The following is a 115,990-nucleotide window of genomic DNA, read 5'->3' on the forward strand; positions in this document are numbered from 1 at the left end:
GGACACCATAAATCTTTCTCAGATCATTACTAATCCCACAATGTATGACTTCAAACACCCAGAAAAGGCTACTCTCCTCGATGTTATCCTCACCAATAATCCCAATAGGTATCAACCTGGTGTTTTCTGTAATGACCTTAGTGATCAGTGTTTTACAGCCTGTGTTCATAATGGCTGCTCAGTGAAATGACCTGTCCTGATTTCTCATAGACGCTTGCTAAAAAACTTTAATGATGGCTTCTTTCTTTCAGAGAAGTTCATGTTTGTGTAAGTGTGTGTGGGTGTGCAACCACCCACCATCTGGGCAGACAGCAAAAAGTGCTTGCTTTCCCAATTTGGGCAAGCAACATTCACAGGGCCAGGGGGCCAGACGGATTACCAGGACGTGTACTCAGAGCATGTGCAGACCAACTGACAAGTGTCTTCGCTGACATTTACAACCTCTCCCTGACCGAGTCTGTAATACCTACGTTTCAAGCAGACCACCATAGTCCCTGTGCCCAAGAAAGCGAACGTAACCTGCCTAAATGACAACAGCACAGTAGCACTCGAAGTTCTTTGAAAGTAGCCATGAAGTTCTTTGAAAGGCCGGTCATGGCTCACATCAGCATCATCATCCCGGAAACCCTAGACCCACTCAATTCGCATACCGCCCCAACAGATGATGCAATCTCAATCGCATTCCACACCGCCCTTTCTCACCTGGACAATAGAAATACCTATGTGAGAATGCTGTTAATTGACTAGAGCTCAGTGTTCAACACCAGTGTGCCCACAAAGCTTATCACAAAGCTAATGACCCTGGGACTGAACACCTCTCTCTGCAATTGTATCCTGGACTTCCTGACGGGCAGCCCCCAGGTGGTAAGGGTAGGCAATAACACATCTACCACACTAATCCGCAACACTGGGGCCCCTCAGGGGTGCGTGCTTAGTCCCCTCCTGTAATCCCTGTTCACCCACGACTGCATGGCCAAGCACGACTCCAACACCATCATTAAGTTTGCTGACAACACAACAGTGGTAGGCCTGATATCACCGACAACGATGAGACAGCCTACAGGAAGGAAGTCAGAGATCTGTGACAAATACATTTTGATTTCAGTAGAAGGCCTACTATTAGTCTACTTGCACAGTGCAGCTTGGGTTGGTCTGACTGAAGGACCAATATGGGATTTTTCATTTTTGGTAATTCAGAGTGTATGTCACTGTAGCTGTGTTTTGAATATTCATGCTAACCGCACTAGCAATACTATTTGTGACGTGAATTGAGTATATAGTATGCTTATTGGTCAAAGTATGGATATAGTTAGTATGCCAAAAGTTGTACTAAATTCACCTAAATACAAAGTACACATGCAGTGGACATTATTTAAGTGCTTTTAGGGCCCATAATGCAACTTTTCAGATTTTAACAAAATGGCGGGAAAATATGCAGCCGAAGTCAGGCAAGACCGGATACAATTCATTGCTTTAACTAATGACAAATGTTAAGAAAATGTTGAGCAATGTAAGAAAGTAATGACTTCTCAAATAACTTACGCATTATGTAGGCAGACAATTTGTTAGATACACTATCCTTACGAACCGCATAACATTACACCAGTGTAAGGGCACAAGGCGAGACCCGGATGCAGACACAGGAGGCAGATGGTTAGAGTCCAAGATGTTTATTAACAATCCAAAAGGGATAGGCAAGAGAATGGTGTTGGACAGGCAAAAGGTCAAAACCAGTTCAGTTCCAGAGGTACAGAATGGCAGGCAGGCTCGAGGTCAGGGTAGGCAGAATGGTCAGGCAGGTGGGAATGGTGAAAACCGGGAGGACTAGTAAAAGAGAGTAGAAAGCAGGAGCACAGGAAAAAACACGCTGGTTGACTTGCACATACAAGACGAACTGGCACAGAGAGACAGGATAAATACACCAGGGAAAATAAGCGACACCTGGATGGGGTGGAGACAATCACAATGACAGGTGAAACATCAGGGCGTGACACAGCAGTGTGTACTGGTACTATGTTAGCTCGTTACCTCACCTTAGTTGGCTACTAATAACAAGCTACATCGAACTTGCCAGGCAGTATATTAACTCTGCTATCTAACCAACTACCCAACATTTATTGACTTGATTATTCACATCATTCATAGCTAAGTGGTATAGTCGCTGTGTGTTTCAATGGGCATTGTTAATTCTACTTTGTCTAATATCTACTTTGATTTCAGAGCCTGTAACGGTTTTCTTTGGGTGAAGGAGAGTCGGACCAAAACGCAGCGTGGTATTCTTGATACATGTTTAATAAAATATAAACAAATACAAAGCAATAAACGTAACACGAAAACCGAAACAGCCTAATACTGGTGCAAAGTAACACAGACAGGAACAAGGACAATCACCCACAAACAGTGAAACCCAGGCTACCTAAATATGGTTCCCAATCAGAGACAATGACTAACACCTGCCTCTGATTGAGAACCATATCAGGCCAGACATAGAAATAGACAAACAAGACATCCAACATAGAATGCCCACCCAGCTCACGTCCTGACCAACACTAAAACAAGGAAAACACACACGAACGATGGTCAGAACGTGACAGAGCCCTCTCGCGCAGAATAATGAATTTACAAAAGCTCAACACCTGTTGAATTTGTCTGGGGTCATTAAACATGGCGAAAAAAAGCGTAAAGAAAAGTGTAATAAATTGTTGCCAGCAACAGTTACACGAAAACAGACTAACCAGCTCTGCGGATATTGCCTGTAATCCATGGCTTCTGTTTTGGATGTGTACGTACAGTCACAGTGGGGGTGACGTCATCGATCCACTTATTGATGAAGCCGATGACTGAGGTGGTGTATTCCTCAATGCCATTGGATGAGTCCCGGAACATATTCCAGTTTGTGCTAGCAAAACAGTCATGTAGTGTAGCATCCGCGTCATTTGACGTTCTGCTGAACGATTTAGCAAAGTGTACATTCACGGATAGGTAAGAGCCTATACAATCTTGGGACACCCAGCGTTTCTGTCTGCAAGAGATTGCAACGTTGTTATAGTTATAACTGAATCGGATGTAGCTGAGAAGAAACTAAACAATAAATTGGTGAATTTAGTGGAAACTTGCCCATTTGTAATAAGCATGGTAACAAGCATTTGTTGCTACACCTCTAATTACAGGCTACAATAACCACCAGTTTACATGTTGTTATTACAGTGTAATTATGAGTTCATTAGCTACAATGCTTTTTACAGTGTAATTACACTGTGATATGGACCCCTTAAAATGAAGCAACCACCTTGCAACTAACTACATTACTACAAGTCCACTCAACAAAATGATTAAATAATTAGCTTTTCTGTTCATGTGTAATAGCACATCAAACACCAATGTATAATTCATAGAATTATGTACATATCAAGCTTTTATTACTATAAACAATAGCAAAATAATTGTTGACAAGAACAAGAACAACCGAATGGAAGTACTCTGAAACACTGAAAGGGGTTCTTCAATTTGAATATTGGTGTTTTCAAGAGAGCCTTGTGAAAACCATTGTTGGTGTTTCAGTGCATGTAAAAGGCAGCACCAAAACACAAAAAACATGTTTTGGCAGACTGTCTCTCATACAATCAAATGGTTTTGAAATGTCAATGTTTAGTGTAAATCATGTTTGATGATTTTCAGACAAAATTTGAATGAACATTTTAAAGACGACAATGGGAATGTAATACTTTTCCTAGGGTAGACAATGGGAATGTAATACTTTTCCTAGGGTAGACAATGGCAGTAATTATAGGCTACAGTTGCCAGTCCCATTGTGATATTATATATACTGTAAATTATGTTGCAATCAAAATGTTCAGGGCTATATAAATTACAGCAGGGGTAACAGATATAAAGTGGGCCTTCGTGTGAGTTGTGAACCCGGGTCTCCTAATTGTCCAAGTGCTGCCTTAGTCTACTCAGCCAGTCTTCAGGACTAAACATTTGTGCTGAACAGCGCTAGACTTAAAACATGGACTTAAGTTAAATCAACTAAAATCTCAAGTCTAGGAATTCCACCTTTTATTTTATTTCTGTGCTTTGTTTAGACAGATTAGAAACAGAATCAGGAATTGAACCCCTGAATTTTTGGGCAGTAAGATGGCACATATATTTGGAATTTTTACACACGCAATCACATAGCCACGCACCATGTGATGAACTTGGGCATATCTGAAGGCAAACGTTTAGATTACAGTGCCTTGCGAAAGTATTCGGCCCCCTTGAACTTTGTGACCTTTTGCCACATTTCAGGCTTCAAACATAAAGATATAAAACTATATTTTTTTGTGAAGAATCAACAAGTGGGACACAATCATGAAGTGGAACGACATTTATTGGATATTTCAAACTTTAACAAATCAAAAACTGAAAAATTGGGCGTGCATTATTCAGCCCCCTTAAGTTAATACTTTGTAGCGCCACCTTTTGCTGCGATTACAGGTGTAAGTCGCTTGGGGTATGTCTCTATCAGTTTTGCACATCGAGAGACTGACATTTTTTCCCATTCCTCCTTGCAAAACAGCTCGAGCTCAGTGAGGTTGGATGGAGAGCATTTGTGAACAGCAGTTTTCAGTTCTTTCCGCAAGCGATAATATTGAAATGGAAGGAGTATCAGACCACTGCAAATCTACCAAGACCTGGCCGTCCCTCTAAACTTTCAGCTCATACAAGGAGAAGACTGATCAGAGATGCAGCCAAGAGGCCCATGATCACTCTGGATGAACTGCAGAGATCTACAGCTGAGGTGGGAGACTCTGTCCATAGGACAACAATCAGTCGTATATTGCACAAATCTGGCCTTTATGGAAGAGTGGCAAGAAGAAAGCCATTTCTTAAAGATATCCATAAACAGTGTTTAAAGTTTGCCACAAGCCACCTGGGAGACACACCAAACATGTGGAAGAAGGTGCTCTGGTCAGATGAAACCAAAATTGAACTTTTTGGCAACAATGCAAGACGTTATGTTTGGCGTAAAAGCAACACAGCTCATCACCCTGAACACACCATCCCCACTGTCAAACATGGTGGTGGCAGCATCATGGTTTGGGCCTGCTTTTCTTCAGCAGGGACAGGGAAGATGGTTAAAATTGATGGGAAGATGGATGGAGCCAAATACAGGACCATTCTGGAAGAAAACCTGATGAAGTCTGCAAAAGACCTGAGACTGGGACGGAGATTTGTCTTCCAACAAGACAATGATCCAAAACATAAAGCAAAATCTACAATGGAATGGTTCAATAATAAACATATCCAGGTGTTAGAATGGCCAAGTCAAAGTCCAGACCTGAATCCAATCGAGAATCTGTGGAAAGAACTGAAAACTGCTGTTCACAAATGCTCTCCATCCAACCTCACTGAGCTCGAGCTGTTTTGCAAGGAGGAATGGGAAAAAATGTCAGTCTCTCGATGTGCAAAACTGATAGAGACATACCCCAAGCGACTTACAGCTGTAATCGCAGCAAAAGGTGGCGCTACAAAGTATTAACTTAAGGGGGCTGAATAATTTTGCACGCCCAATTTTTCAGTTTTTGATTTGTTAAAAAAGTTTGAAATATCTAATAAATGTCGTTCCACTTCATGATTGTGTCCCACTTGTTGTTGATTCTTCACAAAAAAATACAGTTTTATATCTTTATGTTTGAAGCCTGAAATGTGGCAAAAGGGGGCCGAATACTTTCGCAAGGCACTGTAAAGGCAAAATGTGAACTTCAAACACTGTGCTACCATACTGTTCCGAATTCCACCAGTCTGGGGCAAGGTGGTGGAAAGAGGGCATTCGTGTCCCTCTAGCAAAGGCTATAGTCAAGTATAAAAATGGACACATTTGCATGTAGTCCCTGTAGTCAGGTCCTTCATGAACTCAGACAAGAAAGAGCACACCAAACGATAAGATGAAACTCTGAAAAACAATCCAAAAAAGTATGCGTCAATGACAACGCGAGTACAAAATGTTATTACATTGAAAAAGGAAACAGAAGAGGAATTCACTCAACAAGAACATTTGTTTTGTGTAGCAGTGTTTCCCAAAGGTTGCACATTTTGTTTTTTGACCTATACTACACAGCTGATTAAAATTATCAAAGCTTGATGATTAGTAGATTATTTGAATCAGTTGTGTAGTGCTAGGGCAAAAACAAAAACGCCTTGGGGTCCCGAGGACCAAGTTTGGGAAACACTGAATGTTTGTAGTCCAAGTTACATACATTTTGATTCACCGATCAGTTCTTGAAACTACATTATTTATTTTACCTTTATTTAACTAGGCAAGTCAGTTAAGAACAAATTCGTATTTTCAATGACGGCCTAGGAACAGTGGGTTAACTTCCTGTTCAGGGGCAGAACGACAGATTTGTACCTTGTCAGTTCGGTTACTAGTCCAACGCTCTAACCACTAGGCTACCCTGCCGCTCCAGGGGTGGTAATCGTTTATTGACATATTATTGTTTGCACCATTTGTATACTTGTTTTCATGCAAATTAAAGCAGTTTTTTGTTAATATTGCTGGTTTGTTTGCCTACTGGCTTTAGGAGATGTTATATTGTTCGATGCTTACCTCACATGCTATATGCTACACTAAATAACCACTGACCATTTAGTCTGTTCTAGCACTGGCCTACCACGCCACATGTTATTGCATCCAACTTTTGACATTCATATTGTTATCTTGTTTCTATATTTACATAGCTTCATGTATATGCATTTTGCATATTATGGTGTTACAACACACCATGTCATGTTTCAGAACACCTTAATCTGGTAAAGGGCCTCGTTGCCAAAATCCCAAAGTATCCCTTTAATGCAAAGCATGTCATTCATTAACTAAAATGTGTAAATACGTCTAATTTGAGTTACAATGCTGTAGATGTATACATTTTTTAAAATAGTTATTTAATGTGTGCAGGACTGTGTGCAGGACCGCCACATCTGTGACCCGTGTTTATGGCAAGCTGGTGAAAGTATAAGGACACAGGGCAAGACCCAGATGCAGACACGGGAGGCAGATGGTTTGAGACGCTGATATTTAATATAATCCAAGGGGCAGGCAAGAGAATGGTCGTGTACAGGCAAAAGATCATAAACAAGGTCAGTGTCCAGGAGGTACAGAGTGGCAGGCAGGCTCGAGATCAGGGCAGGCAGCATGGCCAGGCAGGCGGGTTCAGAGTCAAGGCAGGCAAGGGTCAAAACCAGGAGGACTAGCAAAAGTGTGTACATTTGCAAGGCAAGACTACACCATCCACTGTGTTATTGCTACAGTGGCTTTTAAACTTGGCATACAGGTTTATGACATAAGGCACATGGTGCACTGGGGGCCATCCAAAAATCTTATGAACTACTGACAGGAGGTTGCCAGATGTGCCAGAGATGGGCAACCAGGAAAGGCCTCAAAGTACAGTACCAGTCAAAAGTTTGGACACACCTACTCATTCAAGTGTTTTTCTTTCACTATTTTCTACATTGTAGAATAATTGAAGACATCAAAACTATGAAAAAAACACATGGAATCATGTAGTAACCAAAACATTGTTAAACAAAACATATGTTATATTTGAGATTCTTCAAAGTGGCCACCTTTTTCCTTGATGACAGCTTTGCATACTCTTGGCATTCTCTCACCCAGCTTCACCTGGAATGCTTTTTCAACAGTATTGAAGGAGTTCCCACATATGCTGAGCACTTGTTGGCTGCTTTTCAATCACTCTGCGATCCAACTTATCCCAACCATCTCAATTGGGTTGAAGTCGGGTCATTGTGGATGCCAGGTCATCTGATGCAGCACTCCATCACTCTCCTTCTTGGTCAAATAGTCCTTACACAGCCTGGAGGTGTGTTAGTGTGAATCACAATGACCCATCTCCTCTTAACAGTTGATGTTGAGATATCTCTGTTATTTGAACTCTGTGAAGCATTTATTTGGACTTCAATTTCTGAGGCTGGTAACTCGAATGAACTTATTCTCTGCAGCTAAGGTAACTCGGGGTCTTCCTTTCCTGTGGGGGTCCTCATGAGAGGCAGTTTTATCAAAGCGCTTGATGGTTTTTGCGACTGCACTTTAATAAACTTTCAAAGTTATTTTCCGGATTGACTGACCTTCAGGTCTTAAAGTAATGATGAACTGTCATTTCTCTTTGCTTATTTGAGCTGTTCTTGCCATAATATGGACTTGGTCTTTTACCAAATAGGACAATCTGGTCACAACACCTACCTTGTCACAACACAACTGATTGGCTCAAACAGTGAGTAAAGAAATTCCACAAATTAACTTTTAACAAGAGACCTGTTAATTGAAATGTATTCCAGGTGACTTCCTCATGAAGCTGGTTGAGAGAATGCCAAGAGTGTGCAACGCTGTCATCAAAGCAAAGGGTGGCTACTTTGAAGAATTTAAAAGATAACATTTTGATTTGTTTACCACTTTTTTTGGTTACTACATGATTCCATATGTTATTTCATAGTTTAATGTCTTCACTATTATTCAACTATGTAACAAAAAAAAAAAAGAAAACCCCTTGAATGAGTACGTGTGTCCAAACTTTTGACTGGTACTGTACATACTCGGTCCAAACAAAACAGATACACAAGAACATGATAGACCTGATAAACAACCCTTTGCAGGACATCTGTTTGAGGAAGAAAATAGTGAATTATTTCTCTCTCAAACTTGGGGAGAGAAGCGTCAGCGTAAGAATGTGATTATCCGTCAGTAATAATTTACTCAGATAAGTTTTTGGTTATCATACATTTTATTCATTTAGGAAATGAAAATGGCAGATATGAATAATGTACAGCAAATATTTTAACCTGCCGTATTAAGGTCACGCCAGTGGTCCATCTCCTCTGCAAGGTCCCTCATCATCTGGCCCATATTCGGTTGATTCATGATGCTTCTTGTGATGTTGAATTTATTATTAACATGTCTTCTATTTTGCAGTGCACACACAGAGATGGTAGGATAATGAGAGGAGGAACGTCCAAATCAAAACAAATGTTATTGGTCACATACACATGGTTAGCAGATGTTAATGCGTCTGTAGCGAAATGCTTGCGCTTCTAGTTCCGATAGTGTAGTAATATCTAACAAGTAATCTAATAATTCCCCAACAATCAATACACACAAATCTAAAGAGGTGAATGGGAATATGTACAGTACATGAACTCAGCATAAAAATAAACATCCCTTTTTCAGGACCGTGTCTTTCAAAGATAATTTGTAAAAATCCTAATAACTTCACAGATCTTCAATGTAAAGGGTTTAAACACTTTCTCATGCTTGTTCAAAGAACAATAAACACCTGTGGAATGGTCGTTAAGACACTAACAGCTTACAGAAGGTAGGCAATTAAGGTCACAGTTATGAAAACATAGAACACTAAAGAGGCCTTTCTACTGACTCTGAAGAACTTCAAAAGAAAGATGCCCAGGGTCCCTGATCATCTGCGTGAATGTGCCTTAGGCATGCTGCAAGGAGGCATGAGGACTGAAGATGTGGCCAGGGCAATAAATTGACAGGACTGGCAAAAAGTGCTCTTCACTGACGAGTTGTGGTTTTGTCTCACCAGGGGTGAGGGTCGGATTCGCATTTATCGTCAAAGGAATGAGTGTTACCCCGAGGCCTGTACTCTGGAGCGGGATCAATTTGGAGGTGGAGGGTCTGTCATGGTCTGGGGCGGTGTCTCACAGCATCATCTGACTGAGCTTGTTGTCATTGCAGGCAATCTCAATGCTGTGCGTTACAGGGAAGACATCCTCCTCCCTCATGTGGTACCCTTCCTGCAGGCTCATCCTGACATGGCCCTCCAGCATGACAATGCCACCAGCCATACTGCTCGTTCTGTGTGTGATTTCCTGCAAGACAGGAATGTCAGTGTTCTGCCATGGCCAGCAAAGAGCCTGAATCTCAATCCCATTGAGCACATCTGGGACCTGTTGGATTGGAGGGTGAGGGCTAGTGCTATTCCCCCCAGAAATGTCCGGGAACTTGCAGGTGCTTTGGTGGAAGAGTGGGTAACATCTCACAGCAAGAACTGGCAAATCTGGTGCAGTCCATGAGGAGGAGATGCACTGCAGTACTTAATGCAGCTGGTGGCCACATTAGATACTGACTGTTACTTTGACCCCCCTTTGTTCAGGGACACATGATTCCATTTCTGTAAGTCACATGTCTGTGGAACTTGTTCAGTTTATGTCTCAGTTGTTGAATCTTGTTATGTTCATATAAATATGTAAACTTGTTAAGTTGTCTGAAAACAAACGCAGTTGACAGTGAGAGGACGTTTCTTTTTTTGCTGAGTTTTTTTGCTAAGTATATTGATGAGCGATGGCCTGAGCGGCACTGGCAAGGTGCAATAGATGGTATAAAATACAGTATATACATGTGATGAGTAATGCAAGATATGTAAACACTATTAAAGTGGCATTATTTAAAGTTGTTTTGTTTAAAGTGACTAGTGATCCATGTATTAAAGTGGCCAGAGATTGGATCTCAATGTAGGCAGCAGCCTCTCTGAGTTAGTGATTGCTGTTTAGCAGTCTGATGGCCTTGAGATAGAAGCTGTTTTTCAGTCTCTCGGTCCCAGCTTTGATGCAACTGTACTGACCTTACCTTCTGGATGGCAGCGGTGTGAACAGGCAGTGACTTGTGGTTGTTGCCCTTGATGATCTTTTTGGCCTTCCTGTGACATCGGGTGCTGTAGGTGTCATGGAGAGTAGGTAGTTTGCCCCCAGTGATACGTTGCCTTGCGGTTAAGGGGAGTGCAGTTGACGTACCAGGCTGTGATACAGCCAACAGGATGATCTCGATTGTGTATCTGTAAAAGTTTGTCAGGGTTTTGGGTGATAAGCCACATTTCTTCAGCCTCCTGAGGTTGAACAGGCACTGTTGCACCTTCTTCACTACACTGTCTGTGTGGGTGGACCATTCAGTTTGTCTGTGATGTGTACACAGAGGAAATTAAAACTTTCCACCTTCTCCACTGCTGTCCTTTCGATGGGGATGGGGGGTGCTCCCTCTGTTGTTTCCTGAAGTCCACGATCATCTCCTTTGTTTTGTTGACGTTGAGAGGTTGTTTTCCTGATACCACACTCCAAGTGCCCTTACCTCCTCCCTGTAGGCTGTCTCGCCCACTACTTTTGTGTAGTCTTTAAACTTGATGATTGAGTTGGAGGCATGCATGGCCATGCAGTTGTGGGTGAACAAGGAGTACAGGAGGGGGATGAGCAAGCACCCTTGTGGGGCCCCAGTGTTGAGGGTCAGCGAAGTGGAGATGTTGTTTCCTACCATCACCACCTGGGGGCGGCCCATCAGAAAGTCCAGGACCCAATTGCACAGGTCGGGGTTGAGACCCAGTGTCTCCAGCTTGATGATGAGCTTGGAAGGTACTATGGTGTTGAATGCTGAGCTGTAGGTATTACTTTTGTCCAGATGGGATATGTTAGTGTGCAGTGTGATGGCGTTTGCGTCATTTGTGGACCTGTTGGGGCGATATGCAAACCGAAGTGGGTCTTGGGTGGCCGGTAAGGTAGAGGTGATACGAACCTTGACTAGTCTCTCAAAGCACTTCATGATGACAGAAGTGAGAGCTATGGGGCAGTAGTCATTTAGTTGAGTTCTTTGCCTTCATGGGTACAGGAACAATCTTGAAGCATTTGGGGACAACAGACTGGCCAGTTGGTCTGTGCATGCTCTGAGAACGCGGCTAGGGATGTAGTAACACATTTAAATGCTTAACTCACTTCGGCCACGGAGAAGGAGGGGGCAGTCCTTGTTAGCGGGCCACGACGGTGAAACTATTATCCTCAACATGGGCATAGAAGGTGTTTTGTTTGTCATTCTTCCAGACGTCAGTGTCCGTGACAAGGCTGGTTCTTTTTGTAGTCCGTGATTTCCTGTAGACCCTGCCACATACATCTCGTGTCTGAGCCGTTGAATTGCGACTCCACCTTGTCCCTCTACCAGCATGTCGCTTGTTTGATTGCCTTGCGGATTGAATAACTACACTGATTATATTCAGCCACATTCCCAGAACTCTTTCCATGGTTAAACAGTGGTTTGTTATTTCAGTCTTGCGCGAATGCCATCATCCATCCACGGTCTCCAATGCACCAACATCTCCAATGCACTTCTTTATAAACGCACTCACCAAGGTAGCGCATAGATTGATGTTGTTGTCCGAGGCTGAGAGGATCATATTCCAGGCTTCCGATTGGTCAGACCAACATTGAATGGTTCTCATCACTGGTACATCCTGAGTTTATGCCTAGTATACGGTAGGAGCAAGATGGCGTTGTGGTCGGATTTGCCGAAGGGAGGGCGGAAGAGGGCTTTGTATGCATCGCAGAAGTTAGAGTAGCAGTGGTCGAGTGGATTGCCCATGCGTGTGGTGCATACAACATGCTGATAGAATTTAGGTTGCCTTGTTCTCAAATTTGCTTTGTTAAAATCCCCTGCTACAATAAATGCAGCCTCAGGATATTTGGTTTCCCAGTTTACATAGAGTACAGTGAAGTTCCTTGAGGGCCGTCTTGGTGTCTGCTTGAGGGGGAATGTGTCATGCCCTGATCTGTTTCACCTGTTCCTGTGATTGTCTCCACCCCCTCCAGGTGTCGCTTATTTCCCCCAGTGTATTTATCCATGTGTTGCCTGTCTCTCTGTGCCAGTTCGTCTTGTATTTTTAATCAAGTCAACCAGCGTGTTTTTGCTATTCTACTTTTTCTAGTCGTCCCGGTTTTGACCCTTGCTTGTTTCTGGACTCTGTACCCGCCTGCCTGACCATTCTGTCTGCCTTGACCACGAGCCTGTCTGCCACTCTGTACCTCCTGGACTCTGATCTGGTTTTGACCTTTTTGCCTGTCCATAACCATTCTCTTGCCTACCCCTTTGGATTATTAAACATTGTAAGACTCCAACCATCTTCCTCCTGTGTCTGCATCTGAGTCTCACCTTGTGCCTTGATAGAATGTACACAGAATTCTCTTGGTAGGTAAAATGGCTGGCATTTGATTGTAAGGAATTCTAAGTCGGGTGAGCAGAAGGACTTGAGTTCCTTGTATGTTATGATTACACCATGACTTGTTAATCATGAAGCATACACCCCCTCCCTTCCTCTTCCCAGAGAGGTGTTTATCTCGTCGGCGCGATGCATGGAGAAGCCCGGTGGCTGAACCAATTCCGGTTGGTTCAGTGAAACAGAGAATGTTACAATCTCTGTCTCTCTGGGAGGAAACCCTTGCTCGAATTTCGTCTACCTTGTTAAGAGACTGGACATTGACGAGTAGTATACGTCTACAGAGCCTGACCGTCTACAGAGCCTGACCGGGAGGCCGCTCCATCCATCTGTCCCATCTGCTGCGCCGTTGTTTTAGGTCGGCTACTGAGAGTAGATCCATTGTCCTGGGTGGTGGACCAAACAGAGGATCCGCTTCGGGAAAGTTGTATTCCTGAACGTAATGTTGGTAAGTTGACGTTGCTCTTATATCCAATAGTTCTTCCCGGCTGTATATAAAAATACTTAAGATTTCCAGGGGTAACATTGTAAGAAATAATACATTAAAAAAACTAAATACTGCATACATTCCTAAGAACTCGAAGCGAGGCGACCATCTGTCGGCGCCATCCTGCTAGCCTCCACAGTCCTCCTTGCAGGAGGAACTTGTTTCCATACACCTGACTCTGATATGTGCGTGTGCTTTCATCTGTAAAATGTGAGTTACTCATTGCTACAAAGCGAATGAGTTCATGGTGTAAACAGTTCTTACAAAGTCTTGTGGTCTTGGCTGTAAAGGCAGCTTAATCCTCAGTTACCAATAAATTCATTGGTTAGTATAAAATTTTTGTATTTACTGTGTAATATATGCAGAGTGTATGAAAAATTAGAAACACCTTACTAATACTTAGTTGCACTCGCTTTTACCCTCAGAACAGCCTCAACTCATCAGGCATGGACTCTACAAGGTGTTGAAAGCGTTCCAAAGGGATTCTGGTATATCTTGACACCAATGCTTCTCACAGTTGTCAAGTTGGCTGGATGTCCTTTGGGTGGTGGACCAATCTTGATACACAAGGGAAACGTAGGAGCTTTGCAGTTCTTGACACACTCAAACCAGTGCGCCTGCCACCTACTACCATACCCCGTTCAAAGGCACCTCAATGGCACACATACACAATCCATGACTCCATTGTCTCGAGGCTTAAATACTTTTCAATTTCAAAATAAAATGTACATTTAGTTAAAGGTTCAATAAAAAAAATACTTCTTTAACCAGTCTCCTCCCCTTCATCTCCACTGATTGAAGTGGATTCAACAAGTGACATCAATGTTAAAATAGTGTTTTGTAACACTAAAACTGAGCTGCCACCAACGTTAAGGAGATGAAACACATGGGTGTAAGAGGTTATGAGACCGATTTAAGGTGTACTAAAACATTAATCTTAACTCATGGATACCATTTTTATGTCTCTGTGCCCACTATGAAGGAAGTTAGAGGTAGTTTCACGAGCCAATGCTAACTAGCGTTAGTGGAATAATTGGAAGTCTTTGTGTATCTGCTAGCAACGCTAGTTATCAATTGCACTTGTGCTAGTTAGCAACTTCCTTCAAACTGCACACAGAGACATACAAATGCTAGCCAAGAGTTCATCTGACTGGGAAAGTAGATTAAGGGCCTCAACGCCAAAATCCCGACGTAAGTTGATTTACTGCATGACTAACACCTGCAAACTTTCCTGCAATATTTTTTTTTGTGTTCCTCTTTGACTCTGTCAGATCCTCCAGCAACCAGTGCACTTCTTTTGAGATGTCTTGTGATGCACTTTTTTTGATTGAGATATGAATGTTTGACCTGTGGAATTAGAAAATTAAACCAACTTCATGTAATACCAAATCGGTGTGCATAGAGTCATATATAACACTGGTGTTACTTGAATGTTTTTGTCCAGGATGAAGCTGTAATTGCTCGAGTTAAGCAGATATTAAAATCAATACATATATTAAATAGTTTAGTCAAATGTTTTTCTGAAAATACATAGGCATAATATATATTTTGTGACTGTAGTCTACTTTATTAGTATACAGTGTATGCTTACTGTTTATAATAGATGTAACGCTAAAAAAATTGTTATTCAATATTCCTGACATCAAAGAAAAATGTCGCCATTTTGTAACTTCATATTCATCTCCAGCACCACACCAACATATGTAAAAATGGCGTGTTGCGATGTTTTGTGGATAAAAATATGTTTCCAATGACATCAGTGTGCATCATGTGAGTTTAACCAACTATGAGTAGGCATTAACTACTAATTGGTTAATGACTACATTGGAAACACTTATCTTCCACTATTTTCTTTTCCACAAAACAGAGATTATACATACTGCAGAAGAGTTACAAGGTGTTTTGAATGATTGTGTCCCATCCTCCCAGGCTGCCGGCCTGGTGTAGGCTCAGATAGGGTAAAAGTAGTGATGAGGTTTTAATGGGTGTAGGGTAGTTGGTAGTGCAATTTTTTCACAAAGTGTACTTCATACTACAGAATAGTAGGCTGACACACAGCCAATGCATTAGGTGGTGGCCTGCACCTATGACATTTGTTTGCGGACCACCATAATGCTGAAGAAGACCAACCTGGATAAACACATTTTTTGATAGCAAGGGACACATTTCACTTTACGGCTGGTAAGTAGAGTTCCTTTGAGATTACAGATTTCCCTTTGTAGACAGAAAACATTTTTGGGGGGATAAAGCCAGCTATATTGTAATAGAGTTATTTTTTGTCTCCACTTTCTACATTTTTCACAACCAATTGTACACCACAATGTATAACTATTTTGGTTGCATCGAAGCTAATATGTAGTCATTGTCAGCAGTGCTCTACTGTACTCGCAGTGGCAGAAAGGTGGGAGGGGGACAATTTCCAAGAACCATGAGTTAGGAAAAAGTATCTAGTTTGACAGGCAAATCGTTAAATTTTAATTTACGAGAGAAAAGAGACAAAATATTAAATAAAAAGTCATTAGTAAAAACAAAAACGACACCAATGAAAAGGGCACTTTTTTCATAGGAGGGCAAAAGGGAAGGTGGTACAAGCCTCTCAGACTGATGTTTAAACATCGAGTACTGTCTGATTAGAATATAAAGGTCCCATCTCCAGAGGCCCATTAGATACTTTCTTTGCTTCCATTCTGGAGGTGTTCTCCCTGAATTCTTGTAATAAACCAGATTGATATTATCATCAACAACTGCTCTCCTTTTGGTTCACCTGAAAATTCCCTTTACACGCGTTTTCCATATATCACTAATTAAGGTTATTAATTTGTGTGACATAAGTGATACTCAGGTAATCATCAGTCATTGACTGGCCATAGAGACATGTATCATTAGACAAAGGGTAATTATATGCATAGAAAGGTATGTTTAACAGTCTTGCAGTGTCTGATTATATATATATATATATATATATATATATATATATATATATATACACTTTTTCCCCCACCTTTATTTAACCAGGTAGGCAAGTTGAGAACAAGTTCTCATTTACAATTCTGACCTGGCCAAGATAAAGCATGATATGGTCAATGCTAGAGGAGGAAGTGCATTTGTTGTCCATATGGTATCTGACAGTGTTTGCCTGCAGAGCGCAGATGTCAGGACTGATAATGTCCTATTATCAGATAAAGTGTATCTGCCAGAGGTACAGTATTGAATGGACATTCCATTAAACAGATACTGTATACCAGTGGTGGTTGGTGCCGTTTAAGATGAGGGAGGAAGATTCATAGTTTTATGAACATAGCCTTATTTCTATTACAGCATATTAGATGACTGTCATTCATATTCCATTCACCCAGTTCAATGCAACATTAATAGATTTAGGCTCCTACATGATACTCAAATTTTCCATATACCAATCATGAGGTTGCTACAACCTAGCCTATGAATGAAAGTTTACAATGTAGGTGCATACAGGTCAAGAGAATTTTAAGGTGGCAGACAGTGACACATTCAATACCGCCTTGACACTCTTGCCTGCATCTATCTAATCTAGGGTGTAATCGTTAGTCCAACAGTTGCAAACGAGAGTTTCTATTGACCAAATTCTATTGGATAAATTCATGTTTACCCTCGTTCCGTGTGCTTCAGCTTAATTCAAGTTTTGAATAAGAATCAGTGGAATGAAAAACTTTACAAGCCAAACCATATAATAACCACTGACCACTACAAACAGTCTACATCATTGTCACCATATTAGCTAAAGTAACATCATAGTCAACATAGCTAATAGAACTAGGTCTGTTCAACGCTGGTCCGACCAATCTGATTCCACGCTCCAAGACTGCTTCCATCACGTGGACTGGGATATGTTTCGTGTTGCGTCAGACAACATTGACGAATACGCTGATTTGGTGAGCGAGTTCATTAGAACATGCGTTGAAGATGTCGTTCCCATAGCAACGATTAAAACATTCCCAAACCAGAAACCGTGGATTGATGGCAGCATTCGCGTGAAACTGAAAGCGAACCACTGCTTTTAATCAGGGCAAGGTGACCGGAAACATGACCGAATACAAACAGTGTAGCTATTCCCTCCACAAGGCAAGCAAACAAGCTAAGCGTCAGTATAGAGACAAAGTAGAATCACAATTCAACGGCTCAGACACAAGAGGTATGTGGCAGGGTCTACAGTCAATCACGGATTACAAAAAGAAAACCAGTCCAGTCACGGACCAGGATGCCTTGCTCCCAGGCAGACAAAATAACTTTTTTGCCCGCTTTGGGGACAATACAGTGCCACTGACAAGGCCCGCAACCAAAACATGCAGACTCTCCTTCACTGCAGCCGAGGTGAGTAAAACATTCAAACGTGTTAACCCTCGCAAGGCTGCAGGCCCAGACGGCATCCCCAGCCGCGCCCTCAGAGCATGCGCAGACCAGCTGGCTGGTGTGTTTACGGACATATTCAATCAATCCTTATCCCAGTCTACTGTTCCCACATGCTTCAAGAGGACCACCATTGTTCCTGTTCCCAAGAAAGCTAAGGTAACTGAGCTAAACGACTAACGCCCCGTAGCACTCACTTCCGTCATCATGAAGTGGTTTGAGAGACTAGTCAAGGACCATATCACCTCCACCCTACCTGACACCCTAGACCCACTCCAATTTGCTTACCGCCCAAATAGGTCCACAGACGATGCAATCTCAACCACACTGCACACTGCCCTAACCCACCTGGACAAGAGGAATACCTATGTGAGAATGCTGTTCATCAACTACAGCTCAGCATTTAACACCATAGTACCCTCCAAACTCGTCATCAAGCTCGAGACCCTGGGTCTCGACACCGCCCTGTGAAACTGGGTACTGGACATGACGGGCCACCCCCAGGTGGTGAGGGTAGGTAACAACATCTCCACCCCGCTGATCCTCAACACTGGGGCCCCACAAGGGTGCGTTCTGAGCCCTCTCCTGTACTCCCTGTTCACCCACGACTGCGCGGCCACGCACGCCTCCAACTCAATCATCAAGTTTGCAGACGACACAACAGTGGTAGGCTTGATGACCAACAACGACGAGACGGCCTACAGGGAGGAGGTGAGGGCCCTCGGAGTGTGGTGTCAGGAAAATAACCTCACACTCAACGTCAACAAAACAAAGGAGATGATTGTGGACTTCAGGAAACAGCAGAGGGAACACCCCCCTATCCACATCGATGGAACAGTAGTGGAGAGGGTAGCAAGTTAAGTTCCTCGGCGTACACATCACAGACAAACTGAATTGGTCCACCCACACAGACAGCATTGTGAAGAAGGCGCAGCAGCGCCTTGTCAACCTCAGGAGGCTGAAGAAATTCAGCTTGTCACCAAAAGCACTCACAAACTTCTACAGATGCACAATCGAGAGCATCCTGTCGGGCTGTATCACCGCTTGGTACGGCAACTGCTCCGCCCACAACCGTAAGGCTCTCCAGAGGGTAGTGAGGTCTGAACAACACATCACCGGGGGCAAACTACCTGCCCTCCAGGACACCTACACCACCCGATGTCACAGGAAGGCCATAAAGATCATCAAGGGCAACAACCACCCGAGCCACTGCCTGTTCACCCCGCTATCATCCAGAAGGCGAGGTCAGTACAGGTGCATCAAAGCTGGGACCGAGACTGAAAAACAGCTTCTATCTCAAGGCCATCAGACTGTTAAACAGCCACCACTAACATTGAGTGGCTGCTGCCAACACACTGACTCAACTCCAGCCACTTTAATAATGGGAATTGATGTAAAATATATCACTAGCCAAACAATGCTACTTAACATAATGTTTACATACCCTACATTATTTATCTCATATGTATACACTGTACACTATATCATCTACTGCATCTTTATGTAATACATGTCTCACTAGCCACTTTAAACTATGCCACTTTGTTTACACATACATATATATATATATATATATATATATATACACACATACATATATATATATACATACATATATATACATACATATATATATATATATATATATATATATATATATATACTGTACTCGATACCATCTACTGCATCTTGCCTATGTCGCTCTGTACCATCACTCATTCATATATCTTTATGTATATATTCTTTATCCCTTTACACTTGTGCGTATGAGGTAGTAGTTTTGGAATTGTTAGCTAGATTACTCGTTGGTTATTACTGCATTGTCGGAACTAGAAGCACAAGCATTGCTACACTCGCATTAACATCTGCTAACCATGTGTATGTGACAAATAAAATTTGATGATTTGATTTGAACTAACGCGTTACTAAACCCGCTACAATCATGCAGTACAGTCAGTAAGCAGTTACATCGGCGGGCCCCGGTGGCAATAAATTAGTAAAACTTACCTTTACTTGGATAGTTCCAGCGTTGGATAGTCATAGCCAGCTAGCTAACATAGTGTTACGGTTTTCTTCGGGTGAAGTAGAGTCGGACCAAAATGTACCGTGGTAATTTTCATACATGTTTAATAATGAAGAAAAACGAACAATACAAAAACAACAAACAGACCGTGAAAACCTATACAGCCTATCTGGTGACAACAAACACAGAGACAGGAACAATTTACCCACAAAACACTCAAAGAATATGGCTGCCTAAATATGGTTCCCAATCAGAGACAACGATAAACACCTGCCTCTAATTGAGAACCACTCCAGACAGCCATAGACTTTGCTAGAGAACCCCACTAAGCCACAATCCCAATACCTACTAAAACCCCAAGACAAAACACAGCACATAAATAAACCCATGTCACACCCTGACCTGACCAAAATAATAAAGAAAACACAAAATACTAAGACCAGAGCGTGACACATAGCATCCCTCTGTTTGAGATGGGTGTTTGAGTAACTAAACTAGCTAGCTGCATTTGCTAGCTATGTAAGGGAAAGTGAGAAAAAAATCTCTCTTGCTTCTCCTTTAATTTTTGAATAAATTAATTTAAACCGTTCAATCATTTTCTCTGTCTCTCGCTTTGAGTCAACTACTCACCATATTTTATGCCAGCAGCATACCACCCTGAATCCCACTGCTGGCTTGCTTCTGAAGCTAAGCAGGGTTGGTCCTGGATGGGAAACCAGATGCTGCTGGAAGTCATGTTGGAGGGCCAGTAGGAGGCAAACAAAGTAGGAGCTCAAACAAAGGGATGCTATGTTAGCTAGCTGGCTATGACTATCCAACGCTGGAACTATCCAAGTAAAGGTAAGTTTTACTAATTTATTGCCACCGGGGCCCGCCGGTGTAAAAGAAATAAAAATATCCCAATACATTGCCCTGTGTATGGTGCTGTCTTTCGGATGGGACGTTAAACGGGTGTCCTGACTCTCTGTGGTCACTAAAGATCCCATGGCACTTATTGTAAGAGTAGGGGTGTTAACCCTGGTGTTCTGGCTAAATTCCCAATCTGGCCCTCATACCATCATGGTCACCTAATCATCCCCTGTAACTCTTCCCCAGGTTGTTGCTGTAAATGAGAATGTGTTCTCAGTCAACTTACCTGGTGAAATAAGTGTTAAGAAAAAAATGGAGTGCTAGCTAGCTGGAGCTTATGCTTTCAGTATGAAATTCATTCTCTGATCCTTTGATTGGGTGGATGACATGTCAGTTCATGCTGCAAGAGCTCTGGTAGGTTGGAAGACGTCCTCTGGAAGTTGCCATAATTACTGTGTAAATCTATGGAAGGGGGTGAGAACCATGAGACTCCTAGGTTTTGTATTGAAGAAAATGTACCCAGAGGAGGATGGAAGATAGCTGTCCACTGGCTACACCATGGTGCTACTCTACAGAGTGCTGCTGAGGCTACAGTAGACCTTCATTGCAAAACATTGTGTTTTAATCAATTGTGAATATATTTAGTATAGTTGTATCAAAAATGATAACTTTTAAACGTTTCATTTTTTATTTTATGAAATTCACAGAGGAGGATGGTCCTCCCCTTACTCCTCTGAGGAGCCTCCACTGCTGTATACAATTATTGTTTCCAGGGTCTTAGGCATTTTTATGAAGAAAAAAAAATGTTGGTGTACAAAAATAGAATTAGGAGGAACTGTCTGCAGCTGTGCACTTGGCCTTTTCTCTTAAAAGAAAGGCACGTAGAAATGTATGAAAAAGCAAATTGTCTGCATATTACTAGCACTTTATGGTACAGTACAGCACAGGTATTATGAGTGTGCACATACAGTGGGGCAAAAAAGTATTTAGTCAGCCACCAATTGTGCAAGTTCTCCCACTTAAAAATATGAGAGGCCTGTAATTTTCATCATAGGTACACTTCAACTATGACAGACAAAATTAGAAAAAAAATCCAGAAAATCACATTGTAGGATTTTTAATGAATTTATTTGCAAATTATGGTGGAAAATAAGTATTTGGTTAACTACAAACAAGCATGATGTCTGGCTCTCACAGACCTGTAACTTCTTTAAGAGGCTCCTTTGTCCTCCACTCGTTACCTGTATTAATGGCACCTGTTTGAACTTGTTATCAGTATAAAAGACACCTGTCCACAACCTCAAACAGTCACACTCCAAACTCCACTATGGCCAAGACCAAAGAGCTGTCAAAGGACACCAGAAACAAAATTGTAGACCTGCACCAGGCTTGGAAGACTGAATCTGCAATAGGTAAGCAGCTTGGTTTGAAGAAATCAACTGTGGGAGCAATTATTAGGAAATGGAAGACATACAAGACCACTGATAATCTCCCTCGATCTGGGGCTCCACGCAAGATCTCACCCCGTGGGGTCAAAATGATCACAAGAACGGTGAGCAAAAATCCCAGAACCACACGGGACCTAGTGAAGGACCTGCAGAGAGCTGGGACCAAAGTAACAAAGCCTACCATCAGCAAGGGCATTGAAAATGAAACGTGGCTGGGTCTTTCAGCATGACAATGATCCCAAACACACCACCCGGGCAACGAAGGAGTGGCTTCGTAAGAAGCATTTCAAGGTCCTGGAGTGGCCTAGCCAGTCTCCAGATATCAACCCCATAAAAAATCTTTGCAGGGAGTTGAAAGTCCGTGTTGCCCAGCAACAGCCCCAAAACATCACTGCTCTAGAGGAGATCTGCATGGAGGAATGGGCCAAAATACCAGCAACAGTGTGTGAAAACCTTGCGAAGACTTACAGAAAACGTTTGACCTCTGTCATTGCCAACAAAGGGTATATAACAAAGTATTGAGATAAACTTTTGTTATTGACCAAATACTTATTTTCCACCATAATTTGCTAATAAATTCATTCAAAATCCTACAATGTGACTTTCCTGATTTTTTTTTTCTCCAAATTTTGTCTGTCATAGTTGAAGTGTACCTATGATAAAAATTACAGGCCTCTCATCTTTTTAAGTGAGAGAACTTGCACAATTGGTGGATGACTAAATACTTTTTTGCCCCACTGTACCTCCTACACACAAATGTGTTTGCTAGCACTGCAAAATCTCTAAATGTGTGGGATTAGAAAAACAAGATTAGTCTGTATAGCCATATTATAGTCCGGCTCAGTCAAAGAAATACATTCAAAGCACTGTCTGTTAATGAAAATCCAATTATTCATATACATACACTAACATCTAAGAGAACACAAAGTTTCTCAGACATGTATAATCCTCTGAGGAGATACTGTACTTCTAAATACACAATGAAAAACAATATCCTCATTTTTACAGCGTGTTGTTTATTATGATGGTAAGCTATACTGTATTTGAATGGCACGTTTTGTAACTCTACTGTTATAAGTGGTTTGCAGGTGTGCCATCATCAATCACTAATTTCTGCTGAATGGAAGTTTATTTTAATTATATGCATGCCAGTAAATCATGGCATGTTCATGTCTTCACCAAAGGCCAACATGTAAAAACAAAATGTCTTCCATAAACACATTAATATTGTGTTTCCCAGTTGTCACGTTTGACTTATTCAGTCTGTTTTACTGTGCAATAATCACAGTTGCACTATTTAAATATTAACTGGAAGAAACATGTGGCGTCAACCAATATTGATGTAACAGTAATAACCTGCTATAGCTACCCTACTCCCCCTCTTCATTCAAGATCCTCCAATTTTTAAGATAGCCAACATAATAATATGCTTAAAAATATGCCATGATGCTCATACAATTTTAATTGTATGCAACATTTGTCTGATGCACTCACGCTACTGAGGCACTTACCGGAGTATTCAACAACTGTCTCGGTCAGCCAAAGTTGGATGTGGACCAATGAAGCTGTAGGCTACTAACATAACGTTTTCACTGTCGCACTGTTTGTCCTTCGCAGCCGCTGTAGTCTGCTTTTTTCCCGTTCACAAATCAAAACAAAAGTTGCCGAACTATGATAAATAGTACTGTAGCGAGCTAGATTATTATCAATGTGAACATGTGTGAGCGACAGACTGATACGTATCACACTGACCTTCAGTAGATTGTTAGAAACAGCGTTATAATGTTCCAGATGAAATATGAAGAATCACGTGACATTTAGTGCTTAAAAGGCAATTACTTCCTTGTTTGGATTGTAGTGTAGCCTAGCTAACGTTAGCTACAGTAGCAGGTCAAGTTTAACAATGTGTCTGAAGATATGTTTGTGTTTTGTCACTATTTTAGGATCATTGTATGCCTATGGTGAGTGTTATTTTCTTGTTTAATACATATTTTAATTGCTACCCATTGAGGAATACTAGAAACTTCTTATGATGGTCCAAAGGTCAGCCATGTTGGTCAGGGAGTTGGTCAACCTCGATTTGCCAGTGCTGTGATAAGATGTGTAAAACATTGAATGTGAACAATTTATGTGCACTGTATGTGTGTTAGCTACCTAGCCAGACAGTTTTAGAGGAATGATTCCATACACTTTTTCAAATTAACTGCCAATATGCCAACATTCCATTCAAACAATGCAGTCAATCCACAGCCATATAACGTAAATTCGTACATGGCCTTGGTCCGTACAATTGCCCTTATTTTAGCGCCCCAAAAACGTAATACTTCCAGATCAACTGTAATGTCAATACCATTGTAAAGCATAATTTCTCCACTTTCCAACAAAATCAATTACATGACCTAAACACTGCCCGTTTCTGCATAATTCAAACAGGCAATGAGCCCAGTCGGGTCTTTTTAAAAATGGCGGGTGGGGAAGCGAAACTAGTGCGTGATAGTAAGAATGAGAGATGTTGTGTGGGAAAATTGCTTTTTTCACTCGATCTGTCCAACTTATCACCTTATCGCCTCAAATGTAAATAAAACACTAAGGAGTTTATATAATGTGTCAGTACATACCTATTTGAAGGTTTGTGTCTAATTTGAATCAGGGTTTTTAGGGCGTTGCTAAAGTAAACAGCAGCGTTGAGAATGATGATCACGTTCAATGATGACGAGAAAAATGACTAGGTATCCCCCCTTACCCCGTCACTGTCCATTTCTTGTTTTTAAACGATGAGAGAAGTGCTACACCTGGTGGAGAGAGATTGTAAGACATAAATAGTTGTTTTATGCCTGCTGTACGTTATGCCATGACACATCAAGCTGTAATGGAGGGTCCATTTATTTTATTTTTTTTAAACTTTTCTCCAATACTATAGCTCCATTACCATGTTGATGATCAACGCTTGAATAGAAACCTAGTTCACACCCCAGATGTTGAAGTCAACACAGTCGCTACAGTTCCATTAGTTTTCTTTGTAGCCTTGTTTGAATGTCGCGGTTACGCACATTTGTACGGAATGGGGTGAGTTTACGTTACTGGCTCAAATCAGTTGATGATAGGGACCCATGTCATCCAAAAAGTTATAATTTTGACATTTATTTGTTTTACCTTTAAGTCAGTTAAGAACATTCTTATTTACAATGATGGCCTACCGAAAAGCCTCCTGTGGGGACGGGGGCTGGGATTAGACATATTACCAAAGCAGCAACACATGACAACACAGCATGGCAGCAAAATGACAACAACATGGTAGCAACACAACATGGTAGCAGCGCAAAACATGGTACAGACATTATTGGGCACAGACAACGGCACAAAGGGAAAGAAGGTAGAGACAACAATACATCACACGAAGCAGCCACAACTGTCAGTAAGAGTGTTCATGATTGAGTCTTTGAATTAAGAGATGGAGAGAACTGTCCAGTTTGAGTGTTTGTTGCAGCTCGTTCTAGCTGCAGTGAACTGAAAAGACGAACGACCCAGGGATGTGTGTGCTTTGGGAATCTTTAACAGAATGTGACTGGCAGAATGGATGTTGTATGTGGAGGATGAAGGCTACAGTAGATGTCTCAGATAGGGGGGAGTGAGGCCTAAGAGTCTTATAAATAAGCATCAACCAGTGGGTCTTGCGACAGGAATACAGAGATGCCCAGTTTACAGAGAAGTATAGAGTGCAGTGATGTGTCCTATAAGGAGCATTGGTGGCAAATCTGATGGCCGAATGGGAAAAAAACATCTAGCCACTCGAGAGCACCCTTACCTGCCGATCTATTAATTCTCTCCGTAATCTAGCATGGGTAGGATGGTCAACTGAATCATTGTTAGTTTGGCAGCTGGGGTGAAAGAGGAACGATTTACAATAGAGGAAACCAAGTCTAGATTTAACTTTAGCCTGCAGTTTTGATATGTGCTGAGAGAAGGATGGTGTGCTGTCTAGCCATACTCCCAAGTACTTGTATGAGGACTACCTCAAGCTCTAAACCCTCCGAGGTAGTAATCCCTGTGGGGAGAGGGGCATTCTTCTTTCCAAACCAAATTACCTTTTGTTTTGGATGTGTTCAGAACAAGGTTAAGGGCAGAGAAAGCTTGTTGGATGCTAAGAAAGCTTTGTTGTAGAGCGTTTAACACAAAATCCGGGGAGGGGCCAGTGAGTATAAGACTATCATTTGCATATAAATGGATGAGAGAGCTCAAGAAGTAGGAAGATAAGTTGATGTAAATTGAGACGAATGTGGGGCCTAGGATCGAGCCTTGGTGTACTTCCTTGCTGACAGGCAATGGCTGAGACAGCAGATGTTCTGACTTTATACACTGCAGTCTTTGATTTCATCCTTCATTTAAAGGGGGAGCTGTGGCTTCCTTCCAAGCAATGGGAACCTCCCCAGAGAGGACAGGCTGGTTAAAAGGGTCAGAGAGAGGCTTGGAGATGATAGGGGCAGCAACCTTAAAGAAAAAAGGGTCTAAACACCTGACCCAGATGTTTTTTGGGGGTCAAGTTTAAAGAGCTCCTTTAGCACCTCGGACTCAGTGACCGCCTGCAGGGAGAAGCTTCGTAGCAAAGCAGGGGAAAAAGAGGGAGGGGAGTCGGGGCTAGTCGCATTAGAAGGGGTGGGAGATGAGGAAATGTTGGACAGGCAAGGAGGCATGGGTAATCCAATACGAGTCCTGATGTCCTGAATGAAGTGACCATCTGTCTATAGAACATTCTTTCAAGAGTTTTAATGGTCATCCAGGTGCTTTTTGGCAAACTTGAGTCAACTTTTTGGATGACATGGGTTCCATTATGTCTGGCGAAAACCAAACTCTGCATTCCACAGTAAGAACCTTATACCAACTGTCAAGCATGGTGGTGGTAGTGTGATGGTTTGGGGATGCTTTGCTTCCTCGGGATCTGGATGACTTGCCTTTAATAGAAGGAACCATGAATTCTGCTCTGTATAAGATAATTCTACAGGAGGATGTCAGGCCATCCATATGTGAGCTGAAACTGAAGCGCAGCTGGGTCATGCAGCAAGACGATGATCCAAAACAAACAATCCAGTCTAAATGAAAATGTTTAAAAAGCAACACATTTGAAGTTTTAGAACAATTTGATGTTGTGGCAGCACTTGAAATGAACAGTTCATGCTTGAAAACCCAAAAGTCGCTGAGCTAAAGCAGTTATGAATGCAAGAGTGGGCCAAAATTCCTCGACAGCGAGGAGGAAGTATTTGGTTGCGGTCATTGCAGCTGAAGGTGGCACAATCCGTTATTGTGTGTAAGGGGGCAATTACTTTTTCATAAGGGAATTGGGTGTTGCATGAGTTTGTTAATTTTACGTTAAGTATTTTAAAATGATTTGTAAACTCTGGTTCCCTTTTATCTAATATTAGGTTTTAGTTGAAGATCTTATAACATTCCGTATCAAAAATATGAACAAATAGAGAAAATCAGGAAGGGGTCATACTTTTTCACAGCACTGTGTATATATGTAAACTCAGCAAAAAAAGCATGTCCTCTCACTGTCAACTGCGTTTTATTTTCAGCAAATTTAACATGTTTAAATATTCTTATGAACATAAGATTCAACAACTGTGACAAACTGAACAAGTTCCACAGAAATGGATTAAAGGGGGGTCAAAAGTAACAGTCAGTATTTGGTGTGGCCACCAGCTGCATTAAGTACTGCAGTGCAGGGGCTGCAATCTGAGGTGCAGTTATCTCTAATGAACTTATCCTCTGCAGCAGAGGTAACTCTGGGTCTTCCTTTCCTTTGGCGGGACTCATTAGAGTCAGTAAAGATGGACTGTCATTTCCCTTTGCTTATTTGTGCTGTTCTTGCCATAATATGGACTTGGTCTTTTACCAAATACCACCCCTACCTTGTCACAGCACAACAGATTGGCTCAAATGCATTAAGAAGGAAAGAATTCAACAAATTAACTTTTTAACAAGGCACACCTGTTAATTAAACTGCATTCCATGGCCCTACCTCCATGAAGCTGGTTGAGAGAATGCCAAGAGTATGCAAAGCTGTCATCAAGTTAAAGGGTGGCTATCTTGAAGAATCTCAAATATATATTTTGACTTGTTGAACACTTATTTTTTTGGTTACTACATGATTCCATATGTGTTATTTCATAGTTTGTCTTCTGTCTTCACTATTGATCTACAATGTAGAAATTAGTAAAAATAAAGAAACCCTGGAATGATTAGGTGTGTGTACAAACTCTTGACTTACTGTAAGTATTCAGACCCTTGACTCAGAACTTTGACAGTGATTATAGCCTTGACTTGTTGGGTATGATGCTGCAAGCTTGGCACACCTGTATTTGGGGAGTTTCTCCCATTCTTCTCTGCAGATCCTCTCTAGCTCTGTCAGGATGGATGGGGAGCCTCGCTGCACAGCTATTTTCAGGTCTGGGCTCTGGCAGGACCACTCAAGGACATTCGGAGACTTTTCCTGAAGCCACTCCTGTGTTGTCTTGGCTGTGTGCTTAGGATTGTTGTCCTGTTGGAAGGTGAACCTTCACCCCAGATTTCATCAAGGATCTCTCTGTACTTTGCTCCGTTCATCTTTCCCTCGATCCTGACTTGTCTCCCAGGCCATGCCGCTGAAAAACCATCCCCACAGCATGATGCTACCACCATAATGCTTCACCGTAAGGATGGTGCCAGGTTTCCTCCAGATGTGCCACTTGGCATTCAGGCTAAATACTTCAATCTTGGTTTCATCAGACCAGAGAATCTCGTTTCTCATGGTCTGAGAATCCTTTAGGTGCCTTTGGGCAAACTCCAAGCAGGCTGTCTTGTGCCTTTTTTTTTACTGAGGAATGGTTCCATCTGGCCACTCTACCATAAAGACCTGATTGGTGGAGTGTTGCACAGATGGTTGTCCTTCTGGAAGGTTCTCCCATCTCCACAGAGGAACTCTGGAGCTCTGTCAGAGTGACCATCTGGTTCTTGGTCACCTCCCTGACCAAGAACCTTCGCCCCCGATTGCTCACATTGGCCAGGCAGCCAGCGCTTGGAAGAGTCTTGGTGGTTCCAAACTTCTTCCATTTAAGAATGATGAACTATGTTCTTGGGGACTTTCAATGCTGCATAATACCCTTCCCCAGATCTGTGCTTTGACACAATCCTGTCTCGGAGCGCTACAGACAATTCCTTTGACCCCATGGCTTTTTTTTTTTCTCTGACATGTACTGTCAGCTGTAGGACCTTATATCGACGTGTGTGCCTTTCCAAATCATGTCCAGTCAGTTGAATTTACCACAGGTGGACTCTAAGTTGTGGTAACATCTTAAGGATAATCAATGGAAAGGATGCACCTGAGCTCAATTTCGAGTCTCATAGCAATGGGTCTGAATACTTACGTAAATAATGTTTTTCTAAACCTGTTTTCGCTTCGTCATTATGGGATATTGTGTGTGTGTGTGTGTGGGGGTTGAGGAATTATGTTTTTATTTAATCAATTTTAGAATAAGGCTGTAACGCAGCAAAAGGTCAAGGGGTCTGAATAGTTTGAATGCACTGTACATTGAATTATGCATTTTACTGTCAAGGCAACTGAACAGGTAAATGTGTCAAGATTATATTTTATTGGGCTTTATGCATACTGTCAAATAACCTTTGAAAGAGTAACTTTGAATATGTGTATTGATTGTTTAATTGCCTTGAATATTGACTTGGATAAATATTTTCTAATACAGTAGATTTAATAATATTGTTTTTTGTTTCCAGGTGGTAGGTTCCAATTTGCCTCCTATTATGGCGATCACATGGTTCTGCAGAAGGCCCCAGAGAGGGCTGTGTTGTGGGGCTATGGACCCGATGATGCTGAGGTCACAGTCTTTCTATCAGGAGGACCAGTCACTAACAACGCACCTGCTGTCAGTGTGGCTGCCGGTGAGTTCTGATCCCAACAATGCCTTTAGTTTAGCGTGCTGATCCAGTCATGTCATGAAGTTGAGGATGAAGTAAGCAGAACTGTAATTTCAAGGAGAGTTGATAAAACCCTAAGCTTGTGTCAAGTAACAAATGTTAACATCGTACTGTAAAGGTGACTGTGACATGTCTGTCAGAATGAGGAAAAAGCTGAGGAAGTGTGAGGGACAAAAAAAACACATTGTTTGAAGTTAATTGTGCCCAGTGTCCCACTTTTTCTGCCTTGCAATGTACTGTACAGTGTATTTGGAAAGTATTCAGACACCTTGACTTTTTCCACATTTTGTTACGTTACAGCCTTTATTCTAAAATGGATTAAATAAAAATGTACTCAATCTACACACAATACCCTATAACGACAAAGCGAAAATGGGTTTTTAGAAATGTTTGCAAATGTAATTTGCTTTGTCATTATGGGGTATTGTGTGTAGATTGAGGAATTGTGTTTATTTAATCCATTTTAGAATAAGGCTAACAATGTGGAACAAAGGAAGGGTTCTGAATACTTTCCGAATGCACTATATATGAAGAGATTACCTTCACTGATCCATGGTTTTGGATCTCTTCCCAGGGATATGGAGGGTAACCCTTGTCCCAATGGAAGCTGGCGGTCCCTACAATGTGACTGCAGTCCTCCAGAACAACCACAGTATCACTCTCACAGACGTGCTGTTTGGGGATGTCTGGCTGTGTGGGGGACAGAGCAACATGGCTTTCACAACTTCTCAGGTATACTCTGCAATGTTCAAATGAGTCTGAGTTTGCATAGTTGTAATAATAACCATTATTATGTATTGTCCTCCAAGGTGTTCAATGCATCAGAGGAGCTAGCTCTGGCCTCCAAGTTCCCTCAGGTGCGGATCTTTATGGCTGCCTTGGAGCAGAGCGACACTGAGCTGACTGACCTGGCTGGAGTGGAGGTGCCCTGGTCTGTCCCCACAGCAAGTATGGACAGGCTCATACAGTCTATTAGTTCAATTACATGTGAAATGTCATGCAAATGATAGCTGTCAGCCAACTGACTAAGTGAAATGGTATTAATACATTTAGTTGATAATGATAATTAATTTTAAACCTCCTGAACAGAGTTGCTGGGTGGTGGGGATTTCAAGCACTACTCTGCAGTGTGCTGGATGTTTGGGCGCCACTTGTACAAGGTGCTGAAGTACCCCATCGGCCTAGTGACGTCCTGCTGGGGAGGCACACCTGTAGAGGCATGGTCCTCCCCACGAGCACTCCAACACTGTGACCTGGACAGGATTAACGGGTAAGGGTACAGGGACCTTGGAGCTTTACTCTTGCAATAGAGATGTAAAGTAGCATACCTACCGAACATCTTACGTCAGCAATTATAGACATTTTCTTAAGGATTGTAGATGAATAGACTAGTGAATATTTCTGTCTTGTTTCTTTTGGACTAAGTTAATGTGAGCATTGTTACAGAAATATACAGGTAGCATGCACCTTAAAATATCCTCTCACCTATGGTACTTGATATCAGTTGGACTATGTTATTTTATTTTCATCCAGATTTCCCGTGCCATATACACCTTCAATGTATTTGTCTGTGTGGACTAACTCTTTGTTGTGGAATGCCATGATCCATCCACTTCTCAACATGACCATCAAAGGAGCTATCTGGTACCAAGGTAAAACAGCTTGGGGTCACATCTGTTTTCTCCCATCTTTTAGCATACAATAACAGCATAGAAACTGAAGACATCTTGACTTGACCCCTGTGATAGGTGAGGCCAACACAGACTACAATCAGAAGAAATACTCCTGTTCCTTTCCCTCCATGATTGATGACTGGAGGATGGCTTTCCACCAGAGCTCAGGGGGACAGACTGCACCAGATTTCCCCTTTGGATTTGTACAGGTACTGACTAAATGTTATGGTTAAAGTTTGACACCAGACGACGCTGATAACATATCTGTGATTCTGCAGCAGCTGATGTTGAGACGTCCTACAAGCCTCTCGGCTGGTGTTTACAGAACATTCAGTGCTGTGTGATAAGGCCCTTATCGTGACAACACCTAATCCCCTGTGAATGTAAACTAATCCCCTGTGAATGCAAAAAAATAAACTTCCTCTCACTGCCAACTGCGTTTCTTTTCAGCAAACTTAACGTGTAAATATTTGTATGAACAAAAGATTCAACAACTGAGACAAACTCAACAGATTCCACAGACATGTGACTAACAAATGGAATAATGTGTTCCTGATCAAAGGGGGGTGTCAAAATCAAAAGTAAGTCAGTATCTGGTGTGGCCACCAGCTGCATTAAGTACTGCAGTGCATCGCCTCCTCATGGACTGCACCAAATTTGCCGTTTCTTGCTGTGAGATGTTACCCCACTCTTCCACCAAGGCACATTTCTGTGGGGAATGGCAATGGCCCTCACCCTCCGATCCAACAGGTCCCAGACGTGCTCAATGGGATTGAGATCTTGGCTCTTCGCTGGCCATGGCAGAACACTGACATTCCTGTCTTGCAGGAAATCACACACAGAACGAGCAATATGGCTGGTGGCATTGTCATGTCAGGATGAGCCTGCAGGAAGGGTACCACATGAGGTAGGAGGATGTCTTCCCTATAACGCACAGCGTTGAGATTGCCTGCAATGACAACCAGCTCAGTCCGATGATGCTGTGAGACACCGCCCCAGACCATGACGGACCCTCCACCTCCAAATCGATCCCTCTCCAGAGTAAAGGCCTCAGTGTAACGCTCATTCCTTCGACGATAAACGCAAATCCGACCGTCACCCCTGGTGAGACAACTGCGACTCGTCAGTGAAGAGCACTTCTTGCCAGTCCTGTCTGGTCCAGCGACTGGATTTATGCCCATAGGTGATGTTGTTGCCGGTGAGGTAAGGTAGGTCCTCACCAGACAACAGGCCTACAAGCCCTTAGTCCAGCCTCTCAGCCTATTGCGGATAGTTTGAGCATTGAGTGATTGTGCATTCCTGGTGTAACTCGGGCAGTTGTTGCCATCCTGTACCTGTCCCGCAGGTGTGATGTTTGGATGTACCGATCCTGTGCGGGTGTTGTTACACGTGGTCTGCCACTGGGAGGACGATCAGCTGTTTGTCCCGTCTCCCTGTAGCGCTGTCTTCGGCGTCTCACCGTATGGACATTGCAATTAATTGCTCTGGCCACATCTGCAGTCCTCATGCCTCCTTGCAGCATGCCTAAGGCACATTCACAGAAATGAGCAGGGACCCTGGGCATCTTTCTTTTGGTGTTTTTCAGTCCGTAGAAAGGCCTAATGTCCTAAGTTTTCATAACTGGCACAGCACACCAACATCAAAACCTCATCCCAACTGTAAAGTATGGTGGAGGGAGCATCATGGTTTGGGGCTGCTTTGCTGCCTCGGGGCCTGGACAGCTTGCTATTATCGACGGAAAATGAATTCCCAAGTTTCCCATTCCCATTTTTCAGGAGAATGTCCACCAATTGAAGCTCAACGGAAGTTGGGTGATGCAGCAGGACAATAACCCAAAACAGAAATGAATCAACAACAGAATGGTTTTAAAAGAAGTGGCCAGTCAGAATCCTGAACTCAACCTGCTTGAGATGCTTTGGCATGACCTCCAAAATTCCTCCTGACCTTTGCAGGTCTGATCCACAACTACAGGAAACGTTTGGTTGAGGTTATTGCTGCCGAAGGAGGGTCAACCAGTTATTAAATCCAAGGGTTCACATACTTTTCCCACCCGGTGAATGTTTACAAGGTGTGTTCAATAAAGACCAAACATATAATTGTTTATTAGTATGAGCAGACTGTGTCTTGTTGTGACCTAGATGAAGATCAGATCAAATTGTATGACCAATTTATGCAGGAATCCAGGTATTTCCAAAGGGTTCACATACCTTTTTTTCTTGCCACTATCTAGCATCATAGGAATCACTACATTGCTTTGACAATATATCACTCCAGGATGTTATCCACTGCTGCTTATGTTGATTCTGTCTATGTATTTGTCCTGAGGTCTCTACGTATAGAAAGGCCTCCTTAAGTGAGGGATTTCCAAACATACGCTGGCACCAGACTGCAGACTATGGCTTTGCTCCCAACCTGCGTATGAAGAACACATTCATGGCTGTTGCTATGGACTTAGGAGATGAAATGTCTCCTTTTGGCAGGTAAGTAACAATCATAGAATGGATACCACAGTATTTGATAAGCCTGTACTCTTATAAAGTGTCAGGCAGTACACATTTGAATACTGTGAGAATACAAGGCTACGTTCCAATATCGAAACTAACATACCACTTAGGATGCATGCATTGCATAATTCTAAGTGGTATGCTAATGAGGGTATTGGAATGTGGAACAAGCTGTTTACCAGTGACTTTGTTCCAGTATCCATCCCCGGGATAAGCAGGACGTGGCCTATAGACTGTCTCTAGGGGCGAGATCTGTGGCTTATGGGGAGGAGGGCGTCTCATTCCAGGGGCCTTTCCCTAGTCGGGTCCTGGTCAACGACCAGTATATCAACGTAACCTATGACCAGAGAGTGTCTGTCACTCAATCCAAAGATATCTTTCAGGTAAGTGTGATGGCTGTAGTTGTAATGAGTTCTAAGGTATGGGGTAGCATTTAACCTAGTGGTTAGAGTGCTTGGCTGGTAACCAAAATGTTGCCTGTTTGAATACCCGATCCGACAATGTGAAAAATGTGATCTGCCCTTGAGCAAGGCTATAAGCCCTCATTTGCCCCAGAGGCACCACACTACTATGGATGACCCTGTAAAACAACACATTTCACTGCACCTATCTGGTGTATGTGACAGTACAATAATATTATTATCATTATTAGTGTTTCTACTAACCATGATCAGGTTGGGCTGGATGAACTGGGTCTGAATTCTTTATTTGTTATTGTCAGCAGCTTGGCATGTTGTCATGCAGGCTTTTCCACCTTGCTAAAAAAAAGTGTCCATTTCTTAACAAGACTGTTTCTTCCTCAGATTTGCTGCTCAGTGGTGAGGGTACCCTGTGACTCTCTGTCACTGTGGGTCCCAGCTCCCATAATGCAGTGGGGCCTTAGCGCCATCCAAGTGTCCACGAATTACTGTTCCCTGAACCATGTAGCCGGCCTGCGCTACGCATGGAGGGACTGGCCTTGTGACTTTAAGGCATGTCCTGTTTACAGTGCTGATGGGGTTCTACCTGCACCTCCCTTCACTCTCAACCGCTGGCCAGACAAGCGGTGAGACGAGAACCCCCCCCTCTGCTAGGAATGGATTATTCCACCCAATAATGGTGTGGTTAACAAGATGCACTTGTGTCAAGACTGGAAATTAAATGCTTACATTTCCTCCTGAGTCATCAGTGTGAAACTGATTGCAGTTGATCTTTGAATTGTCTTGAACATTGTTTTTTGTAGATAAATTATCACCTCTTTGGCTTGTTTACAATTGCACTGAAGCTGAATCATTCTATAATTTTTTATATTGTATTCTACTTTTATTTACGCAGTGGGAAATGTGTTTTGAATGATACAATATGAACAATCACTGTTGCCTTAGTAAAATTAAATATCATTGATCATCAAATAAATAAACAAGTTAGTGGGTTTTTATTGAAATGCCAGGCGTGGTCCCTCTATATTGTCCACCAAATCAACTATAGTTCTATCTACACAGGGGTCAACTTGAAGGTGCTCTACACAAAGAGACCTGAAGAGGGAGATCAGATTAACTGTTTCTTTCACATGCTAGCAACAATGTGGTAAGCTAATGACTGTATTAGAATGTGCAACGAGGTTTACCAGTGACTTTGTTCCAGTATCCATCCCCGAGACGAGCAGAACGTGGCCTACAGACTGTCTCTAGGGGTGAGAACTGTGGTTTATGGGGAGGAAGGCGTCTTATTCCAGGGGCCTTTCCCTAGTCGTTACCCATGAGCAGAGAGTTTGTCACTTAAGCCACATATGTAAATACTACCGTTCAAAGGTTTGGGGTCACTTAGAAAAGCATTGTCCATTAAAATAACATCAAATTGATCAGATATAATGTGTAGACATTAAATGACTGTTGTAGCTGGAAATTGCTGATTTTTGATGGAATATCTATATAGGTGTACAGAGGCCCATTGTCCTGACTCTCTGAGGTCATTAAAGATCCCATGGCACTTATTGTAAGAGTAGGGGTGTCAACCCCGATGTCCTGGCTAAATTCCCAATCTGGCCCTCAAACCATCACGGTCACCTAATAATCCCCAGTTTACAATTGGCTCATTAATCCCCCTTCTCCCCTGTAACGATTCCCCAGGTCATTGCTGCAAATGAGAAAGTGTTCTCAGTCAATTTACCTGGTAAAATAACGGATAAATTAAAAAAAATCAGCAACCAGCACGTTGTGTTAGCTAATCCAAGTTTATAATTTTAAAAGGCTATTTGATCATTAGTAAACCCTTTTGCAATTATGCTAGCACAGCTGAAAACTGTTGTTCTGATTTCAAAGAAGCAATAAAACTGGCCTTTACATGAGTTGAGGATCTGGAGCATCAGCATTTGTGGGTTCGATTACAGGCTGAAAAGGGACAGACTTTCTTCTGAAACTCAACAGTCTATTCTTGTTCTGAAAAATGAAGGCTATGTCATGCGAGAAATTGCCAAGAAACTGAAAATCTCGTACAATGCTGTGTACTACTCCTTTCACAGAACAGAGCGAAATGGCTCTAACCAGAATAGAAAGAGTGGGAGGCCCTGGTGCACAACTGAGAAAATAAACAAGTAACAAGTAAGGACATGTAAACTCAACAAAAAAAGAAACACCCTCTCACTGTCAACAGAGTTTCTTTTCAGCGAACTTAACATGTGTAAATATTTGTATGAACAAAAGATTCAACAACTGAGACAAACTGAACAAGTTCCACAGACATGTGAATAACAAATGGATTAATGTGTCCCTGAACAAAGGTGTGTCAAAAGTAATAGTCGGTATCTGGTGTGGCCAGCTGCATTAAGTACTGCAGTGCATCTCCTCATGGAGATGTACATAAAGACATGAATGAGTGATGGTAGAGAACAGCATAGACAAGATTCAGTAGATGGTATCGAGTACAGTATATACATATGAGATGAGTATGTAAACAAAGTGGCATAGTTTAAAGTGGCTAGTGATACATTTATAACATCAATTTCCATTATTAAAGTGGCTGGAGTTGAGTCAGTATGTTGGCAGCAGCCACTCAATGTTAGTGGTGGCTGTTTAAGTCTGATGGCCTTGAGATAGAAGCTGTTTTTCAGTCTCTCGGTCCCTGCTTTGATGCGCCTGTACTGACCTCGCCTTCTGGATGATAGCGGGTTGAGCAGGCAGTGGCTCGGGTGGTTGTTGTCCTTGATGATCTTTATGGCCTTCCTGTGACTTTAGGTGGTGTAGGTTTCCTAGAGGGCAGGTAGTTTGCCCCCGGTGATGCGTTATGCAGACCTCACTATCCTCTGGAGAGCCTTACGGTTGTGGGCAGAGCAGTTGACGTACCAGGCGGTGTGATACAGCCCGACAGGATGCTCTCGATTGTGCATCTGTAGAAGTTTGTGAGTGCTTTTGGTGACAAGCTGAATTTCTTCAGCCTCCTGAGGTTGAAGAGGTGCTGCTGCGCCTTCTTCACAATGCTGGCAGTGTGGGTGGACCAATTCAGTTTGTCCGTGATGTGTACGCAGAGGAACTTAAAACTTACTACCCTCTCCACTACTGTCCCGTCGATGTGGATAGGGGGGGTGCTCCCTCTGCTCTTTTCTGAAGTCCACAATCATCTCCTTTGTTTTGTTGACGTTGAGTGTGAGGTTCTTTTCCTGACACCAGACTCCGAGGGCCCTCACCTCCTCCCTGTAGGCCGTCTCGTCGTTGTTGGTAATCAAGCCCACCACTGTGGTGTCGTCCGCAAACTTGATGATTGAGTTGGAGGCGTGCATGGCCACGCAGTCGTGGGTGAACAGGGAGTACAGGAGAGGGCTCAGAACGCACCCTTGTGGGGCCCCAGTGTTGAGGATCAGCGGGGTGGAAATGTTGTTACCTACCCTCACCACCTCGGGCGGCCCGTCGAAGTCCAGTACCCAGTTGCAGAGGGCGGGGTCAAGACCCAGGGTCTCGAGCTTGATGACGAGTTTGGAGGGTACTATGGTGTTAAATGCTGAGCTGTCGTCGATGAACAGCATTCTCACATAGGTATTCCTCTTGTCCGGATGGGTTAGGGCAGTGTGATAGTGTCGTCTGTGGACCTATTGGGGCGGTAAGCAAATTGGAGTGGGTCTAGGGTGTCAGGTAGGTTGGAGGTGATATGGTCCTTGACTAGTCTCTCAAAGCACTTCATTATGACGGAAGTGAGTGCTACAGGGCGGTAGTCGTTTAGCTCAGTTACCTTAGCTTTCTTGGGAACAGGAACAATGGTTGCCCTCTTGAAGCATGTGGGAACAGCAGACTGGGATAAGGTTTGATTGAATATGTCTGTAAACACACCAGCCAGCTGGTCTGCGCATGCTCTGAGGACGCGGCTGGGGATGCCGTCTGGGCCTGCAGCCTTGCGAGGGTTAACACGTTTAAATGTTTTACTCACTTCGGCTGCAGTGAAGGAGAGTCCGCAGGTTTTGGTAGCAGGCCGTGTCAGTGGCACTGTATTGTCCTCAAAGCGGGCAAAAACTTTATTCAGTCTGTCTGAGAGCAAGACATCCTGGTCCGCGATGGGAATGGTTTTCTTTTTGTAATCCGTGATTGACTGTAGACCCTGCCACATACCTCTTGTGTCTGAGCCGTAGAATTACGACTCTACTTTGTCTCTATACTGACGCTTAGCTTGTCTGATTGCCTTGCGGAGGGAATAGCTACGCTGTTTGTATTCGGTCATGTTTCCGGTCACCTTGCCCTGGTTAAAAGCAGTGGTCCGCGCTTTCAGTTTCGCGCGAATGCTGTCATCAATCCACGGTTTCTGGTTTGGAAATGTTTTAATCGTTGCTGTGGGTATAACATTGTCAATGCACTTTCTAATGAACTCGCTCACCGAATAAGCGTATTCGTCAATGTTGTTGTTGTTGTTGGACGCAATGCGGAACATATCCCAATCCACGTGATCGAAGCAGTCTTGAAGCGTGGAATCAGATTAGGACCAGAGTTGAACAAACCTGAGCTCGGGAGCTTCTTGTTTTAGTCTCTGTCTGTAGGCTGGAAGCAACAAAATGGAGTCATGGTCAGCTTTTCCGATTGGAGGGCGGGGGAGGGCCTTATATGCGTTGCGGAAGTTAGAATAACAATGATCCAGGGTTTTACCAGCCCTGGTTGCGCAATCGATATGCTGATAGAATTTAGGAAGTCTTGTTTTTTAGATTAGCCTTGTTAAAATCCCTAGCTACAATGAATGCAGCCTCAGGATATGTGGTTTCCAGTTTGCATAGAGTCAAATAAAGTTTGTTCAGGGCCATCGATGTGTCTGCTTGGGGGGGAATATATGCGGCTGTGATTATAATCGAAGAGAATTCCCTTGGTAGATAATGCGGTCGACATTTGATTGTGAGGAATTCTAAGTCAGGTGAACAGAAGGACTTGAGTTCCTGTATGTTGTTATGATCACACAACGTCTCGTTAATCATAATGCATACCCCCCCCCCCCTGCCCCTCTTCTTACCAGAAAGATGCTTGTTTCTGTCGGTGCGATGCGTGAAGAAACCAGCTGGCTGCACAAACTCCGATAGAGTCTCTCAAGTGAGCCATGTTTCCGTGAAGCAAAGAACGTTACAGTCTCTGATGTCTCTCTAGAATGCTAACGTTGCTCGCATTTCATCAACCTTGTCAAGAGACTGGACATTGGCGAGTAGTATGCTAGGGAGTGGTGCGCGATGTGCCCGTCTCCGGAGCCTGACCAGAAGACCGCTTCGTTTGCCCCTTTTACGACGTCGTTGTTTTGGGTCGCCGGCTGGGATCCGATCCATTGTCCTGGGTGGAAGGCAGAACACAGGATCCGCTTCGGGAAAGTCATATTCCTGGTCGTAATGATGGTGAGTTGGCATTGCTCTTACAGTCGGGAGGAACTACTGAATATATGTAATGAAACCTAAGATTACCTGGGGTACCAATGTAAGAAATAACACGTAAAAAAACAAAATACTGCATAGTTTCATAGGAACGCGAAGCGAGGCGGCCATCTCTGTCGGCGCCGGAAGTGTCCCTGAACAAAGGTGGGTCAAAATCAAAAGTAATAGTCAGTATCTGGTGTGGCCACCAGCTGCATTAAGTACTGCAATGCATCTCCTCATGGACTGCACCAGATTTGCCAGTTCATGTTGTGAGATGTTACCCCACTCTTCCACTAAGGCACTTGCAAGTTCCCGGACATTTTTTTGGGGGAATGGCCCTAGCCCTCACCCTCTGATCCAACAGGTCCCAGACGTACTCAATGGGATTGGGATCAGAGCTCTTTGCTGGCCGTGGCAGAACACTGACATTCCTGTCTTGCAGGAAATCATGCACAGAACGAGCAGTATGGCTGGTGGCATTGTCATGCTGGAGGGTCATGTCAGGATGAGCCTGCAGTTAGGGTACCACATGAGGGAGGACAATGTCTTCCCTATAACGCACAGCGTTGAGATTGCCTGCAAAGACAACAGGCTCAGTCAGATGATGCTGTGATATACCGCCCCAGACCATGACGGACCCTCCACCTCAAAATCGATCCCCCTCCAGAGTTACAGGCCTCGGTGTAACGCTCATTCCTTCACGAATCCCAACCATCACCCCTGGTGAGACAAAACTGCCACTCGTCAGTGAAGAGCACTTTTTGCCAGTCCTGTCTGGTCCAGCAACGGTAGGTTTGTGCCCATAGGCAACGTTGTTGCCAGTGATGTCTGGAGAGGACTTGCCTTACAACAGGCCTACAAGCCCTCAGTCCAGCCTCTCTCAGCCTATTGCGGAGAGTCTCTGAGCACTGATGGAGGAATTGTGCATTCCTGGTGTAACTCAGGCAGTTGTTGTTGCCATCCTGTACCTGTCCCGCAGGTGTGATGTTCGGATGTACCGATCCTGTGCAGGTGTTGTTACACATAGTCTGCCACTGCAAGGACGATCAGCTGTCTGGCCTGTAGCCCTGTCTTATGTGTCTCACAGTACGGACATTGCAATTTATTGCCCAGGCCACATCTGCAATCCTCATGCCACCTTGCAGCATGCCTAAGGCACATTTACACAGATGAGCAGGGACCCTGGCCATCTTTCTTTTGGTGTTTTTCAGAGTCTGTAGAAAGGCCTCTTTTTAGTGTCCTAAGTTTTCATAACTGTGACCTTAATTACCTACCATCTCTAAGCTGTTAGTGCCTTAACGACCGTTCCGCAGGTGCATGTTCATTAATTGTTTATGGTTCATTGAACAAGCATGGGAAACAGTGTTTAAACCATATACAATGAAGATCTGCAAAGTTATTTGGATTTTTCCTGAAAAAGGGACATTTCTTTTTTTGCTGAGTTTGTATTAGTGTGTCTAGTTTGTTAAACCGACGCCTCAAGTTCTTAACTGGCAGCTTCTTTAAATAGTACCCGCAAAACAGCAGTCTCAACATCAATAGTGAAGAGGCGTCTCCGGGATGCTGGCCTTCTAGGCAGAGTTGCAAAGAAAAAGACATATCTCAGACTGGCCAATAAAAATAAAATATTAAAATGGGCAAACGACCACATACACTGGACAGGGGAAGATTGGAAAAAGGTTTTATGGACAGACGAATCTAAGTTTGAGGTGTTCAGATCACAAAGAAGAACATGCGTGAGATGCAGAAAAGATGCTGGAGGAGTGCTTGATACCATCAGTCAAGCATGGTGGAAGCAATGAGATGGTCTGGGGGTGCTTTGGTGGTGGTCAAGTGGGAGATTTGTACAGGGGATCTTGAAGAAGGAAGGCTATCACTCCATTTTGCAACGCCATGCCATACCCTGTGGACAGCGCTTAATTGGAGCCAGTTTCCTCCTACAACAGGACAATGACCCAAATGCAAGAACTCTTTAGGGAAGAAGCAGTCAGCTGGTATTCTGTCTATAATGGAGTGGCCAGCACAGTCACCGGACCTTAACCCTATTGAGCAGTTGTGGGATCAGCTTGACCGTATGGTACATAAGAAGTGCCCATCAAGCCAATCCAACTTGTGGGAGGTGCTTCAGGAATCATGGGGTGAAATCTCTTCAGATTACCTCAACAAATTGACAACTAGAATGCCAAAGGTCTGCAAGGCTGTCATTGCTGCAAATTGAGGTTTCTTTGAAGGACACTTTACTTAAATTAAAAATCATTATTTATAACCTTGTCAACGTCTTAACTATATTTCCTATTCATTTTCCAATTCATTTCATGTACGTTTTCATGAAAAACAAGGACATTTGTAAGTGACCCCAAACTTTTGAATGGTAGTGTATCTTTGAGGTAAATCTGATGATTGTACTTGCAGTTGCGGTGCGTGGGTAAAATCACAGGAGAAGCCAAGCCAGAAATAAATGCCATATTACAACTTTTATAAGAAGCCCTATTATAACCTATGGATTGTAATAATTGTGTTGTTTACTCTATAATCTGTTAGGCTGATATCACAGTGGCAAGGCATATGAACTAAGGCCAAAACAATAAAAAAGACAGTGGTAGAATAAATTCAACCTCACCTTTGTTTCATCACAAAACCGGAGATTAACATCTCTCCGGTGAAGTCCACAAAGCATATTGCATGTAACAAACAGTTACATTACCTATAGCATGGTTAAGCAAATTAATGGTTCCAATATTTTCGAACGACTAAATAACTAGTCATTTTGATTTTTACCTCCACTATTCCAGCACCATTTCAACTTCAACATTTCAACGTCATCAAATCACCTCTGCTTAGTCTAATACAGTGAGAACCAAGAACCAAAAACGTAGTCCATTCAACGTAAGCTAAATATGATGTTGATGTCCATGGTACTGGATTGTGTGTGTGCTTTCAAGTTTTAAAACAACATGTTGACTCACCCTACTTGTGGAGAAATGCCAATGCCAACCTTCTCTCTTTCATGTTGCCGAAACAGTCTATGACTCTGTCATGCAGTACACCAGGGGTAGGCAATCCTGGTCCTGTAGTCCCACAGGCACTTCATGTTTTTGATTTAACCGACCTGGAAGACCAGGTGTGTTGTATTTAGGCAATCACTGAACTGATCAATTGATCAAGCTCAGTTGGTCAGATGTAGTGCCTAGTTGGAATAAAATCCTGCAATACCTGCGGCATTCCAGGAACACGCTTTTAGTAGTTGTTGTCCTAGGCTACAGTACCTGGCTGAAATGCTTGCTCGCTAGCCTAACTTCCTTCCATGGGCAACGACGAGCCAGCTAGTTAACATTAGCCTACTACATCTAGCTACATATTGAACTTCCTTCCTCTCAGGCCAGGGGCACAATGTATGAATCTATGGTTGGATCAGAACTGCCGTTATAATCATTGCCCAGTACAGATAATTAATTTAAAGTCCAAATCCATATTTCCATCCATGTATAATTTAGAAGAGGGACAATTTTAGCTAGCTAGTATCCACGGGAGGACAACGACGCAACAATTTAAGTATTTTCTGTCAATGACGTTTGGCATGTGATTGATGTGAAGCCAAATCCAAACGGTCTTCCCTTGACACTTTTTGTGGTGCGTCAGGACCATTCACAGTTGAGCTCACTCAGTTTACTTCGCTGATTAGCTATTTATTATAAAACATTTTATTATCAAGTGAGACCAAATCCTCGCTGGCTTTCTTTGCAATGTCTCTCTTTTTGACCACAGCATCACATAGATGGGCTACACATACAGAGATAGAGGGGCTTTGTTTTGCTTGCTCAGATGCTTTCTCCGGTGCCTCTTGCAAATGGAAAATTATGAAACACAGACGAAAGAGATTGTATATTTCAATTTCTTTCTTGATACATTTTTTTGGGGGAAGCCTGGCTTCCGTTGGCAACCATGAATACATGCCAATGTGTAGTTGGAATGTGTACTTGGGTATAGTGTAGCATTTCTACCAACCATTAACTGGAAGGGCTTGATGAACTGGTTCTGTTGAATTATTTGTTCTTGTGTCAACAACTCAGCATGTTGTCATGCAGGCTTTTACACCTTGCTTAAAGGGGTAGTTTGGGATTTTGGCAATGACATCCTTTATAACTACTTCCCCTGAGTCAGATGAACTCGTGGATAAAAAATGTATGCATCTGCGTGCAGTTTAAAGAAAGCCTGCATGACAACATTCCAAGCTGTTGACACAATAGCAAATATTTCAACAGAACCAGTTCATCCAGCCCATGCAGTTCATGATCTGTAAAACCACTACACTATACATAAGTAAACATTACAACTACAGCGATCAGACTTTCCTCAAAGATATGTGAATTGAGTGAGACACCCTTCTCCCCATAAGCCACAGCTCTCTCCCCTAGAGAAAGTCTGTAGGCCACGTCCTGCTTGTCCCAAGGATGGATTCTGGAACATAAAGTCACTGGTAAACCTCTTTTTCCACATTCCAAAACCCACACAAGCATACCACTTAGAATGAAGCAATGCATGCATCCTAAGTGGTGTGCTAATATCAATATTGGAATGTAGCCTTATGTTCTCACATTATTCATAACTAGTCTGATGTTAGAGCTGATTTGGAGAACCTGAAACCCAACATTTTAGAAAAACATTAATACTATAACAATTCATTTAAATTACAAGTTTGTAATTTGGTTATGTTTTAATAGGGTTAAATTACTATTATACATTCCAAAACAGGCTGTCTAGCAATGATAAACAACCAATTTGACAGCTTGAAGAATTCTTTAAATAATAATGTGAAAATATTGTACAATCCAGGTGTGCAAAGCTCTTAAAGACTTACCCAGAAAGACTCACAGCTGTAATCGCAGCCAAAGGTGATTCTAACATGTATTGACTCAGGGTTGTGAATACTTGTAAATTTCTGTATTTCATTTTCAAAAAATGTACAAAAACAGCTAAAAACATGATAGATGAGTGAGATAAAAATCTATTAAATCCATTCTGAATTCAGGATGTATCACAACAAAATGTGGAAGAAGTCAAAGGGTATGAATACTTTCTGAAGGCACTGAAAAAGCGGAGAGATTTCACAGACAATAATATTGTTCCTTGAGTTTTGTTGGAGTTTAGAGTGACAAAGTAGCATACAGCTAACTTCTCTCTCCTGTCTCTTCATTGAGCAGTGCAGCCCAAGTGGACCTGTTACTATGGATACTCACATTTTTATAGCCCCCCATCAGCAGAGTACAGTCATGGCCAAAAGTTTTGAGAATGACACAAATATTAATTCCACAAAGTTTGCAGCTTCAGTGTCTTTAGATATTTTTGTCAGATGTTACTATGGTATACTTAAGTATAATTACAAGCATTTCATAAGTGTCAAAGGCTTTTATTGACAATTATATGAATTTGATGCAAAGAGTCAATATTTGCAGTGTTGACCCTTCTTTTTCAGGACCTCTGCAATCTGCCCTGGCATGCTGTCAATTAACTTCTGGGCCACATCCTGACTGATGGCAGCCCATTCTTGCATAATCAATGCTTGGAGTTTGTCAGAATTTGTGGGTTTTTGTTTGTCCACCCGCCTCTTGAGGATTGACCACAAGTTGTCAATGGGATTAAGGTCTGGGGAGTTTCCTGACCATTGACCCAAAATATCGATGTTTTGTTCCCCGAGCCGCTTAGTTACTTTTTCCTTATGGCAAGGTGCTCCATCATGCTGGAAAAGGCATTGTTGGTCACCAAACTGTTCCTGGATGGTTGGGAGAAACTGCTCTCGGAGGATGTGTTGGTACCATTCTTTATTCATGGCTGTGTTCTTAGGCAAAATTGTGAGTGAGCCCACTCCCTTGGCTGAGAAGCAACCCCACACATGAATGGTCTCAGGATGCTTTACTGTTGGCATGACACAGGACTGATGGTAGCGCTCACCTTGTCTTCTCCGGACAAGCTTTTTTCCGGATGCCCCAAACAAATGGAAAGGGGATTCATCAGAGAAAATGACTTTGCCCCAGTCCTCAGCAGTCCAATCCCTGTACCTTTTGCAGAATATCAGTCTGTCCCTGATGTTTTTCCTGGAGAAAAATGGCTTCTTTGCTTTAAGAGACGGTCCTGGCGCTTGTTGGACTTTTTTGGGTGCCCTGAAGCCTTCTTCACAACAATTCAACCACTCTCCTTGAAATTCTTTATGATCCGATAAATTGGTCCGATAAGTTGATTTAGGTGCAATCTTACTGGCAGTAATATCCTTGCCTGTAAAGACCTTTTTGTGCAAAGCAATGATGACGGCACGTGTTTCCTTGCAGGTAACCATGGTTGACAGAGGAAGAACAATGATTCCAAGCACCACCCTCCTTTTGAAGCTTCCAGTCTTTTATTCGAACTCAATCAGCATGGAGTGATCTCCAGCTTTGTCCTCCAGCCCTAAATTTGTCAGAAGCAATCGGGCCTTGGTAGGGTAGGCCCTAAACGTTGTGGGTAGGGCTCGGGCTTAAAATTCAAGTCCGTACTGGGCTCTAGCACAGGGAGCAGCACAAGCAGCGATGACATCATCACATTATCCAAAAACATGGAAGACATTGGTTGAATATAACATTTTAATATCTTCTGCTGTGAGTGATGGAGAAAAGAAATTAGCAACAATTATTTGAATAATTCAAAGGATGTGGTGATGACTAAAGTGTGATGGTGATGACTAAAGTGTCTTCATTAGGAATTTTCAAATCTGACTTCTATATCAAATCAAAGTTTATTTGTCACGTGCGCTGAATACAACAGGTAGACCTTACAGTCAAATGCTTACTTACAGGCTCTAACCAATAGTGCGAAAAAAAAGGTGTGTGTGTGTGTGTGTAAGTAAAGAAATAAAACAACAGTAAAAAGACATTTGAAAATAAGAGTAGCAAGGATCTATACAGACACCGGTTAGTCAGGCTTATTGAGGTAGTATGTACATGTAGGTATGGTTAAAGTGACTATGCATATATGATGAACAAAGAGTAGCAGTAGCGTAAAAAGAGGGGTTGGCGGGTGGAGGGACACAATGCAGATAGCCCAGTTAGCCAATGTGCGGGAGCACTGGTTGGTCGGGCCAATTGAGGTAGTATGTACATGAATGTATAGTTAAAGTGACTATGTATATAAAATAAACAGGGAGTAGCAGGAGTGTAAAAGAGGGGTTGGGGGGGTGGCACACAATGCAAATAGTCTGGGTAACCATTTGGTTACCTGTTCAGGAGTCTTATGGCTTGGGGGTAAAAACTGTTGAGAAGCATTTTTGTCCTAGACTTGGCACTCCGGTGCCGCTTGCCATGCGGTAGTAGAGAGAACAGTCTATGACTGGGGTGGCTGGGGTCTTTGACAATTTTTAGGGCCTTCCTCTGACACCGCCTGGTGAAGAGGTCCTGGATTGCAGGCAGCTTTGCCCCAGTGATGTACTGGGCCGTACGCACTACCTTCTGAAGTGCCTTGCGGTCGGAGGCCGAGCAATTGACTTACCAGGCAGTGATGCAACCGGTCAGGATGCTCTCAATGTTGTAGCTATAGACACTTTTGAGGATCTCAGGACCCATGCCAAATCTTATAGTTTCCTGAGGGGGAATAGGCGTTGTCGTGCCCTCTTCAGGACTGTCTTGGTGTGTTTGGACCATTCTAGTTTGTTGTTGATGTGGACACCAATGAATTTGAAGCTCTCAACCTGCTCCACTACAGCCCCATCGATGAGAATGGGTACGTGCTCGGTGCTCCTTTTCCTGTAGTCCACAATCATCTCGTTAGTCTTGGTTACGTTGAGGGACAGGTTGTTATTCTGGCAACACCCGGCCAGGTCTCTGACCTCCTCCCTATAGGCTGTCTCGTCGTTGTCGGTGATCAGGCCTACCACTGTTGTGTCATTTGCAAACTTAATGATGGTGTTGGAGTTGTGCCTGGCCATGCAGTCATGGGTGAACAGAGAGTACAGGAGGGGACTGAGCAACCACCCCTGGGAAGCTCCAATGCTGAGGATCAGTGTGGCAGATGTGTTGCTACCTACCCTCACCACCTGGGGGCGGCCCGTCAGGAAGTCCAGCATCCAGTTGCAGAGGGAGGTGTTCAGTCCCAGGTTCCTTAGTTTAGTGATGAGCTTTGAGGGTACTATGGTGTTGAACGCTGAGCTGTAGTCAATGAATAGCATTCTCACATAGGTGTTCCTTTTGTCCAGGTGGGAAAGGGCGGTGTGGAGTGCAGTAGAGATTGCATCATCTGTGGATCTGTTTGGGCGGTATGCAAAGTGGAGTGGGTCTAGGGTTTCTGGGATAATGGTGTTGTGAGCCATTACCAGCCTTTCAAAGCACTTCATGGTCTGTAGTTATTTAGACAGGTTGCCTTTGTGTTCTTGGGCACAGGGACTATAGTGGTCTGCTTGAAGCATGTTGGTATTACAGACTCAATCAGGGACATGTTGAAAATGTCAGTGGAGACACCTGTCAGTTGGTCGGCACATGCCCGGAGCACACGTCCTGGTAATCCATCTGGCACCGCAGCCTTGTGTATGTTGACCTGTTTAAAGGTCTTACTCACGTCGGCTACGGAGAGCGTGATCACACAGTCGTCCGGAACAGCTGATGCTCTCATGCATGCCTCAGTGTTGCTTGCCTCGAAGCGAGCATAGAAGTGATTTAGCTCATCTGGTAGGCTCATGTCACTGAGCAGCTCGCGGCTGTGCTTCCCTTTGTAGTCTGTAATAGTTTGCAAGCCCTGCCACATCCGACGAGTGTCGGAGCCGGTGTAGTATGATTCAATCTTAGCCCTGTATTGACGCTTTGCCTGTTTGATGGTTCGTCGCAGAGCATAGCCGGATTTCTTGTAATCTTCCGGGTTAGAGTTCCGCACCTTGAAAGCGGCAGCTCTACCCTTTAGCTCAGTGTGAATGTTACCTGGAATCCATGGCTTCTGGTTGGGGTATGTACGTAGTCACTGCGGGGACGACGTCCTCAATGCACTTATTGATAAATCCAGTGACTGATGTGGTGTATTCCTCAATGTCATCAGAAGAATCCCGGAACATGTTCCAGTCTCTGATAGCAAAACAGTCCTAGCATCTGCTTCATCTGACCATTTTTTTATAGACCGAGTCACTGGTGCTTCCTGCTTTAATTTTTGCTTGTAAGCAGGAATCAGGAGGATAGAGTTGTGGTCGGATTTACCAAATGGAGGGCGTGGGAGAGCTTTGCACGAGTCTGTTTGTGGAGTACAGGTGATCCAGAATTGTTTTCCCTCTGGTTGCACATTTAACATGTTGATAGAGATTTGGTAGAAGTTTCCCTGCATTAAAGTCTCCTGCTACTAGGAGCGCCGCCTCTGTATGAGTGGTTTCCTGTTTGCTTATTCCCTTATACAGCTGACTGAGTGCGGTCTTAGTACCAGCATCTGTTTGTGGTGGTAAATAAACAGCCACGGAAAGTATAGCTGAGAACTCTCTAGGCAAGTAGTGTGGCCTGAAATTTTTCTCAAAAATCTTAGTTCTAAGGTATGGGGTAGCATTTAACCTAGTGGTTAGAGTGCTTGGCTGGTAACAAATGTTGCCTGTTTGAATACCCGATCCGACAATGTGAAAAAGCTTTAAGCAGTTCACATTTGAATACTGTGAGAATAGGCTATGTTCCAATATTGATACTAGCATAACACTTAGAATGAAGCAATGCATTAGGGCAGGGACAATATCAGTATCGCAACATTTTCCATGACAAAAATGAAAACACGAAGCAGACCAAACTCTATGTTCCTTTAATAACCTGCTGTATGTAAAATAGTGTGCTATAGCTTGGGAAATAAATGTGACTGGATGACTACATAATGTTTCCAAATTTAGGGCTGTCTTCTTAAAAAGTTAAATCCACTTTGTTTTGTTTTCCTGCCACGATACTAACGAGTATTGCGATACTGGCATCCTTCCGGCCCTAAGCTAGTGTGGGTATTAGAATGTGGAAAGAGGTTTACCAGTGACTTTGTTCCAGTATCCATCCCCGGGATAAGCAGGATGTGGCCTGTAGACTGTCTCTAGTGGCGAGAGCTGTGGCTTATGGGGAGGAGGGCGTCTCATTCCAATGACCAGTATATCAACATTATTTATAACCAGAGAATCTTGGTCACTTAATCCAAATATATCTTTCAAGTCTGATTGCTGTACTTGTAATGTGTATTAATTAAGTTATGATGTGGTGTTTCTACCAAACATGAACAGGATGAGCTGGATCAACTGGGTCTGAATTCTTTGTTATTGTCAGCAGCATGGCATGTTGTCATGCAGGCCTTTCCACCTTGATAAAAGGTGTGGGTCCCAGCTGCCATACTGCAGTGGGGCGTTAGCGCCATCCTAGTGTCCACAAATTACTGTTCCATGAAAAATGTAGCTGGCTTGCGCTACTGATGGAGGGCCTGGCCTTGTGACTTTAAGGCATGTCCTATTTACAGTGCCGATGGGGTTCTACCTGCACCTCCCTTCACTCTAAACCGCTGGCCAGACAAGCAGTGAGATGAGAACCCCCCCTCTCCTAGAATGGATTAGTCAACCCAAATGGGTGGGAAATTTGTTTTTGAATGATACCATATGAGAATTCATTAACAATCATTATTACCTTGTTCTATTATTTGATGATAGTAAAATGAAAACGTTTTATTGAAATGACAGACAGTCCATTTTTACATTGCCCACCAAATAAACTATAGTTAAGCAATAAGGCAGGAGGGGGGGGGGGGGTGGTAGTATATGGCCAATATACCACGGTTCAGGACTGGATACAGCCCTTAGCCTTGGTATATTGGCCATATATCACAAAACCCCCAAGGTGCCTTATTGTTATTATAAACTGGTTACCAGTGTATTTAGAATAGTAAAAATAAACGTTTTGTCATAGCTGTGGTATTCCATTCAGCATTCAGGACTCGAACCACCCATTTTATAGTACTAACTACAGTGGTACATACAGGGGCCAACTTGATGGTCAGATCAACTTTCTTTCACATGATAACAACAACATACATTGATTGTTTAAATTGAAGAGAACATGATTCCTTCCGGTAGTCTCCTCTTCTTGGTTCCTTCCAGAACTGTCAATGTCAGTAGAGACGCAACTGGTCCTATTGAGAACTTCCACACAGGCGTCACCGGGCTTTCTAGAGCAGTGGTGTAGTGGAGGGTAAATGCCATTTAATTTATTTTGCACAAGCATTTACCCACCTATCACAAATAAATGCATTGAAAATATATGGAGCATTACTTTATTAACCGCAAAGGGCGATCACCGTTTACCAGTATTTTCTTTACCACTACTTCACTGGTCTGGATGTTGAGGAGGAACAGATCAGTGGCTGAAGTAAGATGTAGATGGTTGCAGGGTGGGTGAGCTCAGAAGATGCTGGTGAGAGGAACCAGGGGATTGTGGAGTCATGCCTGGGGAAAGAAGATGGGACTGAGTGGTTGAAATCAGATCTTGACTGAGGATAGTTGACCCATAATATCATTGCTTTCTATTTCTGATAGCAGACAACTTCATACAACAAGAATAATAAACAAAGGCCATTATATGCTAAATGCTGAGCCTAGGGGGTGTACAGAAAGGTATAGAAAGTATGGCAAACTGCTCAGCCTCACCTACTAGATTGTGCTCCCCCCTGATGCTGTCATCAAAGCCCTGGTGTCTCTGGTATGCCTCAAAGCTGACAGAGGCATCGTCCTCAGACAGGCTGTGTGGAACCTGGCCGTCGCCTGGACGACACACCTCGAAACGGATCCACTGATAACTACAAGGACATATCACACCAATAAGCAGCACATAAGTCGTTCAGCTACATGTACATTAGCAGATATGAGAGAGTATATTAAAGGTCAGTTCATCTGAAAAAGGAAATGCACCAATTGCCATCTCCACAAAGATAATGTGCAATGTTCAATTAATTTCCTGTGAGGTAGATGACATTATACTTGAGTACTAGAGACGCACTTGCTGCACTTGCGTGCTCCTGGGCAGCTCTGGATCAGGTTCTGGATGGTGGGGTGGGAGAAGCCAAAGAAGTCTGCTCCTGAAGGCACGATGGGTGCCACCGGTTTCGATCTGTAGGGGTATATTTGTAAGATAATGAGAGAAAAGTCATACAATGAAATGCATCCACTGTTTCTATAAGCCAGTCTGTACAGCAAGCAGGTACCTTAGAGCCCCAATGGCCTTCAGCAGGTTGGAATGGCAGGTGAGGGCAGAGGAGGCAGCTATGGCATTCTGAGGGTCTTCCTCAGGCACTATCTCAAACTGGGAGGGGGAGATGGTTTAATAAGGAAAACACTCACAAAAACATACGCTGTCTCACAGCACCTAATTGACTTACGTAGCACTTGACTTCATAATGTTTTATAGCTCCATTGGTGCGAGTGTACCTGTGGGCCACCACCCCCGTCCTTAATCTGGCAGGTGTAGAGGCACTGCTGATCAGGGCTCTTCATGCTGGCGAAGAAGCGTGTGCTACAGTAACCCACTGGGTAGATGGCACACTGGTCATGGAACAGCATCCTGTCTGTGATAATCTGGAACAGAGAAGGACATCATTCATTATTCTCTAGCCACTGATCTGAGAAGTCATGGGCTGTGTCCCAACAGTCTTAAATAGCCTCTCCTGGTCTCCTTTCATGGACACTGATCCTGACCAACATGATAAGGGAGGGCAATATGGTGGAAATCTGTTCAGTACTTTCAACAAATGGTTATGCAAGTGAGGAGACAAGGAAAGGAGAACAATGTAAGATAAGTTGGACAGTGTTTATAAAGAGCAAATGTGAGGCATTAAGTATGAGTTGAGACACAGACCTCCCCTAGACTGTACACAGTCAGACCCCCCAGTACTATGGGGAAGACAGGACGTCCTGAGGAGTCCAGGGCGATGGGCTGAACCAGCTTACGAGACCCCGCGTCAGCAAGCTTCCGCTTTTTTGACATTCTTTTTGGACCTGAGGAAAATGTATTTATGGAGTCAAAGAAAATACTGTGCTACCCATCATTACAAGACATAAGAATCTGTCTTATCTACAGGTAGGCTGGTACAAACATGGCTCTACCCACCGTCCTCTTTCCCATTCTCCCTGCCTCGTTCCTTCTTAGGCTTCTTAGGAAGGCCCTCCTCTGCCCCTGAGGTCAGGTTATGACCCACAGGCAGGACTGACGCCCCCGTTGGGATGGAACTGAAGGTCACAGGGGGGTGAGAGCTGGTAGTAGCAGCGGTGAGCAGCTCCCCCTCTGACACAGACTGGTACTGCAACAGCGATTTCAGTAAGAACCTGGAAAACAAAGCACAAGAGATGCCCGATTAGACAACAAAAACTGTTTTCAAAGTACCTGTCAATCAGTGTCCAAAAGTTTTTTTTAAATGCATCAATATAACACAATTAAACTCACCTGCGCTCCTCTTTTGCTCGCACAAACTTCTCCTCTAAGTGGGCAACTTCATCACAGAGAGCCGCATTCTCCTGTGGGATATTCAGTTAGTAACTTCAGCCCTCAGCCAATAATACCAGTCTACTCCACATCTCCAACATTTCTCTTCCATACATCTAAGTGTTATGGGGGACATATGTAGCATCTGAACACATTGTGTTACAGAAATAACTTAATTAATACTGATTCAAGTGATTGTCTTTAGTATGTAGAGTACTCACAAAAATCATGGCCAGTGCTGCTTTGCGTAGTCTGAGGTACTTTAGTCTGTACTTTTCGTTCTGGTTCTTGCGTGGGCCTTTCTTGGTCTTGGGCCTGGTCTCAGAGAGACCCGTGGGGGAGGGGAAGGGAGGCAGAGAGGCTGCTGAGCCAGAGCTGGAGAAGGTTGACTGGGGGGGAGACCCCATGAAAGACTGGGTGGTGAAGGACTGTAGAGCCTGCTGCCCCTCATCATCTGTCTGTGGATGGAGAGAGATGAAACTCAGTGGGCATTGCATCATAACACCACATTCAAATACTAGTGGCAATGTAGGCCACGATCCACAGCATATGATTGTGCATACAATGACAATGTTATGTGGATGAGGTATATCTGGAACAGTAACTGATACAACGCAAAATGAAAACTGTGACAGAGCAAAGTAACATGGCTACAATGACTATATAAGGAAAAAAATTATAATGTTAATTATCCAAACACATTGATCTTCCACTGCACTCTCCTAAATGTCTATATTTGTCAGATCAGCAGTGATAGAATTGAACTAAAGGGATTTCTTCTGACATCCTTTGCATAATGATAACTTACCAACAGTGCAAAGACTCCATTTCTGTTCTCAATCCTCTTGAATCTCCTGCTGCCTTTCTGTGTCTGCAACATAGTGGGATACTAAGGCCAAGGCTAGGTGTTGGGGAACTGACAAATGTCTTAAGTGTCGGTCTCACTGTTGTAACCTTGAATGACTAAGATCTAGCCTGTGTTAACTGCTACTTGAGAGCATCATGATGAATGTTCTAATCCTGGCACACAGAGAGCGCAATCGCATTCTCTCTGGTTCAAGGCACAGGCCTTTGATGTGCAAACCTGTCCTACGTTCAACTAATGGCCTTTCTTTCAATAACAAAAGGAAGGGAAAAGCAATAGAGTGAAATGATATGCAGAAAGCAAAAAATATGTTGTTTTTTCTAATACTGAAATATCCACTTCAATAATGTACAGCACAAATAACGAAAATAAAGTGAACTGCTTAATTTATAGTGGCCTTGGTGTGGACTCCATTGGAATACAGCAAAGAAAATGGAGATGCTATGAGCTTTGGACCTATCACAGCCATTGAAGTGTCTCATTAGTCTTACCTCACGGTACATGACAGCCTCAAGGCTCGACTTCGCACTGTCCAGAAATAGAATATAAATGTGGTTATGGGCAGTTGAGGAATGATTACTGGAAATATCATGATGTTGATCTATCAGGAATGTTTTTGAAAGTTTAAAATACGTTTTTTTAAATGGATGCAGTTGATGCATTTGGCCTTTCTTTAAAATGCTTTGTATATCTATAGAATTGATAATGTTGTACTGTACTTGGACTGAACCAATCCCCTGTCAATGATTTGCTGTTTGATCTCCTTGATGTGCATTGGGCGTCCAGCTGCCTCCAGTACAATCTGGGAAAGAGCAGACTGTTGTATTGCTGCTGTATTTCACTGACAGACAGCAATCTGATTTTAAATGTCAACATGGTACATACAGTAGCCTACAGACAGGGCTGTGTTTAAAAAAAATACTGTACCTGCGCAGCATCAAGCCATGTGAGATTGGGCTTGTCTGCAACATCGTTAGGTGGTTCACTGTGGAAAAATAATTAATATACATTAATATTTAGGTAGACAATTTTAGACAAAGCAAATAAATATTCACGTAAGAGACTTATCCTCATATCATACTAGCAGAAAGACCCAACATTATCTTTCCTGTGTAGTGGCAGCCTATTTGTCCTCTCACATACAACAGAATAAGGACGTGTGTGCATGCTGTTCATATGGCACTGCTTACCTCTCTAGAGCCTCGGCAGCTCCTGCCAGGCTGGCCATGTTGTCCAAGGCAGGGAAGAGAGAGTAGTTTCCCTGTCCGTCTGGCTCCATCTCTGACTCAAAGTTGGACAGTGTGTTCAGTGGGTCCATAGGTGAGAGAGGAGTTCCTGTGGTCGGGTTTCTGCTCGTTGAGGGCTGGAACAAAACGAAAACACACATCCAAGAACTCTGGTCATCTAGATGATTTTGTAGAACATAGCTACTGCCTGGGAAAATAAGAAGAGGCATGAGGATGTTTTGGAAATGAGCTCGACGGCGCATGAGCAGCTACTACCAGCTAGTTAGCTATCAATGATCGCAGGCGAGAGGTTTGTAGGAAGTAGATAACTCGGCAGTTAGCGCGAATGAACGTTTGAACGAGTATTCGTTGTATTTTGCAAAAACTTACCCCACTCCTGTCAATTCGTGCTTGCTCTTTTCCGTGAATCATCGGAGAACCCTGAAGCACTTCTTCGCTTGTCTCCATTGCATTGTTTACATAACTTACACGTTGCAGCAAAAGCTTGACGCTAGCAAACAAACACGTTTCCCGGAGAGTATGTTTGTTAATGTTTGTTTCTAATCTCAACAATTACTATGATGGAAGTTTTGCAAAAATCCAACAACGCGTTGTGCAGTCGACTTGTTTTTATCGCCTGAACTAGTTCAGAAAACTGACGGAAACTACGCTTCGGAGGTATTAAAACGAGCACCAAGTCTTTCCTGTCATTAAATTGCTTTTTTTAGATTTGGGAAATGTAGTTCTTTATGCAGCCTGTTGTCAACAGCTGACGTGCTCAAGTATGCTGTATCTGTAGTTGGAACTGAGTATGAGCTACGTTCACAATAATACTAAACAATATTTGTATCAATTGCATTTATTTAATGATACATGTTTTATCAATGAACATCTCGAATCTTGCTCTCTGACAACAGATATGATCAAATGAGAAACAAACAAGTGCCAGCAGTCCTGCCAATGCCAGAAGGTACAGTAAACATGTCGACTTACACAACATCTGACTTTTATTTGAATCCCTAGGCTATGCTGACAGGAGTTTGACATTAATGAAGAAGTAGACGAACAACCCTTGATCTATTATACACATACCCAACAGTTATATGCACGTAATTTGATATATATCAAATACAGCAATCACTTATTTATTGCATTTCAACTTTATTTTGACAGGGAGTCATGCTGAGACCAAGGTCTCTTTTAGAGAGGAGCCCATACACATATTCATGGATGAATATCAAAGTAGACATACACTCTATAACAGCTTTCATTTGTTTCGTAGTGATAGACAAGCAAGAAACACAGTAGTAAGCCTACAACAGTTTTGCAATTATTTACAGAGACAGAAAATTAGCGAATACTGCAGTTTGTACATATTTTTGCGGGAACATATAGAATGTTCATAACTAAATCGTATTATCAATAGTAGTAGTATCATAGTAGCAATCCAGCCAGCCATAGTTCAGAAGAACACCAATCACCCGTTTGTACGCCAGGTAGTACTCACTCTGCCTTGGACCATCTGAGAAGTAAAGGTAACCTATAGGAAGAAACATTGGCTTTATCAGCAAAGGTTTCGTCCAGAGCAAATATTGTGCTGAAGGCTTTATGAACTCATGCATGTAATAATATGACGATTGTTTTACCATATTCATTGCAAAACAAATTCTCAAAGACAGCGTCCACTTTGGAGCCAATTCCTGGGAAATCCTGAGTTATGGATCGAGGATATCCATAGTCCATTTGTCATCTTGCCTCAAAGCTGAAACATAATTATCAATCAAATCATTATTTTGTATAATTAAATCTAAAGATTCATGTTATCATACAGAAAAATGCATGACACACATATACATACATACACACACACACACACACACACCACATACATACACACATATATTATATATATATGTGTGTATATATTATTGGCATCTTAATTAAATCATCTTCTAAACTCACCTCCAGCATTTGTTGCCAACTAAGAAGAGAGTTTTCCCTCTGGTTGGCACATACACAGATGCATCTAACTTAGTTACTGATGAGAGGATACCCAAGTTGGAGATTGACTTTTGATAACCAGGGAGGATTCTCTTTGCATTATCCCCGACAGTGGCTTGCGAAAGTATTCACCCCCTTGGTATTTCTCCTGTTATGTTGCCTTACAACCTGGAATTTAAATAGATTTTGTATGATTTGAATTACACAACATGCCTACCACTTTGAAGATGCAAAATATTTTTTTTTGTGAAACAAAGAAATAAGACAAAAAAAACAGAACTTGATCGTGCATAACTATTCACCCCCCCCCCCCCCCCCCCCCCAATACTTAGTAGAGCCACCTTTTTCAGCAGCTACAAGTCTCTTGGGGTATGTCTCTATAAGCTTGGCACATCTAGCTACTGAGATTTTTGCCCATACATTGAAGTTGGATGGGTTCCGCTGGTGTACAGCAATATTTAAGTCAAACCACAGATTCTCAATTTGATTGATTCTCAAGTCTGGGCTTGACTAGGTCATTCCAAGACATTTAAATGTTTCCCCTTAAACCACTCGAGTGTTGCGTTAGCAGTATGCAAAGGGGTATTTGTCCTGCTGGAAGGTAAACCTCCATCCCAGTCTCAAATTTCTGAAAGACTGAAACCGGTTTAGCTCAAGAATTTCTCTCTTTAAACGCCATCCATTATTCCTTCAATTTTGACCAGTTTCCCAGTCCCTGCCGATGGAAAAACATCCCCACAGCATGATGCTTCCACCACCATGCTTCACTGTGTGGATGTGTTCTCGGGGTGATGAGAGGTGTTGGGTTTGTGCCAGAGTACCTTCTTCCATATGTTTGGGGAGTCTCCCACATGCCTTTTAGTGAAGACCAAACGTGTTTGCTTATGTTTTTCTTTAAGCAATGGCTTTTATTCTGGCCACTCTTCTGTAAAGCCCAGCTCTGTGGAGTGTACGACTTAAAGTGGTCCTATGACAGATACTCCAATGTCCGCTGTGGAGCTTTGAAGCTCCTTCAAGGTTATCTTTGGTCTCTTTGTTGCCTCTGATTAATGCCCTCCTTGCCTGGGTTTTGGTGGGCGGCCCTCTCTTGGCAGGTTTGTTGTGGTGCCATATTCTTTCCATTTTGAATAACGGATTTAATGGTGCTCTGTGGGATGTTCAAAGTTTTTGATCTTTTTTTATAACCCAACTCTGATCTGTACTTCTCCACAACCCTGACCTGTTTGGCGAGCTCCTTGGTCTTCATATTGCCACTTGCTTGGTGGTGCCCCTTGCTTAGTGGTGTTGCAGACTTTAGGGCTATTCAGAACACGTTTATATATACTGAGATCATGTGACACTTAGATTGCACACAGGTGGACTTTATTTAATTAATTATGTGACTTTTGAAGGTAATTGGTTGCTCCAGATCTTATTTAGGGGCTTCATAGCACAGGGGTGAATACATATGCACGCACCAATTTTTTTTTTTTTTTTTTTTATTATTTTTTTTAAACAAATTATTTTTTTCATTTCACTTCACTATTTTGGACTATTTTGTGTATGTCCATTACATGAAACTCAAATATAAATCCATTTAAATTACAGGTTGTAATGCAACAAAATATTTAAAAAAATGCCAAGGGGGTGTCACGGATAGCTAGGAGTGGTGGGTGTGAAGTCAGGCGCAGAGAGCAATGCTTCCAATGCATACGAACAGGGAGAGGACAGTACCTCCCCTTAAGACCCCGCACCGTCCTCTCAATTCCCGGATGACCCGAGGAGGGTAGCGTGTGGTCCCACCGGATCCATTTGTGTTTAGCCCCCTCAAGCCAATGTCCCCACACCTTCAGAGCTTTTACCACAGCCAGCAACTCCCGGTCCCCCACGTCATAGTTTTGCTCCGCCGGACTGAGCTTCCTCGATATAAAAGCCAATTACGCACGGCTGCAACGCGGTCACACTCCATCACCACCCCAGATGTGGAAATGCGATACCCCAGGAAAGAGACGGCTTGTTTGGAGAACACACATTTCTCAGCCTTGACGTGCACGTCATGCTCCAAAATTCGCCAAAGTACCCTGCGCACCAGCGACATGTGCGCGGCGCGTGTAGCGGAATAAATCAGAATGTCATCGATATACGCCACCACACCCTGCCCGTGCAGGTCCCTGAGAATCTCGTCTACGAAGGATTGAAAGATGGCTGGAGCATTCTTCAACCCATACGTCATGACGAGGTACTTATAATAGCCAGATGTGGTACTAAACGCGGTCTTCCACTCATCTCCCTCCCGGATACGCACCAAGTTATACGCGCTCCTGAGATCCAGTTTTGTGAAAAAGCGTGCTCCGTGAAATGATTCCACCACCGTAGCGATGAGAGGTAGCGGGTAACTAAACCCCACTGTGATGGAATTTAGACCTCGATAATCAATGTAGGGACGCAGACCTCCCTCCTTCTTCTTCACAAAAAATAAACTTGAGGAGATTGGGGACGTGGAGGGCCGAATGTACCCCTGTCCCAGAGATTCAGTGGCATATGTCTCCATAGCCGCTGTTTCCTCCTGTGACAGCGGGTACACGTGACTCCTGGGAAGTGCTGCGTTTACCTGGAGGTTTATCGCACAATCCCCTCGTCGTCGATGAGGTGGTAATTGGGTCGCCCTCTTTTTACAGAAAGCGATAGCCAAATCGGCATATTCTGAGGGGATGCGCGCAGTGGAAACCTGGTCTGGACTCTCCACCGTCGTTGCACCGATGGAAACTCCTATACACCTACCTGAACACTCCTCTGACCACCCCTTTAGAGCCCCCTGTTTCCATGAAATCTCAGTATTGTGAATAGCCAACCAGGGAACCCCCAGCACCACTGGAAATGCAGGAGAATCAATGAGGAAGAGACTAATCCGCTCCTTATGACCCCCTTGCGTTACCATGTCCAGTGGAACCGTGGCCTCCCTTACCAGCCCTGACCCTAACGGTCGACTATCTGGGGAGTGCACGGGGAAGGGTTTGCCTAACTGCACCAACAGAATCCCTAGCCTATGAGCGAACCCACGGTCCATAAAACTCCCAGCTGCACCTGAATCGACTAGCGCCTTATGCTGGAAGAGGGGGAAAACTCAGGAAAAGAGATTAGTACAAACTTATGACCAACAGGGAGCTCTGGGTGAGTCTGGTGCTGACACACCTGGGGGGTTCGAGCAGTGCTCTGCCTGCCCTCTCGACTCCCAGACGAGCTCCTCCAGCACCAATCGGCAGTGTGCCCTCGTCGATCACAACTGGTGCAGGAGGAGACTCCTCCTCCGGTTCCCCTAGATGCAGCACCCCCTAACTCCATGGGTGTTGGGGCGGGAGTGCTGGGAGGTGGAACAAACAGGACCCGCTCTGGACGCCTGCGAGCAGCTAGCAGGTTGTCCAGTCGGATTGACATGTCGATGAGTTCATCTAGGGTGAGGTTGGCGTCCCGACAAGCTAGCTCCCAGCGAACTTCCTCCAGGAGGCTACACTGGTAGTGGTCCATCAGGGCCCTGTCGATCCACCCCGCTCCAGCGGCCAGGGTCCAAAACTCCAGTGCGAAGTCCTGCGCGCTCCTCGTCTCCTGCCTAAGGTGGAACAGCCGTTCAACTCAGGGTAGTGGTCCCTCGCTGAGTCTGGACCCTCCCAGACCACGTTGGCCCACTCCAGGGCTCTGCCCGTCAGGCAGGAGACGATGACTTTCACATTCTCCTCTCCAGAGGGAGTCGGGCGAACGGTAGCCGGGTAAAGCTCTACTTCTCCGATGTGAGAGGGGGTGCAGCTGCTCCTGCTGACTCCATGGCTTTTGGTGCGGGTTTCTGTCACGGATAGCTAGGAGTGGTGGGTGTGGAGTCAGGCGCAGAGAGCAATGCTTCCAATGCATACGTTTATTAAGCTGGGTCTAGCCAACAAACAGGCAAAAATACCAATAAACAGGTATGTCCCCAAAACCAGGGAAAATAACAGACAGCAAAATACATAAGCAAAACAATTCACCACTGACAGTGAGAATAAGCCCGCACAAAAGCAGGCGGGCCCTGGAAGTTTAAATAGGCCATAATTAACAACAAATAAGTAACAGGTGAATACAATCAAGACAAAACTAACAGAAAAAAAAGGGAAGCGGTGGCAGCTAGTAGACTGGTGACGACGAGCGCCGAGCGCCGCCTGAACAGGGAGAGGAGCCACCTTCGGTGGAAGTCGTGACAGGGGGATGAATGCTTTTGCAAAGCACTGTATTCCCCAGTATTTGTCACCTGTGGAAATATGAGACGAAGGAAATACTGTTTGTACAAGACAGAGTTTGGGAGTGGGAGTACACAAATCAAATGTAGCTGTCATTTTTTGTGCTTTTGACATTCCTGTCATTACTGTACCTTCAAACAGATGTACCACATATTTAGCTGGGACTTCATAGGCAGCATCGACATAGTTAATCTGAGCCCATCTCGAGCTCACTTTAGTCAGCCTAATTCCTTGGACAGCCGTGCTCTTCAGCCAGACGTACCTATAATGACAGAGAATCAGCTTGAAACACAGGTTGAAATCATACAGGCCTTTTCTTACAAGATAATGATACAATTGTCTTGCATTGGAATTGTTTGCAAGGATCCAACTCACCCATTTTTGAAGAAGTACAGTTCTCCCCTGATCGAGGAGACTGCTTCAAACACCAGGTCCCGGTTGCACTGCTCGTCTTTGGAGTTGGGTCTGGAGTCTGGCTTGGGGTTCTCTGTTGGCTCCTCGGGTTCTGGCTCTGGTCCTGGTTTGGGTTCTGGCTTGGGTGTAGGCTTGAGATGAGGTGTACAGGTACCTTTAAGGTAACACACACCGCACACACATGTAAATAGGATTCCATAAAGATTGTAATAAAAACACATGTAGTGAACAGAATTATTCTATAGAAATGCTGTCAATGTGTTTGATTACCATAGAGGGCTTGGTCCCCACGTCTGTCATCATCAGGCAGTGTGTATCCATTGTTATTTACATACTGATAGGTGGGGAACATCAGAGCTCTCCTGTCCCTGGAGTGGTCAAGTCCCAGAGCGTGGCCAAACTCATGGGCCGCCACCAACTGCAGATTCACTTCAGAGGACAACATTACACGTGAGTCTGTTGAATAAGTGAATTGGGCAACACTGTGTTTTAAATATTGTTGTGTGTTCAGATGGTCAGCTCATTGTCCAGGTTTCGTCGTCATCAAAGTGTGTGTCCCGTCCAGGGGAGTTGGCAAGGGATAAGACACCATTCGGCCATCAAAAGGATAGAAGTCCCCATGATCTGTGTTTGGACAAGCAAGATTTAAGATATTTTGTCAGTAGTGTATAGAGATGGTATTGAATCCATGCCATTGTGATAGTCCATACTCACATCAACCCTTGAAGAGGATCATGATGTCGGCAGTGTCAGTGTGGATCTGTTTGAAGTCTTGAGGGATTACATCACTGTAGATTTGGAAGGCCTGGGCTATAGTTGCATCTACATCACTCTGCCTTAGATCTGGTGTGTACTGAGTGATTCTGTTAAACACAAGTCATTCAGCACTCACTCATTGATATTACTTGATAAGTAAAAGGGACCCATTTTACTCCTGCAGTGCAGTGCAAGGCATTTCACAATGACCCAGGCTGAGTAACAACGGATTTGACATTTCAGCAAATGATCAACAATTATCCATGAATACCATATTATTTTTCTTGATTTTAGCTGTCAAACTTAATGCACTTAAAGAGCTTTTACTATACCTGTAGGTGACAGTGCTCTTCTCCCATTTTTGTTTCCTGTGGAAGTGTCCATATCTGCTGATGTCAGACACTCCACACATGGACTCCTTCATCACCTCCAGAGTGTTTTTGTCCAGAACCCCAGTGACCTCCAGGCCAAAGAGTGCCTGCATGGCCTCCAGGCTCTTGTGAATGTCAGGCTTGATAATGCTAATATGATTTCGTCAACCCCACATATTTGTAGTATTGAGACATGGTGTAGGAGGAGGATAAGAGACAACATTATAACCTATCATGCCTATTAGGACTCTCATGCAAAACAGTACAAGCATAACAAGTAGGCTAACAAGTATTTTCTCACCTCAATCTGAGATAATACTGACAATACGAGTAGCAACACACTGAGCCAAGCGATGCTAAATTACCCCAGCAACTGTCTCGTCGTCCTCTGGTAATGTTTGGACCTCTGGAGTGCTGGTGGGGGCAGCCTGACACAGACCCAAACAGGCCAGAAACAGGACCGCGGAACCCGTAGAAAGACCCATAATTTACAAACCTGTGGTAATGCAGAGAGGGGAGACCCTCTCTTTCTCTATCATCCTGCCCTGTCCACACTCTCTTGTATATGATCCCTAATAACCTGTGGTGTACATGGTTCCAATCAGAACATGAGTGAGATGCCAAGGTCGGCTTTGTGCTGTTGAACATTGCTCTAAAGGTTAGGACAACCCCTATTCTCAAGGAAGAGGGATCGTCCTCCTAATAACATTTTTGGAGGTGGTGCGTAGAGTTTGGGTGATTGTTAGGGTGAGGTTTAGGCATACTGTAGGTACACATTGTCAGTGGTTAGTTTGAATATTTTTGATCAGTCAATGGAAGCACATCTATTAACATTCAAACTTCTAAATACCTTTTTTTTATTGAAATACAATTCAATTGTATTTTATGTTCTGTACACATACAGAAAGATACCACTGGGATTTAAGTGAACTGGCCTTGAAGATGGTTGCTTGATGATGTAATTGAACTTCTTGCAACACTGTCATCAACATTCAACTGGTGAGTTATCTTGGTTCATGCAAGGTGACGTGCTTCTCTGGATAAGAGTGTCTGCTAAATGACTTAAATGTAAAATGTCTGTAAGTAGTATTCCTTTTCATGAAGGAGTGTAGGGTCTAGTGTCTTTGACAGATATGTTAGCAGCCCAGCAATGCATTTGCTAGGATTCGACTCAGCTCCCGGTTCTGTCTGTAGTCATAGTTGTATGCCTTTTTTCCACTGAACAGGTAGATAGTACCTGTTGATGAGAAAACATGATAGTGTTTTTTTAAGGTGGGCCTAGTAATCAAGATAACACAAATGTGTCAGGATATCAAAATGTATGCAATTGAAGGCAAGGTGACATGGCAAACTGTTTTATAGGCTACCTTGTAACTCAAATGCAGCATCAACCCTCCTCCCAATACCATGCCAATCTGATGAACGTCTGTGTTCATCGTATCTATACATTGTATAAAAAATAAACATTGAACTTATAAATGATGGATTGCTTATGTGCAGTTGCTTTCTAACATGTCTCATTGTTAAACACTAGATGGCAGGCTTTGCCTCTCAGGAGCTGGAATGCCTATTCATCAAACACTGCAACAGTCAAGACATACCAAAACAGTGGACGTTTGGAAACATGATATTTTCTGCAACAGAATACTGTATTATACTGTAATTACCATTCACTTTATGTTTGTCATTTACCCAAAAACATTTTGTTAGAGACTGTGTGTTAGCTGTAGTAATCGTGTCCTATGAAGAATAAGGATTTTTCCATATTCACTGATATGAACAGCAGCCTCAATGTTCCTTACTCTGGCTGGGAATCCATAGTCATGTATGGAGCCAAAGTGGCTTTTCATCTTAAGCTGTCAAACCACCCAGTACTTAGGACCTGAAACACTGAGCACCTCCACTGCCTTTGGAATACTATGAAAACCATACCACAAGAACTGCCAGATGGCAATAAGCTTTGTGAGTTTCTTGCATGAGGTGTGACAATTTTGACATAGGGCTATAATTTAGGTCCAGTTGTTCTTTGAAACAGTTTTCTGTTTCAAATCTAGCCTTGTCATGCTGTGAGGCCTAAGTGAGGCCTTTGAGGCGATCAGACTGCACATTACCAGTGAAGACATATGCCACGCCTTTGGAAGGGATGTCATTGGCCGCACCCACAGGAGAGTTGATGCTGGGAAGGTATGTGCTGTTGGGGCCCTCTCTCAGACGGTTCCAGTATGTTTTCCATGTTGTCCTCAACCACATGTACCTGGAGGGAAACAAACCGCTGTGTTGGGGCAAATAAGAATTTATACTATAAAAATCATATTGCATAATTCAAAACTCCTTCACATGTTTTTTAAAGAGAACTATCTCCTTCCCGAACACTGCCACTGCATCAACAGAGAAGTTGGGATCGCACTTCTTAGGAAGGTTAGGTGGATCTTGTTTTCTGACTGTCTTGCCTTGGAAATAAAAGCAGTCTCCAATGTTTAGATAGAAATCCACCAAAAATGGACCATGTGATAACTATGGTGATTTCAACTCAACTGCTGGATTACCAGCGCGTCACCTCATGGCAGTGTGTACTGTGCTCCATTGTAATACTTGTAGTTGGGGTACATTAGAGATGAGGGGTCTTTGGAATGGGAGAGACCAAGGGAGTGGCCTGACTCATGGGCTGCAACAGTGAACAGGTTGTAACCTAAAACAACATCCAATGAGACATTTTTTTATAATCATATTTGAAATCCTATTTTATTGTGTTTTATAAAAACAATTCAGATTCTCATGTTATGCTTGGAGCAGTGGCCCTACCTAGCTTGCAATGCCCCATTGTCCAGATTTCATCCTTGTCAAAGTGCACGTCTCCCCCCATGCACTCCCTTGGCTTGAAGGCGTGAGCCAGAACACCTGTGTGGCCATCAAAGGGAAAGAAGTTTACATGAGCTACGATGGATAGATGGAGAGAGATTTACTAACAGTCATGTACCTGGAAACTGGCTCCAGTAAGTATATACAGTGCCTTGCGAAAGTATTCGGCCCCCTTGAACTTTGCGACCTTTTGCCACATTTCAGGCTTCAAACATAAAGATATAAAACTGTATTTTTTTGTGAAGAATCAACAACAAGTGGGACACAATCATGAAGTGGAACGACATTTATTGGATATTTCAAACTTTTTTAACAAATCAAAAACTGAAGAATTGGGCGTTAAAAATGATTCAGCCCCTTTACTTTCAGTGCAGCAAACTCTCTCCAGAAGTTCAGTGAGGATCTCTGAATGATCCAATGTTGACCTAAATGACTAATGATGATAAATACAATCCACCTGTGTGTAATCAAGTCTCCGTATAAATGCACCTGCACTGTGATAGTCTCAGAGATCCGTTAAAAGCGCAGAGAGCATCATGAAGAACAAGGAACACACCAGGCAGGTCCGAGATACTGTTGTGAAGAAGTTTAAAGCCGGATTTGGATACAAAAAGATTTCCCAAGCAAGGGATGTTGACCCATGTTGACTCCAACTCTTCCTACAGTTGTGTCAAGTTGGCTGAATGTCCATTGGGTGGTGGACTATTCTTGATACACACGTGAAACTGTTGAGCGTGAAAAATCCTGAAGCGTTGCAGTTCTTGACACACTCAAACCGGTGCACCTGGCACCTACTGCCATACCCCGTTTAAAGGCACTTAAATCTTTAGTCTTGCCCATTCACCCTCTGAATGGCACATATACACAATCCATGTCTCAATTGTCTCAAGGTTTAAAAATCCTTCTTTAACTTGTTTCCTCCCATTCATCTACACTGGTTGAAGTGGATTTAACAAGTGACATCAATAAGGGACCATAGCTTTCACCTGGATTCACCTGGTCAGTCTGTCATGTTCCTAATGTTTTGTACACTCAGTGTAATTCCCTGCAGTTAAAACATATGAAAGTCTGTTTTGGGAAGTGACAGTGCTTTCGGAAACTATTCAGACACCTTGACTTTTTCCACATTTTGTTACGTTACAGCCTTGTTCTAAAATGTATAAAAAAAAATTGAAAACCTCAGCAATCTACAAACAAAACCCCATAATGACAAAGCGAAAACAGGTTTTTAGAAAGTTTTGCACATTTATTACAATTAACAAACAGAAATAGCTTTTTTACATAAGTATTCAGACCCTTTGCTATGAGACTCGACATTGAGCTCAGTTGCATCCTGTTTCCATTTACCATCCTTGAGATGTGGTAAATTAAATTAACCAAGATGGCATAGCAGTTCAGACGTCTTTTGTCCTCGTCTTGTCGTGTCCTGTATATATATATATATTTACAACTTTTTTCACATACATTTTATTTTTATTTTCCATCAACTCATCTTCAAAACACTCTCCTGCAACCCGCCTCACCAATTTACATTTATAAAAAAGTATTATTTACCTCAAATCTGTAATCCTCCAAGAAGCTAGCCAGAAACTCCAAGAAGCTAGCCAGAAGCTAGCCAGGAGCTAGCCAGAAGCAAACCCAGAAGCTAGTTCAGAAGCTAGTTAGCTTCTTTACTGGCAAATCGTTAGTATTCAGCTAACCACGGTTTGTGGTCATCAGCTATCCTTTAGCTCGAAAATCTATCGCCAGTTTTGTACGGCGCAGCGCGGCTCGGAACGGAACATACCGGACCAATTTTTCTCTCCATGTCCCTGGATTTCAACTGCTCTCTGGACATTCATACCCGGATCTCACAGCTAACTAGCTGCTATCCGTGTGACTATCGGCTTTCGTCGATTCCGGAGCAAACATCAATTATTCCAATCACTCCTGATCACTCCTGAGTTCCATCAATCACTCCTGGGCTGCAGTCACCTATCCGGACCCGTTTTACTGCCTACGCGGAGCCCCACCGGACCTTCACAACTGGACTGCCGACGTTATCTACCCGAAGGAGATCCGGCTGGCTCCTCCGTCGCGACGTTACCTGAACGCCCATCTGCGGCCTGCTAACCGTTAGCTGTCTCACCGGCTGCTATCTGAATAGACAATCGGACAATTTATTTATTTTTATTATTATTATGTTTTCTTCTTGGGCCTCTATAACTATATCTATTGTTCTTATTTGTGTTGTTGTTGTGTGATTTGGATTAATCCCCTCTACCACACGGAACCCCACTAATCTACTGACGGAACGCAAGAGGTGGCTAACAACAGACCTCCATCCTATGCTAGCTTGCTACCGATGGCCTGGCTAGCTGTCTAAATCGCCGTGACCCCCAACCAACCTCTCCACTCACTGGACCCTTTTGATCACTCGACTAAGCATGCCTCTCCTTAATGTCAATATGTCTTGTCCATTGCTGTTCTGGTTAGTGTTTATTGGCTTATTTCACTGTAGAGCCTCTAGTCCTGCTCACTATACCTTATCCAACCTATTAGTTCCACCACCCACACATGCAATGACATCTCCTGGTTTCAATGATGTTTCTAGAGACAATATCTCTCTCTTCATCACTCAATACCTAGGTTTACCTCCACTGTATTCACATCCTACCATACCTTTGTCTGTACATTATACCTTGATGCTATTTTATCGCCCCCAGAAACCTCCTTTTACTCTCTGTTCCAGACGTTCTAGACGACCAATTCTTATTGCTTTTAGCCGCACCCTTATTCTACTCCTCCTATGTTCCTCTGGCGATGTAGAGGTGAATCCAGGCCCTGCAGTGCCTAGCTCCACTCCTATTCCCCAGGCGCTCTCTTTTGACGACTTCTGTAACCGTAATAGCCTTGGTTTCATGCATGTTAACATTAGAAGCCTCCTCCCTAAGTTTGTTCTATTCACTGCTTTAGCACACTCTGCCAACCCGGATGTTCTAGCTGTGTCTGAATCCTGGCTTAGGAAGACCACCAAAAATTCAGAAATTTTAATTCCAAACTACAACATTTTCAGATAAGATAGAACTGCCAAAGGGGGCGGTGTTGCAATCTACTGCAAAGATAGCCTGCAGAGTTCTGTCCTACTATCCAGGTCTGTACCCAAAAAATTTTAACTTCTACTTTTAAAAATCCACCTCTCTAAAAACAAGTCTCTCACCGTTGCCGCCTGCTATAGACCACCCTCTGCCCCCAGCTGTGCTCTGGACACCATATGTGAACTGATTGCCCCCCATCTATCTTCAGAACTCGTGCTGCTAGACAACCTAAACTGGAACATGCTTAACACCCCAGCCATCCTACAATCTAAACTTGATGCCCTCAATCTCACACAAATTATCAATGAACCTACCAGGTACCTCCCCAAAGCCTTAAACACGGGCACCCTCATAGATATCATCCTAACCAACTTCCCCTCTAAATACACCTCTGCTGTCTTCAACCAAGATCTCAGCGATCACTTCCTCATTGCCTGCATCCGTAATGGGTCAGCGGTCAAACGACCTCCACTCATCACTGTAAAACGCTCCCTGAAACACTTCAGCGAGCAGGCCTTTCTAATCGACCTGGCCGGGGTATCCTGGAAGGATATTGATCTCATCCCGTCAGTAGAGGATGCCTGGATATTTTTTAAAAATGCCTTCCTAACCATCTTAAATAAACATGCCCCATTCAAGAAATTTAGAACCAGAAACAGATATAGCCCTTGGTTCTCCCCAGACCTGACTGCCCTTAACCAACACAAAAACATCCTATGGCGTTCTGCATTAGCATCGAACAGCCCCCGTGATATGCAGCTGTTCAGGGAAGCTAGAAACCATTATACACAGGCAGTTAGAAAAGCCAAGGCTAGCTTTTTCAAGCAGAAATTTGCTTCCTGCAACACTAACTCAAAAAAGTTCTGGGACACTGTAAAGTCCATGGAGAATAAGAACACCTCCTCCCAGCTGCCCACTGCACTGAAGATAGGAAACACTGTCACCACTGATAAATCCACCATAATTGAGAATTTCAATAAGCATTTTTCTACGGCTGGCCATGCTTTCCACCTGGCTACTCCTACCCCGGTCAACAGCACTGCACCCCCAACATCAACTCGCCCAAGCCTTCCCCATTTCTCCTTCTCCCAAATCCATTCAGCTGATGTTCTGAAAGAGCTGCAAAATCTGGACCCCTACAAATCAGCCGGGCTAGACAATCTGGACCCTTTCTTTCTAAAATTATCTGCCGAAATTGTTGCCACCCCTATTACTAGCCTGTTCAACCTCTCTTTCGTGTCGTCTGAGATTCCCAAAGATTGGAAAGCAGCTGCGGTCATCCCCCTCTTCAAAGGGGGGGACACTCTTGACCCAAACTGCTACAGACCTATATCTATCCTACCATGCCTTTCTAAGGTCTTCGAAAGCCAAGTCAACAAACAGATTACCGACCATTTCGAATCTCACCATACCTTCTCTGCTATGCAATCTGGTTTCAGAGCTGGTCATGGGTGCACCTCAGCCACGCTCAAGGTCCTAAACGATATCTTAACCGCCATCGATAAGAAACATTACTGTGCAGCCGTATTCATTGATCTGGCCAAGGCTTTCGACTCTGTCAATCACCACATCCTCATCGGCAGACTCGACAGCCTTGGTTTCTCAAATGATTGCCTCGCCTGGTTCACTAACTACTTCTCTGATAGAGTTCAGTGTCTGCTGTCCGGACCTCTGGCAGTCTCTATGGGGGTGCCACAGGGTTCAATTCTTGGACCGACTCTCTTCTCTGTATACATCAATGAGGTCGCTCTTGCTGCTGGTGAGTCTCTGATCCACCTCTACGCAGACGACACCATTCTGTATACATCCGGCCCTTCTTTGGACACTGTGTTAACAACCCTCCAGGCAAGCTTCAATGCCATACAACTCTCCTTCCGTGGCCTCCAATTGCTCTTAAATACAAGTAAAACTAAATGCATGCTCTTCAACCGATCGCTACCTGCACCTACCCGCCTGTCCAACATCACTACTCTGGACGGCTCTGACTTAGAATACGTGGACAACTACAAATACTTAGGTGTCTGGTTAGACTGTAAACTCTCCTTCCAGACCCATATCAAACATCTCCAATCCAAAGTTAAATCTAGAATTGGCTTCCTATTTCGCAACAAAGCATCCTTCACTCATTCTGCCAAACATACGCTTGTAAAACTGACCATCCTACCAATCCTCGACTTTGGCGATGTCATTTACAAAATAGCCTCCAATACCCTACTCAACAAATTGGATGCAGTCTATCACAGTGCAATCCGTTTTGTCACCAAAGCCCCATATACTACCCACCATTGCGACCTGTACGCTCTCGTTGGCTGGCCCTCGCTTCATACTCGTCGCCAAACCCACTGGCTCCATGTCATCTACAAGACCCTGCTAGGTAAAGTCCACCCTTATCTCAGCTCGCTGGTCACCATAGCATCTCCCACCTGTAGCACACGCTCCAGCAGGTATATCTCTCTAGTCACCCCCAAAACTAATTCTTTCTTTGGCCGCCTCTCCTTTCAGTTCTCTGCTGCCAATGACTGGAACGAACTACAAAAATCTCTGAAACTGGAAACACTTATCTCCCTCACTAGCTTTAGGCACCAACTGTCAGAGCAGCTCACAGATTACTGCACCTGTACATAGCCCACCTATAATTTAGTCCAAACAACTACCTCTTTCCCAACTGTATTTTATTTATTTATTTATTTTGCTCCTTTTCACCCCATTATTTTTATTTCTACTTTGCACATTCTTCCATTGCAAAACTACCATTCCAGTGTTTTACTTACTATATTGTATTTACTTTGCCACCATGGCCTTTTTTGCCTTTACCTCCCTTCTCACCTCATTTGCTCACATTGTATATAGACTTGTTTATACTGTATTATTGACTGTATGTTTGTTTTACTCCATGTGTAACTCTGTGTCGTTGTATCTGTCGAACTGCTTTGCTTTATCTTGGCCAGGTCGCAATTGTAAATTAGAACTTGTTCTCAACTTGCCTACCTGGTTAAATAAAGGTAAAATAAATAAATAAATAAAAATTGATTGGACATGATTTGGAAAGAATTTTGGTGGCAGAATTTTTCATCTGCAAGGACGGGGAGACTAGTCAGAATCGAGGCAAAGATGAACTGAGCAAAGTACAGAGAGATCCATGATGAAAACCTGCTCCAGAGCGCTAAGGACCTCAGGCTGGGTTGAAGGTTCACCTTCCAACAAGACAACGACCCTAAGCACACAGCCAAGACAAAACAGGAGTGGCTTCTGGACAAGTCTCTTAATGTCCTTGAGTGATCCCGCCAGAGCCCGGTCTTGAACCCGATCGAAAATCTCTGGAGAGACCTGAAAATAGCTGTGCAGCAACGCTGTCATATGATGAAAATTACAGGCCTCTCATCTTTTTAAGTGGGAGAACTTGCACAATTGGTGGCTGACTAAATACTTTTTTGCCCCACTGTATATATACAGTGCCTTGCGAAAGTATTCGGCCCCCTTGAACTTTGCGACCTTTTGCCACATTTCAGGCTTCAAACATAAAGGTATAAAACTGTATTTTTTTGTGAAGAATCAACAACAAGTGGGACACAATCATGAAGTGGAACGACATTTATTGGATATTTCAAACTTTTTTAACAAATCAAAAACTGAAAAATTGGGCGTGCAAAATTATTCAGCCCCCTTAAGTTAATACTTTGTAGCGCCACCGTTTGCTGCGATTACAGCTGTAAGTCGCTTGGGGTATGTCTCTATCAGTTTTGCACATCGAGAGACTGACATTTTTTCCCATTCCTCCTTGCAAAACAGCTCAAGCTCAGTGAGGTTGGATGGAGAGCATTTGTGAACAGCAGTTTTCAGTTCTTTCCACAGATTCTCGATTGGATTCAGGTCTGGACTTTGACTTGGCCATTCTAACACCTGGATATGTTTATTATTGAACCATTCCATTGTAGATTTTGCTTTATGTTTTGGATCATTGTCTTGTTGGAAGACAAATCTCCGTCCCAGTCTCAGGTCTTTTGCAGACTTCATCAGGTTTTCTTCCAGAATGGTCCTGTATTTGGCTCCATCCATCTTCCCATCAATTTTAACCATCTTCCCTGTCCCTGCTGAAGAAAAGCAGGCCCAAACCATGATGCTGCCACCACCATGTTTGACAGTGGGGATGGTGTGTTCAGCTGTTTTGCTTTTACGCCAAACATAACGTTTTGCATTGTTGCCAAAAAGTTCAATTTTGGTTGGTGGTCTGATACTCCTTCCATTTCAATATTATCGCTTGCACAGTGCTCCTTGGGATGTTTAAAGCTTGGGAAATATTTCCGGCTTTAAACTTCTTCACAACAGTATCTCGGACCTGCCTGGTGTGTTCCTTGTTCTTCATGATGCTCTCTGCGCTTTTAACGGACCTCTGAGACTATCACAGTGCAGGTGCATTTATACGGAGACTTGATTACACACAGGTGGATTGTATTTATCATCATTAGTCATTTAGGTCAACATTGGATCATTCAGAGATCCTCACTGAACTTCTGGAGAGAGTTTGCTGCACTGAAAGTAAAGGGGCTGAATAATTTTGCACGCCCAATTTTTCAGTTTTTGATTTGTTAAAAAAGTTTGAAATATCCAATAAATGTCAATCCACTTCATGATTGTGTCCCACTTGTTGTTGATTCTTCACAAAAAAATACAGTTTTATATATTTATGTTTGAAACCTGAAATGTGGCAAAAGGTCGCAAAGTTCAAGGGGGCCGAATACTTTCGCAAGGCACTGTATATATATATATATATATATATATATATATATATATATATATATATATATATATATATTCTTTTTTATTTGACCCCTAATTCTCCCCAATTTTGTGGTATCCAATTGTTTAGTAGCTACTATCTTGTCTCATTGCTACAACTCCCGTACGGGCTCGGGAGAGACGTCCTCCGATACACAACCCAACCAAGCCGCTCCGCTTCTTAACACAGCGTGCATCCAACCCGGATGCCAGCCGCACCAATGTGTCGGAGGAAACATTGTGCACCTGGCAACCTTGGTTAGCGTGCCCTGCGCCTGGCCCACCACAGGAGTCGCTGGTGCGCGATGAGTCAAGGATATCCCTACTGGCCAAGCCCTCCCTAACCCGGACGACGCTGGGCTAATTGTGCGTGCAGCTAGCTAGCTCACAGCTTGCACTCACCGTGGCACCCAGTACCGAAGTTATCCCTGAGGCCCACCTCCCGGCCTACTCAGCTGTTCACCCGAACCCCACTCATACACGGCTAGAGCCCAATACTCCACCGGATCCTTGCTGTAAACTTTGGACCTTGGCACCGGATCGCCGCTGTTACCGATTGGCTATAGTGGCTAACGCCACTGCCACAAAGCCAGCACCAGTTAGCCGTGAGCCAGGCGCATTTCCTGGCTAGCAAACTAAATTCTACAATACCTCTTTTGCCATCTGGCTTGGATTCTCTGTCGACACGGTGCCCCGCCGCACCACCACGGCTGGTCTGCCGACAAATACTCCATCCGCTGCGCATTCACCCGGCCTCCGTCGGAGCAGACGCTCCTACTGGCCCCGGGCTATTAACTTTAAATGCTGTGTCGCCCGCGTGCTAGCGTAGTGGCGGCTTCCCTGTTCCATCTACTGCTGCCATCTGGACACTATGATCACTTGGCTACATAGCTGATGCCTGCTGGACTGTCCATTAATCACAGTACTCCATTCTGTTTATTTATTTTTTATCTGTCGGCCCCAGCCGCGAACTCAGGCTCTGTGTGTAGTTAATCCGACCCTCTCTGCCTAGTCATCGCCATTTTACCTGCTGTTGTTGTGTTAGCTGATTAGCTGTTGTTGTCTCACCTGTTGTTTTAGCTAGCTCTCCCAATAAACACCTGCGATTACTTTATGCCTCACTGTATGTCGCTCTCAAATGTCAATATGCCTTGTATACTATTGTTCAGGTTAGTTATCATTGTTTTAGTTTACAATGGAGCCCCTAGTTCCACTCTTCATACCTCTGATACCTCCTTTGTCCCACCTCCCACACATGCGGTGACCTCACCCAACCAGCATGTCTAGAGATACAACCTCTCTTATCATCACCCAGTGCCTGGGCTTACCTCCGCTGTACCCGCACCCCACCATACCCCTGTCTGCGCATTATGCCCTGAATATATTCTACCACGCCCAGAAATCTGCTCCTTTTATTCTTTGTCCCCAACGCTCTAGGAGACCAGTTTTGATAGCCTTTAGCCGCACCCTCATCCTACTCCTCCTCTGTTCCTCGGGTGATGTGGAGGTAAACCCAGGCCCTGCATGTCCCCAGGCACCCTCATTTGTTAACTTCTGTGATCGAAAAAGCCTTGGTTTCATGCATGTCAACATCAGAAGCCTCCTCCCTAAGTTTGTTTTACTCACTGCTATAGCACACTCTGCCAGCCCTGATGTCCTTGACGTGTCTGAATCCTGGCTTAGGAAGGCCACCAAGAATTCGGAGATTTCCATACCCAACTATAACATTTTCCGTCAAGATAGAACTGCCAAAGGGGGAGGAGTTGCAGTCTACTGCAGAGATAGCCTGCAAAGTAATGTCATACTTTCCAGGTCCATACCCAAACAGTTCAAACTTCTAATTTTAAAAATTATCTCACTGTTGCTGCCTGCTACCGACCCCCCTCAGCTCCCAGCTGTGCCCTGGACACCATTTGTGAATTGATCGCCCCTCCATCTAGCTTCAGAGTTTGTTCTGTTAGGTGACCTAAACTGGGATATGCTTAACACCCCGGCAGTCCTACAATCTAAGCTAGATGCCCTCAATCTCACACAAATCATCAAGGAACCCACCAGGTACAACCCTAAATCTGTAAACATGGGCACCCTCATAGACATTATCCTGACCAACTGGCCCTCCAAATACACCTCCGCTGTCTTCAATCAGGATCTCAGCGATCACTGCCTCATTGCCTGTATCCGCTACGGGTCCGCGGTCAAACGACCACCCCTCATCACTGTCAAACACTCCCTAAAACACTTCTGCGAGCAGGCCTTTCTAATCGACCTGGCCTGGGTATCCTGGAAGGATATTGACCTCATCCCGTCAGTTGAGGATGACTGGTCATTCTTTAAAAGTAACTTCCTCACCATCTTAGATAAGCATGCTCCTTTCAAAAAATGCAGAACTAAGAACAGATATAGCCCTTGGTTCACTCCAGACCTGACTGCCCTCGACCAGCACAAAAACATCCTGTGGCGGACTGCAATAGCATCGAATAGTCCCCTGCAACTGTTCAGGGAAGTCAGGAACCAATACGCTCAGTCAGTCAGGAAAGCAAAGGCCAGCTTTTTCAAGCAGAAATTTGCATCCTGTAGCTCTAACTCCAAAAAGTTCTGGGACACTGTAAAGTCCATGGAGAACAAGAGCACCTCCTCCCAGCTGCCCACTGAACTGAGGCTAGGTAACACTGTCACCACCGATAAATCCATGATAATCGAAAACTTCAACAAGCATTTCTCAACGGCTGGCCATGCCTTCCTCCTGGCTACTCCAACCACGGCCAACAGCTCACCAACTACTTTGCAGACAGAGTTCAATGTGTCAAATCGGAGGGCATGTTGTCCGGTCCTCTGGCAGTCTCTATGGGGGTGCCACAGGGTTCAATTCTTGAGCCGACTCTTTTCTCTGTATATATCAATGATGTTGCTCTTGCTGCGGGCGATTCCCTGATCAAGATTCTGGCCCTTCCTTGGACACTGTGCTATCTAACCTCCAAACGAGCTTCAATGCCATACAACACTCCTTCCGTGGCCTCCAACTGCTCTTAAACGCTAGTAAAACCAAATGCATGCTTTTCAACTGTTCGCTGCCTGCACCCGCACGCCCGACTAGCATCACCACCCTGGATGGTTCCGACCAAGAATATGTGGAGATCTATAAGTACCTAGGTGTCTTGCTAGACTGTAAACTCTCATTCCAGACTCATATCAAACATCGGCAAACTTACCCTAGTAAAACTGACTATCCTACCAAGCCTCGACTTCCGTGATGTCATCTACAAAATAACTTCCAATACTCTACTCAGCAAACTGGATGCAGTTTATCACAGTGCCATCCGTTTTGTTACTAAAGTACCTTATACCACCCACCACTGCGACCTGTATGCTCTAGTCGGCTGGCCCTCGCTACATATTCGTCTCCAGACCCACTGGCTCCAGGTCATCTACAAGTCCATGCTAGGTAAAGCTCTGCCTTATCTCAGTTCACTGGTCACGATGGCAACACCCACCCGTAGCACGTGCTCCAGCAGGTGTATATCACTGATCATCCCTAAAGCCAACACCTCATTTGGCCGCCTTTCCTTCCAGTTCTCTGCTGCCTGTGACTGGAACGAATTGCAAAAATCGCTGAAGTTGGAGACTTTTATCTCCTTCACCAACTTTAAACATCTGCTATCTGAGCAGCTAACCGATCGCTGCAGCTGTACATAGTACATTGGTAAATAGCCCACCCAATTTACCTACCTCATCCCCATACTGTTTTTATTTATTTACTTTTTTGCTCGTTTGCACACCAGTATCTCTACCTGCACATGACCATCTGATCATTTATCACTCCAGTGTTAATCTGCTAAATTGTAATTATTCGCCTACCTAATCGCCTGCCTAATGTATATAGACTCTTTCTTTTTTTTCTACTGTGTTATTGACTTGTTTATTGTTTACTCCATGTGTAACTCTGTGTTGTTGTCGGTTCACACTGCTATGCTTTATCTAGGCCAGGTCTAAGTTGTAAATGAGAACTTGTTCTCAACTAGCCTACCTGGTTAAATAAAGGTGCATTTTTTAAAATAATAATAATACTTTTTTCAACAATTGTTTAAAGACAGATTATTTCACTGTATCACAATTCCAGTGGGTCAGAAGTTTACATACACTAAGTTGACTGTGCCTTTAAACAGCTTGGAAAATTATGTCATGGCTTTAGAAGCTTCTGATAGTCTAATTGACATAATTTGAGTCAATTGGGGGTGGCCCTGTAGATGTATTTCAAGGCCTACCTTCAAACAGTGCCTCTTTGCTTGACATCATGGAAAAATAAATATGCCAAGACCTCAGAAAAAAATTGTAGACCTCCACAAATCTGGTTCATCCTTGGGAGCAATTTCCAAACACCTGAAGGTACCACGTTCATCTGTACAAACAATAGTATGCAAGTATTAACACCATGGGACCACGCAGCAATCATACTGCTGAGGAATGAGACTTTGGTGCGATTAGTGCAAATCAATCCCAGAATAACAGCAAAGGACCTTGTGCAGATGCTGGATAAAACAGGCACAAAAGTATCAATATCCACAGTAAAACGAGTCCTATATCGACATAACCTGAAAGGCCGCTCAACAAGGAAGAAGCCACTGCTCCAAAGCGCCATAAAAAAGGCCAGACTTCGGTTTGCAACTGCACATGGGGACAAAGATTGTACTTTTTGGAGAAATGTCCTCTTGTCTGATGAAACAAAAATAGAACTGTTTGGCCATAATGACCATCATTATGTTTGGAGGAAAATGGGGGAGGCTTGCAAGCAAAATAGATGGCATCATGAGGACGGAAAAGTATGTGGATATATTGAAACAAAATCTCAAGATATCAGTCAGGAAGTTAAAGCTTGGTCGCAAATGGGTCTTCCAAATAGACCATGACCCCAAGCATACTTCCAAAGTTGTGGCAAAATGGCTTAAGGACAACAAAGTCAAGGTATTTGAGTGGCCATCACAAAGCCCTAACCTCAATCCTATAGAACATTTGTGGGCAGAACTGAAAAAGCATGTGCGAGCAAGGAAGCCTACAAACCTGACTCTGTTACACCAGCTCTGTCAGGAGGAATAGGCCAAAATTCACCCGACTTATTGTGGGAAGCTTGTGGAAGGCTACCCGAAACGTTTGACCCAAGTTAAACAATTTCAAGGCAATGCTACCAAATAATAATTGAGTGTATGTAAACTTCTGACCCACTGGGAATGTGATGAAAGAAATAAAAGCTGAAATAAATACTTCTCTCTACTATTATTCTGACATTTCACATTCTTAAAATTAAGCGGTGATTCTAACTGACCTAAGACAGGGAATTTTTACTAGGATTACATTTCAGGAATTGTGAAAAACGTAGTTTAACTGTATTTGGCTAAGGTTCCGACTTCAACTGTATATTGTTTCCTGCACGTTGGCTACACGTTTGCACGTCAATCGTCTATTTAATCTTTCCAAATGACATTTGGACTGGTTTCATATCCTCATTACAATCTCAACCACACTTGCTGATGTGTGATCTAAAATATATGATCTAGGCAATGTTTATGAAATGAGCCATATCAACTTACCCATTCATTTCTGTCTAATGTGCTGGGAGTATGTTGGTATTATGTAACACATTCTTGTCTCACAGTTTATTCATGAACCTGCACATATTTACTAAATGCTATCCTTACCGGCAACCTAATACATTGGACTAAATTCAACATGTTATCATTATGCATACAGTTTTGTACAGCTTTGCATAACCTTTATTGCATTTTGGGCAAAAACATTTAAATTCCCATGAATTCACTAGCATCCGAGCCAGGTATTTGCTTTCTCAGTTCCAACAACTTGTTTCTGGGTATAATCGTACTTGTACACATGTGGTCCAACGAAGAAGTATATGACACCTAGGATGAACAGAAATGTAACAATTAGAAAGAGTTTTACAAATTAAATGTTCAAATTGAGCTGGCATGGTCTTTGTTGTCGTGATGTAAAAGTAGCTAACCATCTTTGTAGACAGCAGCATCGATAGTAGTATTGAGCCCTTGGAAATCATCAATGATGTACTGTGGGTATCCAGCATCCATAACTCTTCGGTTTTCATTATAACTGAAAGAACATCCACAATACAGTTTCTCTGCAATATATTCAATATGCTATAATGATATTTTGTAATGTAGGCTAATGACTGTACACTGGTGATGTTTCAGAATGCCAGGCTCACCTGTAGTAAATGTCGTGAATGAAGAACAGCGTGCGTCCTGTTTTGACGATGTGGACCGCTGCGTCTACTTCCTGAACCCATGGTGGGAAGCCAAAGTTGCTGATGGGTTTAGGTTTGCCTTTCACAATGGAACCCTTCACCGTCCAGTACATGGATTCTGGAACAAACAGAGGATGGCTCATAGTTAGGAAGGAAACACTGTCTAGAGATATGTTTAACCTTTTATTCAATAATGAATAATGCAAGTCTTGGCGATATATGCTCTGCTCCTTCAGGGTGGCTCTGCTCCTTCAGGGTAGCTCACTGCCCAAGCAAAGCCTCAATATATAAAATGACTTAGAAGCAGTGAAGCACGGTAGACTATACCAATCCCACAGCAGGAAACAGAACCTAACAGGTGGGGTCTGGGGTGGTGGTGGGAGCAAAAGAAGGAAACATACTAGCAGTAGCAGAAAGCGGCAGCAGGGTGTCTGAGCAGAATCGGTCGGCTGAAATAGGCCGCCAAATAAGGTAGGTGTGATTGATACACTTCACTTTTTTCTCCGAAAATTAGTCCTATCATTCGTTACACACGGTTAACCATGATGGGGTAGTATGGTAGGAGATGTCTGTACCATGAATCAGGTAAGCAGTGGATCGCCGAGGGACCCAGAAGGCAGCATCAATTTTGGATTCAATCTTTGGCATGAAGTTGTTGATAGGACCTTCTTTTATATCATATTGCTGGTTGTGCTTGATCCATAGATACCTCCAGAAGGGGAGAAAAAAACATGACATTTGGAACCCCAGATTTGTTTGCTTTTCATTCATCAATACTATTGGCATTTCAACAGGGTGGATGGACATACTTGTCTTTGAAAAAGAAGGTGGCATCCCCCAGGGTGGAGACAGCATCAAAGGACAGGTCAGCTGAACATTTGTTCTGCAACATCAGAGGGAAGTGGGAACCCAGGAACCAGGGGCTGTAAAGTGGATTCCAGCCATGTCTGGGGTAGTAATATGGCTGACTGTTTTTTGGACCTAAGGCACACCAAAATAAACATTTAGTCGTTGTCCGAAATTGCTATTCCTATGTATAAACTATGCATTACAGTGCACAACTTTTAACAAGGGCCAAAGGCCCGTTACTGTATGATCTTATCCTACATTCAGAATTTGAATTTGTTGAATGGTCTCCTCCTTACCGTAAAGTGAGTTGATTATTGCTATGTCCTCTTTGGAGAGCAGGTTGTGTGAACTGCGACTGGATTTGTATGTAGGATACATCAGTGACTCTGGGTTTTGGGAGTGCCTTAAGCCTAAAGAATGACCAAACTCATGGGCTGCCACTAGATACAGGTTGAACCCTGAAATCACACAAACAGGAACATGCACAATCAGTTTATTTGGTCATTCTCTCTTGTTTAAAAAAAAGTAAACTACTGATCAGTACATCTAAAAAATAATTCAAATGATTCTGTAAAATAAAAATGGATACCCTTTGACCCTGCCGTCCAAGTTTCATCGTCGTCAAAGTGGGCATCGCCTCCAATTCCCTCTCCAGGGCCAAAGGCATGTGCCAAAGTGCCCTTAGACCCATCAAACGGGTAGGCATCACCGTGCTCTTTATGTCCCAGAGGTTAGAGAAAACACACAACAAAATGTCAGAGTCAAAGCAATTGTTTTTGCTACTCCGTTGTTTTGGAGCTGAGTATTAGGAGCATCAAACAGTAAGTTAAATGTTTATTATTGATTCATAAAGTATCTGTAAATCTATAAATAGTCAATAAAGTATATAGACTCTTTATAAAGTATACCTTAACGTAAAGTGTTATCTAGAAAGACCACGATAGGTGTTACCCACCAAAGGTAGCAAACTCCACCATGATGTCGGCCCTCTGTGTGCGTGACCTGACAAAGGTCAGAGTGCTGGCCCTGGCCCAGACACTGAGCGCCGACTCGATCAGAGAGTCCACCGTGCTGTGAGGCAAATCACTGGTGTACCTGCCAATGCTGCAAGATCAAACAATTACATTTAAAACATTTAAAAGACACTGTTATCTTCTTTGGGACTGGGGGCAATATTGAGTAGCTTGGATAAAAAGGTGCCCAGAGTAAACTGCCTGCTATTCAGTAAACTGCCTGCTAATGCATATAATTAGTAGATTTGGATAGAAAACACTCTGAAGTTTCTAAAACTGTTTGAATGATGTCTGTGAGTATAACGGAACTCATAAAAAATCCAACCAGGGAGTGGGAAATCTGAGGGTTGTAGTTTTTCAAGTCATTGCCTATTGAATATACAGTGTCTATGGGGTCATATTGCACTTCCTAGGGCTTTCACTAGATGTTAACAGTCTTTAGAACCTTGTTTGAGGCTTCTACTGTGAAGGAGGAGAGAATGAGAGTTGTTTGAGCCAGAGGTCTGGCAGAGTGCCATAAACTGATCACGCGCGCGCTTGTGAGAGTTAGCTGCATTCCATTGCATTTCTAAAGACAAAGGAATTCTCCGGTTGGAACATTATTGAAGATTTATGTTAAAAACATCCTAAAGATTGATTCTATACATCGTTTGACATGTTTCTACGAACTGTAATATAACTTTTTTGACATTTAGTCTGAACAAGTGATCGTGCATTATGCATTTGGATTACTGGGCTAAACGCGCAAACAAAAAGAAGGTATTTGGACATAAATGATGGACTTTATCGAACAAAACAAACATTTACTGTGGAACTGGGATTCCTGGGAGTGCATTCTGATCAAGATCATCAAAGGTAAGTTAATATTTATAACGGTATTTCTGACTTTTCTGACACCACTCCTTCTTTGGAAAATGGTTGGATGTTTTTCTGTGACTAGCGCTGACCTAACATAATCGCAAGTTGTGCTTTCGCCGTAAAGCCATTTTGGAATCTGACACAGCGGTTGCATTAAGGAGAAGTTTGTCTATATTTCCATGCATAACACTTGTATCTTTTATCAATGTTTATTATGAGTATTTCTGTAATTTGATGTGGCTCTCTGCACTTTCACCGGATGTTTGTTTGAGACAATGCATTTCTGATCATAACACACCAATTTCAAATTAGGTTTTTGGACATAAAGATTAACTTTATTGAACAAAACACACATTTATTTTGTAACACGAAGTCCTGTGAGTGCCATCTGATGAAGATCATCAAAGGTTAGTGAATAATTTAAGCGCTATTTCTGATTTTTGTGAGCCCTCTCCTTGGCTAGAAAATGGCTGTATGGTTTTCTGTGGCTAGGCGCTGACCTAATATAATCGATGGGTGTGCTTTCGCCGTAAAGCCTATTTGAAATCAGACACTGTGGCTGGATTTATGTGTATCTTTAAAATGGTGTAAAATACTTGTATGTTTGAGGAATTTTAATTATGGGATTTCTGTTGTTTTGAATTTGGCGCCCTGCAATTTCACTGGCTGTTGGCGAGGTGGGACACTACCGTCCCACATATCCCAGAAAAGTTATCCAGAGCGACTTACAGGAGCAATTAGAGTTAAGTGCCTTGCTCAAAGGCACATTGGCAGATGTTTTACCTAGTCGGCTCGGGACTTGAACCAGCAACCTTTTGGTTACTGGCCCAATGCTCTTAACCACTCTACCTGCTACAGCCTCCGGTGAGCTAATACACAAATCCTGTGATAATATCATGCCTCCCAGGTGCCATGGATCTAATTTCAGAAGAATAGGGAAAGGGGGATACCTAGTCAGTAGTACAACTGAATGGATTCAACTGAAATGTGTCTTCCGCATTTAACCCAACCCCTAACTGTTACCTGTAGGTGATGACGTTCTTGTTCCAACGGTTGACTCGGTTGTTGTGACTGTAGTCCTCTACATCAGAGACCCCACAGCGAGGGGTACTCATCACCTCCAGGGTCTCAGAGTCCAGACTGCCTGTGGTGTTGAGGCCAAAGAAGCTCTGCATGTCCTTCACCTTGGAGGTGAACGAGGGCAGGTACCTCTTGATCCGAGCCAAAGGTTGCTCTTTCTTCAGGTTGTAATAATTCCGGAGGTACTCCTGAGAACAGATGAAAGCTTCTGTAATGTCTCACTATCATATATCGTAACATCTTAAATCAATATTATGCAGACTGAGTAAGGACTCAATCACTTTGTTACAACTTCTTGTTGGAAACACTAGACATGTGGAAATACTGTAGCAAGGACAAACTTTATAGGAAATTGGAGGCAAAGGGTTCATATTATTTTCCCCATTCTTTCTAGTTCTGATGTTCTAGCGCAACTGTTGCGTGAGACTTGGCATAGCAGAACCATTAATGCTCAAACATAATTTTACGTCTGTGGTTCAGCAATAATGCATAGTTTGCTCAAATCCATAAAATAAATATAGGATTTGTTCAGACGCAATCTTGAAATAATCACAATTATCCTGCAGTTTAATGGTCCCGCAGTGCATATCACATTTACATTCTAAATTAAAAACAGATTTATTTTTGGAGCCTTGCCTTGCCAATCTTGGAACATATACTGTGCTTGATTGTGAGGGCATGTACATTCTGAGGTAATTGTGTTTAGCTCCGCCTCCCACCCACGACAACAAAAAAAGGATTAAAAAAATATTCTCAATATCTCACACAGTGTCATTACAGTATTTTGGGGGGGATTTTATTAGGATCACCATTAGCCAACGGCAATGGTGACAGCTAGTCTTACTGGGGTTCGACACATAACGAAAAATACATTACAGACAAAAGACTTTACAATTTACATACATTTAAAAACATTGACATGCGTGTGTGTGTGTTCATCTATCAGTTACACGTCAGTACATACACACAAAAGTAGGTTGCATGGGGGAGAGGCATTGTGCCTGAGGTGTTGCTTTATTTGTTTTTTGAAACCAGGTTTGCCGTTCACTTTCACTATATGAGATGAAGGGAGTTCCATGCAATCATGGTTCTGTATAATACTGTATGTTTCCTTGAATTTGTTTTGGATCTGGGTACTGTGAACAGATCTGTGTAAGTTCAAAATTCAAGCAATTTGGAATTTCCAAAACATTGTTTCTTATAAAAACAAGAAGCAATGTGGTAAATCTTTCCTCAATTCTTAGCCAAGAGAGACTGGCATGCATAGTATTGATATTAGCCCTCTGACTACAATGAAGAGCAAAACGTATCGCTCTCTTCTGGGCCAGCTGTAGATTAACTAGGTCTTTCTTTGCAACACTTGACCATATGACTAGACAATAATCAAGATAAGATAAAACTAGAGCTGTCACGCTCGTCGTAATGAGTAGACCAAGGCGCAGCGTGAGTAGAGTTCCACATATTTTAATAAACTCAAACTCACCAAAACAATAAAGCACAAACGAAACATGAAGCTACTGGTGTGCCCTCAGGCAACTAAATGTAGACAAGATCCCACAAACACAACGAGGAAGATGGCTACCTAAATATGATCCCCAATCAGAGACAACGATAAACAGCTGCCTCTAATTGGGAAATATAACTATACCATAGAAATACATTTCACCTAGATGACCCACCCAAGTCACTATCACGCCCCAACCAACACAGAGAATAAACAGCTTACTATGGTCATGGTGTGACTGTACCCCCCAAAGGTGCGGACTCCGACCGCAAAACCTGACTCAATAGGTTGAGGGTCCGGGTGGGCATCTATGATGGATGACACAGGGCGTCGGGCGGCTCCGGTGTGGGGCGCATCGCTGGAAGCTCGGACCATGGATCGTCGCTGGAGGCACCGTCCGTGGATCGTCGCCAGAGGCTCCAGACCGTGGATCGTCGCCGGAGGAACCGAACCATAGATCGTCGCAGGAGGCTCTGGACTGAGAACCCCTGCTGAAGGCTCTGGACCGCCAACCGTCGCTGGAGGCTCCGGACAGCCGACTGTCGCTGGTGGCTCCGGACCACAGACCATCGCTGGAGGCTCCGGACTGGGAACTGTTGCCGGAATCTCCGGACTGGGGAGGCGCACTGGAGGCCTGATGCATGATGCCGGCACTGGTGGTACCGGGCTGGTGACATGCACCTCAGGGCGAGTGCGGGGAGGAGGCACAGGACGTACTGGACTGTGGAGGAGCACTGGAGGCCTGATGCATGCGACCGGTACAGGTGACACCGGGCTGATGACACGCACCTCAGGGCGAGTGCAGGGAAGAGGCATGGGACGTACTGGACTGTGGAGGCACACTGGAGGCCTGATGCGTGGGACCGGTACAGGTGGCACCGGGCTGATGACACGCACCTCAGCGCGAGTGCAGGGAGGAGGCACAGGACGCACTGGACTGTGGAGGCGCACTGGAGGTCTAGAGCGCAGAGCTGGCACAACCCTGGATGCTCACTACAGCCCGGAAAGTCCGGAAGCTGTCACAGGACACATTGGGCTGTGACGGTGCACTGGCAACACAGTGCGTAGAACCGCCGCAGGATATCCTGGACCGAGGAGACGTACTGGAGACCAGGAGCGCTGAGCCGGCACAATCTGTCCTGGCTGAATGCTCACTCTAGCACGGTAACTGCGGGAAGCTGGAGCAGAGCGCACCGGGCTGTGAATGCGCACTGGAGACACCGTGCGCATTACTGCATGACACGGTGCCTGACCGGTCACACCTTCCCCATGGTAAGCACGGGGAGTTGGCTCAGGTCTAAACCCTGATTCCGCCAATCAAAAACATTTTGGGGGGGGCTCCCTCTCGTACTTCCGTCGTTGTTCTAACTCCTCATATCGTCGCCGTGCCGCTCTTGCTGCCGCTCTTGCTGCCGCCGACTGCTCCCTTGGATGACGATACTCTCCGGCCTGAGTCCAGGGTCCTTCTCCATCCAGGATTGCCTCCCATGTCCATTCCTCCTGGCCACGCTGCTTGGGTCGTTTTTGGTGGGATCTTCTGTCACGCTCGTCGTAATGAGTAGATCAAGGTGCAGCGTGAGTAGAGTTCCACATATTTTAATAAACTGAAACTCATCAAAACAAAACAATAAAGCACAAACGAAACGTGACGCTACTGGTGTGCACTCAGGCAACTAGATGTAGACAAGATCCCACAAACACAATGAGGAAGATGGCTACCTAAATATGATCCCCAATCAGTGACAACGATAAACAGCTGCCTCTGATTGGGAACCATATCATGCCACCATAGAAATACATTTCACCTAGATGACCCACCTAAGTCACTATCACGCCCCAACTAACACAGAGAATAAACAGCTTACTATGGTCAGAGCCTGCAGGACTTTTACTTACTAATTATAACATATTGAATGTAGTCCAATGTATTAGGTTGCCTGTAAGGATAACATTTAGGAAATATTTGCTGGTTCATGAATCAAAACTGTGAGATAGGATATTAAGTGTTACATAATATCAACACACCCCCAGCACATTAGACAAATCTTTACAACCATTGAATAAATATGTTTTGACCATGACAGTTTACAATCTAAGTTAACACCAATTAATTTAGTCTCCTCAACTAGCTCAACAGCCACACCATTCATTGACAGATTCAGCTGAGGTCTAGAATTTAGGGAATGATTTGTACCAAATACATTGCTCTTAGTTTTAGAGATGTTCAGGACCAGTTTATTAATTAATGGCCACCCATTCTAAAACTGACTGCAACTCTTTGTTTAGGGTTTCACTAGCTGTCGTTGCTGACAAGTATAGGGTTGAATTATCAGTAAACATGGACACACAGGCTTTGTTTAATGCCAGTGGCAGGTCATTGGTAAAAATAGAGTAGAGGCCCAAGAGAGCTGCCCTGCGGAACACCACACTTTACATGTTCAAAATTAGAGAAGCTTCCATTAAAGAACACCCTCTCTCTTCTGATAGATAGATAGATAGATAGATAGATAGATAGATAGATAGATAGATAGATAGATCTGAATCCACAATATGGCAGAGGTTGAAAAGCCATAACACATGTTTTTTCAACAACAGGTCATGGTAAATAATATCAAAGGTTGCACTGAAAACTAACAGTACATCTACCACAATCTTCTTATTATCAATTTCTTTCAACCAATTACAAGTAATTTGTGTCAGTGTAGTACATGTTGAGTGCCCTTCTCTATAAGCATGCTGAAAGGCTGTTGTTAATTTGTTTAGATAGAAATAGTAATTTGGTCAAACACAATTTGCAAAGAGCTGGCAGCAAACTGATATGTCAGCTATTAGAACCAGTAAAGGCAGCTTTACCATTCTTGGGTAGAGGAATGACTTTGGCTTCCCTCCAGGCCTGCTACTTTTCTGTAGGCTCAGATTAAAGATATGACAGATAGGAGTGGCTAATACTGGCTATAGATTCAGTTACCATCCTCAGTAGCTTTCCATCTAAGTTGAAGTGATTTGATTCGATGATCTGATTCGATGAAAGAATGAGGTGAACTTATCTTTCTGCACCAAATTATTTTCTGTCATTGTTTATATCATTGATCTTGGCTTCATAATACAGATTATTATTATTTTTAAGTTTAGTCACATCATTTCTTAATTTGTAGTAAGTCAGCCAGTCAGATGTGCAGCCAGACTCCATTTGCCTCATCTCTTTCAACCAAAAGTTTTTCAATTCCTTATCAATTCATAGAGCCTTAACAGTTCTAACAGTCAGTTTCTTAAACAGGTGCATGTTTATCAATAGTTGTAAAATCGTATACACAATTTTATACACTATCTTTTGGAGACTTTACTTTCCTGTATATAGCCACTATATTGTGATCACTGCATCCAATGGGTACAGATACATCTTTAGAAAAAGGTTCTAAAGCATTTGTAAAAATGTGATCAATACATGTGGATGATGTAGTTTTTCCACATCCACAGTCATCCACCCTCAAACGTTAACATGTTATTTAAAAAGTGCATTTTTACGTACAGTAAACAATGTAACATGCAGTCCTTGTAAAATGTCTGTAATTTTGTAATTTAACTCATTAAATTATACACTTACTGTGGCCAGCTTTAGGTCCTCTTGGGTCTGTCCTGTGAGGTGTGCCGTGACCTCTTCTTCAGGAATAGATGTAGGAGCTGTAGAACATGGACCAGGCAGAACCAAGACCAGAACACAGGTCCAACAGAACAGAAGATGCATTTCTAATAGTAACCACACAGGATTGAAGTGGGGCTAGTTTGCATAGAGTAGCAAGTGCTGGTCAATGGGAAAGCCTTTTAACTGGTTATTATGAGTCATACTCACTCCGCCAAAGCCATGGAAGCCTCAAACAGCAGTATGGAAATAGGGAGGGGTTTAGTTAGAGCAAAGGGAGAGACGAAATGCATAAAAAATCATATCAAATGTAATATTTCATTGACGTTGTTATATAGTATGATAGTACTGTATGATATGTTTTCCTTTGACTATTGAAATTGACATTAAAAGGATATATCTTAATGATATTCTCTGTCAAGCTGTGTCCATGACTCTGTGCTGATGTTGTGACGTGGATAAGTCCCTAAGACCCAAGTTTCTGTTGACAGTTAGTGAAATAAGTTGCTAACCCAGAGATAACCCCAGAGAAATGATGAAACTGATGCAGTAGTGAAGAAAACAGATTTGTTTTCACAATTAGCCTATGATCTGCAAAATATATTTGTCAGTAGACGGAAATAATTATTTTCTTCCAAAATCAAATGATAAACATTTGTCATTTCATCATTTCTGGTAGCTACCTTCACTTTGTATTGCATGTGAACTGACACAACCAATATAGCTATGCTGTCCACCAACGCATTCCAGTGTCTCCTGAAATACATTTAAAAGTTAACTGTTGTCCTAATTTAGCAAATCCATTTAACTCGTTTCTATGAAGAGCATCTAAAAAGGAACTCAAACTGGCTGTAATTGTAACTGTTGCAACTGTGGTTGGCTTTGGGCCTTTGATAAAGACAATGGCTGCCAGCCAGGATGCCTGCAGTAGGCCTGGTGGTTCCATGGCAAATTCAGGCTACAATTAGGCTTGATTGGGTGCTTCTGAGCTCAGATTTATAGCATCAGCAACATTCCACTGCTTGGCAGCATCCTCATTCTACATGTATTTTTCTCTGCCCTCCGCAGCAGGACTGCAGAATGTGTTAGTGCATGATTTGTGTTATGATTGAATTTCATAGTTCTTAAACATACACTTTAAAATATATACAGTGCTAGCCAAAAGTTTGGACACACCTACTCATTCAAGGGTTTTTCTTTATTTTTACCATTTTCTACATTGTATAATAATAGTGAAGACATCAAAACTATGAAATAACACATGTAATAAGCAAAAAAAGTGTTAATCAAATCAAAATATATTTTATATGTGAGATTCTTGAAAACAGCCACCCTTTGCCTTTATGGCAGCTTTGCACACTCTTTTTTGTGTGTAATTTCTTTCCTTCTTAATGCGTTTGAGCCAATCAGTTGTGTTGTGGCAAGGTAGGGGTGGTATACAGAATATAGTCGTATTTGGTAAAAGACCAAGTCCATATTATGGCAAGAACAGCTCAAATAAGCAAAGAGAAATGACAGTCCATCAAGGTCAGTCAATACTGAATATTTGAAGAACTTTGAAAGTTTCTTCAAGTGCAGTCGCAAAAAACATCGAGCGCTATGATGAAACTGTCTCTCAGAGGACCGGCAATGGAAAGGAAGACCCAGAGTTACCTCTGCTGCAGAGGATAAGTTCATTAGAGTTACCAGCCTCAGAATTTGGTAATTAACTGCAGATAGCACCTCACAGAGTTCAACTAAAAGACACAGCTCAACATCAACTGTTCAGAGGAGACTGCGTGAAAATTGCTGCAAAGAAACCACTACTAAAGGACACCAATAATAAGAAGAGACTTGCTTGGACAAAGAAACAAAAGCGATGGACATTAGGCTGGTGGAAATCTGTGAATCCAAATGTGAGATTTTTGGTTCCAACTGTTGTGTCTTTGTGAGACGCTGAGTAGGTGAACGGATGATCTCCACATCTGTGGTTCCCACTGTGATGCATTAAGGAGGAGGTGTGATGGTGTGGGGGTGCTTTGCTGGTGACACTGTCTGTGATTTATTTTGAATTCAAGGCCCACTTAACCAGCATGGCTACCACAGCATTCTGCAGCAATACTTCGTCCCATGTAGTTTGAATTTAGTGAGATTATCATTTGTTTTTCAACAGGACAATGACCCAACAGACCTTCAGTCTGTGTAAGGGCTATTTGACCAAGAAGGAGAGTGTTGGAGTGCTGCACCAGATGACCTGGCCTCCACAATCACCAGACCTCAACCCAATTGAGATGGTTTGGGATGAGCTGGACTGCAGAGTGAAGGAAAAGCAGCCAACAAGTGCTCAACATATGTGGAAACTCCTTCAAGACCGTTAGAAAAGCATTCCAGGTGAAGCTGGTTGAGAGAATGCCAAGAATGTGCAAAGCTGTCATCAAGGCAAAGGTTTGCTACTTTCAAGAATCTCAAATATAAAATATACATTTACAGTTACTACATGATTCCAAATGTGTTATTTCATAGTTTTGATGTCTTTACTATTATTCTACAATGTAGAAAATAGTAAAAATAAAGAAAAACCCTTGAATGAGTAGGTGTCTCCAAACTTTTTACTGGTACTATATATCTTTATTTTTGAGAGTTACGGTAATGAAAGCTGATGTTTATAGTTTATTAGGCTGTTAAGTGTCATTTTGTGTGGGAACATTTGAGGGCTTGAAGTCATTTGTGGGCCCCCAGATTGGGGTAGAGAGGAAATGCGCTGAAAGAGTGAGGAGGGTAATTAAACAAGCAGGAGCAGTGTCTTTACTTTCCCATAGTCATGTTTGCCAGAACAAAACCATTGCCAGATTTGCTCTGAGTAAAACATCAGAAATTATTCAAAATCCCTTATGAGAAATATTATATTCCAAATCGTATCTCTTTTTATATTTAATGAGGGAATGTAAGACAATATCATAATAGTTTTACTCATTATGTTGTGCCCCTCCGATCAGCATCAGGCTTCTTGGAGCTTTGTTCCTGTATTGAATTCTGGTTCTTAGCGATGTTGAGTCCTCTCAGTTTGGAAATCTATCCCTAGGGGTAAAAGTTCTCTCATGGTCTGTCAGAGAGATTGCCGATATAAGATGACTATGTTTCTACAGTCAGTGTTATAGGCATATCATTGACCTTAAACTGTACTGCGTGTGTAGTGTTTATGTGTAAGAACTAAGAACAAAGCCAACAGTTGTGCCTCTGATGTCTTCACACTCAGAATGTTTTCTGCCACTAAGGGCTTTCACAATCCATAGCCTAAAGCAGATGAGCCATAGAGGGTATGCAGGCGCCCTAAGCACACCGCTTGCATTGCACAACCCAGACTCACAGGAGCTTGCTTTTAACCACTGAAAACCACTTAATCACCAAAACAAAAATGTCAACACAATAAACTACACCAAAGGCACAAAATGTCAACAATTTATTAACTAACAAACCATTCTCAGTAGCTTCATAACCATATCCATTGCAGATGTACAATATTTACTTTTGTTATATTTGTGGATTTTAATCTGACATCTGAAAACCACATGTTACATGTCTTGTGTAACTTGGTTTTGGTGCACTGAGATTCATGTCTAATCCAAATAAAATCTGATCAATAATGATGTTTCATATGATATTTTGTGACACAAAAAAACATGTGACTCACCTGTCACCTCACACATTCTGTTTGGGCCACCCTGGAACAAGAACATGTCTCAGACAGTTTTGTCATTGTTCAGCAGTGCTTTGCTGCCCTCCCCTGGTGCCTCTGTCTGCGCACTGTGCCTGCCTCCAATACTAAGTCAGAATAACGTTGTGTTGTGTGCTCAGCTACTCCATTGTAATTGTAAGATTGTTTTAAATAACCTTTTGAATGGAATGGATTACTGATGAGTCAGTTATTTTCAAAAGAAACGATCACTCCCTTACGTATAATGATCTATGAACTGCTCCAAATACAGGTAAATGCCACCAAATCAAAGGGGTTGGGTTAAATGCGGAGGACACATTTCAGATGAATACATTCAGTTGGACAACTGACCAGGCTGACCAACTGACCCTTTCCCTTTCCCAAAAAGTTAGGTGTTATTGTACACTGCATGACCAAAATCAGAGACAACGATTGACAGCTGCCTCTGATTGGGAACCATACCAGGCCAAACACATAGAAATACAAACATAGAACAAAACATAGAAAACCCACCCACATCACACCCTGACCTTAGTTCCTTTTTTATGTCTCTATTTTAGTTTGGTCAGGGCGTGAGTTGGGGTGGGCATTCTATGTTTGTTCTGTGTGTTATAGTTCTATGTGTTTGGCCTGGTATGGTTCCCAATCAGAGGCAGCTGTCAATCGTTGTCTCTGATTGAGAACCATACTTAGGTAGCCTGTTCCCACCTGGTGTTGGTGGGTAGTTGTTGTCTGTGTTTTCACCATAACAGAACTGTTTCCATTTTCATTGTTTCACTTTGGTTATTTTGTATTCAGTGTTCAGTTATATTTCATTAAAATGGACATGTACCATACTCCTCCTCAGATGAAGAAGATCGTTACAGGTTGAGTTCAGGAGGTGAGGACAGTTCCCCTTAAGGGAGTAATCAGGGTTTAGTATCTGGTTACCTTCAAATGGTAGTTGAAAATAATGCCATAAGACTGCGGGAAATCCAACAACTGTTTATTGAAAGCCCTTCCATCTTCCTTAACATCAGAGTGAGCTTATTAACCATAGCCCGCATCTTTAAGAAACACCATCTCTGGATGAATCAAGTCCCATTTGAAAGGATAAACAGTACGAATATGTTCAAGTAAGCAATGCAGTAGTATTGCACTGTTGAAACATTAGACTTGTTGATGTTGCCAGTGAACTTTACTATACAGCAATTACAGTATTTCCTGTCATTTCAGAGAATCATGGAGTTGTATGTAAGTCCCATCTCCCAGGAACTTACAGTATATTTGTAGATGAGGTTGGATTCAATTTAGCAAAGACAAGGAGGAGAGGAAGGAACATCATTTGTCAATGTGCCATCATTGAGATACCTGGATAGCATGGGGGAAATGTCACCATATGCGCAGCTATGAGCCACAATGGGGTCCTCCACTGCCATGCCACCCTTGGACCATACAACACTACCCATTGCCTTAATTTCCTGAACACCTTACATGATAATCTTTATCAGCCAGAGCAGAGAGGGCCAGGTGATCCTGAACAGAAAATGTATGTCTAATTTGGGACAACATGAGTGTCCAATGGCCTGTCAGGTCCGCAACTGCTTCCATGGCCATCCCAGGTTTACAATTCTCTATCTCCCACCATATTCCCCAATTCTCAACACCATTGAGCGGGGCAGCAGGGTAGCCTAGTGGCTAGAGCGTTGGACTAGTAACCGGAAGGTTGCAAGTTCAAACCTCCAAGCTGACAAGGTACAAATCTGTCATTCTGCCACTGAACAGGCAGTTAATCCTAGGCCGTCATTGAAAATAAGATTTTTTTCTTAGCTGACTTGCCTAGTTAAATAAATGGTCAGGACTTCTGTTTAGTTTCTAGTGAATACACCCCTGTCATGTGGTGTCGGCAGCAGGGCACCATGGTTCAAGTTGTGATGCAGTGGGGAAATCAGATCATTCTCTGTGCTGAAGCAACAGCAGATTGATGCTTTAGAATGTATCTCAGAGCAGGAGTGCTAATCTAGGACCAGTTTTAGCTTTTAAATTATAATTTGAATAATAGAGGGGAGCTGATCCTAGATCAGCAGTCATTCTCAGAGACGCTTTGAATAGGGCCCTGGGCTCTGATTACCATGGCTACATGGCTACATAGACCAGCTTCCTGTTCATACAGCACAGAGAGACAGCAGAGCAGACTATTCATTCACAACACAGCAGAGAGAGAGACAAGACACACACAAACCCTGGAAAATAATAGATCTGGGAGAGAAGAGGCCTCCAACTGATTGCTTTTAATTTAATTTGATTTGTTCAACATTGAGGACGACACACCTTCCATTTAGAGAACCAGGCGCTGCTAAGCACTGTCATCAGACTGTACTAGTACGAACTGATACACTTACTATCTAGTTGACTATTTTAAAGAGCAACTCAACTGGAGTACTTTGGTTCTACTCACTACGATTTACAGAACCTCAAACAAGATAGATGTTGATGTGAAATGTAGGACTTGTTTGCAAAGGAACCACTCTACCACTCTGCCTGCTAAAAACTCAGATAGTCTCCTGGAGAGAATGAGTTTGAAACCTCAGAGTTTGAGAAGAAGACTAGCCAGACATCCTGTCCTTTCCTCTCCTCTCCATGTACACCAAAGACAGTAAAGGTTGAGTCCAATTGTTTGCCATTCCTGCAGCCTAAACATGTCTCCAGCAAAGTCCAGTGGTCAGTCTGTTGCTGTTCAGTCCTTCTCCAATGTGCAGTTCATTGCCAGTCAGTCTATGGAACCTCTTCCCAGGGGGCAGTCTGTGGCTGTTCAGTCTGTGGATGGTCAGTCTCTCTCCACTGGGTAACAGTATATGCCTGTTCCTTTTCTGTCCAGTCTGACTATTGCTGGTCAGTTTGGGCCTGCTCTTCTGTCCATCTCCTTTTCTGGCTCTGGGTTCCAGGTCACATACCAGTTGGGTGTGGCCGAGAGCATGTTGGACCGGGCCCTGTGGGGGCTACAAGGGGCCCCAAATGTCATCGGGGCATCGTCGGCTCCATAGTAGCTGCTGCCCTGGTCTGTAGATCCAGTCTGGGTGAGAAGGTTTATTTGGTGATGATGTTTTAATGTTGGATGAAGGTACATGTAATGAGAGATGCAGTGATTCATGTTTGAATCATATTGCAAGTGTAGCCTACATCTGTGCCATACCAACTGTGTGCCATGCTGTCTGTGTCTGTGTCTCTCTGTGTGTGCCATGCTGACTGGGTGATGCAGACATGGTGCGTGATGAGATGCTGAGGTTGGAGCGGCTGATCAGGGAGCGTGTCCTGGGGCTCCTGCATCCGGCGGGGAACGTGTTTGTGTGGATAGAATGTCTGCTGCGCTGCTCTGTAGGATAATAATAATTGTAATACAATTTCACTTAATACACACCCTCAAACATCTTTACACCTGTATCCAAGACTCACTCCAGTCAGGCTATCAGCAAACATTTTATGATTTTGTTTCTTGGGGCTTAATTAATTTGTTAACAAGTTGAATCAGGTGTGCTGGCTCTGGAATTGTTCAAATTCATGGAACTGCTGGGGTCCCTGAGGAGAGGTTTGAAAGCGACTGCTATAAAGGGGTGTGTGTGTGTGTGTGTGTGTGTGTGTGTGTGTGTGTGTGTGTGTGTGTGTGTGTGTGTGTGTGTGTGTGTGTGTGTGTGTGTGTGTGTGTGTGTGTGTGTGTGTGTGTGTGTGTGTGTGTAACCACAGTCTTACGTGGATGGTGGTTTGTCCAGTATCCAACCCGCTCCTACCCCTCTGTCCACACCCTCACTGTGTCGCAATTCGCTGGCGAGGCAGACATCTGCCCACCAGACCATGCCTCATTGTGTGACATCGTGATAAGTGGAGCGCCCCTCCACCTCAGTCTGGTCAACGGTTACCGGATGCTAGACACGCTCTACCCCTACAACTGGGAGGTAAGACCCCCTCCACCCAGCGTTCTACTCCTACCCCCTTTCCCTAAACCTCAAAACAACCTCTACCCCCTCCACTCAGCCCTTTACTCCTTCCCCTAGACCCCGAAACAACTCCAAAGCCCCATCTTAATCTCAATATCTTAATCTTCCTCTGGTGCAGGACTTAGTTTGCTATAGTCTGCAGATCTGAATTGTGGGGCTCGGTGGAAACAGTATGGCGAAAGCTTATAAGCCTATCAGAAGGCTAGGAGAACCATGGAGCCACTTCCTACAAACCAGTGGTGGGTCATGTCATCTGATCTCTGTATAGATGAGTCTCTTTATGATGGAAAGAGAAGATGTCATATGACATAGTTAGTGACTTGTAATCCAATTGTCTCTTTTGGTCTATTTCTTTCTCTTTATCTCTCCACTTCTTGTCTTCTGCCTCTGTTTGTCTTGTGCTCCCGCTCTCTCAATTTCAATTCATTGACAGTTTCATTAAAAACAATTATTTCACCTTTATTTAACCAGACAGGCCAGTTGAGAACAAGTTCTCATTTACAACTGCGACCTGACCAAGATAAAGCAAAGCAGTTCGACAAAAACAACAACACAGAGTTACACATAAACAAATGTACAGTGAATAACACAAAAGAAAAGAAAAATATAAAAATCTATGTACAATGTGTGCAAATGTAGAAGAGTAGGGAGGTAGGCACTAAATAGGCCCTAGAGGCAAAAATAATTACAATTTAGCATTAATACTAGAGTGATAGATGTGCAGATGATGAATGTGCAAGTAGAGATACTGGGGTGCAAAATAGAAAGAGGGTAAGTAATAATATGGGGATGAGGTGTGCTATTTACAGATTGTCTGTGTACAGGTACAGTGATCGGTAAGCTGCTCTGACAGCTGATGCTTAAAGTTAGGGAGTGAGATATAAGACTCCAGCTTCAGAGATTTTTGCAATTCGTCCCAGTCATTGGCAGCAGAGAACTGGAAGGAAAGGCGGCCAAAGGAAGTGTTGGCTTTGGGGATGATTAGTGAAATATACCTGCTGGAGCGCGTGCTACGGGTGGGTGTTGCTATGGTGACCAGTGAACTGAGATAAAAAAAATGTACCTTTATTTAACTAGGCAAGTCAGTTAAGAACAAATTCTTATTTTCAATGACAATGAACAGTGGGTTAACTGCCTGTTCAGGGGCAGAACGACAGATTTGTACCTTGTCAGCTCGGGATTTGAACTTTCGGTTATTAGTCCACCGCTCTAACCACTAGGCTACGGCTTTGCCTAGCAAAGACTTATAGATGACCTGGAGCCACTGGGTTTGTCAACGGATATGTAGTGAGTGCCAGCCAACAAGAGCATACAGGTCACAGTGGTGGGTGGTATATGGGGATTTGGTGATAAATTGGATGGCACTGTGATAGACTACATCCAGTTTTCTGAGTAGAGTGTTGGAGGCTTTTTTGTAAATGACATCGCCGAAGTCAAGGATTGGTAAGATAGTCAGTTTTACGAGAGTATGTTTGGCGACATGAGTGAAGGAGGATTTGTTGCGAAATAGGAAGCCGATTCTAGATTTAATTTTGGATTGGAGATGCTTATTAATGTGAGTCTGGGAGGAGAGTTTACAGTCTAACCAGGCACTTAGGTATTTGTAGTTGTCCACATATTCTAGGTCAGAACCGTCCAGAGTAGTGATGCTCGTCGGGCGGGAGGGTGCGGGCAGCAATCGTTTGAAGAGCATACACTTAGTTATATAGCATTTAAAAACAGTTGGAGGCCACAGAATGAGTGTTGTATGGCGTTGAAGCTCATTCAATGCCATACATGAAGTAACAATGTACATATTGACAAAGTGTACTTTGGAAATGGAATTCTTATACATCATAAACTTGTCAAAATTGTCACAAATGGGATAATAAGTAACAACAATAGTCAGGGGTTGGGGGGTTGTATTAGGAATGTAAATCTTGCATTTCTCTTGAACTACAGTACCAGTCAAAAGTTTGGACACAACTATTCATTCAAGGGTTTTTCCTTATTTGTACTATTTTCTACATTATAGAATAAAAGTAAAGACGTCCAAACTATGAAATAACACATATTGAATCATGACGTAACCAAAAAAAATGTATTTTACATTTTTGTCATTTAAAAGATATTCTTATCCAGAGCGACTTAGTGCATTCATCTTAAGATAGCTAGTTGAAACAACACATCATAATCGTGTAAAGTACATTTTCCCTACATTATATATCAGCAAAGTCAGTGCTAGTAGGAAAGACAAGTTGTTCTTTTATGGAAGAAAACTGTTTTATAGGAATTTCCCATGCTGATACTCAACTGCTCCACGTACAAGACAGTCTTCACCAACATCAGCATAGCCTACTATTAGAGTGGTACTGACCACTCTAAACAACACAGTAGCTTCCTGCTCTTCCCTGTGGGCCTGATTCAGACTTAGGAAATTACGCCTTCCTTACACACTTCTCAGTAGTTGATATTCAGACTTACCTTATGAAGGTGTGTACCTGGATTTGCATGCGTGGTTCCCTTGCGTTTTCTGAATAAATGTAATTTAACTGCTGAAAAATACCTCCCACTTGCTGGCCAAGAGATGTTCTTGTGGAATCTCCATTCAATAGGGTTTTCAGTACATTTTTCTTACGCCATCCCTTTAAATACGGTGTACCTTTTAGTTCGAGAACGGAATATTAGGAATCAATTAAAGAAAGTAATGTAAATATAGGCATATTAGTCTATGTTTCAGCACCAATTGGTAGATTTAAAAATACTCTCATATTGTAGATTATTTAGGGTTAGGAAAGTATTTACTCACAAAAGAAAGAAAATGGTTTGATTCATTCTGAAAATTGGCACATTCAGTTCTTTAACCCATAGTAATGTTGAAAGAGTAGTGTACATAGAATTATAATAGGGAGAAAGGTGTACAATAGTAGGCTATACACTCGTCTATCGCCTGCACTAACCATGGAACTGTGTGATGACACAGCAAATTATTGCACCATGCGTCGGGTTTGTGGCTTGGTTTGTGCTCTGCTCCATTACGATTTAATTCTTTTTTTATATTACCAACTGTTACTAACAATCCTCAGCAACAACACCATGGTCATGATGGTGTGTAAGGAAGAAGCAAATGAAGGTAAACAAAAAAATTGAATTAATGATAATGTAGGCTATACCAACTGAAGGGAAATAACAGGGTAATACAGTATTTAACATGATAGAAATAAGAAACCGTGAAAGTGGGGGTAACATAAAGTAAAGATATTTGAGAGTGCCCATCCGTGCAAGTTAGAAGGCTGTACAATTTAAATTCTGCATAATGGCACAGCATTTCATAATCTTTACTGTGAGAAAGTTTATATGTTGAAATGCTTCAGTTTGCTGCAATATGACTGATTTCACATTTGTCTCCAGCAATTATAAGGTAAAATATATATAAATATATATATATATATATATATATATATATAAAGTGTCATTTATATTCAGAATTCCCTTATCCAAATCGATTACTCATTTACTCACTAGCTCTTATCAATAACTCTTAATACGCTGTAAATTACAGTGCATGGAGAATGTCGTTATTTCTATTGGAAAAAAATTAAGTAGATGCTACCTGGGCTCAAACCAGGGACCCTCTGCACACATCAACAGCAGCCACCCTCGAAGCATCGTTACCCATCGCGCCACAAAAGCCTCTGCAAGGTAACAACTACTTCAAGGTCTCAGAGCGAGTGACGTCATTGATTGAAACACCATTAGCGCACACCACCGCTAACAAGCTAGCATTTTCACATCGGTTAAACCGGCACACCTTCATCTCTTAGATCTCCACCCAAAACGAATAGCAGGTGAGTAGCACACTATTCTCATGCTTAAGTTCAAGGTCAGAATATGTGTAGAGGGAAAAGTGCATAAAAATTGAATTACATTAAATGTACATGTGCTTAACTCGGGTCGGAATCGGGCCCTTGTGAGGTAATGATGCTTACTGATGGAAGCAGTTCTGGTGCTGAAGCCTCCAATGTTCCCCTCTAACCAATAAAGAAACCTTTTTAAACGCAAAATGACTCTCTTTTGTATCATTCTACCATCAGTGACATAAACTTATTATTGGTTATGTTAAAGTTTTAATTGGATGTATTATTTATGTTCTAGTTAGTTGTGAATGTGGGTGACCATCTTAGTCAGTTGCAAAAATCCCCCAGCCAACTTCCCCTAAATATGACTCAGCTCAGTGGCTCTGTTTCCACAGTCTAAAATAGTTTAGCTAATGCTCTCTCTCAACATAGTCATAAGTCTCTGATAAACAGTGATATACCGTAGGTATAATAGTGTCAGCCAACGTTCATAAATACCTATATTAGATCTTAACAGCATCTGCATGAGGTGCACTTTGTATGTTTGGCGAGCTTTTAATCCCCATTAACTCTGTCAGAAACTTCAAGTTAATTGCAGTTAAGAATGTTATTTACATGCCTGTTGTAAGGCTGCTTGTCATGTTATTTGTGAATTGCCATAAAATACCCCTCTTGGCTCGGAGTCTGGGTTCAGGAATTCCATTGTTATAGCAGACTGAAGACAACATGTGGCAACACAGACAAACGCAGACACACAGAAGCAGCAGACATACAAGTGACAGGGCATGACTTGACCTGCCCTGCCCCCAGTACTTAAACTCTGCTGCTATAAATTGGGACACAGGCTACTCTTATCCAATATAATCTAATATATACATTTATATCAGTGACCATATGTGAAATACATATCCTGTTCTAGGTACGCACATCCTGTTCTGCCAAGGTATGTGGTAAATCATGTTAGGTTGTATTTCGAGTGGATTTTCCCTTTAACTGATTTCTCTATGGCCACCAACTGTCATCCTCTGTCTTGCTCAAAATAACATGGAAGTGTATCACAGTCATGGGTGTCTGAAAGTTTTACAAATAGCATGTGTACTCATCGACATGTATGCACATTACCGTTTAAAGATACCGTATTTAATTAACTTTCTTAAGTAAAGCTCAATATATTTTTTTCGTTATAGAGGAATTTAGAGATATATTTATCTTTGGAAGAACATAAAATAGCGTCACAAAAGTTCAGATAACTGGTCACTAGCCATATGTATTCATTGAATCTTTAAAACAATTGTCATGAACATTTGGTCAAAAAATGTGACATCACTGCTTATTCAGGTGCGTTCAAAGCAGTTTACTAAACCACAAGCACTCTGTTTTCTGAACTACCAGCAGTTTAGGCAGTCTGAGGAGGAAGTGGCATGAATCACAGACATTTAGAAAAATAAACACTCAGTATAAAAACAGACTTGGCTCCTGGACCCCAGTCAGTCACTGTGCTGGATGCCACCAAGACAAGATGGAAATCACAGGTTTACTGCTCCTTGTGGTGGTTGCTCAGTCATTTGCTATGCCTCTGTCATCACCGGAGGAGACGGACAAGTGGCTATTAGCCGAGGTAAGCCAATTAAAGCTGTGGTTCTGATGTCCTTTTGTTTATCAATTTCTGTTTGGTGCACTGAATATTTATGTTTTTAATATTGATTTTACAGTTATCCTCATACTCGAAATAAGGATAAATGCGATAATGTATAGTATAAACAAAATGAGCATTATTTTATTTAAACAAAATTGTTAATTGCATACAATATGCCAGACGTTGTTGAAATAATATAACCCCTCAAATTGAACCCTGTGTTTCTCTTGTGATCTTGCTCCTTAAATGACCATATTTAAATTACATCCATTCCATATGACCACGCTTAAACAGCTACATATCATGAAGGTGTTAACTTATGTTATTGTTTCCTCTTCAGAAATACCTCCGCAGGTTCTACAACCTTCGAGCTGGACTTCAGGGAACCCCGACCCACAGGTCGTCAGACGCCATGCAGGCTAAGATCAGGGAGATGCAGTCCTTCTTCAACCTCCAAGTGACAGGGAGCCTGGACGCTAACACCCTGGAACTGATGAGCATGGCCAGGTGTGGTGTCCCTGACGTGGGGGAATACAACCACTTCCCCCGACACCTCAAATGGCAGAATACCAATGTGACCTTCAGGTGAGGCTTCTCAAACACTCTGGGTCAAATTTATTTTATGGTATTGGTGTAATAATGTTAATCTACTCCACATACACCACATGACCTTGGAATCAATGGATATTATCAGCTTTCATTACTTTGGATAAAACTTGTCAAGTTTCTCTTAAATGAAGACATGTTTCCTCTCTCTTGAAATGCCCTTCAGAATAGTGAATTATACTCCTGATCTGATGAAGGCAGATGTGGACAGAGCTATCCATAAAGCCTTCAACATCTGGGCTAATGTCACTCCTCTGACCTTCAAGAAACTGCACGAGGGGAAGGCTGACATCATGATAGCATTTGGGACAAAAGGTAGACCAATTTCTTTATTCTGGCCTACAGTTGATAGACTATACAGAATATATGGAGAATATCTTGATTAATAATTTGATAATCTTACTGTAGTTTTGTTCAACATTCAGTGAACATTGTTTAGAGTTGTGCAAGACCCTGTCATAGAATAAATTGATTGAATGCTGGCAACACTTACTGAAACCATCCTCAAGCATAATTTTTTCCCTGGCCTTTCTTTGTCTTTAGAACATGGAGACTTCAACCCCTTTGACGGCCCTGACGGTCTCTTAGCCCATGCCTATCCCCCTGGCAGAGACATTGGAGGAGACACACACTTTGATGAAGATGAACATTGGTCAATAGACTCAGACGGTAAATATTTGGTACATTTACGTGGGGGATCAAGGAAAATGTATGACATTTAATCAATGATTACTTACTGACATCTTTCCTCCCCTGTAGCCTACAACCTTTTCCTGGTCGCCACTCATGAGTTTGGCCATGCCCTTGGCTTGTCCCATTCTTCTGATCCTGGAGCTCTGATGTACCCAGTCTACTCCTACAGCCAGGGTTATCCACTGTCTGAGGATGATATCACCGGCATTCAAGCTCTTTATGGTTAGTGTTCCACTTATTAACACAAACAGAAAATAGTTACAGATAATTAAGTCAAAAGAAAAGTCAAAAGTTTGGACACACCAACTCATTCCAGGGTTTTTCTTTATTTGTACTATTTTCTACATTGTAGAATAATAGTGAAGACATCAAAACTATGAAATAACACATATGGGATCATGTAGTAACCGAAAAAGTGTTAAACAAATAAAAATATATTTATATTCGAGATTCTTCAAAGTAGCCTATCTTTACCTTGATGACAGCTTTGCACACTCTTGGCATTCTCTCATACAGCTTCATGAGGTAGTCACCTGGGAATGCATTTCAATTAACAGATGTGCCTTGTGGAATTTCTTTCCTTCTTAACCTCTCCGGGATCGTTCGGGACGCTAGCGTCCCACCTCGCCAACAGCAGTGAAAGTGCAGGGTGCCAAATTCAAAACAACAGATATCTCATAATTAAAATTCCTTAACCATAAAAGTATTTTACTCCATTTTAAAAATACACTTCTCGTTAATCCAACCACAGTGTCTGATTTCAAAAAGGCTTTTCGGCGAAAGCAGAACATATCATTATGTTAGGTCAGCAACTAGTCACAGAAAGCATTCAGCCATTTTCCAACCAAAGAGAGGTGTCACAAAAAGCAGAAATATAGATAAAATGAATCACTAACCTTTGACGATCTTCATCAGATGACACTCCCAGGACACAACGTTACACAATACATGTATGTTTTGTTCGATCAAGTTCCTATTTATATCCAAAAACCTCCGTTTACATTGGCGCCATGTTCAGAAATGCCTCCAAAACATTCGGAGAAATTGCAAAGAGTCACATCAAATAACATAAATACTCATCATAAACTTTGATGAAAGATACATGTTTTACATAGAATTAAAGATAAACTTGTTCTTAATGCAACCGCTGTGTCAGATTTAAAAAAAAGCTTTACGGCAAAAGCACAATATTCAATAATCAGAGAACAGCATTCAGCCACACAAGTAAGCCATACAGTTACCCGCCAAATTGTGGTGTCAACAAAAGTCATAAATAAATAGCATTATAAATCTTCACTTACCTTTGCTGATCTTTGTCGGAATGCACTCCCAGGACTCCCATTTCCACAAGAAATGTTTGTTTTGTTTGATTACGTCCACATTTATGTCCAAATACCTCCGTTTTGTTTGTGTGTTTAGTTCACTATTCCAAAAGGCACAATGCGCGAGCGCAAACTCCAGATGAAAAGTCAAAAGAGTTCCATTACAGTTTGTAGAAACATGTAAAACGATGTTTACAATCAACCTTAGTCTTTTTATAATAAATCTTCGATAATATTCCAACCGGACAATAAAGTATTCCTTACAGAGGAAAAAGAAGGAACGGCGTGACCTCACAGTAAACAACTGATTAGCCTCAGCCTAGTCCACTTGTTGAAACAGCTCTTATTCGACACCCTTCCACAATAGAAGACTCAAACAACTTTCTAAAGACTGTTGACATCTGCTGGAAGCCCTGGGAAGTGCAATCTGGCCTCATAGACACAGCATATTGGATAGGCAATCACTTAAATGAAACTACAAACCTCAGATTTCCCACTTCCTGGTTGGATTTGTCTCAGGTTTTCACCTGCCATATGAGTTCTGTTATACTCACAGACATCATTCAAACAGTTTTAGAAACTTCAGAGTGTTATCTATCCAATACTACTAATAATATGCATATATTAGCAACTGGGACAGAGTAGCAGGCAGTTTACTCTTGGCACCTTATTAATCCAAGATACTCAATACTGCCCTCCCAGTCACCAAGAAGATAATGCGTTTGAGCCAATCAGTTGTGTTGAGACAAGGTAGGGGTGGTATACAGAAGATAGCCCTATTTGGTAAAAGACCGAGTCCATATTATGGCAAGAACAGCTCAAATAAGCAAAGAGAAATGAAGGCCCATCATTACTTTAAGACATGAAGGCCAGTCGATCAGGAAAATTTCAAGTGCTATGATGAAACTGTCTCTCTTGAGGACTGCCACAGGAAAGGAAGACCCAGAGTTACCTCTGCTGTAGAGGATATGTTCATTAGAGTTACCAGTCTCAGAAATTGCAGCCCAAATAAATGCTTCACAGAGTTTAATAACAGACACATCTCAACATCAACTGTGAGGAGACTGCGTGAATCAGGCCTTCATGGTCGAATTGTTGCAAATTGTTGCAAATGAACCACTACTAATACCAATATGAAGAAGAGACTTGCTTTGGCCCAGAAACACGAACAATGAGATTCTTCGAAGTAGCCACCCGTTACATTGATGACAGCTTTGCACGCACTTGGCAAATTTGAGATTTTTGGATCCAATCGCCTTGTCTTTGTGAGACGCAGAGTAGGTGAACGGATGACTTCCGCAAGTGTGGTTCCCACTGTGAAGCATGGAGGAGGAGGTGTGATGGTGTGGTGGTGCTTTGCTGGTGACACTGTCAGTGATTCATTTACAATTCAAGACACACTTAACCAGTATGGCTACCAAAGCATTCTGCAGCGGTACGCCATCCCATCTGGTTTGTGCTTTGTGGGACTTTATTTTTCAACAGGACAATGACCCATTTCACCTACAGGCTGTGCAAGGCCTATTTGACCAAGAAGGAGCATGATGGAGTGCTGCATCAGATGACCTGGCCTCCACAATCACCTGACCTCAACCCAATTGAGATGGTTTGGGATGAGTTGGACCGCAGAGCAAAGGAAAAGCAGCCAACAAGTGCTCAGCATGTGGGAACTCCTTCAAGACTGTTAGAATAATATTCCAGGTGAAGCTGGTTGAGAGAATGCCAAGAGTTTGCAAAGTTGTCATCAAGGCAAAGGGTGTTTACTTTGAAGAATCTCAAGTTTAAAATATATTTGGGTTTGTTTAACACTTTTTTGGTTACTACATGATTCCATATATGTTGTTTCATAGTTTTGATGTCTTCACTATTATTCTACAATGTAGAATGAGTAGGTGTGTCCATCTTTTGACTGGTACTGTATTCCACCCACTGGAGTCATATTTTGAAACGCTCATTATGCTGTTCAATCCTTTAGGCCCGAACCCCAATGACAGCAAAGTGAAGCCCAAGCCAGATGCCCCAAACAAATGTGACCCCATGTTGAGTTTTGATGCTGTCACTGAGCTCAGAGGAGAAACAATCATCTTCAAAGACAGGTAGGGAGTGTGTCCATTCATGAGAACTTTTCTGCACAAACTATAAGGTTAAAATTGACAAAATGTATGTGTTGATGTTTTCTATTTGATGACAGGTTCTACTGGCGTCTCCATCCTCAGTTTGCAGAGCCTGAGCAAACCCTGATCAAATCCACCTGGCCCTCCCTCCCAAACAAAGTGGATGCTGCCTATGAGTACCCTGAGAAAGACATGGTCTTCATATTCAGTGGTGAATTACATGCTGGCAACACTGTTCGCATAGTCCTCTGTCATTTTGAATATGCAATTACAGTTCTACTTTGCTCATTTCCATCACATATACAGTAGATATCTAATCAAATTGATGTCGGTGCAAGAGTCATAGGTTAATTTTGTTGACAAATTTAAATATTTTTCCAGGTATTAGAATGTGGGCCCTGAACGGCTACAGCCTAGTGGAGGGCTACCCCAAATACATCCATAAACTGGGACTCCCCAAGACCGTGCGGAGGGTGGATGCTGCTGTGTACATCCCAGACACCGGCAAGACCCTTCTGTTCTCTGAAGAGCAGTTCTGGAGGTAGGACGGTATGGTCTGGACTGGTCTGGTGATATCTGCAAACATAACCGTTCATTATAGGTTATAGTCTTGGTTGTGTCTTTTTGACAGTTATGATGAGAAGACTAACACAATGGACAGTGGCTTCCCAAGATCCATTGAGATGGATTTCCCTGGAATGGGAGATGAGGTGGATGCTGCCTTATATAAATATGGTATATCACAATCACTAATTTCAATAATATTCTTATGTAGTTTCCGTTGCATTTGCTTTGAATATATAATAAATAGCTCTCTCTAACAAATTCATCCTTTCTTTCTCCTTGCAGGATATTTGCATTTCTTCCACGAACATACACAGTTTGAATACAGCTACAGTGCAAGGAAGGTAATTCAGATTGTTAGGACAAACTCTTTTCTCAACTGCTGATCCACTGGTGGAGAACTACTGTTATTTTATGGGAAACGTACCAATAGGTCATTTGTGCAGGACGCCTGTTTGTTATTTGTAACTCATCTCAAAGTACGCTGGAAAACAGCATGTAAAATGCATGTCTGAAGACTAAAGTAGGAGTAATATTTATTGGGAATGGGAAAACGGTTGGCTTATGCATCGAACAAATGCGGAAACCACTATGCAGGGTCTTGCTTTAGGGTATCAGAAAATATGCATCATATTCACATGACTTGTTATAGTATTGAAGGGTGGGATAGAAACCACTCTGATATACTTTAGAATACTGTAATTGCATTTCTCTCTGTATGTAAATGTTACTTGGGGAAGTTACAGTAATGTGTTGCAGATCCACCAATAGGTGGCATTCAAGGACACCAAATCTAGAGTACGAGCTAATGCTTTTTATGGACTGTGAATGTTTTTACTACTAATTTTAATGACACATTTTCATGAATAAAATAATATGTGCAAATGGCATTGTCTGAGTGTTTGTGATTTAAATACTCTATAGCAACATTTAGTGTTTGACGTGTAGGCCCACATCATACTCAAAATACACCTTGTCTGTAACAAGACAAAATGCATCTGTTTGGAAAAAATATGGTAAGAGACATGGGAAGAGATGATACATTTGGTAAGAGATGTAGGAAAATAGATATAGGGATGGGAAGAGATGGGAATTTATGGCACCACGTTCTACACCGGGTGCTTTTTTTGCAGGCGTTGTCATACTACCACATAGTTTGATCTTGGATCATCTAAGGTTATTGTGGTCAGGAAGTATACAAAATAGATAGAGCAGACTGCATAAAAAAACTGCTTATGAATCACAAGTGCACACAAACCACCTACACAGCACCATGCCACGGTATTGAGTAACCAGCCACAACTGCCAAAATACTCCCTCTTTGTCATCAATACTGCAACAGGGATGACTTGGCAGCTGAGTTGGCATAGCTCTGCCATTCTGTTGTAGGTATTGACTTTCCCGGCCCTCTCTGCTTGTTTTTACATGGACACATCCTTGTATTGCCATTGGCCAAACAGCAGTTCTAGGTTTACACCACAAGAGGGTGCTACGTCAACACGGTTTCCTGCAAGCTCAGTCTGAATCAGAGGAGGCTGGTGGAAGGAGTTATAGGAGCACAGGCTCATTGTAATGGCTGGAATGGAATTAATCCAACACATCAAACACATGGAAACCGCATTCCATTCCAACCATTACAATGAGCTAGTCCTCCTATAACTCCTTCCACCAGCCTCCTCTGGTATGAATGGTTGTTTACCATGAGCTCAGTCTGAATGGTGGTTTACTTTGAGCTCAGCCACCCAAACAAAAATGGGATACTCTGAGTAACATGAGTCACTCATTAAATGCTGTGATTCTTCCAAGAAAAGCTCTACGCGTTAAGATGCAGCCACAGACCCACATACTGTGCATCTTAGCTCAACTATGGGAAAATTGACAACCCTATCAGTGGCAAACTGTAGCAGCTTATGTTGCTCAAATGTTTTAGTTCGTTCTGTCAAGCCTTCCAAAAAGTATAAATCAAGTCCATTGATAAAATCATGTATGTTAGAGTGAGCAAATAGAGATTAAATCTAGTAGTTATGTTCTTAGTACATGTTCTTGAGCTGAACTGATCAGAATGGTATCTATGATGCATCAGTGAGTCAGCATGAGGCTTCTGAGGTCCAGACAGGCTCCAAGACTCTCCAAGGTGGAGCAGTTGCGATCCAAGACTACCAACAAAAATAGCGATGAAGCTCGTGAGTTTAAGAAACTTAATCTTTGGGCCGGACCATGTGGATGCAATTACAGAGCAGGCCCCTAGTCTTCTGGTTTCCTCGTTAGCTGCGTCACTGATTTCTCTGAGACAAGCTCTGTTGTTGGCCGGTGGTATGTCCCTCTCCCCCGACCATAGGTAAGAAGATATAGGAAAATATCCATAAGGTCTCAAAATGATACAAAACCGGTCATGTTTCATATTGTTACCATCCTGATTCTGACTGATATTGGCCATTTACTGTCTGTCAGCGAACCCAATGTAGTGTGGAAATGTAACATGTAGCGTTATAACACAATGAAACACCTCAAGAAAATAACTTCAAATGAAGGAATGAGTTGTGTTAAGAAAACACCTCAGGCAGAGTAAAGACCCACAAATAGTTAACTGCATGGAGGTGCTCTATTGTGTCCTGCTGGAAGTAACTCCAGTCTTGGCACCTCTGATGGAAACCAGATGGGAGGAAGAGAGAGAGAGAGAGAGGCCATACAATCTCAGGATGTGTCCCTTTTCCTTAGGAAAAATCCCATCTCAAACCACCACTACTGAGAGTGATGCAAGCTCTTTAAACTTCACCCCCCTCCCCGCAAACAACACAGTTGGTGGAACTGATTATTTTGACAGTGAGTACGCATCAGGCCTGCTAGATTAGATAGGGTTTGGAAAGAGGGTATGGCTGAGTGTGAGGAATTCCTAGACAACAAACCAACATAACAACCACATAATAACATAACTCGCTTGTGTCATCAATTTGTCTGAACTATTAAATCACCCCCTCTTAAAATACAGTACATGTTTTGTTCATGTTTCTGTCATCTATGTAGTTTAGTGTTTTCTATGTAACAATCTTTCACCACACATCAAGTTCCATATCAGGAATGAAATACCTGGGGTGGCAGGTAGCCTAGTGATTAGAGCGTTGGACCAGTAACCGAAACGTTCCTAGATTGAATCCCTGAGCTGACAAGGTAAAAATCTGTCGTTCTGCCCCTGAACAAGGCAGTTAATCCACTGTTCCTAGACCATCATTGTAAATAAGAATTTGTTCTTAACTGACTTGCCTAGTTAAATAAATAAAAATATTTAAAACATTTATTTGAATAAAGCCTGCCGGATTACAAGTACAAACATTTATGCACTCACTACTTTAAGTCGCTCTGGATCAGCCTCCTGAGGTTGTAGAGGCGGTGTTGCACCTTCACATCACTGTCTGTGCAGGTGGACCTGTCTGTGATGTGTACACCAAGGATTACTTTTTTTATAGACCGAGTCACTGGTGCTTCCTGCTTTAATTTTTGCTTGTAAGCAGGAATCAGGAGGATAGAATTATGATCCGTTTTGCCAAATGGAGGGCAAGGGAAAGCTTTGTACGTGTCTCTGTGTGTGGAGTAAAGGTGGTCTAGAGGTTTGTACGTGTCTCTGTGTGTGGAGTAAAGGTGGTCTAGAGGTTTGTACGTGTCTCTGTGTGTGGAGTAAAGGTGGTCTAGAATTTTTTTTCCTCTAGTTGGACATTTAACATGCTGATAGAAATGAGGTAAAACTGATTTAGGTTTCCCTGCGTTAAAGTCCCCAGCCACTAGGAGTGCCGCCTCTGGATGAGCATTTCCCTGTTTGCTTATGGTGGTATACAGCTCATTGAGTATGGTTTTAGTGCCAGCATCGGTCTGTGATGGTATGTAGACAGCTATGGAAAATAAAGATGAAAAGTCTAGGTATATAGTGTGGTCTACAGCTTATCGTGAGATACTCTACCTCAGGCGAGCAAAACCCAGAGACTTCCTTAGATATCGTGCACCAGCTGTTGTTCACATACAGTGGGGCAAAAAAGTATTTAGTCAGCCACCAATTGTGCAAGTTCTCCCACTTAAAAAGATGAGAGAGGCCTGTAATTTTCATCATAGGTACACTTCAACTATGACAGACAAAATGAGAGAAAAAAAATCCAGAAAATCACATTGTAGGATTTTTAATGAAGTTATTTACAAATTATGGTGGAAAATAAGTATTTGGTCACTTACAAACAAGCAAGATTTCTGGGTCTCACAGACCTGTAACTTCTTCTTTAAGAGGCTCCTCTGTCCTCCACTCGTTACCTGTATTAATGGCACCTGTTTCAACTTGTTATCAGTATAAAAGACATCTGTCCACAACCTCAAACAGCCACACTCCAAACTCCACTATGGCCAAGACCAAAGAGCTGTCAAAGGACACCAGAAACACAATTGTAGACCCACTGTATATGCATAGGCCCCCGCCCCGTGTCTTACCAGAGGCTGCTGTTCTGTCCTGCCGATGGAGTGTATAACCCACCAGCTGTATGTTCTTAATGTCGTCGTTCTGCCACGACTCGGTGAAACATACAATATTACAGTGTTTAATGTGGGAAATGTGTGCTTTCAGCTCGTCCCATTTTTTCCCAGCGAATGAATATTAGCTAGCAAGACGGAAGGCAAGGGCAGATTAGCCACTCGTCGCTCGTCTTCACAAGGCACCCTGATCTTTATCCACAAAATCTCAGTTTCCTTCTCCAGCGAATCACGGGGATCTGGGCCTGGTCGGGTGTCTGTAGTAGTATATCCCTCCCGTTTGACTCATTGAAGAAGAACTCTTCATCCAGTTTGAGGTGAGCAATCACAGTTCTGATGCCCAGAAGCTCTTTTCAGTCATAAGAGACGAACAATGCGAAAAAACGAACAAAATAGCATGGTTGGGTGAGAGCCGATAAGACAGCAGCGCTTCCCTGCGACTCCATCGTGACAAATGTTTTTTTTTTTTTAAATGGTACTGAGTCAGTGTGCAGGATAGTCGAGATAATTTGTAAAGTAATGTCAATGTTGATAGTCGGTTGGCCATTGGATTAGTTGTTCAGAAGTCTTATGGCTAGGGGGTAGAAGCTGTTAAGGATCCTTTTGGTCCTAGACTTGGCTCTCCGGTACCGCTTGCCATGCGCTAGCTGAGAGAATAGTCTATGACTTGGGGAGTCTTTGACAATTTTTTGGGCCTTCCTCTGACCTAGTATATAGGTCCTGGATGGCAGGAAGCTTGGCCCCAGTGATGTACTGGGCCATATGCACTACCCTCTGTAGCGCCTTACAGTCAGATGCTGAGAAGTTGCCTTACCAAGCTGTGATTAAACCAGTGTTGCTCTCAATGGTGCAGCTGCAGAACTTTTTGAGGACCCATGTCAAATCTCTCCAGTCTCCTGAGGGAGAAAAGGTGCTGCCGTGCCCTCTTCACAACTGTCTTGATGTGTTTGGACCATGATAGTTTGTTGGTGATGTGGACACCAAGGAACTTGAAACTCTCGATCCGCTCCACTTCAGTCCCATTGATGTCAATGGGGCGCCTGTTCGGACATCCTTTTCCTGTAGTCCACTGTCGGCTCCTTTGTCTTGATTACATTGAGAGAGGTTGTTGTCCTGGCACCACACTGCCAGGTCTTTAGACCTCCTCCCTATAGGCTGTCTCATCGTTGTCAGTGATCAGATCACTGTTGTGTTGTCAGCAAACTTAATGATGGTGTTGGAGTCGTGCTTGGCCACGCAGTCGTGGGTGAAAAGGGAGTACAGGAGAGGACTAACCACGCATCCCTGAGGGGCCCCAGTGTTAAGGATCAGCGTGGCATATGTGTTGTTCCCTACCCTTTCCACCTGGGGGCGGCCCGTCAGGAAGTCCAGGATCCAGTTGCAGAGGGAGGTGTTTAGTTCCAGGGTCCTTAGCTTAGTGATGAGCTTTGTGGGCACTATGGTGTTGATCGCTGAGCTGTAGTCAATGAACAGTTAATTCTAATTTCCCATCAGGCCCAGCCCAGCCAGCTGGACAGGTCATGCTCTCTGGAGGCAGTTGGAAGGAAATTCTAACAGCAATGTTAAACGCTGTCCCTGAATAAGACCCATAGAGAAGAGCCAGAAAAGAGACATTGTAAGTTGTACATGACATTTATTTCCCCAAAATAGGGCTTTGACTTTTGACTTGAACTTAAGAGAGTATTACAGACATCTCATTCAGAGGAAAAGTGGATTATTTTAATACATTTACGTTATCAGTTCTGCTTTATCATGCATAAATACATTATTATTTGATCACAGGCAGTAATGAGTCACCTGTGTAACAAACTCAAAGGGTCATGAGGAACATTCTAATTTGCCACTTTGCCCATGTTCAAAGTCGTAACACTACTGCCATCATCTTGCAAATGGTAACATCCTGCATGAATTTGTTTCTTCAGAAATTCACTTTTTTAAAGTTTTTAGTGAACAGTAGGTCAGAACAGGTTGGTTACCATACCCAAACAGTCTACATACCAGCCCGTTTGTTCGTACCCGTTTGAAGGCTAGAGCTTGGTTTAGGCTGCTGATAGTGACTCTGCTTTCAGGTTGATAAAGAAAACCTTCAGTGAAGGGAGATTCGCTGGCTAAAAACTCTCAAAGACACATTCTTTGACGTTCTTTGCATGTTCGCCAGAGACACATCAATCAGAGATGATCCTGGACAGGATGTTAACAAAGTGGTGAGTCTCACTGGCTCAGTTACTCAAATCAGAGGGATCTTCATAGGCTAGCGTACAATAGTTATTGTAGTACTTTTACTATAATGGCAAATCAAGTTTTAAATATACAAAGGAAGTGTCTGGCATGGGGATTTGTGGTTGAAATCCCTGTGAATTGCTCTTTGGCCTTTGGCTAAGAATTTGGAAGGCTAATTCTCATCTGCGTACTCTTATGCAAAACTATGTATAAAGGCCATACAAAACAAATAACAAAGATTGGATTGGAGGTATCTAACAATGTGAGCTGCATTCCAACATGCAACACTGGTCTCCAGCCAATTTGATTTCGGAATAGAATATGATCAACATAATGTACATGTAGTGGCAGGTAGCCCAGCGGTTAGGAGCGATGGGCCAGTAACCGAAAGGTCGCTGGTTCGAATCCCCAAGCCAACTAGGTGAAACATCTGTTGATGTGCCCTTGAGCAAGGCACTTAATAATGATTGTTCCTGTAAGTCGCTCTGGATAAGTGTGTCTGTAAACTGATGACTGGATACCATAGCCTACATTATATCTAATGTCACAGAAATTAACACCAGAAAGCAAAACACACAAGCCCAGTAAGTCTGTTGCAGTTGTCTGACACGACAATGGCACGTCCTCACAACCCGTAACATAGTGTGTCAGCTCCCTTTGTTGCCCTGCATAGAAGCCCTAAACATTGTGTTCATTCACCCACTGTTTCCCGCCAGGCAGCAAACAATATCAGGTTGGCCTGTGCTGTCTAAACAAACCCCAGCTTTATGAGGAAAGAAATATCCTTTTCCCTTGAACTGCGGCAATCCTCTAAGGCCAGACAAATCCTGCAGTTTACAGAGAACCATGAAGCAATAAGCTATGTGAGCTAAATGAATTAGCTGCTTCAATAACTCTCTGCTCTAGAGGATCTGTCCGTTTTAAGGTCAGATTGCATCTGTCTGATAGCGGTTCAAGCAAGCGTGGAGAAGTTAATAAAGACACCCTGGTCTTGCATGCCTGAACTAATTACACACCCCAAAAGCTCCTTCCCTTTGTAGTAATTACATCTCAGAGCCAAACCACTGTGGCACAGGAGCCCGTGGAGGACACAATTATTACCTCTCTGGCCTATTTCAATCAACCCAAATAACCAATAAGGATAATAAGAACCCTTACCTTATAAAAGTCTTATGAGCAGGTCAGAGGTAGATGGAGATGTGTACACACCTGCTCGAGTGCTGTATCATTCCCACAGTCCGTGAGTATAAGGTTTTTGCAGCTTGTTTGCCAATCCTCCTCCCCTCTATTTTACCTCCCCTCCCTTGTTATAGCTGTATTATTGTA

General features: G+C 42.8%; 3 protein-coding genes and 1 pseudogene across 7 annotated transcripts; 2 read left to right on the forward strand and 2 right to left on the reverse strand.

The window, feature by feature from the left end:
• The first annotated feature begins 23,857 nt into the window (after positions 1–23,857).
• LOC139386417 (sialic acid acetylesterase) lies at positions 23,858–35,801 on the forward strand. Its single transcript, XM_071131995.1, has 10 exons — positions 23,858–24,194; positions 30,001–30,165; positions 30,776–30,933; positions 31,011–31,149; positions 31,291–31,471; positions 31,735–31,853; positions 31,950–32,083; positions 34,200–34,354; positions 34,575–34,761; positions 35,182–35,801. Exons 1-10 carry the CDS (start codon positions 24,137–24,139, stop codon positions 35,425–35,427), a joined length of 1,542 nt encoding a protein of 513 aa, XP_070988096.1. The 5' UTR covers positions 23,858–24,136; the 3' UTR covers positions 35,428–35,801.
• A 14,190-nt stretch (positions 35,802–49,991) lies between these two features.
• Positions 49,992–56,475, reverse strand: LOC139386415 (transforming growth factor beta regulator 1). 5 transcript variants are annotated; one of them, XR_011629042.1, is made up of 16 exons: positions 56,183–56,475; positions 55,757–55,929; positions 55,494–55,551; positions 55,286–55,368; positions 55,058–55,094; positions 54,510–54,572; positions 53,923–54,159; positions 53,663–53,733; positions 53,330–53,544; positions 53,078–53,217; positions 52,651–52,797; positions 52,428–52,525; positions 52,223–52,333; positions 51,874–52,022; positions 51,532–51,672; positions 50,865–51,395 (listed from the first exon to the last, which is right to left on the reverse strand). XR_011629042.1 is itself a non-coding variant. In XM_071131992.1 (16 exons), exons 1-15 carry the CDS (start codon positions 56,258–56,260, stop codon positions 51,584–51,586), a joined length of 1,749 nt encoding a protein of 582 aa, XP_070988093.1. In that variant the 5' UTR covers positions 56,261–56,475; the 3' UTR covers positions 50,875–51,395; positions 51,547–51,583. The 5 variants fall into 5 exon arrangements, 4 of the variants coding, with proteins under 4 accessions (XP_070988092.1, XP_070988095.1, XP_070988093.1 ...); XM_071131992.1 differs by having other exon boundaries at positions 50,875–51,395; positions 51,547–51,672; XM_071131991.1 differs by having other exon boundaries at positions 49,992–51,672.
• A 723-nt stretch (positions 56,476–57,198) lies between these two features.
• Positions 57,199–89,607, reverse strand: LOC139385743 (uncharacterized; annotated as a pseudogene).
• Positions 89,608–102,404: 12,797 nt separating this feature from the next.
• On the forward strand, positions 102,405–108,823 carry LOC139386418 (collagenase 3-like). Its single transcript, XM_071131997.1, has 10 exons — positions 102,405–102,621; positions 102,980–103,224; positions 103,412–103,560; positions 103,789–103,914; positions 104,005–104,160; positions 107,236–107,356; positions 107,452–107,585; positions 107,756–107,915; positions 108,006–108,109; positions 108,224–108,823. The coding sequence occupies exons 1-10, from the start codon at positions 102,523–102,525 to the stop codon at positions 108,322–108,324; spliced, it is 1,395 nt and encodes a 464-aa protein (XP_070988098.1). The 5' UTR covers positions 102,405–102,522; the 3' UTR covers positions 108,325–108,823.
• The last annotated feature ends 7,167 nt before the right edge of the window (positions 108,824–115,990 follow it).

This window comes from Oncorhynchus clarkii, chromosome 27 (genome assembly GCF_045791955.1).
Source record: "Oncorhynchus clarkii lewisi isolate Uvic-CL-2024 chromosome 27, UVic_Ocla_1.0, whole genome shotgun sequence".
Classification (NCBI taxonomy): domain Eukaryota; kingdom Metazoa; phylum Chordata; class Actinopteri; order Salmoniformes; family Salmonidae; genus Oncorhynchus; species Oncorhynchus clarkii.

What these genes read in the sequence shown, in the direction of transcription:
- LOC139386417 (XM_071131995.1), top strand. Translation starts at nt 24,137, where the DNA reads ATGTGTCTGAAGATATGTTTGTGTTTTGTCACTATTTTAGGATCATTG. An exon ending in AGGATCATTGTATGCCTATG is followed by an intron (nt 24,195 to 30,000) that starts GTGAGTGTTATT and finishes TTTTGTTTCCAG; the next exon opens with GTGGTAGGTTCCAATTTGCC. An exon ending in CTGGTCTGTCCCCACAGCAA is followed by an intron (nt 31,150 to 31,290) that starts GTATGGACAGGC and finishes CCTCCTGAACAG; the next exon opens with AGTTGCTGGGTGGTGGGGAT.
- LOC139386418 (XM_071131997.1), top strand. Translation starts at nt 102,523, where the DNA reads ATGGAAATCACAGGTTTACTGCTCCTTGTGGTGGTTGCTCAGTCATTT. An exon ending in ACAAGTGGCTATTAGCCGAG is followed by an intron (nt 102,622 to 102,979) that starts GTAAGCCAATTA and finishes TTTCCTCTTCAG; the next exon opens with AAATACCTCCGCAGGTTCTA. An exon ending in GATAGCATTTGGGACAAAAG is followed by an intron (nt 103,561 to 103,788) that starts GTAGACCAATTT and finishes CTTTGTCTTTAG; the next exon opens with AACATGGAGACTTCAACCCC.
- LOC139386415 (XM_071131991.1), bottom strand. Translation starts at nt 56,260, where the DNA reads ATGGAGACAAGCGAAGAAGTGCTTCAGGGTTCTCCGATGATTCACGGA. An exon ending in CATGGCTTGATGCTGCGCAG is followed by an intron (nt 55,369 to 55,493) that starts GTACAGTATTTT and finishes GCTCTTTCCCAG; the next exon opens with ATTGTACTGGAGGCAGCTGG. An exon ending in AAGGCCATTGGGGCTCTAAG is followed by an intron (nt 52,334 to 52,427) that starts GTACCTGCTTGC and finishes ATACCCCTACAG; the next exon opens with ATCGAAACCGGTGGCACCCA.